This window comes from Lineus longissimus, chromosome 2 (genome assembly GCF_910592395.1).
Source record: "Lineus longissimus chromosome 2, tnLinLong1.2, whole genome shotgun sequence".
Classification (NCBI taxonomy): Eukaryota; Metazoa; Nemertea; class Pilidiophora; order Heteronemertea; family Lineidae; genus Lineus; species Lineus longissimus.
The window spans coordinates 11,455,914-11,600,092 of NC_088309.1; the positions used below are offsets into that span (position 1 = coordinate 11,455,914).

Sequence of the window (144,179 nt, forward strand, 5' to 3'; positions counted from 1 at the left end):
ATTGCCCAGAATCACCACCCCTTGAAGATCGTTGTCAGAACTATAATTAGGTCATGTCAAAAGATTTGTCTTGTATTGCACGATGTTATGCATCGTGGACAAATTTTACAAGACACGATATTAATGAGGAGTACTGATAAACGTTGTTTAATGACAAGCATATTGTCAACAATTATGGCTGGATGAGCCCCCACAGAGAAGTGCCCTCGATTGCCACCAGCCCGACTTGTATGACTTTTCATGCGCAGAGTTAAAAACTACCAAACTGTCAAATGCAATAAGTCCTCGCGCTCGTGAGCAAAGCGCTTAGCGAAAGCAATAGGTCGAAGTTACAAATCCATTCAAGGTCCTTTAAGGCATTTAGCTTTAAAGGCCTACGCTGTCCGTTAAAAATTTTGAATTTGTAATTGAATTAAAAAATTTCCAATTGTGGAAAGACGTACTAAATATAAATTTCAACATTGTTATTGCGTAGACAGATAGACAAATACTATTCACACCAAGTTTCAACAATTTAATATTAACAATAACTGCACTACGGCATTGTGTATTAGTGGATTTCTAATTATTATGATTGGACCACAAGTAATTACGAACGACGTACCCTTTTAAGGTAATAGTAATGGCAAAAACGTTTCGCATTTAACGAGAGTACAATATATGGCCTCGGTATAGCCTCTGTACGCCTATCTGCACTCGACTAGGGGCTGTACATGTATACCGTACCACTTAAGTAGACTACATCAGGAAGACAACAGATTCTGTCAGTGAACTTGGATCAATCTGATCTGTCTTACCGTGTCGCAATCTTGAGTTACATGTATTCTACGGTCCCGAAATTACGGTCGCTTTTATGCTTTCATATTTTTTGGGTTACAGTGTATAGGAAAGGGTATCCCAAAACGGTTACTGTTCTGGGTTTCGCCAAAATGTACCGTCATGACAGCGTTAACTTGGGTGTACTAGAGTCACGTAGCTAAGTTATTTTCACTGCATGTATCTAGCATAAAATAATAAGTGGGCCTTCAGCATGGAATGGCCTAAAATGCTTTAGGACAAACTGTCAGGATCTCAGAACAATCTCGTACCAGTATTTTCTTTCCCCGAAATTACATGTAAGCTTAAATGAACTTTTTTTATAAATGTTCATTCTTATTTAAAATTTCTCTTTTTCAATCTGATTTTTTTACTTTCCTGGGGATCATATTCCTGAAATGAACGCTTATTCACGGGCGAGGTGACAAACATTTTTCGTTTTGATTTGAACCTTGATGTCATATCACTGGACGGTCATCCTCGATTATACACATCCTTCATCATCAAGCACGGAACTCGAGTAAGGGTTTGTTCTTGCCCAGTCCTGCCGGTGCATCTGCTTAGAATAGTCCATCTGTCGCCCTATAACTGTTTGATTTCTTAAGACCGGATCAGCTAATGGGTCTATTCGCCAAGTGTTGAGAACGTTTCCTCGAGATAATCCTATCGATCTGGGATTGGAGCTTGATGTCAAATTCGCCGGGAGACAGTAAGCTCTAGGCGAGGGTGGATGTCTATCCGGGCACACACTTAACATGACTTAACCCCTAACATCTTCGGAGGATTGGCGCAGGCGATGAGTACAATGGGCGATTTGAAAGTTGTCTTGTACATGCACATGTATACATCTACGGCTTTACATTTGTGTGTAATATGCGCATGGTATCGACACCAACTAAAAAATCACATGCCGAGCAATGGGGCTCGCCGTTCTGCGACTGTAATCATACAGAAATAAGAAGTGCACAATAAAACAGTACTGGTCAGAAATAACACCCCTACTGCGTGTAACATTGACCAACATTACCTCCACATCGGAGGAAGAGTAGCTTTGCCTCGCAATTCACTCTTAAACACATACCTATATTTGGTGTGTGAAAGTGGAAAGATTGTGAAAATGAGGGATATGCGAGTTTCTAGAATGAAATGTAGCAAGCAATAGGGGATGTTACTCTCAGACTGTATTGGACGAGACAACACTGACACGAAGATCGACTTCAAATAATTTATACATACAATTAATTTATTCAATATCTCCACTAGAATATCTTTCTTTATCCACATGAAATAATTAAATGATCATGAAACTGTCACAGTATATACAGACGGCGGGCATTTAAGTCCAACACGAACATATGTATGCAGAAATGATGATGAAAGGTGGGTCAATTTGACCTGAAAAATCCACAATGCGTCGACTACGCATCAACATCAGGTAGCCTATCCTAAATGTTCTAACGTACCCCATTAGTCCAGTAGCTATTCAAATTTAGAAAACACTCAGCATGGTCACCAACATTAGCACGATATGAAAATCCGGTTAGATTTTAGCATTGAGAAAGTATGCGGAATACGTTCTGGATATCAATATCCATGAACGCGAAAAGGGCTTGCAGTCCATTGAACTGTAAATACTCCAGTTTCACTAATCTAAGACAGTTTCTGAATTCCGAACAATACTGGTCCGGAGATATTTTGGACATGGTTGTTTGATACCATTCATAATGTTCAATTTGGACAGGCAATGGGTTGTCCGATGGTCGCGATGTCATGTCCCGGATCGGTGTTTGTTTCGATATTGTAGAAATTCATAAAGGGGTCTTAGATAGATGAAACTAGAGTATCTCTGAGCTGCCTATTTCGTTTGTATATGATGAAGACAAAATACGTACTACCATTGGATCGTGCACACGAGGGATTTTCAAATATATTTTCTCCCTTTGGATGGACCCCTAAGAGATATATCTTTAAATGTATTTGTACCAAGTTTACTATTGAACTTAGCATTAAAGAAAGTCCATAGAAATCTCATAAAAACCAGTCAACCAAACAACATTAAAGATAATGAATCAATCAAGTGCTTAGAAATATTTAACCAATCGGTATCCAGAATGATCTACTAGCCAAAAATGCCTCGCATTTTTCATGTAATTAGAAAGTATTATGTAGATTTTGCGACTTTAGATTTCCATGCGGGTGAATCAATGCAATAGGGAAGATTTGGCACAAACACGTACAGTCGTGTTCTGAAGCAGATGAACACCTGTTTTCGAACAGAACATGAAAAGTACCAAGTTCACAGCATATTTCGCATAAAATCTTTAGATATCTAAAAAAAGGGATTTTAAACTACCATCACGAAAAATAATTTTGTCACAATCTCATTTAAGAAATGTGCGGATGGTTCAGTATTTCGTGCATTGTTTTCATTACATTTTTAGCATTAGCATGAATGGTATGATGGTACATGTGACCCTGACAAAGAATATGTTGACACAGTTGTAAATGTATTTTAACACTGGTAGCAATGATGTTTATGACCTTTTCAATCTTATTGTAAGATTACAGCTGTGAGTTTTTCAGCGTCAATATGTTTATTATATATCACATACATTACATACCTAATTAGTGATGCGAGTATTGTTCACAAGATTATCCTTATTACATGAGGAAGGAAGAGTTGTTCATCATCATTGATTATGTAATAGATAGCTGTAACCCGAATTTAAAAGCCTTCACCATATTTGCCCAAGGCGTGACCTACCCTTAGGCAATGATGGATATTGTCATGGAAGCTTAGAATATGTTTACGAATTTTCCGATATTCTCCATCGCGATTAAAAGAAGCTTTCAGCAACAATAGCTACGAAAAAATATTAGTTAAGATATCAGCAGTTTAACTTTTCTTGAGATTTCCTTGGCAATGACATTTTATGTCATCGATCAACATGACTTTTTCCAATTTACCCGCGATGTCGAAAAGGAATTTTGAATACATGTGTACGTTTATGTGTGAATATTTTTGGAGACAGCCTTTAAATCGGGGCAAGTTTTTCTGCATATGAAACCTTAGCTATGCAAAAAAGGTTATGATTTCGAATATATCTTAAAACGTTTTGCTAGTATAAATAATACATGAATGCTCACCAAGGCTTTCAAAGTAAATCCATAATGCTTCACCAGTGACACTGCGCATGCGCAGTGATCTTCACTGACGAAGCAGTGTGGCAGGATAACTGTGCTTTGGTAAGCTGTCATTCAATTATGCCATCAAAAATTCTTCAAATCCATTTGAAATGATAGTTGTTCATTTCATTAAATAATTTGATAATATTTCCAGATATCAATGATGATGAACTATCCCCTCACGTGAGTCTCTTAATTATTTTAACAATACGAAGTCCACAAAGGGTAAATCTCCTAGGCACATATATGGCTGGATGAATGGCCGTATAAGCTCAGTTGTAGAGCCAACGGTGGGAAACGTGTTCAGAGTTATGAATGATCTGTAATAATGAAATGAAAGTATGAAGAGCAGTCCGTGCATCTGGCCCCGAGCCAGCAGCAGCTCTTCAGTATGTTTAATCCTCTCCGCCTCTAGTTTGTAAATCACCATCGGACAGATACACTAACAGGTTCGGTTTTTGTAAACACACAGAATGTCGACGCCTCTTTTAAACTACCAGCAACATACGAACAACACATCCCATCAAAGTCAGAAAGAGTAGCGTCTCTCGCATGGTGACGTCAACACTGCGTCACGCCGTAGCACTATTAAGTGTCAAATTCCAACGAAGCACTGATTAAGTGTCATATTCTACGTAGCACACGCTGATTGGGTGAAATCCATGACGTCAAATGGCACGAGACGAATCTCATTGGACTAGAGGCCGGTGACGTCATTAGTCCTTGTGTTTAGCTACATGCTGACTGGACTAGATAAGTCCGAGGGTGAAGCTGGGAATTCGGAGCAGATGGACTCGGGTCCGAGATTGGAGTCGTCCTCTCCCCAGCCGTAATCCCCTCCACTCATCGATGATGGCCGGTCGAAGGAGTGAACCTAAAATGAGAAGAAAGAAAAGTAATGATTAGTTTCAAATGTCAAAATAAGAGCAAGTATCAGCAATTTCTTGCAAAGAAGAAGAAGGAATGGTGGAATCTGTAAACTGGACCTGATCACTTGTCTTGGAATAACCTGTGTTATGGAAAACATGTTCCACTAAAAAAATTATTGGTAATCACTTTGAAAGTGAGTCACACAACTGAGGTGAATGAAATTCTTACACAGCTGAAAAAATTCCCACAACTAAAAATGTAAAATGGCTTTCACTATGCTGGTAAGCCGGCAGTGCGAAAATGTCACACATCTACTATTAGCAGTGCAGGCAGAGTTTGTATTTCCAATCAGAATCTGAAGGAAATGAAGAAATTTGAACAGGAATGTTCAGATTAGTAACCAGGGTTGAAAATGAAGACTCTAAACAACGAAAGGAATAAATGAGATACTGAAAATTTCATCTACTTCCAAGTCATTACAGGGACACATAGGAAACGGAACGAAGACCTAAAACTGTTTTCATTCACTGACACTAACACAAGGGTAAACGCTGGAACTGGGACTTTCCATCAATATTTCAAGTCAACTCATCTTTGGGATAAGCTTGCCTTGGGGACGGATCAATAGGACTTGGGTTAATCCTGTTTGAAGGGATTGCGAGGACGGATCCATCGGTAGCTTACTTCGGGTAGGGGAGCTTGTTCACGTAGTTGGGAGCGAGCGGTGTTCTTCGAGTTCGATTTTCTCTATGCAACCAGCTGGGACTTCACCAGTATGTTGCGGGAAGTGTGTCAATTTTCCTTTTGCTATGGCCACAGAGGTATACACCAGTAATTTCCTTTGACAGAATTTGTTTTTATATATGTGATTCAATGTTATTAGTAGTTATGTTGGATCAGATCGAAAGCTGAAACAACCAATACTTGGCGATCGAGATGAATCTAGAATTGTCTAGTTTCATTTTGAATAAGACTTCGACTTTTTTTACATAAAAAAGACCCATTTTGTACAGCTCGGTAGTTTTATAGTGATTGAGCTATTATGTCATTTTTGCGGTCAGTCATTCCAGTATTGCCCCGATATTTCGTGAACATTCGAATTGTAGATTCGTTCTCCAAAAAACTGCATTTTGTTTCCAACAAATGTGCTTTACAATGGCTTATTTTTTAAATTATTCATCTCACTTGAATACAGATTACAAATGATGACATTCAGAAGTTGATTTTCAGATTGAAGATTGATACAATCGACAATTCAGCAAGGGGGAAATTGTATTGAGGTGAAAAGACAAAAGGACAATGTTTGCCAGCATATCAACTTATTAATAAGTAGTTAATGCCTGTGTTTTATCACTTGTTAAAAAACTCCTCTATGCTGCGTGTAAAGATACATACATTAAAGGTACACCAGATGTTTACAATTTGAGTAAAATACATGAATAAAACTACTAAATACTTTTACTTGAGTTTTGTACAGAAATACCTAGTGTAAATGCATGTGCAGTTTAAAGTAAAAACATTTACTAGACTTTACTCATATCGACATTATCTGAAACTAAAATCTCACAGAAAGTTTCATTTTGCTGGTAAACATCTCAAATAGAAATGTTACATCCCTCTTTTATTTATATGTTCGCACAACCGATGTACTTTGAAATACTTTTTTTCCCCAAAAGTCATGAATATTTTATGAGAGTTAATGCAAGGGACACCATTTGTAAAAATCTTTCCCCTCGGCTATGAGATCTGTCGTATAGAATACAAAAGGATATCCATAGGAGAAAAGCCAAAAAGATACAGAGCAAGCTTTTACATAGAATATAGATTTTTCCATTAATGCCATTTTTATACAGGAATAAAACAACGAAGTGAAAGCAATTATATTTTGGTAAATATATTTATAACCCATAGCTATCATTCTGAAATGCGAACTACGCAAAAGTACACAGATTTAATATATTTTGCTTCAATATAATTTACGGTTTATGTTCAGCCCACCCTATGATATTAATTATAATGCTGATAAGATCATTCCGGAGGGTCATTTGAAATATCAGAAAGGTCTTCCGGAAAATCAGCTTAGTTCTGAGCCAATATGACAAAAGGACAAAAGCCACAAAACGTATCGAAATTGAGCATCGAATGATAAAAGAAACCACAAAATTTATTGTGGATATTCCAAATCCATAGATTTCATTTGACTTTACTGGTATGTCAGAAACTATTGGCATCTAACACGACATATATACAACAAGATTTGTACCATCGCGAATAAAACTATTAATACGTGGATCTGTTATCTTTAGACTGCAGCCAAAGGAGACTGTTGTTTCCACTTCTTAGAGTAAAGTAAACTAGAGATATGGTGGGCATAATGAGGCATATATGATTGACACCCAGAGGGTAAGGAAGTAAGTCTGACATATAAACACCAAACAGAAATATGTAAACACCAGTCAACAGCCGAAGCAAATTGGTTATGATTTACGAGTTTAGACGCCAGGAATTCGTCTCTGACGTGTAGTATGTATACATGATGAGCGCCAATACACTACACGATGTACACTGTATCGTGTGCATAGCCATAGCGTAACGACCATAGCGTACACCTTTCTAGAGTTCCTAAACTGCTTTTTCAGGTAGGCCTATTAAAATCAGGTTACCAACACCCAAGTTCAGAACCAAATTCTATGTCATGGCACCAATGGTTTTCAGAGGTGGTTTAAAATATATAACAGGTTAGCCTTTGTCGTAAAAAGATGAATAAAATCAATCAAAATAACTTAACATTTATCGCACAACACACCGTGCCTCGCGTAAAAAAAGGTTAATGCACAAAATCAACTTCATAAAGACATTACAATTTTCCCAGTTTGATATATATAGGAATGCGTTCTAATTGAAATCGATTAAATTCAATTTCATCTAGTTTTTCTGAGTTTTATTGTTTAAAAATACAATATCATAGCACTTAGAGCGCAAAATACCCTCGATACTATTTCATTAGTATTCACCTGATATTGTTTCATTGTACTCAAAACTTCGATTAATTTAACTTTTTACCTTGAAAACTCAGGTTTTGTCTGTATCACCTCAGCACATAATGATACCAGTCTGATGATACTCAGTCATCTGCACAGGCAAACGCGCATTTGATTTAATTGTGCGTTGGCAAATAGACGGAGGAAAGCCTCTCGAACAGGCCTTAGAGAGGTTGATTTTTTACTAAGAATACGCTAACGTACGCTATTATGCACTATGCAAAAGAATTACTTCTCAATGCGCGGCACCATCTCCTCTTGAATAGTGGATGGATTGCATGAGGCCAAAATGCCGTCGCCGTGGTGCGTTAGTACAGCCGACATTTGGACTATTAGATTGAGGGCTCTCTACCGCAACAACGGTGAGTTCATTTGCAACAAATGATCCCTATACCAAACTGCGTGGGAAGAGCAAGGCTAAAGAGCAATGGATGGCTGATGCCTACAAACGGATGAAACACGAAAACAAATCGTATGTCAGAAACCTTAGAAGTTTAGGATGCAAGCTGCTTTCACCTGGCGTGGAGAAGAAAAACAGGTTCGAGAATGCGACCGTCACTTGTACGAAGACGAAGGCGAGTGAATGCAGCGCACCTGGCACGAGGCCTCGGCGAGGAAGGCCAGAGGAACACCATCAGCGAATCGCCCGGGAAAACAGGTGACAAAAACACACAGCAATGCTCACGTTTTTAAAGCAAATAAATAAGGTAGAGGCAGCATCTGTATTGAACAGCTGTCGATCATAAAGACATCTTGGGTATCGATATACCCTAATAACAACCACTCCTCGGCTTGGCAGCTAACACAAGTTCACAAATTAGCCTCATAGCCAGCTACCCCAGGAGGAATCATCGAAACCTAGGAGGTGAACAGTTAGAAACAGACTGAACACGTGTTCGGCAGACTGAACAAATTTCTTCAAGTCGAAGGCAGCTGATCACCGCCAGACATCATGTTGTAGTTAGCGAAATTATGTGTAATTCGACAAACGGAGAAATAAGAGCGGGCCACTTTTGGCGAACCTTTACCATCGTGTGGGCTCTGATTGCACCAGGGAAGCTAATGTCACTCTACCCTCACAGCGGCCATCATTAACTGATAACATCGGAATTGAGGCAACTATATACATAGGGCCACCGTTTAATATAGGTTACCAAGTGTTGTCTTGACTGACGTATAGTAAAACATATTCAGAATAAAATCCGAGCAATTCAATCTAAACTTAAGGCCAAAATCTTTACGTTCACATTGTCAGAGTACGTTGTTTTTTATCTAAGATATTCAAGTAAGAAGTTAGTACATGTATATTTGTTGTGCGGAGCCTACACATAAGGAAGATAAGATGTGTATCCATTATCATTATATCAGCTTCCCATCCACCTTTCTCCAAAATGACAAATATGGGCGTTACATTTGGTATGTGTTTACGGTATATCATCTCTTAATTTAAGAGACGTATACCTCGAAAAAACTGAACTACATGTCTGTATGTCTCCACATGCAGAATCGGAACTATCAACGCACGTTGGTTGCATGCCTATAGCGACAACTAAAAAACCTTCGCCGCTTCGGATGCAAATGCGTTCCTGATCGTGATATCAATGAGCCCGAAATCAACATTGCAGCAGATCATCCCCATGTAATATTTAGTTGGATGCAGCGCTACTCCTCGCACAGGTACACGAAAGCAGATTAGGAAATGCTGAATAATTCACCCCCATCCGTAAAGCAATAAGCCGACGTGAGCCCGGCACTGCTTTTCGAAATCTAGTAGGAATCAGGGGAAAGCTATTCAGTGAACGAGTAGAACGAGGTTATTCGATTGAAGCAATGGAAGGGAGTCACCAAACAGTGTAGTTGCCGTTACGTTTTGACTGAGTGAATTGCCCTTACGCAAGCTGACATTACTGCTGACGTTTAGGCCTATGTATTATTTTTCTCATCACTGATGACTGTATTGTATGATCTTGATCATTACCGCTGACAGTTCTGTATTATTTTTATCACCACTGCTGACAGTATTGTAAGATCTTGATCAATACTGCTGACGATTCTGTATCATTATGGCTGATTTTGGAGAGATCCAACTCTGAACTCCTCATTTCAGAGACCAAACCACTGACCACAGCCCGCGCGATAGCTGGCTGGATTGCGGACCCTCGAGACCCGCAAGGGTGCCTTTTAAGTGAAGTGCTGCTACTCTAGAATAGACCCATATATTGAGAAGCATCTTACCACGGGTCTGATACTCCATTGTTTGTCTGTTTATTGCAAAATGTCATGAAGCAAACATGTATAGTTCCCCTGGCCTAACTCCTGTGTGTAAAGATGCTTCTAAATTATTGACATAATAGTATTGCTAGTCGCTGCCGAGGCGGCGTTGAAATGTTAAATAGGATCGATATAAAACTGATAATAGTCGGACGCACGACACCGTGTAATCTTGTTTGGAGGGGACCCAAGCGGATAAATCTTCAAAGAAAAATTATAGCTGCATGCAATAATGTCCGGATGGATGACAACATAGGTCTTCACCAGATCAGAGTTTTCGGTATCAACCAAGTTCAATCATAAGATGACTTTCCAAAAAGTTCTGACAAGAAAAAACTTCGCTCGGTGCTTTCAGAGTGGCAAAGCATTTACTCGGTGTTGGCTTATGACATGACTTTTTATGCTCAATCGAACGTCTCATTTTATCCCCATAAAGGTACATTGACCGTAGCTAGATAGGGGACAAATGGTCCCTTTCTCCACCCTGACTGAATAATTCCCTAATACAGTGCAAATGAGATGGTTTGCCTCCCAACAGACATGAGTCATTTCGGCACCGATACCGGACCAGCCAGCTTCAGGTGACCATGGCACGGGAAAGTATTCGAGGAAAAACTGTTTGATCATTATTTTATCAACCCTAAATGGAAGCTGGGGTGATTGTTGAAAGAAATGCACCAGATGTAGCCAGCAACGAATGTAGAGCTGTGACTTAAATACATTAGCTCTTAGCAAATTGTGACAAGCGAAGAGATACTACCAACAGTAGCCAATTGTGAGTAAAGGTTCTATCTCTAACATACGCTGATCGAGAACTCGTCATTGCTTGTGTCATTTACAGTTACCATCCATCGAGCCAGCGGCTAAGAGCACATCTCACCGCTAATGGGAAGGAACAGGCTGTCGGCCGTGGTTGCTCGAGGCCAGGCTAGCCGGCTGACTGCATGTCCGCCCGTATCATCGTTCAAATATCGATACTCCTACCGATAATTGGTCGATAATCTAATCTCTATCGCCACTGAGAAAGTCCTCAGTTGGTCAGTTGTAGGTTTGTGGTCACTCGTTCCACCGATGGTGTGCAGGGAGACATTCTGCAACATGCTGGGCCTGACGAGATGGTGTACAGGGAGACAATCTGCGACTTGCTGAGCATGAACAGATAGTTTGGTAACAAATGGTTAGATCACTACTTTTACCTTACGTGGCGACTGGTGACTGCCAGATGTCAACATATTTAGATTTGTTATAGGGATCTCTGCGAATCGGGAGATGTTGACTTGACTATTAGCTTTGGACATGGAAGAGAGGACAAAGATAATACTCGATCGGTAGGTATACGGTAGGTGAAAGAAGTCGTCACATGGTTTGTAATCTCTCCTCGAATTGTAACTGCTTGCTCGGAAAATGGGACAAAGGAGGAGAAAGAGGACTGTCTCATTGTTTAGAACAATATCTGAAACCTCTTCTCAATTTCGGAGACGTTTCTCAAAACACTTCCGACTATTACACTATTACGAAAGAAATCCGACACACATCATCCGATGTATGATTATTTGTATCTTCCTAACCCAAGTACTTCCAATATTTTGTATCTTGACATCGTAGGCTGTATACAAATTTCTGAAGCCTACCCAAGCTACAAAAATGCACAACATGGCCCTGGGTCATCATTTCGACAATGAATACTTCATAATAGCGCCGACATACAATGTACATGAAGTACAAAGTAACATTTCGCTTGTCGCCGCATCTACGCCGCCATGTTAAAAAGTTTATACAGCAGATATAATGTGTGGAATGTCACAGTAGCGATTGTACATGTAGCATCTCTTGGTTTTACAAGTGCGATGAAAAATAAGTCATGTTACATGTTGCAATCGCCTTTACAAAAATCGAAACAATTGAATTCTGAAAATGTTGAAATCACCCAACTCAAAAATTCTGTCCCATTGTTGTGTATTGAGCATGATCAAAATTTCAAACGCGATGACAAACCGGAAAATGATACTTTAAAAACTTTTCTAGAAAGTTGGCATAAATATTTTCGCTTTTGCCAATGAGTTTCAAATGACAATGACTCTAGGCCTTATCTGTTTCTATTGTACTGATACAGTTAAACGTCTATTCATTGCTGCTTATGCAAAGAGCAGGAATTAGATTTTTTCGGATTCTTTTGTCTTCAACCAGACATTGCAGAGGTTACGTGATTTCTACCATTTGATTGTGACCTGAAAATACTCTAGTCCAACGCATATAAGCCCGGTTGATAAAAAACCCTACGAAATCAAGACGAAGGCTAAGCGTGACGCCATGACTCTCGGGAACTTGGTTAGCCAAAACACATTGGTTATCACATCAAGTGTCACGAAATAAAAAAGGCCGTTCAAATTGAACGGCCATGTGCATAAATATCGAGAACCGGCGCAGCAGTCGAAGATGTCCCCCTGGAAGTGTCCGTCCCTATTGTATGTTGAATGATAATGTATATAATACAATGACCATGGCCATTAATACCTCAGGCAATAGCGCATACTCGAAACCTCTGTTTCTCGGACACTCTATCCTTGGACATTTCAAACTTATACATCGGTCTTAGATCGGCGAAACTAGAGCAACTTTTGCATTGTCATCAGGAGCTCGTGTTGGCTTTTGTTCTAATACGCCAACAGCAAGCTCATCCATACATCTCCTTTCTCTTTACCCTTTTAATTGTGAACAATTTGATATTGTGAAGTCGCAAGATTTTTCTTTCTAAGGCAGAACATCATCACGACATTTCTGCAAATTCTGCTTCGTTTTTTAAAAATGAAATTTTAAGTTGGAAGACAAATAACTGGCCAGGGGCACCTTTGCCAAACTTCGCTGCAAGAACAACTTGTTGGTTCTTCTTATTCATAGTCATGAGTTTTTTACTCTGACGGAAAATAGAAGAATACGCGCTGCAATATTTGTCCTTATCTAGGGTTTAGGCAAAGTTTTTACAAATTTCCAAAATTAAAAATGAACATCTCCAGCTACTTGTAACCAAAAACTGCGTTTCTCTGTGAAGACTTATTTCCTGCCTATAAAGATTCATATAGAAAGATTCTCGCTGCCATGTAACATGGCTATAATAAAAGTTCTGGTTCTGGAGCCATGTCGCCAGCATGTCAATAAAATGTGGTTCTGGAGTCATGTAGCATGTCTATACAATAAAGGCGGTTCTGGATCCATGTAACATGGCTATATGATAAAAGTGGTTCTGGATCCATCTAAAACTTGGCAATATTTCAATAAGCTCTTCAGATTTATCTAAAACTAGATACCATCCGCGACCTTATCATAGGATGCAGATATCGAAATAGAAAAAAGGTGTTATTTTGACTTGACGCATTAAAAGCTTGAAGCAAACGATGTACAATAATATCGTGGAGTTATTGGCAAATCCCCCGAAACGCCGACGAGAACGCCGATCTCATTGTTTGACCTCCTGATAACGAAGTCGAACAATGGGATAGGCGTTCACGTTGGCGTTTCGGGAGCTTTGCGAAAACTCCCTAATTACCGGTACCCGAATGATGTTGTTCAGAACATTAAACTCATTCATGTCATTAAAGGCATCGTACGGATTGGGTGAAAGACGAGAGTTGTCGGAAACAATATTTCGGTTGAAGGTATTTGGTGGAAAATCTTTATCATTTTAAATTTGTTTACTGACGTCCCGTGTATTTTACACGCTTAAATCTGTATATTAGCTTGAACTGCCTGAACAACATAACCCGAGTGTACAACAATAAACACTGTACCACACCTTGATATTGGTCTTGCAAATTTTAATCGAATGCAGAGTGATTCAGAAATTCGCACGATATATGGTATTCAACTGAACCATTGCGTATAAGGTAATGGGCAAATAATGTGGTACAACTAGCCTTAAGGAGTCGTCTTTGCCACTGATGAACGCGGCAATAGATGAATGCCTGCAAAACGACCTAAAGACCTGAACTTTTTTGCGAGGGACGGACTCCTTCAGGTTAGTTCAAGTCATTTTGATTAGTCGATAAACAGATGTCTATCAGTTATTGAGAAAGCTTGCGCCATGGGAATTGCAGTTTATGGACAATTTCGCCAGATATCAAAATGTAATACAATGTTACACAGACGCAAAGAAAAACCCAATACCACAGTGTAAAAGTGCCGAGAATTAAACAGAACAGAAAGCCGCAGCAAATGGTTAACTTAGGCAAATCAAGTTGTTTAAAGAGGCAAAGTTGCATAGTCAAGGCCACGTATTATAGTGAAGGTTACAGTTACATTGGCGCCTGACTGGGAAGGTTTCCTGAACAGCTCTGTCGATTACTACAGGTCGCCGCCATCTTTGATATCGCCGCCATTTTGTGACAGCGACATCAGAATCAGGTCAACGCCCTCTAGCGACCAACTTTGAAGTTCAGAGTGCAACTAATAACTTCATTTACCGTGTATTGTGTCTTGCCAGGGCCTGTATTACAGGGTTACGACAGCGTCGTCGTCATCAGAAGTGTCTACAAAGCTGCTCACCAGTTGTTGGAACGGAGGCTGTTCTATTTCGCTCTGCATGGCGAACTCGCTGAGGGCCTTCCACGGCGGCTGGTAGCTCTGCACCTCGACCTGTTGTCCTTGGAGGTTGCTCTCGTGGCGTACTGGACTAGATGCGACCATTGGCACTCCCTGTAGTGGTCCCTGGAGCCGGTTGCCGTTCTGTAAAAAGGAAACAACCACCTGATAAGCGCAAGGGTGTTGGACACCTTTGCCAAGTTTACGTAACCTGATCGTGGTGCACTTGTAGCGGAGCTATGGTGCTGCTAGGCTATGGACTTGGCTTAATGCTCGTGCTGTAAAGGTCGGGTTCTACGTACTAATTGTTAGGGCTCGAATTCCTTAACTCTCAAAAATGCTTAGCTGAAATAATGTTGACTGTGAAAAAAGGCAAAAGTGTGAACCTGTAATTCATAAGTATGAAAGCACGCTCCGTGTTGTGTTGTATCATGTTCATAAATTGAGCTGTTTAACAAAATCAAGTCTTGGGCAGGACCACGGTGCATATACATGTATTAAATGACCCAAACATTATTGGTTTCCTGAGCAGCGAAGCCAACGGAGAGAGGAAAAACCCGCGCAGAGGAGGATGCAATGAAACAAAGAGTGTGGCCGGGGCGTCGACTGGACTGATTAGGTATGAGAATTGGAGAAGATGACGGGGTCTTTAGTGAACGGATGTTGCATGATGAAAAATGACGTATGCTAATTTGTTATCAAATCATCAAGTATGCATATAATAACTATAGCTTTGGGTACTCATTTAATAATCATCACGTTGCAAGAAATGTTCCTGTAATCATCCAATACGAATTTACTGTGAAGAGCCTTTTTTTCCACAGCTGAAACATGCCAAAGATGCGAACTGCCTAGCGTTCATGGGATGTCTATTTTTATATCGGTTTATAGAAATGGACGCACAGAGAAGTTATGACCTGCGACATTGATAAGCTACGTAGTGTCGCTAAATGAATTATGCTGTTTCTCATAAGCCATTTTTAATACTCGACACCCTTTTCATACTATCACTCTGTCTTCTTCATTTCTCCCACAAAATAAAAAAACACCCCTTTGTTGAACCCTAACTATGAATAATGCACTATGGACTTCACACGTATACTGCTGGTCGATATTCGAGGGACTTGATGACGTCTTCGATCCCCTTGGCAATTTGTAATTCAATTATCATTTCTCTCATGAAGACCACAGGGGTGTTTAGGGAACTGATCCACTAGATCTGGTTGTCCCTCCAAGCTCGTGTCAATGTCAATATTTCGTCTTCGCTCAGATTTCCGACTTAATTGACAATCAAATTGTTTTGAATAAGAAGGTGGCGAAGTGATAAAATTCATGTCAGTTGAACTTAGTTTGATTAGCTGTGCATTTAGATGTGGATATTACAATTTACTGTATTGGTATTTGGTTCAACGGTGTTTGGAACAAATTTACTGAAAATGGTAGCTAAGATATTAACATATAAAGAGTGTTTAACTGGTTTTAGCGCACCCATTTTCAACAAACCTAAAGACGGTAAACATAAACCAGTGTTATTCGAGTGAGGGAGGTAGGCCTTCTGTTAGGTTGAACAATACTACCCGTAAGCAATGTTTACAGAGTGTTTCGGCCAAATAGTTATGCTCGAATTTACGGCTAGGTTGACGTTGTCCAAACGAACAGACAGGAGGGTATGTTGACCAAGAGTAAGTTTGCACATGGCCGGCGAATAAACTAAAAATGAACAGGGAAATAAAAGACAGGCTGCGACATTATTGTGAAAAAATACCAGAGCTGACTCATGCCGTAACCTGTCACGGTTTTGAGTTTTTGGGGCTTCAGTGCAGTGTTAGAGTAATCTGCAGACCAAGTATTCAGTCAGGTTTGCACTTCCTCTTAGAATGTCACCATTTGTGTTCGGGTTATTTACAAATATCTTGTGTCAGTGTGACTTTTCTATGGGACATTTGCATGCATGTATATCGAGGTTTATGAATGACCATAGTGTACTACAGTACAGTTTCATTGTAATCTTAATCATAATGTCCACCCAAAGCATTTTTTTCAAGTATGGCGTACGTTTCGAAAAATTCTAGCTGTCAACAAAAACATTTTCTTGCTTTTGATAGAAGTGGGGCTAGCACATTTATTTTGACAGGATCACAGGATGACACCATCACTGGCATCAGTTATCGTGTGCATTAGGTTTTGAAAGTGAAGTTTCCCTCTTTAGCGTTTGTAAAAATTCGCACACTCACATGTTCTACACAAAATTACCTGTAGGTTAAAAGCAAATGCCACGTATGCTTCACAAAGAGAACTTTATGAAGATACCAAAAGCACGATTTTTACAGTACATAATGTAGTTTATCAAACACTCCCATGTATCAATTTAAGACACTTGCTAGTACTACATTCAAGTACATTACTGCTGTTTGAACAGACGTAGACCAAGTGTATCAAGGGGGAGAGAAAGAAGACGAATGCCTTGGGCGTCGCCATCGGAAGTCTTTGAAGAAAATTCAAATTCAATAAACTCTTGTTTATGGACCCTCGAAAGTATCAATAAATTATTTCGGATAGTTTTAAATTTGTTCAAAGTATTTCCCGGCTCAGCTGCCAACAATGGGTTTACTAAAATGTTTTAATCTAAAATTGGGATAAAAGGAAAACACCGAATTGAAGGTGAAGTAGTGAATTAAGTTTTCATTTATAATTTTTGTAATAAATGCCAATTATAGTGGTATCCATTTTCTGGAGGAGAGCTGAAGGGCATTACCAAAATGCCAGAGTTGTTAATCAGTAACCTTCAATGCCTTAAATGCGTCGTAGTGACAAAATTTGAACGCCAAGACAAACGCATTGCGGAAGCTGTGTTTCAACATCAACAGTAATTTGGGGAAATTCCAGCAGAAAGTTTTAGATTTTACTAGGAATCCAAACTGTGTGGCTTCGATGGGGCATTGTGTTTCTTGTGCATCCAATCCGCATTTCTCCTTGACTAGATATGCATTTCAGTACAAGTGGAACGTTTTAATAGCCCCTACAAAGTTCTGCCTTACTAATAGTAAGAGCCAGGATAATCATATGCATTGTATAGAGAGAGGAGGTATTCAGTTGAAGAAGTGAACACGCACTGGCAATAAAAAGTTCAATAATACTTATATGATATTTTCAATTTAATGAGCGTATTTAGAAAAATTGGATTGTGGCACATTCTACCAAACAATTTATTGAAATGTATCATAAATCTGGTTATGACTTTTAACACCCAAAAGCAAATAGGCAAAACGACTTGAATTAAATAAACCAACAGTGAATTTAAACCGTGGTTACGAAATCGATTTCAATTGAAAGTTGCTTCACCTAAATTATAAGTGCTTTTATTCTATGTTTTATTGCAATATCTCGACGATGACTGACGGTCTGATCATGGAACCATTTTTAGTATCAACTTAAACCTACTCGAGTGTTCCATTTTGTTTTATATCCGAAACAATGGGCTGAAAACAACTGAACCAAAAGAGTGCGTTTCATGGAGGCGATCTTTGTCGACACTGCATGAAAAATTAATATGCGATCATCACTTCTTTCATGGGAGAGCGAGGGACAATTGGTTGCACCTATTTTCCCACACTGAAGCAGAGTAGGGATCGATAGTGCCCACGGGCTGCCCGGCCGCGAGCACGCTCGCACCGTCACGACCTACTCGCCAGTTCCGCCCGTACCATGTCGAGCGAGAAGTGGACCTCCGCAGCGGAAGACAACCTAAATTGCTAATTATTGATGATTTATACAAAACATTCTCGTTGTGTCTGCTACAATGAAATGTTTGCAAGCAGAATATTTTGTTTGAGCAAATGTAACAATGGTAAAATGCTTTGTTTTTTTAACACTAGTGACATTACGACCTTTATTGGAAACACCATGGTCACCACTGATTGGCCTTTATTTGATAGACATTGGCGCAATCATCACAACCGCAAAAACAGATTTGCCTTTACTGGAGAGGTACCAGTCGCAACAATCAAAACTGATTCGCCTGTACTTGAGAGACGACATCAGTCACAACCACCAAAACTGATTTACCTTTACTTGAGAGACCACATCAGTCACAACCATAAAACCGATTTACTTTTACCGGAGAAATATCTGTCACAACAATCAAATCTGATATCAGTCACAAACATCATAACTAACTAGCCTTTACTGGAGAAACTTCTGCCACTTGGCAATTACAATGTAGGCCTTTACATGATTATTGAAGAGACATCAGTCACGTCCACCACAGCTGATTGGGACTGACTGGAGAGATTCTGGTCCACTCCACACCATGAGGCAAAATCCTGCCAGTGTAAGTCAACAGTCGCCAAAATATTATTCGTGGCAACTTGTGAATAGAACTGATCAAGTCTGCTGACAAGGGAGACAAAAAACCCTCTGTCATGTCTGTGTCACAACTATCACAACTAAGAGGTCTTTAAAGGAGACTTCTGTCGCAACCACAGACGATATTTGCCTAGAGATTTTACCAGATACCGAAGTTTCGCCACCGCATTCAGCTTCTACTAAATATGATACCTCCGTATATATGCCGATAATGGATTTTATTTTAGATCCCTTTGTTCAGTATCAGGCCTTAACTGCAAAACGTTGAGTGAATAGGAATAAGGAATGCTGTCAATTGATATTTACATTTTTATATTGGCTGAGGCCTATTTTCGTTTTTTGTGATTTGTATCCCTGGGGTCGTATCAATGTATGACTAAATACTTTATTGAAATTAGATATGCCTTCAGATACACTGGAGGCAGTCTTAGGTACCGTATCTCTAAAGTGGTAGACGAACTCAGAAAATAGTGATGCATCGAAGATCGACAGTATACTATGCTGTGGTATGAATATTAAAGTCATGGATATTAGTGTCAATGTACTACGTAATATGCAAACTACGTGTACTCTGTTCAGATACTTTTTTGAATGCAAATACGACAGCATGGATGATTGAGTATTAAATTAAGTTTTAAATACTGTGAGAATAATCTATGCATTTGAAAAAGCCGCTCAGAGACGTATTTTATTCCACCAATGGCATTAGTTGTACTCTGTTTATTTGAATGTATAGTTGCAACGCTAAGGCAATTGTCACGATCATAACAAAGGAACTGATTTGATATTCATCTTTCACTTGGAAAAATATCATCATATTCATGTAACAAATAGCTAATACGGAAAACAATCATGATTGCATCACACGTATCATCTAGGTGATACTAGAACTCAGAAAAAAATTAGCAGACTTTTTATCACTTCCCATTGCATTTATATGGATCCCGAAAAAACATCCTAACTGGCAATACTTATGAATATTATACAAAAAGGCACACAATGTCATACAGTAACTAACTGGATAAAACCAGATACACATCATCATAATACGCCTAGCTGTTTGACAATCCTGTCTACACAGGGTGTTCCAAAAAATGTACACATTACATGGCGATACTTGGAAACCGTAGAAAGTAAAACTAAATCATTGTGCATGGAACTGCCATTCAGATTCCTTCATAGTTTTTTTTTCACCAGTTTCATCATCTTTCAGCCTGAATAACCCTTTGAAAGCAACATCGTCCTGGCAAGCCACTTTCTGCCTCATTAGATTCAGACAGCCACATGCGCCCATCCCATTCCATATGACTCTTCGGAATATTGAGTGCTAGTTATAACCTCATATAGTTCGATTTTTCGATTTCTTGTCAAAGTAAACATAGACCTAAAACTAGGACGAAAATGTCGTTAAAGTTGTGATTTTGTTTGGTATAACACTCTCGAGCCATTTTTCGGTACCTACACTCATAATTTTTCGTCAACTCTGGCATATTCCATATTTGGTGATGAAATAAAGAAAAGTTAGACAATGCATAAATATTTCCATTGCACCCATTCAGTACAATTCTAAAATGGGTACTTTTTGACATACACCATAGTGTATGCCAAATACATTCAATAGATGGTTATTGTCATCTTATGCATAATTTATCAGATATCTATACTCGATCAAATGGCTGTAATTTCTCACCAGCACAATGGAACGCCCTGGGTAGATGGAGATTCAAAGCGATTTAGACTCTGTAGGGAAAGTGTTTGGGGTAAATCTTCTCGTTATCGCATTCAGGTGTATGCAAATTTATCCCGAATTAACCCTGATCCAAAAGTTTCTAAACGCAACTCGTATTTTCTAAAGATTCATGAACCCAGATTTTCATCGGTCATCATTTATTTCATTTTGGTGATGTGCTACCATAGGCGTCGATAAACAATGTAACATGCGGTTGACACAAAACAAAACACCAGATGTTATGTCGGCTAGTGCATTTAGAATGCTGATAAAGAGCAAAGCTTTTTTTATAAGGTTCATCCGCATTAGTTGGATTTTTACAATAATCAGCGAAAATCCAGATAATTTGAGTCAAATCAAAAGTTAAAAGTGATCAGTTATTCGACTGGCGAAATGTTAGTCTGGGAATACCACTTTTCATCCAATTAAATGCTCGAGCTCGGCTATTTTCTGCCGCTGACAAAACAGGGTGTCTACCCCAGTGGCATGGGAAGGGACCTTTGCTAATGTCCTACAGTACCAGTCACGCCAGCTTCATCTGCAGCTTGTTGCCATAGACGCTTTTATCGACGTTGCGCTGGACTTCCGTCGGCGATGTTTAAACGTTTCGAAGTTCGTACGCCACTTTGTCACAGTTAAATTTGTTCTCTCGGACGTGTGCTTCTCCGAGACCTGCACGACCTCATGAAGACTTTGACTCAAGAACTCACAGCAGGCGTTGCTTCACTCTCACCAACCTGTAGTTAACCAGACGCAAGTCCACCCTCTAATTGCAACCTTAATTATAGTCGGACAGATTGGCGCACCAACATCATGGTTGGGGAGGCTGAGCTGGTATTGTGCGCCTCGCATATGCTTCAAAGTTTCGGCAATGTATTTTATTTGCCATCACTTCATGCAGCAAGTTTTCTGCGGAGTTGAAACGAAGAGAAACACGCGAATGAGGTATAATAATGCGAACCCCCCCGTGGTGAGGATATTGTCCCGTATGACAACGAAAGCGGGATAGGCGCAGCGGAGGGTTCTCCCCCGCGGCAACACGCCTTTGTTCTGTCTTCTGCTCAATCGGCTTTTGTTGCCGGCAACAAATTTGCCTATTTTGCACGATTGATAGTTCGTCCGGGACCTGGAGTAGTCGTGTGCGTCCCCCCAGGCAGGACTCGGTCGAACGGCTTTCCCTACCGATGTATCACACGAACAAAGTTCCGTGATAATTCCCTTTGATTGTGTTAAATTGCCTTATATCTTTGGATCGACAAGAGTCGAATGCTCAAATTCATTTCATGTAAGTTTGAAGAGATTTCAGTGTATTTGTGTTCGTTGGCATCGAGGAATACACGTGCCTCGTTATTATGGTCATCATGGTCATTTGCGTGCATGAAACCATTTTGAAATGCTACTGAGTTCGAAGGGATACGCTCTAGTTCGACTTCGAATTCGACATTGAAGTACATGTATTAAAGAAATTACGTCAAATTTCACCTTACAGGTCGACCAGAACACAGTTACTCATAAGAATTTTCAAATTTACAAATTCCCGAAAGACCGCTATGGTATCCAAGTGGTGTAAGCTATGTTATAAGAAGGTATCAGTGATGGACCGATAGATGTACTATCCTTAAGCATACCTGCCAAAAACAATGGCGTATGAACCATCTCACGCGAACCTAGTATTTTCTTGTACGTATCGTGTGACGTTTATATACAAACTACTTTTTGGATCGGATATCTTTCAAATTTCGTTACCTCTGATAGGAAGTGAAAAGCCGGTTATCAATGTTGATAGGAACTGTCAAGTACAAGTGATTGACTGTTCGCACGCCAGACAAACGTATACACCTTTCTTCTTACACTTCTTTTCCTCCTGCGGGGAACGTGTCGGTGAAATGATTTGGATGGCCAGCATATCACTGCAGTCCCCCATAAAACAAGTAGAAGAGACTGGAGGGATAAGCCGTTATTTGAAGATAAGGTACAGAGAAAACCTCCCTGTCGCTCGGTTTTAGCCGAAAAATTGGGGACGCATTATTCATCATTATCCAATAGCCATACATTATGTTTTCTTTCTGAAGCGAGGTCTTCGTTACCTGCTTCAAAACATACACCGGTACATTTGATAACATCATCAAAGGTTTGCTCAAGTGCAGGTTGGTGAGATAACATATCTCGTTAAAACATATTCTCTAAAAAATAGTTTCATAATTCCGTTATTATTAGCTCTGTCAGTATAACATACGAGTATCGCAAGTGAGTACGCCCAGACAGAGCAGAGCCTAAATTACCTTTACTCAAAATACAATTCGTCGTTAATAGCAGTGTCCTCTTAATCGATTATGACAAGGTAAGCGTGAGGCGAACAACCAGACGCACGAAATTGGCTCCGGTCTCCGACTTTTTGCCAAGACATGGCCAAGATGATCAATCTGCAGAGGCTCCAACGTTTGTTAGAAAAAGCCCATTTCTGGAGGCTCCAAGCCTGTTTGGCGCAGGAATGCTGGCGTTGCGCACATGTTTAGGCCGTTCACAACTGACAGACGCCGGGCTACAGCATCAGACTGGCTCGGGAGAACGGTAGTAAAGTCTGCGAGCAGCGTCTATAGTGAAGTACTGGACTACAAGAGGAATGAACGAGCACTACTGTATAATTAACGTGGCGTCTCCGCTCACTGGGAGACAAGATCTGGACAGTTTTTGACTCGAATTTCTCAACACCATTGTGAAATTGTTTACGGTTTCTCAGGCAACGATAAGATGCAAGCGATTGAAGTATGGCCTGCGGAGGCAGGAAGCGAGGCTCCAGGTTTCTACTACCTCCGAAGATGAGTGACCTCTCATTTCTAACTGTCTGCACGGTGGCCCTGCTACCCATGACGTAAACACTATTCATTGGTCAAAAGTCAATCATCATGGAACATGTTTTTGAAATATCAATGCGTAGACTGGCCATGCTCACGGTCAAGGTCAACATCAACGTCTTGCCACATGTTTATTTGAATTCAGTATAATACAATTTCAATATTGCATAATCCATAATATGATTACCGTATTTATAGAAAGAGTAGAAGCCTCTCAGAACATCATGCTTTATTAATGACGATAGACAGACAGTCTCCCAACGTACTAAATGTTTAAATAGCATTTTTTAGTTATGCCTCAGAACCATGGGCTGGCAGCCGATGCCTTAAAATGGCTCCCGTTCGTGCGTTTTCATTGCATTTACTGCATCAGTTTGACCTGTCTGTTCATGATATAGAGAAATACACAGTGTCTTAGTGCAGTCATTGTACATGCGAGTTTGCTAAATCTTGTTAAGTATAGTATTTGCATAAGTGTCTACCCAACGGCATTTTTTGCTTACAAGTTATATTCAGTGCGTAATTACACAATTAGAACTACATGTATTTGAATTCGAGTCGTAATTTTATATATAAGTTCTAAACGAACGGAACAGGCGTTTCAAGTATACAAATCTCAAAATCAGGATCAAAATAAGATCGGTTTTATCGAAGAATCGGTCGTGTGGGCCTTTTTGTGATGCACGCTGTGGCGTAGCACTTGTGCTCCATTGGACCTGTCAGCCAGAGCGATGAAGTATCTGTTCTACTCGAATCTTCACACACACGGGTTATCTTATCTCCTCTCAATGATTGTGGCTGTATGCTTGACTTGAGGGGTAAACGTTTACTGTCACTTTTCACTACATCGTTAACCAGTGATACCAGCAGCCTCACCACCGGTAATGATGATTTACGTCCGCTGCAGCAAGTGTTACGGCCAGTTTTTCTTGAAAGCCTTGAGCGAGGAATAGATTTTTGACTATAGAAGTCAGCGCTGGATGCGTCGGATTTCTAACCATCTGATTCAAAATTCTTTTCTTAATTCGTGTCAATTGAAATTATAAATATCACCATCATCAGTCTACTGCACCTACAGGCGGCCAGAAGCGGCTACCTACTAACCCATTCTTTGACTGTTCTTTGCATTCGTTACATTCTTTACATGGCATTTCTTACATTGTGCATCGGATCACGTACAATTTTCCGTAACAGTTTAAGAAAGCGGTATCATCATTCAGGTAACGTGTCCTTTTTGCCCTTAGCAAATCAATTTGTCATGATACCGTAGCCAGGTTGAAGTACAATGTAAAAAGAAAAAGTCTGAAATGCTCACTGACAAAATTGGTAAATGTAAGTTTTTAATAGTAAGACGGTTTGTGCCGAGAAAACTGAATACGGTGAGTCGTGCAAGAAAAGTCTTCATCTCACTTAACGCGAGTTGGCTGCCCTTCATGCCCATGGCGAATCCGGTTGATATTCGTCACTAAATCACCTGTTCACGCTTCAGTGGCCTGTGCGAACCTTACACGTGTCTTTAAACCATTATGCACGCATTTACTCCTTGTAAACAACGACTGTCGTGATATATTACTGCTCATCACGAAAGCCTCGCTCCGGCGGACATTTATCGAAAGGAAGATACCGAGGCGACGAAGCATGTCATCTTCCGACCGAAACGTATCGGGAAAGCATCAATGGAGTGTTTAGCACGGAAGGTACCTGACTAGCGGACCGGTTACCCCGCGAGTTCGCTACGGCGTGATATGATATGAGAAATGGCAGTATGAGAACGAAGACTGAGAGACCACCGAGTGAGGATAAGGCTGTGCTGGTTACTGTTGCTTTCAGCTGGGATGGCCTGCTGGGAGTTTGAGCTTCTGTGGTTTTGTTTTACGCGGCGAATCCAGAGCACACCATTGAGACATGCAATCACCTGTACAGTTTGCAAATAATGCTAACGGGTTTTCTTCAGTGGAGCTAACAAGAGTGTATAGTTCCAATACAATTTTGTGCTCTAGGAAGGGACCATCAGCACTCTGCAATTCGATCATGCTCTAGACTTTACAACCACTTTCTTCCGAACGACTGCAAATTTGTCCCCTAACCAAATTCAGGACCCAGGAACATCTACGAGGTATCTATCTCCTTCCTTCTGTTCACTGTCTCACCGATTATAAAACGGTGTAATTACATCCCTCGGCTGAAAATAGCCAAAATTGCGATGTTGTTAAATACCGGGTTGAAGACTGAGAGACACGGCAATCTTTCTCAATGATAGCGTCATTAAACGCCTGATCATAGCAGTTCAGACTTGCTTGAAAGGCCGGGGTAATTTTGCACAATTGCAGGCTACACGTGTAATTGCTCTCTTGTCTCGGAGGTGTCGAAATCGACAGGAAACTTGCCCGGAGCTACTCGGTGATTGCGTCACGTTAGTCAGTGGCAAGAAGCAATTTCAGCGCCTTTGGACGAGGGAAGGGAAATTACCCCGACAATTGATTGTCAGCGGAAGGTTTTATCTTACCGAGGTAGATAGTTCAGCAGGGTCTGCTCATTGTGAAAGTGAAACATTTCGAGCGGCAACGGCAGGTTGCTTGTGATACGTGATGTGACAATTCTTAGAAAGACAAATATGATCTTTGGTCAGCCTAGAAGATATAGTCATGTAAAGTTTGTTTATTATAATGTCACCCAGATTTGACCAAAGAGAAACTCTTAACATTCAAACTCCTCTCTCTCTAACGCCTGGCGAGAAGGCAGACTATACCGTAGGTTCAGCTATAGCTTGAGCTAGCCTGAGGAAAAACCAACCGGTCACATCGGAAAGTGCTAAAACAAATAGGGCTCGAATATTCGGCCTTAGTCTTTTCTGTTGTGCTGAATTGACATTTGACATATACCTCCTCCTATCCAGTCGAAAATACTACTTGAAGTTGAATTATTTTTTAACCAAATCCTGTCAACCAACGTTTAAAAAATATCTTTCAGTCACAAGAATAACATCTATTCATGCCATTGTTCATGTCTCTACCATTGTTCACAACGCACCAGCGGCATCGCACGAGCAAATCCCTTCCGTTTCCGGTAAATTACGCATTCGCCTGGATCTCATTTTCTGATTGACTAGAATTGGTGACAGGTGTTTGGCCTTGGTCGAATCGTCCAAGTTTGCTAGTTCCTTCACGACCTGTACGACGCTGAGAACATATCGTGATATTTTCAGTAAAAACGAAGCTATTCCGATTTCGTTTTTAGTGAAACAGTGAGCACAATAATCCAGGAACTTGACTTCAATCTGCAACTTTTTTTGCCAAAGACAAATCAAGTTATGTTGTTAAATCATGTTTCGGACAGAGGAGGGGGGGGGGGCTTTTGATGTACTTTCTACAAGATCCGAGACCCTCACACTTCAGGCAGTTCAAAGCGCCGAGTCTGGGGGGGGGGGGGGGCTGTATGTGCGAATGATGTAATGTATGGAGAGTAATGTTTGCATTGTCATTATATTGAATAACAAAGAAAAAAACTTAAGGAGAGAGAGCGTCACTCTTTCCTCTACATGACACAGGACATTTACAAATCTGCTTTGCACGAATATGAATTGTGTTTCTTCCAACTATATAAGCGGGGGTATGACCTGAATAGGGTAAATCTGGCTACATTATAATCCGACGCTTCTTCTCATTCGTAATGAAAGCCGCAGTCTCCGGCTACAAAAGATACACTATGCAGTGGGCGTAGAAATTCAAATATTGATTTTCTCGAAGCGTCCGTATAACGGAATTACACAGGAGCATGGCTGGAGAAGGTGGATACATATTACCGTACGTCCGCATAAAATAAACATTAAATTACTTGATAGGAATGAAAATATTCTCTGGCTATTCCCAGGCCAAACTGTAAGTGTCACTGTTTTTATTTGTGTGTAATCGCTGCGCCTCTCCCCTATAAGATCCTTCCTTCTTCCTTTCAAGTTTCGTGAAAATTATTTTTCTTCTTCTTCGTTATTTTTGAATGAAGAAGAACTGTATTTCGATTGCCTACGAATCAAAGTAATTGTTGCACATCCCAGGGGTGAGCAGGAGCTGAAACCCGCAAGATTTGGACCAGATAATTATTGACAAAATTGGCCCTACCATTTGAATTCAATGTGTGAGTATGCATGCAGCCAGGTTATACCACAAGTGAGTCAACACACAATCTGCAGCATCAAAAAACGGCCCTCGGGGGCACCAGACAAATGAGGCGAAATCGACCGAGTTACTTCCAGCCGACACCTGGGAAAACGCGTGGTCGTTGCGTCGTTATTTCCGTGGCCCTGCTCCCTCTCCAGCAGTGCATTCACCGCAAAAGAAAGCAACTGCTACTCGTCCATATCAAACCGAAGCCACCCATTGTGACATCCCACTCATTAGGATCCAAATTAATTATCCAGAGTTGAATCCCTTTATAGGTGATCGATTTTGAACCTGATTACGATGATGCCAAACAGCGATTAACTCCAACGCGGATGCTGAGACAACAATGTCAATTAATTCCTGGCTGACAAGATCACTGGAGCGGTTAGGTGAACAATGTTGAAGATGCGATTATTGATGGAAGACTGGACAAGGGGCGGATGGAGGAAGCTTACCAGATTCACCTCGCGCAATCATAAACTGTAATATCGTCCTCCGATCGTGATAATCGTCGCATTATCATGCTCACGTTGCAACAATCAACTACCGGTATAGTGGCTCAATTTCCTACATGTACATCCAGCATTGGCGCTGCTCATATCTTTTGTCAAAATCTCGAATCATTTGTCTTGTATATCATTACACCATTTCAGTTATTTTCTTCCTCGTTGCATTGAAGATCAAACCACAATTTAGACACGTACATGTAGTAGCTCATAGCTCCACGAAGGTCTAAGTTACATCTCTGTCGAAGCCCTGACTTTAGCTGTCATTTTAAAGAAAACAATATTTTGGCGAACAGCCGGATAATCAAATTTCCCCTCTTTGATTTCCCAAGGACATCTGCACACAGATCTAAGTAATTCTCCACAATGGTCAGTTGTGAAATTAATTTCGGGCTCTGTTTTATAGATTAGTATAGAGAAGAAAGATCACAGCTGATAATATGGCTATTGGTGCTTTTGGAAGACACGATATTTGTGTCATTGTCAGATTATCACGTTCATAGTTTGATATCTGGTACTGCATCGATTACATAACATGCCATTGTGCAAACCAACAAAGGGCGGGCAAGGATGAGTTATAATTGGAACATCAACGCGGTTGATCACGGACAAAGGTATAGATGCGCCCCGTGAGGACAGCATATGGTCAGCGGAGGATAAAACAAAGGGCAACTGGATAGGCTGGACCTGTCGCAATAGGACAAAGATTGGAACGGCATTTTGCCATCATTCTTTGAAGTACCGTGCATACCAGAGATTAGGGTAAAGGCTAGTATTTATATAGTTTTAGGAAACGTTTCATTAAAATTATAGGTACTTATGTTCTTGCTCTATTTCACCCGATTTCTTCAAAATGATTTATCAGGATTTGATTTCAATTAGTATCAAGTAATAACTTAGCATTCTTCTCGGATAGACTGCATTTGAATAACCAATGCCATGCATGTACATACATGTATTCTCTACAGCAAGTTCCCATTACTTGGTGAAGCCAGCCTCTGGTCTTTCGGCGACCATGTCAATGACGTCTTAAGGTCGCAGTCACGGCCGATGTGGAATTATTTTCAGAGTTAACAAGATTAAGCTAACAAAAATACATTAAAAAGTAGCCGGGATAGGTGGCTTCTCGAATCTACATGTACTGTACATCGCAAAACACATCTATTTTTTTATAAAATCACATTCTGATCTGCTTCTAATTCCACATACAACGCATGCTGTACGCCATGGTTCGACCCGTTCCGCCTCGCCACCCCGACACTGGAGGACAATTAAATTTTGATGGCGAATAAAACATTCAATGTCCCAGGTGACTTGTCCGCGCGAGCAAACCGATCGAGTTTGCAGTGTGTTTATGATGAATCAACATTTTATAGATATTTAATGAAGATATCTCGATTGCGTCGGCCCATGGGACCAGTCATCAAGGCATAACCGATTTGCTACGGCCGCCAGATACAGATTCTTGCTATATGATGTCACTTGCAGATACATGTAGTAGGGTATTAATTATAAGTGACCGTACACCAGATTCTGACATGGAATCAGGTTATCAATTCGTATATGACAAATCGCAAGTAAATCTGTTCTTTTGACAATTCTCGAAATAGAATTTATCATTGTCCAATCATTTTCCAGAGCAGGTCTCCCAATTCGTACTTTCCATCATGCCGACACAATACTCAGCATCCGCGCAACCTTGTTCCCTTTGGGTTCAGCACTTAAGACCTCCTGATGAACTTGGTACTTTCCGAGGCCTCGAAAGTATAATTTGTCGTATACACGTAGCTTAAAAATCGTTTATAGCATCAATCACAAAATGTTTTATATTTTAGCGAGTCTTGGAGCTTGAACTTCAAACAAAACTTCATAAGCCGGGTGAAAAATAGCTTGGAGCAAAATTGCCTGTCGCTTAAATCCCCGACCAAGGCGGTGGGGAAGTATAGAGATGAACACAATGCTCTAAACGCAAGACACAATGGGGGATTAAACTGTACGTTCACGATGCACAATGAGCGATTTCACTGGGGGTCGAGGGGAGGAAAGGTAACGGTACAATTTCCCTCCGGTGGGAATGCGCGTGTGTTGCTGAACAACCCCGAAGTTTTCGTGTTATACAAGTTAATACATCATGCTTGTTATGAATGAATTTTCTTTCGTATACTTTCATTCTTTTTCAGTTTTAGCACTTTGTTTTATGCATAGTACATAATCTTATTTACTTCACGGTATCCGGTCCATCTATCACAATGTCTGCCATTTGTCCACAAGGAGCAAGTGTGACAGTCCGTATTATCACGGATGTCCCTGAGTATAGACGACCGTGCTGTTAACTGGATAGGCATGGTGTTTCCTGTGTTGATCAAGCCTGAATCTTCGAGGAAGTGCTAAGACACGGTGAGTACGCCCGTGACGCACCCAATATTGACGGTCGCGGATAAAATATCGAAATACAATATTGGGGACAAGGAGATGAACACGAGCGATGGACATTTTCAGCCCGGTACTCCATTTTATCGCAATGTTGACAAGACGCCATCGGAATATTTCGTTATACATCGCGGGAGAAAATCACGCCGGAACGTGGGATATGGCCAAGCGTTTGCAATCTACTACATATCCGCAAATAAACGAATGCAACAACAGTTACATGTATGCAGAGGTTTTCGTAAGCAGTTTCAACAGAGCTGTTGAGTCACAAATGAAATGACCCAGGGACAGTGTGCTCACATTGGACAACAAAAGACAGGTGAACGGCACTATATTTGTCCTGCTCTCAGTTTGCAATGGCCGTCATCAAAATGAATACCGGTTCTCTTCCATTCGACTATCAGTGCATACGGACATTATTACATGATCATCGCGAATCCCCGTACCTGATTGGACAAACAACATCATGTGACCATAAAAAATGATGCTGATCTGTTCACATATCATTATTTGTTAACCACTCATTGGTCGAAAGATTGCATTGAACTTTAAAAATGGTGAATTTATCATCAGTAGTGTGTCGGAAATTCGTGGTAGTCAAGTAGTAAAGAAAAGAAAATATACCCCGTTTGATAGGCAATATAAGATTTTCTGTCCCTCGAAATGTGATATTACCCTCGGCCTCCAACCTCCGGGGATATCGCATCCCTAAATCCAGAAAAATCCATATTTCCCAATACAAATGGCTATATTTGATAGTGTCACTATTTAAAAAAATGGACTGATAGAATAAAGCAACCCTCCTCTGAACGGTGAAACCATCTCCTCTCTACGCGCGATAGGAAACCCGCATCGAAGTATGAAACAGTGACATTCGGTAGGCGGCTGTTCTCGACAAAGGCCGAATTTTCATTTAAATACAAATGCCAGATTTGAATGATTTTGAAGTGATTTTATCAAGCGCAAGGTGCCAGTGCGAGAGATGGCGACAACAGCACAAACCCGGCCGTGGCAAATTTGTCACAGTCTGAATTAAGTCATCAACCTGTGCCGAATCTATTTTTGGTATTTTGTATAAATTCACCGCCGCAAGAGGAAGCAGGCCATGGGCGTAGCGGTCTGAAAATTGGTGGCCATCTGTGCCTGTCGTCTGTTAGTCATGTCATGTGCGCAAGCGTCGTACGCCCAGCGCGCGCACCGCCGCCTACAGCAATGAAAATTTAATCAGGCCTACCTTTTCTTGCTGTTGCTGCATCTGTTTCATCAATATACTCCGCTTTTTATCCTTGCATCGTTTGTTTTGGAACCAAACTCGTATTACTCTCGGGCTCAGATTGGTCATTTCTACTAATTGTTCCTTCATCAATGCGTCAGGCCTTGGGTTTGCGTTATAACACGTTCGTAACGTATGAAGCTGTTTTTCATTCAAGACTGTCCGAACACGCGTCGTCTTCTGTTCTGTTTTGTGTACGTGCGGCCGGATGCCTCCTGATCTGCTATTTGGCATCTGTTCGGCGTGTCCTGAAACGATAGAACAATTGGATAACCTTCAGAGATAATCATCAAACCGAAGCTGAAATGGTCCAGGGGCTATATTTTAAGCACTGTCGGAGAGTTGACGACAAGCAAACTGGTTGTAAATCTACGGTGTTAGGGCAGCTTGATTGTTTCCTGATGTTTAATACAAGAAAGTCAAGATGAAGATGGAAATACGACGATGGACAATTTGGTATACGTATTGAAATGTTAAACCGCAATATCAACATCTGTTATCAAAAGCAGGCCTTTTTACATAGGAGGTAATGCATTCTTACGTACATCACCAACTAGATTTCAAACAGTCAACTGCTCTACACATTCACAGTCAGTGTTAGCAGCAATTTTTGAAGTGATAAAACCACGCAAATTGCGTAGAGTGTTCGTCTGAAATGATTACATGTATTTCGCCTTATAATAGCAACACGCTTGAAATTTAGCTCACAGGTAAACTCTTCAAAGTAAATACAATGCTGTCGAAGATAGAATCTATATTGTGTATTTTGAATATTGCGTATTTTTCATGGCTTATACAACATTCTATACACATTTTTTGACGATGTGATGCGTATATCTTGCGCGTATAGAAATACGATGAAATAAATGAGATATATATGTTAAGAAAATTCATTTTAGAACATTTTTCATCATAAAGAATGACGAATCGGACGTGTCTCCAAGCAACGTATCCACATATTCGACACCATAATATCTTACTTCCATTTCTAAACACTGAAAATGCAAAATTTCGGAAAAAGATTCCATACACCAATTTTACCGGAGGTTTCAATCGATCTGACCTGTTGTATTGTTGTGTTACCTGTTATACCTCCGCTAGGGGGTATAACAAATTTTTTAGAGCGCTTTTTACTTCCCGCAACTGGCCTTCCTGCCTCGGTATACTACTTTCATTGATATGACACGAAAAATGTATCTTCTGCATAACACTTCCTTATCAATAATTTAGAATGTTAAAACTTGTAGGCCCGAATGTCGTACCCTAATGAAGTTCACGCAGAAATATAGTTTTAAATGCACACAGCAAGCAAGCAAACATCCACCAGCATCCCCTCAATGCAGCTCTAAAGACAAAAGTTGCAAAATGATTCTTGGCACTGAAGGGTTAACGCAACCATAACGCCGGCCAGGGTGCAGATGCCAAATTTGATCAGGGGAGTATAATCGACACCCAGTCATGACCCGGGGTTCATAAACACGGAGATCACCTCATCCCTAATTGTTTTAGTATTGATTTCAACTAACGGCAAATTGCCAATAGTTGGTAATTGTCACGTATGTTTGCGACGCGCAACCATAGCCCGTAGTACAGCGCAAAGTAATATAACATAATTGATGTATAACCCGGTTATTATTGTTTTTAATCTGATGAGGGAGTTTGTCAGTTCCTGTAGGGTCGTAGATACCAGATGCCCCGTGCACTGGGGACATCACTGAATAGCGTCAACGATGTGATATTAGGAGGTACGTGTATGTGGCGGAGAGACGCTTTTCTGCACAATAACCACAGAGGTAATATTTAAAGGGACAACTTGGTTGTGAGCAAAGTGAAGTAATATGTTTTTGGGGTTAGATATGTTAGTTTTTCATACGAAAATAGCTTCCAGCAGGACCATGACTGCTCCAAATGGGATCTTTAAAAATTATTAAACTGCAGTAAACAGTGCGTTAGAATGTTATGCAAAAGGACGCCTATCTGAAATTCGCAAGCCATGTCCAAAACCGCCTTGCAACTTTAGCAAAAATCATTATTAGTGATCATTCGAAGCCCCTCCCCTCCGAAACTGTGTGGTAATTTTAGTTAGAAAAAAATATTAACACATTTGTTGATGAAACTGTGGTAACCTTTGCTGAGAAGAAAACGACCAATTATGATTTTTTTAAACTCCCGCCTCCAAGATGAAACAATTTCATCTTCTGTGGCTTAGAGGTATTTTGAGATGGCCCCTTAGCATTTAACGTGTGGGGGTGCGGAATGTCGGACCAGCTCTATTGTGGTGTCCTTATTTTTGTAAGCAGGAGTTGGCATACACGAACCAGCTCCTTTATGACATGAAATCAAACGCAGAAGAACCTTTACAGTTGTCGACTGTTGCATTGATCTCCTCTGATGATTCACCGACATTTTAAATGTGCCACTTGTGACGACGTCAAGGACTTCCGCTGAGGCATTCGACTTCCGGTTTATGTAAATTCAAAACGTTTGAGAGCTTTCACGCGCATGACGTTCAGGAGAAGTGTTCAATTTCAAATACAAATGAGTCGTTTATAGCAGAATGTTAAAGGAATATTTTTCGATTTTTTTCTAGATTTGGTTTAGAACCGGGTGTAGAAGAGTTTCTAGTGTGTGTTGTGGCTTCAACTGCTTATAGTCATGATTTTCAGCTCTACTGGAAAACTTAGTAAGTGCAACATTTCTGAGTGTACCTATTTCTCAGTGCTACCTCTCATTGTTTGGGGAACACTAGAAAACAGAATACTCGTTTCTACGTGTCATACCCATTGTCCACACTCCCATCAAGGAAGCACCATCAGGATGACGAAAATGACTGCATATAGGAGTCTACCATTGTGGGGGTGTGGGGGTGGGGGATGGTGGTTATACTGGTGTTTGGTGAATGATAAAAAGGAGTACAGCCTCCGTGTTCATTGGTGGTTCAGGAAAAAGAAATACACATTGCTACTGTGCAGTTATAATGCATGCAAATTCGCTGAAAGTTGGTATCTACAGTATCTGTACATCTGTTTATACAACGGCATCGTGAAAATCTAGATCCAATGCGTATTGGGTTGTGTTTTAACTTGCATTCTGTCTCATTCAAACTTCTTTTTGCATTTCCTCATTGTGATGGTCTGTGGTACTGTATCAAATACCTGATCCGCCACAGAGACAACCATCGATTGACATTATTCACCAAACAAATGATGAATCCTTTGGTGCAGGAACCATGAACAATATTCCATAATCTATAAAACAAAACTAGGAACGCCATATTGATCAGTCGGCGTGCCAGAAAAAGATCAAAGGAAGACGAGAAAGCAGACGATACGACCCAACCTCGTCGTCATGTATACTTATTTCCTTAACCAGCTACACAGAAACATAGCATATCATCCCATTAGGACGAGTTTGCCGATACAGTTAGCTGCTTTATAATTCTAATCCTATAAAGACAATATAGAATCGAAGCTAAATTCGCCTTGCGTGGCTTAATAGAGAATGTACATGATATCGTTGTACACATTTAACATGCAGATGGGTTCAGCTCGTAAGTCCTAAATCCTATTCAACTTTGACGCATGTTCAGAAATTCGATTTGAAGTACTCAAGAGTATTTTATAAACTTCATACGGTACTTCGTTAAAACCAGCGGAAAACCATTTGCTCTTGTTTAGCGGAGATTGCTTACGATCTCAGATAGAAAATGAGAGTTGGGTTAACACTTTTGTTTCAAACTGATGAGAGTTTTATCTCAATGTCTCACAGTTTGCGCCGACGATATGCTTGTACACAAAGTCTCCGTTAGGATATATCTCATCTTGACACACAAGGCTTCGAGACTTTCTAGGGCAGTTTCGAGTGAAGAATGCCGATTCCGAGTGGCGGCACAACCTCTGCGTAATTTCTTCACATGCGTGTCGTAGGCTATATGCCATGCATGCCTCCACTTGATGTACACGTAGTGACGGCGTTCCATTATTACTAACACGACTTTCCATTTATTTGCCAGATTAATTTCATTTCTATATGCGGAAGCATTATGGACAGGGACCCATTAGCAAATGAAAGCCTTTGGAGACGAGGAGGATCATGCAGAGACCAGCTGGAGCCGTGACCGCGCATCCATGATCACGCGGATCGCTTCACACCCAATTTGCAGGAGGAAGCTCCGTTATTTTTCTCTGGTCACGTTAAGCGGCAAATATAAGAAAACCGTGGTCTGACCACTTTTCACCACGTGGAACGACTCCGACACGTTATTACTTATTTTGGTTCCGCTACCCAAGTTTCTTATCTTTGTCCAGTATACTTGTATAAAGTGTTCAGCGACACACTGTCAACGTCTAGCTACATTCTTTATAACAAAAGGGTGAACGTATTATTGTGACTATTTCAAACTCACGATTTAGAATATACTATTTGGTCACGTATATCTGCTTCAAACACCTTCATCACGTACGCATGAAGTGAGAATGCCAGAGAGTCATAAAAACATGTACCTTTTTTATTTCGGCGCAGCTTGCCATGTCCCCCATCTTGGCCCAGTACAAGAAAAGAGAAAAAAGTTTCGAAGTTGTTGTATTTGTTTTTGAAAATATTGATGAAAATGATGATGAAGACGCACTTTTTTCATGAATCGGCTAGACCGGGGCATTTCAGTTAACCATGACCTAGCTTGAATAAAAGGAGTGACAAGAAATGTAAGGGTTATCCTGGCATAATTCGAGTGCCATTCGCTTCATGCTTTTCTGGTAAGTGGTGATAAGTCCTGACTGTCTGGATGTGTTCTAACCTTAACCTTTCCAATGGCACTAGTCAAGGCGGGGGGGGGGGGGCTGATTCAAAAAGACTTATCAAGTTCCAGGGTGTTTTATAGAATAGAATTTGATACCTGTCGGCATCAGCTATCAAACCAAAAGCCACTCGGATGCATGGGGCTGTCATCTTGCCCAAAACCTCGGCCGCCGCCTCGGTTTCGGCTAAGTTTTAACTACCATCAATCTATCGTACCCGGTCGTCAGGAATTACTTCCGGTACATTCCAAGACGTGGCTATAAGTCCCCTCCAGTTATCGCCAGCAGAAAGTCTTCTGACTGAGCCGAAGGGCAAGCAATTTTCATTGTTTGTTATGAATATTTCAAACACATTACCTTCAGCTTTCCTTCTTGAAAATTACACGAGATAAGAATAGCAAATACAGAAACAGATATTTTTGTTGGAAAAAAGACTTTGTCGTGTGTTCAGGATCACCATAAGCTTACGACCAATGACTTACTTTTTCTCTGGTGGATTTATCGAAATAAATCCTTGTCTTTATTTATGAGGTAGTAAGTCAATAGGTTTGATATATTTGTCCCCAGGTGGCCCAAACATGTGTCCCCGGACCAAATTCATTCGAGTATTCTGTAGTATTTTCGGATTTCTCAGTCTTTGCATTAATGACTCGTTATGCATAAATACTCGTAGCAATGAATTGATGGACATATTTTATTGCTTTGAAAAGACACAATGCTGAGGTTTTAGCTCAACAATGTTTGATGGAACCAGTTTGAACCCATCCCAATCTAGTCCTCACACAGCAAACCTAATGCCATCTTTCCAAACCCCTTTTCTGTCGATTTCTGCATTCTGAAATCACTATATACATATATTGCCATTGGCTTTGGTATCTGCTTATATCGTGACCACCCAGAGCATATGACATAACACAGCTAATGCAACGTGATCCAAATATCAGAGTGAATATTTGTATATTTTCATCAATATGATGGAAAACACATTGGTTGAAAAGTGTGACGGGACGCTATTTGATAATGATGACACTTTAAAAGCGCAAAGGAAACCTGTTTTCCGGACTTAATGACTACCAATCGAGATATCACCTTTCACACCTGCTGGTTACACACAATGATGATAATGGGCAAATAATTCGTCATTCATAAAATGAGATATGACTTCCTTTCAAAGTCACTGAAGCACTAAATTTCACAACAAATGAAATATGACAGTCACCCAAAGTCATTCACAGACTAACGATCCTGACTGCTTCATTTTCGGTCTGATATTCACCAGAGAATCTGCACGAAATAGATCCAGCCATAGCGTAAATCTTCCTTTTTCTGAGAAAGTCGTAGTTTTAACACTTTAAATCGCCACCATATCAGTTTACCAAATGCTTCTTTTAATTTCATAAGGTTTGTGGCAAATATTGATTTCTTGCTCCTTTCAAAGTATTTCTTCCTGAATATACTACTAATACCAAGTCAAGTGTTGTTTACGAATGAACCAATCGGGGTGGCTACATTGGCTGCGTTAAATGCGGTATGACGTTGTTGAATAGGCCCAAAGTTCACCCGACCTCATAAAAATGATAAACGCACTTTAAATGATTTTCATTGCACACACGACCTCACTTTTTTTTCCGATATGGATAAAACCAATCTGGTATTGTCGAACCTTAAACTACAAAAATAATTGTGCTGTTGATAAAACATGTCAGTTAAAAATTGAAAGGACGAGCGGACGAAACCAAACCTGACTGTTTTATCATACTACCAAAGCAATGCATCCATATTTTAGCTGATATCGCCTTCTGATCATAGTCAGCCGGAGTGCACCCTGCCAGCCGGGGATGAGTGCCCGCCAAGGACACTAGCGCGCATGTTCATGGAGGAGACAGCAGCCTAAGACGGCCCTCGCTAATCCCTTCCCGTCTTCTTCATCAAACGCCCAAGTACGATGAACGGGATCAATAAAATCGAAAAACACAAGACTCCGATATCAAGACATGCATTAGAGAAATCTTCACCTTCAGCTGTGCAAGAGGAAGACTGCAGGTCTTAACCTTTTCCGACTTGAGATTTTAGTTGAAAAACCCAAAAGACAATACATGTACATGTAATTAAATACACTACTGTGACGTCTATCGAATAATGATCGTTTTCGTGTCATTTCTTTGTATGTCAAGTCCACGGCTTACTTGTTTAATTTCAGCCTGGTGTTTCACACTTTTTGCTCCAATGCTGTCTGGGTGTCAAAAGGTGAAAATGGGGATTGATCGGTGGGGAAATAACCAAGCCACTTTTGGTTTAACGTAAAGAGGGGGATTCGGGCCACCAAAATTAGCAGAGCCCTTTGAGAAAACCATTTCATCATTAAGCTAAACAACTATTTCAACATGACGTACGAATTCATGGGCAAGCTGGAGCTGCCTATCTTTCAATAGCAATGGCTCGTATACATCCATATCGAATGCAATTATGACACTCCACGCGGTAGAAAGAAAGCGGAACTATGAATGCGAAACTCTAGACCACTTGTATTATCTAGTTTAGAGGAAACAAGATGGGAAAAATAAGAAAATAAAAATCCTTTAGGATTATAACAGACCTTCAGTCGTGCCTTGTAACAGACATGACTTCCCACCAACTAGCATGCTCATCCACTGAAAAGAAACTGACCTTCCCTTCAAAGTCATTCATGATGTGACCACATCTAAAACGCCACCGCGCTCAAATCATGCTCTGCAAACACAGCCATGATATTACGATAGTCCATTAGCTAATTGGTGGTCGTGATTGAAGCTTTCTAAAGGTCGCGCGCGACATGACCTATAGGAGAATATTTCCATGTACCAACTAAATGTAGTAACACTACAGTCTATTCTGTTTATATCCCAGATTTATTTATTTTCATGGAGTCGATTAGACCGCACGATATACGGGATTCTCTACTGGGTACGATGCATTTTTGAATTAAAAACAATGTTCTGTTCCCTACAGCGGGTTACATAGGCGTATACCGTACCGTTAAAGGGAAGGGCCCGCCAAAAAATGGGGAGTTTTGGACGGCCCGGTCAAAACCTTAGGCGGGAATAAGGTTTCATTGATAAATATAAGGAGTTTCAAGGCCCCCAAATTACTTGTAAGGTTCAATAGATACTGGCCTTTCATTGGTTTACCGTTTGCGTATCATTTACATACTCTCATCTTGAAAAATATGACAATATTTACGATCACGTTATTGATTTTTGCAACATTTTCGGTAACGCGCCCCTTGCGGATCTGTAAGGTACCATTCGGATGCTTGAAAAATGTTAGTGGCGTGGCTCCATCTGCTACAGCTGTCACCGCGCCGGTGTTAGTCTCACGTCTTGGCGTCTGCACCACACTTGGGGAACACCTCAATGCCGTTGGCGTACTGACGAGACCAGCGTCTCTGGAGGCTCCGACGTGACAGGTCACTTGGCTGGAATGGCCCCATCTCCTCTTCACTCATGTTCATTGCCGGCAATTCTGGCAAATATCTTGAGTCGTCATGGTTGTCAAACAAGTCTTGGATAATATGCTGCCTCATTTCTTCTGTACTGTTCGGATCAGGGGCCTCGCTCTCCACCGGCCCAGAATCCACCGGCGACTCGAAATCCATACTACTATTCTCACCATTTTCCATTTTCTCCTCTCTCCAACTCACTACTATCGCTATTGACTGCGTAACATACACTAACATTCTTTCGCTATCATTGCTAACTTCATTTACCAGAACACTGGCCTCTTTGTAGCCGATTATGTAACCCATAGTGGAAACACCCGACAGCGTCGCCCGGCATGATACACGTGCTACTGGCATATTTATAACTCGTAGTAAATAAGGTTGTAAAATTATGCAAATGAGATGCCGTATAGGGAAACCATGACGTCACTAAGCAGTGCTTATTTCTGCTACGGGTGGCGCTGTTGCTTGCTTCTGGAGGCGCTATTCAACCTCTTTAATACGCTACAGACGCGTATATCACGAACTATACGGTTTTCCTCCTTCTTCATGGCGCACCGAATACAGAATATTCGCATATCATGTTGTTCTATGTAAACACAGCCTTTTGATTATTCTTCTATCAGTTCCTATAAACGTTATCGTTTGCTAGAATAGCAGCAGTCCAACATTATTAAGTAACTGCTCGTACAAAGACCAGGAGCAATGCAATTCAGGGCATTGAAGCCAACTTCCCACGGGGAATGCATTGCCCCAATTCTACCGGGCCTTAGTCGGTATCGAAGCAACTGATGCATCGATTCATTTCTATGGAATTCCTATACACCTTTCCAGAAATGGGGCACTGAGTGTCCGAAATAGTGATGTCATAAGGGGAAACTAGGCCTTATGGTGGAGGGACAAAGGATATAGTCATGGTTGACCAACACACTTGAATGCCTTTAATGACGGACAAGGGGGAAAAAGTTAGTTCCAATGCAAGCCACCAATTTCGGGAAGCATGTATACGTGAGTTACTTAATAGAGCCCTATATTGCCCACATGTTCAGCAGGCTGAATCCAGCTAAGTGTCATGCGCCGGATCTTTGAACAGGAAATGAGAGTTTGAATGTTCGTAGGCAGTGAAAACGTAAAAGTAGACTAAAACGCTGATCGTGCGAATTTTTCACTCATACAAAGCATGCAAGTGCAAGTGTGCGCACGGGATGGGAAGATATATGAGGACGTATATCATCTAAAACCATACCCAACACATGCATGAACGAGGTCTCAACGCACATGTACGAACAGCTAAAGAGCCAAGGTATACTATCTTCATATACATGGGCATTTTAACAGAACGGTCAGTAAAATAATTTGTAGCAAGTAGAAGTCAACTTTTTCCACAGCAAGTTCGAGTACTAAAATAAACACAAAGAACTGTTCAGCACTTCTATGGTATCCCGCAGAAAGGAAAGCAAAACTTTCCAAATAAATTTTACATGGACGTTATGCACAGGTAATGCATTATACACGCTCAATACACAGTTCAGGTGTGCATTGACAGAGGGTCGGGGAACATGGAAAGGCAAAATGTGCATTGAAGGGCTTCATGTCGGACAAGATAAACAATCCGTGGTCTAGTTATAGAATTAGTAAAGGTACAGTGATTGATCATAACGCTTGGCCGATGGAGCCTTGCCTGTTTCGTTGAGTCTAGACCCTTCTTCAACGCTTTGTAAGTGTGTAAGATTGTGATTTTCAGCATGAGTTGGTTTGAAATGAAGTGAATGACATGAAAAACGGACGTGTACCTTTTCACCATGTAAGACATGGTACGATACGTAAGCTTAGCTCTTGGCTTAGATACGATCGTTGCATTTTGATATTCAGAAAAACTGTTTGGAGAAGCGAGCAGGGGAAAATCGGAATAGCGTTTTTGGGCACCGAAGATTCTGTGTTTTAGGGCGGTAGTTGTTCCCCATTTTTGAGTGTGTCCGTTCTTCATGTCACGCATGAAAAGTGAACAGTGACAACGTGACCTCTATGTAATCGCAGCCTTAGACACGCGAGGACGACAAACAGCTCTCGATTTTGATAGTGCACTATGATGATTAAGTGTCAGTCCTTCAGGCCCTTCTTCGATCTACTGTGATAAAGTTTGGCTTGCGACGACAAATATATACAGTTATGGAACATTATCTATTTCAGGATAATTTTTTGTTGGAACCGAAATGAAACCGGTGGCGACAACGCAGCCAACCGGTTGTTTGTTAGCGAACGGCAGTGGGGAATTGTACGCAAACTTTGTTTACAATGGCGGGGAATGGCTTGCATGGTGTCCTAGAATTTCATCGCCTTCCAAACTATATGCTTAGAACACCACCATGCCCGCCTTGTATATTGTACGATTTGGGGATTATCACTCGATGCCATCGGCGGCGTATTACGCTTACTTTTTCAATGAATTCAAAATGAATAGAAAGTGAGTTAAATCGCCGCAGACGATATAACAGTTGTATACCAACCACGGTGGCTTACCACTGGAAACTAAATGTTTTGACAATATAATTTGCCGGGCAGACCTGGCAGATATACCCGTCCCTCCCTGAGGACATAGTTACCCTCTTCGACGCTTTGTACACCAAAACCATTGTGTATTTTGTTATCATAACCAAATTCTTTTTGATAGTATTCGGATTCCGCGAATACAATCGTCTGCGCGTAAAGACCACACTGACCTGAAATCGGAAATAAAACCGCATATTGTGTTTTGTTCGCCTTTTCGGGCAAATTTTGTCGGATTACCGCGGTCGAGACATTCTCACGGTTGCCACAAACATAGCGTTTCTGATAGTGCAGCGTGTTATTGTGGTATTGGTGAATGCAGTCGCGTAGCGTGCACGAAAAGCTTAACCGCAAATTATGTCGTCACGCCGACGACTAAATCTCGATTTGACATATTAAACGATAATTGGAAATGACCTTCGCCTTTTCCTTTCACCATGGAAGATGGAGATAACATTCTGATAATACGTTGTGACGTCACAGTCAAACATAATGTGACATGGTCGCCAAGCCCCTCGTCGGCATGGGCAAGAACCACGCTCGTTGATAAAGAGTATATTCAAATATGAAACAATTCTATTTTGAACATGAAAAAGGTCAATACATTGACAAGTCGAGTGACCGAATTTAGTGGTCCCTATAGGTACTAGCGGTAGCGACTGCAGCTGTGGTTGCGTGTTTTTGAAATTGGTTGTGACCAAAACTCCTGAAATAATCCCGACGGCAATATCATTGCACTTCATATCGGCCACGTCAGTTTGAAATGACTCAAAGATGGAGATCACACGTTGATGCTTCAAGCAAACGACACCAAACTCTCCATCACCACTCACCTGCCAACTGTAATCCCTTATGTTCATCGTTGTTATTGTTGTTTATACTTGAAGGAGATCCGTGATTTTCTTGTCCTGAGGCCCTCTCCACGACCTCGTGGTCCGCTTTACAAAACAACCCGTCCTCCCGTAAGGCGAATTCGTCCCCGGGAATTAGTTGGCGGCTGCAGGCAACGCACCGGAAGCAGTCTATATGATATATTTTATTCCGTGCTCGCATTACAAAGTCATTTTTACTGAATCCTACGCTACATTTTGCACATTTAGTCCCGAATAACCTGAAGAGAGAAAGAAGAATAAGCCATCAATAAGTGCCTAGGGCGTAACACCCAGATCTAAATTTCATCACACGTCACCATGCAGTGTGACTAAAAATAGTTTTGGCGTTTTTGAATCTGCGGAATTTTAACACAGCAGCAACATCAAGAAAAAAACCCATCGATTTAGTAATTTTTTTTTACATTGAGGAATGTTCAGTTATACATGTATAGATTTTTTTAAAATCTGTATTTACAAAAGATAATTCAGATGATATGATGCAACAATATTAATATTTACGTCTACACGCAGATAACGTTCTGCAAGCATTACGAGTCGAGATAAAAATACGCAGCATAAAAAAATGAAGGGACGCGTTTTACGCATACAGCAAGTAGGAGAATATAACCATCACTATCATTAATACATAGACCGGACTTGCATCGACAATCATTTGCAAAAGAGGCGATAGGTAAACGGTGGGTTTCCCCAGAAAGCGATCATTTCGAGAAAGCATACGACACGTCAGCTGACGTCCTAATGCTAAAATCGCAAGTGTTGTGTACGCAAAATCGCCTCAAATCGCTTTCTGTGGAAATGTACATATTCCTGTCTGGTCGAATTGCCATTAATTAATTATCCTGATCCCTGAATGAAGAATACTCTCGCCTGCCGTTATTTGAGTAAATCACTGAGATACACCACGATGCGCCTCAAAATGAGTTAACTTCTCAGCAGCATTAATTTTCTGCGATTACCGGCAAATAGAGCGACAAACATTACAATAGCAATCAATGGGCCGTCTCAGGTGGCAGCTTTCCGCGATACAACTAAATTAAAACATAATTAACTGGACATATCAACCGATTTGTCAGCCAGAATACAATGATGGGGAAGATTAGTCTCATAGAAATCAACGACTTGGTGCAATAAAGGCTGATTCGATTGACGTCTTTGACACGGGCAGGGCGGACAGGGAAGACCATGAATACGCCGACTGTTTTAAGCGGGGATCAACCACTGCTAATTTGGCTTGCAATTACGATAGGGATACCAAGTCATTAACTCGCGGTTGTTACTTTTTCTCAGATGCTGGTCGAACGAAATACTATTTCATAAAAATTATTTAAAGTTCGGGTTACAGGCTGTGATTTTGGATTTTTTCGCAGCCAATTAAAATAAAGATCGTTTTAACACAATCCTTCATTTATTGACGTGAATGGCAATCATACATCAAAAGATGGAGGAATTAAAGAGAATGGTACTGTTAACCACCAAAGCTTCACAAGAATTTTCCTTTGGCGGGAATTCGCGAGAATAAAAATCGTGAAAATAAAAATCCTCGCGAAATTTTTTTTTTCATTAAAAAAGAAAACAAAAATTCGCAATCTGACAAATTGAATTCGCGAATCGAGAAGATTTAGTTGTGTAAAGTACTGAACAATGCATTTCAATAAAATGAATGTTCTACTCAACAGTGCTTCAATTCAAGTGTTAAACAACAGTGCTATAAATACACTGCTTCAAATTCTTAAATTTTGTTTAAAATTGTTAAATCATTTCAGACAATAGTCATGAATGCAAGCACAGAATATGATTTCAAATAAAGAATTCGTGACAATAATTCAGTAGTTCAAAAACGATTTCGTTCTTGTCGTTTGCTCAACTATTTTTGGATGCATACATGATTAATGCTGTTGCTGGATAATAAAACCCTTCCAGTGCAATATGTTCGATAAATCTTTCATTTCTTCCGATGATGGTTGTCCTTTCTCACTGACAGCTATAGTTATTGATTGACAAGTCAATTACCTCAATTTACCAATTGAAATAGTCCCCAGGCCTTTTAAAAAATCAACTTACTGCAAACTGATTGAAATTTCAAAAGAGGAAAAAGTATGTTTGTTTATAGTTTATTGGTTTTATAAAGGTTTTCAAATAAACGAGTGTCAAGTGGTGCGCATATATAGCTTCTCAATGGCTGAAAACGATCGAGTTTTTAGAATCTGCTCTTCAATACTTTGACACCGACTGATCCATCTGCTTTATGGATACCAGTTCACACAATAAGAATATATACATTCGTCGAAGAAGAATTTGAGGAAGAAAATATAGGCTACTTTCTAATGAAAATATAAGCAATTTCGCGCATAAAATGGAGATATCAGCGAAAAACCATATAAACGTACAAGTGACATCACTTCTACGTAATATGTGTTGATTCACAGAGGATATTGACTGCGACATCATTGACACTCTTCCGTTCTTTTCCAAGGTTGCCACTGAGTGCGATTTGAAGCAATATCGCATGAATTTTACAACGCATGAGGTATTAGCAATGTTTTGGTACAGTACGGCATGAACTAAAAAAACACACGCTGTCGCATGCATTGTCGCAATACCATTCAGTGGAAACATACCTAAGAACTCTGATACTATTTGTCGCATACGAATAAACCTTGTATGTTTGATATATCAGAAACATTTTTTTGTCGGAGGTCAGTGTAAAAATATGTTTTATTAGAGCTTTCAAAATAGCACTACTTGAAGTTGCAAATTATTCACTGAACAAGTGCCACAAAGTTTTTTCAAACTTTGTAGCCCAAATGGTTTACAGTTATACAGTTAGCCTAACTGGTTTAACGTTTGATCGACGATACAGGCCTTCGATTTGAAACCCTATAACACGATATAGAAGATGTACTTCCAATCGCACGTTCAAAACAGGTGATAGTCTATCATAGCCATATTTCTGTAAATAGTTCAATACTTGATTCAGCATACTGTTCGAATGGGGATTATTTTGATTAGGGGAGCAAATACCAACCAGACATGCCAGGAAGGTGAGAGTTCGTAACGCAGAGCAAATGCGAATAATTCTGTTTGACGTGGAGATCACAGAAAAATATACAACCGACTCAAATCCAGCTAACCGACGGGGTTATTTTACGGCTCAGATCCAAATTAGCCCGGGTGAACACTCATTACACCTGTCTATCCAAACACTAGCGGTGTACTGCAGGCTCGCTATGATCACAACCCAGGGCTGGTTCTCTGCAGTTACGATAACAAAGATGGTGTCTTCCCCGGGAGTCAATGTCATCACAATGACAAGCGACATTTGCGCTTTGATTTCGCGCGCTGTCGTGTTTTTATGACGGCATATGGCGAGAATCACAATTCCCTTCAGCTAGAGAAACGAATCTTGCCATGTTTTTTCTGTCTTCAAGATCCGAGTAAGGCCAATGTGAAACCAACAATGTTCCTGTTGTCAATTTCAAGTCGTCAATTCTAAGTTAACAATGTTCAATGTTTTCATCAACTAAATCGGACGGGTTATATCTTAGAAAATGGAATTACATGGTAGAAGTGAAATCAAACACTTCCAGTGATAAACACACTTTCCGCCGGTACCATATTTCGCGCCATAAATTGATATCCATTGTCACATAATTTGCATTGTTGATGACGTCACAATAAACAAACCAATCAGATCGTATCCATTTTATGTTGCCACCGTCTCCTCAGAGCCTTTAACAATGTTTGGTGTTCGCTTCCATGGTGTTCGTACATCTTACTTAATATTCAGTTGTGGTATTGATATAAATTTTCGACATATTTGTTTGTTTGTTTTGCGTAGTAGATATGTAATGAATATATACAATAATCGATCAATATATCTGATTTTTTTTCTACCTTGCATAATCGATTATCTCCCTGCAGGGTTCAACGTTCCTCCTCAATTTGTATCTTTTTCGACTTTAATTGCGTGTATGTTTGCAAAGCTTATATTGTTATATAATGTTACCAAGCTACGAAGTTTAATTCAGACTTTCGTTTGTCGTTAATATTTCTCTTTGTTTCTCGAGAAGGCACAAACGTGCTTTTAGATTGGCATGCAAAAACTAGTCTGCAGCCTACTCTTCTGTATTCTACAGACACATTTGTGTAGTCGGTGCACTTTCATGCATTATCCAATTCGCGTATTAATGCCCTAATCTGCCGACGCGGCGTCATGTAGTTATGCACTAGTCTCCAGACACCAATTTTTTGTTTGCAGACATCATGAATTCGTGTGATTCTGATAATTTCCGCTAAAAAAAAATCGTCTTTGTCAATCAGACGTTTCTAAACCGCAGCCCTTTATTTCATTGCGCGTATCCAACTCCATCCTCTTGGGAACTTGACTGCCAACTCGCACCAGATGGGAAGGCCGGATCCCGAACACCATGTAATTGTAGTTTTAATTTGTCAGATTCAAACGCAACGACTGGATTATAATTCGGCATTGTCAGAAGTTAATGAAGCTATCTCTTGTACGGTATGGCGACCGGGTGAAGCCGCGTTTTCTCGTGATAGGCAACAAAGCGGCGCACTTGTTGTAGTCCGCCAGGTTGAGATACCCAACCGTGCGGGACGGGTAGGATGATTTTACCCGCGGGACAGATGAGACTAGCCCGGCGAACATTTAAACTATTAGCATGGGTGAATGTTCAGAGACACTCAACTATCTATCAATTTCATGTATTATGTAAAATTAGTTGGGCTCGGTTTTCAGTCCCATTTCAGATGCACTAAAAACACGTGCGTTAAAATTGAGTACATGATCACAGATATGGCAAGCCGTTTGCTTCAAAAAGTCGAAATGATTTTTTTCAAGTCAAGAAAAAAAATTTGAAATAAAATTTTTTTTTCAAGTCGAGATATTTATTTTTCTTCTCATTTAACTTATTGAAGTTAAATCAATTAATAAAAATTTCACTGCGAGAAAAAAATGATTATAAAAATTAAAATAGTGTTTGTAAAATATAATAATGATACATAATAAATACCGAAATAGTGTCGAAAGTAAAAATTTCATACTCGAGTAAAAATTTCATACTCGAGAAAATAATCAGTCGAGCGCTACAAAAATAAAGTCGAACATTATGACGTCATCAGTTTTTGTGTACATTGCGCGCGCCGCCTAATTCAACACCTGGCCAGCCGCGATCAGGCCCGTGTGTCGTGTTATTCTGCAAACCCTCTATCGCGTGCAATACCTGATCGTTAGTGCTGTGCATAGGCACCAAGACCTCCGCAAAATCTTCTGCCAAAACGGAACCGGTGTAATGTTTTTGAGTGTTTCTGTTTTTGAGTGTTTCCCCTCATTGTTTGGGAACGCTCAAAAATAGATTGACAAGTTTTTCTGTGTATCCCCCCTATTGAAAAGTCGTGGTCTCTCTAGCTGCCTATTGTTTGGAAACACTGACACATGGGGAACAACCACAGATGTTACACCGGCACCGAAGTGATCGCATGCACGTATATACAGCGCACTCAGAATTCCTAGAATGTCATCTAGTAGCCTGGAACAGTTCTCTAGTTTGTTTTGATCTAATGATTGTCTGGCCCTTTCAGATCGCCGGACCATAGCAACAACATCGCCTCCCGCTATCTTGCATACTGTATAGACTGGTCCCCTGCTATGTATATAGGTCTCACTAGCCAGTGCAATGGCCGGGCCTACCTGGCTCCACAAATGGCGCGACGTCATTTCATGCATACCCCTGTTCAAGTGGCTGTCGACCTTGCAGTATATCACTCTCACACATAAACCTATACATTTCTGAATAGCTTGCCGCTTCTAGAATACTTCTGACCAGCTTTCATTGTTATCAAGTAATTCAGTCATGAGAACATGGGGGCAGCACAATACAAATTACAAATTACAAATTACAAATTACAAATTACAAAAGTTTATTGAATCCGTATAAAATTTACATTTTACATGGGACGAAAATACAATAAACAGTGCAGTGCAGATAGAGAGTCAGAAGAAAAGAGAGTAATAAGTAATAAAAGTAATCAAATAATACAGAAATTACTTAAGAGTGCAAGAGAGTTAGTGGGCATTATTACAATGATTGCAGCAGTATTTTTAATAATTATAGAGCTTTCCTCACCTGAAATGCTAGATAACAGAATTTGCCGGTGAGGCGAGCTACATTGCCTTCAGCAGTTAAAAGATATAATAATAGATTTCTATTTGAAAGTTCATTTGTTAACCCAATTCGAGTTTTGTTCAAATATTTATCACGAAGGTTAGAGAGCAAAGGGCATGAACACAAAAAGTGAGTCTCATCTTCAGTTTCTTTGATTCCCAATGATAAACAGTGAGGGCACCATCTCTCATCCCTGGGGATAATAGGACGAGAGTAGCGGCCTTTCTCGATTAAAAGACAATGATTACTCAGTCTTAATTTGGTAAAATGGGACCTGTGTTCCCTATTTTGAATATCATCGAGATAATTTTCGTAGCAAAATCTATTTTTAAAAGCTACATATGTACAAAATTTCCCCTCATTTAAATCAATGTACTTCTGATAGAACTTTTCAAACCAGAACGATTTATAACGCTCCTTCATATGTTCCTTGATTGTTTTAGAGGAGATGTCTGGGTTACATAAATCAAAATTTATTTTCTTCGACAATTCCTTATAAAAAGAGAACCAGGAGTAAAAGCCCTTGGAGTGTAACAACTTTGATTCAGTAAAAGCATCTTTTAAAACTGGATTGTCAGTATTATCTAGGTGTGTGTGGTAATTATAGATTTTACATATTATATCAATCCCAATAGGGAATCTCCCAAGTTCGCTCATAGTGGGAATATTACCAGCCTTTTTATTTACACCGAGAAGAAATTTGCAAAAGCTAATATTAACATGTTCAATGACAGAATCATACCACTTCTGCTCAGTGGACCAGACTCCATGAAACTTGCCTTTCCGAAGATCTTCGGCCGACCAAATTTCGGCCCCATATGTACAAATGGGAGATATGAGTTTGTCAAACAAATTTAATCCACTTTTGGGGTTGATCCCAGTATTACGTAGGCAAGCACGTATACTAAATAGAGCCTTCTTAGCTTTACAAGAAGCATTTATTTTAGCATTTGTAAAAGACCCTGAAGAACTCAATACAACTCCCAAATATTTATAAGAAGTGCAGTTCTCCAACAAGACACCCTTAAAAAAGAAAGAATCTTTACCTACATGTCCATTTCCACATAGTTTCATCACTTTCGTCTTCTTTATATTTATCTCTAAATTCCAAGTATTACAAAAAAGTTCAAGTTGTCTTAACATTGAGTGAAGGCCCTTAGCAGTTCTGGACAGAATAATTAAATCATCTGCATAAAAAAGATGGTCGATAAAACGGCCATTTAGGCAAGGAATATGTTCCTCAGCATCAATATTTTGAGACAGGTTTGTAGGAAGGTCATTTATGAAAAGGTTAAAAAGAAGGGGGCTCAAAGTGTCACCTTGTTTGACCCCATTTGTACAGTTAAAAAAGGAGCTTTGACGACTATTTGAGCGAACGCATGCAGAGCTCTGTTGATACATCTTCTTGATAACATTGTAGAAATTACCACGAATATTGTACTTAAGTAATTTAAGGAAAAGACCATTATGCCATACACTATCATATGCCTTGCGGAAATCAACGAAGCAAGCAAAAAGGGGGGTCTTGCTCTTTTTTATATATTTATCAACAAGAGTGTGGATGGTGAAGATATGATCGGAGGTTCTTGCTCCTTTCTTAAAGCCTAGTTGAGTTGGGGTTAAAATGGTATCCTTTTCGACATGAAGTTCTAGCCTGTTGTTGAGAATAGTACTAAACAGTTTACTGAGACAACTATTAATAGTAATTCCCCTATAGTTACCTGGGTCAGACCGATCGCCAGCTTTAAAAATATTAACAATATAGCCTTTGCTCCATTGTTCAGGGTAGCAACCCTTTTGTAAAATAGTATTAAAAACTTTCGCATAACATTTTGCCAGGAAAGGCATTGAAGACTTCAGCATCTCGTTTGAAATGCGATCCAAACCCACGGCCTTGCCTCTTTTGAGCGATTTAGCGGCTTTCAGAACTTCATCTTCTCTAATTTCACTGTCGAGATTCGAGAAAAAGGGTTCATCTTCTAAAACTTTTATATCATCTAGTAGTTTTTGGGGGGTTTCAGGAGGGGAATCCAAAAGAGATTCATAATGTTTTTTCCATTCCTCCATAGCGATTGAGGAACTACCATGAAGTGACGATTTTGGATTGGAATTTCTAAGTTCTTCCACCACTTTCCAATATCCCTTAGGGTTTGATTCAGACAAATCTCGCAGTTTAGTGACAATACATGAGACACCCTGTACATCGATGAAAATTTTGAAAATTTCACCATGCCGCCTTATAACTTGACGATTAACATGGATGGTGAAATAATATTTTTATAAGCTTCTACTTATCACCTTGAGAAAGCAAAATAATAACAATTTTAAATTTTGATACCAAAATAGGGTGTCGTTGCGGCTTTTCTTTGAGCATTTTGACCGCGAAGTCTCACCTTGAGAACATGTGCACTCTGACAGGAACCAGTTCATGTCAACATCCGATTGAGCTATACATAGCATGCGAGGCCTGGTCACTGCGGACGTGCACAGAAGAAGCTGATATTTTCCTCAAATAATCGTCAGAGCTACCTCTTCACAAAATATCCAGGACACCGACATTTGAACATGCAGCAATAGCGATATGATAGGCTTATCTGTATCCATGGTAATCGCCTGAGATTGAAGAACTTTTTTTTTAAGGGGGACCAATGTTGACCTGATCACCACTGACTAGTGAGACCATATGTGGGCATTAGAATGCGAAGTCAGCAAGAGAACGGCTGGGGACGAGTCCACATACTGTACACGAAAAGTGATGACGTCATAATGTTCGACTTATTTTTTCTGTCTCGAATGTGTTTTTTTTTTGTTGAATAGGAAATTTGTCATTTACAATAAATTTTTATCGACTTGAAAAAAAATTTAAAAGAATTAGAAAAATAATCAACTGATAAGTTGTATATAAAAAAATTAATGAAAAAAACTTTTTACTTAAAAAAAAATATGTATATATATTTAAAAAGTCGACTTAAAAAAAAAAAACTTGTAGAATTGAAAAAAAATGTGTTAACTTGAAAATACTAATCTCAACTTTTTGAAGAAATTTCTTGACTTGAAATATTTTTTCTTGACTTGAAAAAAAAATCTCGACTTGAAAAAAATCATCTCGACTTTTTGAAGCAAACGGCTTGCCATACACAGAACATCCCTTTTGAATACGATGTTTGAATAAATGAACCATGAAATTTAGTTTGCTTACAGTGTTTGTATATCACTTAACATTTATCACGACATGAACGATATTGTGCATTTAAATTCAATATACAGTAGATTTACTATGAAGTCGCAAATTTTCTGCTTTAGTTAGTGGCCGAATTGAATGGTTTAGAATGAGACCACCCGAGTCGTGATCATGCCTTCATCCTTACGCGGTTCATACCCTTACAAGTCTAGACATACGACAATGACAGTAACCTCTCTGATCTCTTAAGAGATGCGCGTATTGATATCTTAGTTGATATCTAACTATTGAAGACTTAAGTGATGGGGCCCTAAGTCTAGTTAAAGATCTTTCTTATTAAATATAAAATAGAACATTGCAGATAGACCTACTTATTAATTTGACAGTTTTGACAGTTGGGTTTTAAAAGTAGTTTATTCATTTCCTAATAGATGGCGGCAGTTAGATCCATTAGAAAAACCCTTAACATTCAATGGCATTCACTTCAAGATACAGACGATCAAAGAAACTGTATTAAGAGCGGCCCCATTTGCCCTATACTCATGCCTGCAGGGATGAAAAATCCCCTGCTCGCACTTTGAGGTTTTCTGTAAATTCCGATATTATATATTTAAACTGCATCCGTGTATTGACATAAAGATCGATATTAACTTTTGCTACATGTACTTCATGATAAGGTTACAGAAGTTACGATACCATCCTAACTTCGAGCATTGATGATCACTTGCGGTTTGTCTTTAACTAAAAATCATACACTCTAAAAGAAGGTTTTTGAGAGTCTGAAAAACCAACAAAGATTTTTTTCAGCAACACAAATATGCTTACAGTATGGTACATGTAAAATGAAAAACCTCAATGGTTTTCAAGATTGTGAAAAATATCTAAGGCTTTTCACAATGCTGAAAAACCTCTACGGCCGATGCATATTTGTATTGGCCGAAAAATATAAATTTTTTCAAAACCTAAAAAATCCTTTATTTCTAAGAGTGTAAATGCTAATTTATGACTAGTCAGTTCTAATAATCACTAAAATACGCCGTTTTCGGAGATCGTAGTAAAACCAGTAACGTTTACAAAGCAAGAATCAAATTTGAATTTGAGATATGCAAACTCTGAAATAAACTCTACGATGACGTAACTCTGTGTTGGTTGTGGCCCAGTTGTTTAACCCAAGGCGCGTAAACAAACTCCTGCTTTATGCCTTCTGATTACATTAACTGTGTAGTCAAAGATCTGATCGTACATATCATCAGTTTTAGAAAAATATTTATCAGAGTAATACATGACTAATATGCGTTGAGGAATGCGGAGTCGTACTACCAATGATCGGTAGATGAAGGAGGTACCCGGTCGGCGAGCAAAAATAATTAGATTTTGTGTTTGATAGAAATGATTTTTTCAAGAGGCCGCCATTGGGAAGTTTTGACATGTCGCATATTCAAATGTTGTTACAAACTACAAGTTCCCAATGATGAAATTATATTGTATTGTTTTTTTACGTATCGGATAAATTACTTTAACGTATTCAATTGTATAGTAATCGAATGTAACTTAAAATCAAAGTCAAGGCATAGCCCTTAAGTTCCATTAATGTGTAAGAGGATTCTTGATGTATTGATTTTGACTGAATGGTTTTAAAGATGTTGCCCAGTAACCTAACCGGCTGCATTCCACTTCCCCTCTCTTACATTGCCAGTCTCTCTCTGAGACGTTCAGATCTCCTGCTATTCAAAGCATCATTTGAGAGCTAATTAACCGATGTAAAGACTTTGTTCCTACCTCACGTAGTCCCGTTTACAATATGTTTTGCCATCTCGGACAAAGCAGGTACATGTCTCGTCCAAGTACTGGTTGCAGTCAGCGCACTTGAGGCAGGCTGCGTGCCACTCCAGGTCCGGCGCCACACGGAGGATGTACTGGTCCTGGATCTGGCTCCCGCACCCCACGCACAGCGACACACGACGCTTTTCTGAAAGTAGAGAAAAGAGAATGATTTAGAAGACCAACTTCGCCAGTTTCCATCGCTAAATTATTGATTAAATGTTCAGACACGGGACGGACATCAACAGCAGTTAACGTTCAGACATGGTGGCCCAAGATCGTGTTTAAAAATCCCATATAACAATACATGTAGAAACATTCAGTTCCGCCAAACGAAATAAAGGACCATAGACGTTCTAAACAGTAACCGGTATGTGGACTTAAACCAGTGTTTGTATCAGATGACAGAACTGGCTCCGAGTCCTTTTTACCATCACTTTCTGCCTTTGAAACTTTTCCTAGTACGAGTGCTTTTCAACCCAACAACCCTATAAATATACGAAATGTATCTTTGATTCAAAAACGAAGTTTGAATATCATACGATTATCACCACTGTTTCGATGGGTCTAACATACACATATAGTCGTAATTTTTAATCATAATGCACAGAAGCAATGTTCTCTTGCAATTTGAAGAAATTATGTATCCTTATTTTTCAATTAACAATTAGAATCGTTTAAGATGACTTTGGAAGTCTCGAGACCTGGCGCCGGGAGAACTTTGGTGGCCCGAGCTTGGACTGAGGCCGTTTGAGAGCTCCCTACATTTACTTCAATAATAACAAGGTTAATTTACTTACTATTTAAGTTGTTTATGACAAGAATCGGCTTATCTGGAATAGAAAACAGTGTTACACTACATGATATTACCAAGACAAAAACACTATAATGCTTTTTCTAAAAGGAAAAGTGAAGAATTTATGTTGTGACATTTGACGACGGATCGATTAGAAATCGAATATTGCAAATGAGCATGCTTATTTCCGCATTCAGGACTAGTATCATGAAATCGAGAATGCTTCTTCATTAGGATTAAAATCCTAGTAATGCTCCATATTACCAAATTGTAAATGAACACTATCCCGTAATGAGGATAACAAAGTTTTAACTAATGGGATGGAATTAAAGTTTTATTATACTGGGCCCTGCACAGTGGCACCAGAACATTAATAAGCCGCGTTCTGAAACGACGTTCTGGTGGACTGGTATGCTATGTCATACGATTTGGCTGTTGCACCGACTGATGGTCGCGGTTGGTGACTTTCAGGTTTAGTTGCATCCGATGAAATATCAATAACAACAATGAGTATACAGGATTGCTTGTTTGATAGATTGCACTAAACGTTGTCATCATGATATGCATGATGCCACCTTTGACAAAATGTTGGATTTTGAATTGGTCGGAATAAATGAAAAATGGTACAAAATCACAACAAGTTTACAACATACGTGATAAATGATCGTTGACGCAAGTTCTTCAGCAGAAGATATCACGGGTGGAACTATTGAGGGTTACCTCGAAACACACCCCCAAGTTTTCGTCAGGTTACCAAAACTCAACTAATCTACACCTTTTGGCAACTCTCCTGTGCAGACGCCCGCATATGTAGCTCAGTAACGCACACTTTTTTAACAGCCCCATGCCAGATGGGACAGAAGGAAGTAGACTATTGTTACCCAACAGGGAATTAAAAACCGTCAATGCACTGCCTTTCCTGCATTTTTTATCCCTAGGATATCCTAGTCCCTATTTCCGCGCCATCGATTTGGTCTATAAAGATCGCAGTTCATTAGTTTCAGGCCTATTTGGCCGTCCTATGCAGTGTCTACGCAGGGGCCGACGCAGAACCGGTCTTCTCGCCCGAGGTATTGTAAATAAACGCAAAACAAACAACCTAAATTATAGAAATCACATAGCTCAGTAGTCCATTCAATGCAAGTTTAGGCGAATGCCACTGTATAGGCCTTACACTATATGAAAGTATTTTAGCAAAAGTGTTAGAAATTTTGTGATTCTTGTTTATAAATCGTATATTGCTGCAATAAATATACAAGCAGTGACTTATTGAATACATATCACCACTCCAATATCTGCACCAGTGAAATAAGCGGCTGCTCATAAAAGTTTTGTGATGTATAAAAAGTCGCCATGCCTGTTTCTGCTCAGCCGCAGCTATAGTTTTTTCTGTCCACGTTTATGCAATTTATTTTCTTCTTTTTTCATAAACTTCTGTCTTTTAAGTTTGATCTGCTGCACAGCTATATAGTCGTGCGCGTTCAGAATTAGGATATCAACTACTCAAACTGCCGGATTAGGTGACGCGCCGAAAGATTTACCCTCAGTAACTCAAATTAACAACAAAACATCATAAGAAGATGCAATATGTCCTAGGTTCGGGTCTGAAGATACGAGGTACAGGTATTTTTCAATAATTTTGCCAATAAAGCTTCGAGGGCCATGGCCCAAACCAGTGAGATTGCCGCGGGAATTCTCTGCGATGAACTAGAAAACACGCCTAAATATTATGTGACTTTTTCTTTGTAGGTTTGCCTGCAAGTTACGAGACTGAGTGGTCCGTATACTAGTTTTGCCAATGAAGCTGCCACCAGAGTGGTCCAAACCTTGCCCAAACTAAGGACGACGTGATTTAAATTTTTCTTGGCGCCAGATCGGCTCAAACTACAGGCATGCAACAAAATATAATGAGAAAACGCATTTTTGCTAGCGTTGCCTTTGAATCTCTCATCTGACGAGAATGGCCCAAACTATTTATTAACGCTTACATGTATGGCTTTAAATCATTGCTTTATTGTTCAATGATTCCTGATAAACTTTAAACCAAATCAACCATAGTTCCTTGAGGATCTCAAAATTTGATTATTTTCCCTAAATAAATTATATTGTGTTGCCACCTGATTTTTGAATCCCTTACACGACGATGGTTGGCTACTTTTTACCCCTCCCCGCGCAAATCAACCTGACAAGGGACTGAAACTGCATGATAGGCCTAACGTCAACCACGTAGAAAATGACAGTTTGTGGATATGTCATCTCTCATACCGGGGCTGCTTCCAGAATCAGCGACCTGAAAGGTTTCACACCAGTCCCCACCCAGTCCTTTATAAACTGTGCCAACCCTGCCCCGCGTTATCTCGGCAAGGTATACCGCTCCATGAAAACATTTGATTTGTTCCCATGACATTAATTATGAATTATTTTTGACTGCTGTCATGCTTTCCTAAGCCGTGTGGCACGCCTTTCCGTCCTTCGTGACATAACATTCTAACTCCAGGTAGCCGACCCGAAAACTGATATCGAAATTAGGAAACCTTCATTTTGCACTCGCAGTAGAAGTAAAAACGTTTCCATGACATCCTATCAGCTGTCGACACTGTTTGATAACTTAAGTAACTCCTCCGCACCATATGGTCTGAGAATGTTCCGAATCCAGAAGGTCTAGAATCACATCACAACGTTTAGAGAAATATCCATAGAAACTACAGAAACACGTCAAAATATGAAAATAACTTACTTTTCGGTTGCGCGTCGCTCATATCGTCAGCTTTTGAGGGCGAAATTTTGGCGATTTAAGTGAACAACCCAAGAAGAAAATATAGCACAGTAGCTCCTTTTAGTGCACAGTCCGATTATGACTGTCTAAACTCGTGTAGTATTCAACATTGTCAACACTGATATAAATTTGGTCTCTGCGAGGGGGCGGGACTTGGCGTGCGATTGGCTACCGCGCACGAGTCACGTGCAGTGAAAACATGGTTTTTCAGTGGCGGCGTCTACCAATTGAGGAAAAAACTAAATTCTCGCGCCGTACTGCGATTTGTGTTGGGTTTCATGATGACACTCTTTCATAATTGCAGGCACGGCAGGGCAGGCGAAGTCTCCCAGGTGATTTCTCGGAGACTCAGGGGGAACTGAGAATTCCTTTCCGAAGACAAGTCGTTCATTAATAGTTTTTACAACCGTTTTACATGGCTGAATCTGTTTCCCAGAGAGTTCGAATGTGGTACGGTGTCTGGTACAGTCTATGGTGTATTATCATAATTCCTCTCAGATCGGCCCCTCATCTCGATTGACAGGTATGACAATTTTTGCTGATATCAACGAAGGAGGCTAGCAGTGCATGAATGAGACCATATAGGTCTGAAAATACTTGAGAATCAGCTCACGGTATTGCTGTCTAAGGTCAAAGCTGCATTTTCAGAACAATTCCGTAATGATGATGTCGATACACGTATACGTACATACTGAACAATGTATTATGACCATCTCAATCTAAATAAAGATATTGAATAAGATTCTGTGTCCTGGTCTGCTTTTATACTAACATGCGTGCCTGTGGTTGACGTCCTCAGGTCAAGTGGATTGATTCCAATCAATCAATCAATCAATCAATCAGGCTTCATGGTGCATTTTTGAACCTTTGCCATAGGAATTAGTCCACACCAATTAACACAACTGCCCTCTGTGTGAGATCTTTAGCCAGAATCTCGGTTGTCCCAATCAAAGGACTCTGAAGAGCCAAGAATTTTAGTTACCTGAAAGCCACACCGTTCATCCAGAAATTCTGGATTCTCCCTACGATCGAACCCGAGCCCTATTGCGTGGTAGTCAGCAGTGCTAACCACTAGGCTCCGAGGCTGGCGGGTGGATTATCGTTTCTAGGCATACACACTATATTGCATCGCTTTTTTACAACAGGCAACGCTCCCACCCCATCCTCGTTCTGTTCTCCGATCGAGATGTGAACCTCTCTTATGGCAGGGTTTCGTGCCCCAGTTAGGTCATGACTTGTATATACTCGTACATGTTGTGTACAAGGACACCTATGCCATATCGAAATATTCGCACAATGGTGATCTCGTCACTTTCACCAGGCGTAAAATGCCACGGGATCCGCCCGCGGCTGGGTTTAGCTTCGAGCAGGTACATGGATGTGCATGTACACTGTCATGATTGTGTACACATTGGATTAAAACCGAGGTATCGAAATGGCCGCGAGCCTTGTTTTTTGCCACCTTGTTTCGTATCATCAATTAATCACAACCCGAATTAAATTTACCAGGAACAATGTCTGTATGTGAACTGGGTTTGACAAGCGACAGAAGATACGGTGCAACTAGGCCCCTCCCGCATAATGCACGCGCACCCAGCGAAGTCAGTTGAAAACAAATCATCTGCAGAAAGTTTCGGTCGGCTTTTTAGAAGCGCGCCCTACATATCTGCATGGAGTTCTATAAAACTGCCTTGAGTTCGATGTCTGCAACCGCCCAACCACTTGAAGTTTTTATGTTATTGGGGAGGTTGAGAACGGCTACTTTTCGAAGATCCTTATGCGTAAACGCCGGAGAAAACTCTGTAGAAAGATGACGAATTGTGTGCACATTTCTGTTCGTATACGTATAAGGATCCGTGAGAAGTACCTGATCTCAACCTTCCTATTATGATCGTCGGGGTACCACCGAGGCATTTTTGGCGGAATTCCATTTCTGATATTGCACTATTCTTTTTCGTGAGGCGTCCCACGCGGCCAAAACAGTTCTCCATTATTTGTAATTGGATTAAACACTTGTTTTCAGGTTTGTTGACATGCAACAATACTTTTTGTATTATAATCATAAAAGAGACAGGCGCTGTAAAGCCCCTGCACAGGGTATTAACTTTCTAGTTGTAATGAAGCAGAAAAGCCCGATTTTACACCCTGTAAAAACTCTCACTTCAGTGAATCCCAGCTGCATGGAGGAGATTTTGCACTTCGTTAATACGGTTTTCTATTATTCTTTTAACGGTATTACACGAGTCTTCCAGTTTTGTTTACTTAGGCAAAATCTTAAGATGAAAGCGATAATAACACCAGCAGGTCAAAGTCTTTGGGTTTGCAATAATGCAGAATCTCCAAGAAGACACCCCCCTAATCAATAAGGAAGAGCAAACGAAGCAATGTGAATGCACATCCTGTCGGGACGTCCATATCAAATTTAACGCAATCGAACATATTATTTAAAAAAACCTTTTGGCCATTTTCTTTTAAAAAGCGCCGGGATATCATAAAAATGCTGCTTCAGTGGTAGTATGTAAATGTACATACCACCTGCTTTAGTACCAGGCTTGGGGAGTTGCATGTGGTACGGTACATGATACACAGATGTCTGGTCCGCTGGCCTCGATCTTGGGGGTTTATCATCGGGCTGAGTAACAACAAACGTCTATAAAAAGCCCCGAAGAATACCGGCGAGCTACTTTTAGGGTGGGGTGTTTTTTTAATTTTGCGAATTATCGTTTTGAATTCGAATCCAGCGATGTTTCTGTTGAATTGACTGCCGTATTCTGGAATACATCACTGCATAAGTCAATAGGTTCTTTTTCAGTAAAAAAAACTTTCTCGAAATCATGATATCAATGATTTTGGCGATAATGTGTGTTCATAAAAAGTGTGATTTGGAGATTTGACTTTTGATATTTTGCACTAATTTTTGCAGTGTAGGTTGTTTTTAAAATTGAAAAAAGTACGCATGAGATTTGTCCTGAAGAATTCCTGTTTTTTTGCTCCGTTCACTTCAGATTGTTGTTGATCCCTGACCAGCGACAGCGAGAGTGAAGTCATGAGCTCAAACACTACTGCGAGACTGCATACTGCAAACCTTTGTTGCCCTCGCAGGCATGTTACGGGTGATAGAGATGTCACGAATTCAGTTGCTGACATTGCGGAGCTGAAGACCTTACCACAACACAGGTGCACCACATTGAACTAGGGGTGGGCTACCGGGCTATTAAATTATTGCCATTTTATCAACTCCACAATAGACCCAATTCGAATAGAATACAAATTCTATAGGGGGCGAATGAATGCGAATTTTATTGACATAGCCGCCTATCTTACTTTGGGCGAGCATGCAGGGAAAACACCTCGCCTATATAGCCCCCAACAAAAGTAGCAGTGTTTGTTTTTCTTTGGATTTCTAAGCTTTGTGTTTGGAAATCCTCTATTGCCTTGTCAAGACCAATTCGCAATGCCGCTTTGGGTGTGTGTCAGCCTCTTTTATGCACCCCAAGATAAATGAAGCAGACGTATACAAAGTGGGGGAGCAGACGCCATCCTCATCCCTAAGGTGTTTTAACTTAAAGAAATGCGCTGGCTTTGGTAACGGTTTGATCCTTTGGTCGAGGTTGGTTGATGACAAGAAACGGGCTGGATCAGCGTAGGTGGGAGATTTTGGTACTTCACATTAATTTCGGGCAAATAGAATAAATCTCGCCAATCGTCAATTCTTCAACATTCAATAAATACTGAATGTTTGACTTGATAATTAATGCATAATTTATTTAATGTTTGCTATGACCATTATTGTGTCTTGCCATTCTCGGCCATTTCGCCAAATTATTTTTTCGCCAATATCGCGTCAGTTTTTGTTTCAGGCGAACACCGTCTAATCAGCACTAACACTGCCTTGCGCGGATAATGTTTCCAGCCACCCGAGCCACACGGTGCTCCAGAAAAGTAAGACTTCATCCCGATAACGCGACAACAACGCCATTTCCATTGACGTCTATATTTTGGCAATCAACTTCTCAGCTTCAAGAAGAGACCAAGTCTGCATTAATCCCTGGTCCAGCATGGCCGACTGCCTCTTTGACGCCACTCGGAGGAACATTTAATCAAGATAAGAATTATTAGAGGTAAGGAGAGGTGTGAATGACATGACTGATCGATGGTACATGTATATACATGAAGTTTTTTGCCGCAATTCGGGTACAAGAATGACGGATCCGTGAAAGTATGAAAAATGCCATTGACAGAACACTTAGTATATAGACTGGCATTGACTGGTGGTTGCCTGTGTACACCTATGAAATACTGGAAGTAACATTCAAGCCTAAATTCACATCCAAACAACAGACGCAATCCGACTCAAGTGTTCATCTTGAAATATTTCGTTGAAATACGTGAAAACATCGGCAAAACCTCAAAGGTAGCAGTTTTAATTGTGCTTGCAATCTAAGAGGTCTTGAAAATGAATCCTAATCTAGCCTCCATGGTCGTTGACCACGCTCTTCGAGCGATTTGTCACAATGAAAGGACGACGACGCCTTTTGAATATTGATGAGGTTGGAGGGAACCAGCCTTCGATTTGGCGGAGCCTTTTTAGCTGTGGGTAATTTTTTGGGCCAAGTGTTGAAAAAAATGCTTTTTAGGGTATATCCTGAGGTCAATCCGACGTGTTTAGTAAATTTTAAGAAATCATCTTTATGCTTCCAGTGACAGTTCCTCAGTTTACGCCTTTTGCCTTTAAACCAGCAGAACTTTTCTCGAATCCTTGATGTTCACATAAGCTCATTTTACTCGAAATGTAAGTGGTGATGGCCTATTGTACCTAACTACTTAAATTCTGTGTCTTAATAGCCAAGTCCAAGCAGAAAAATAAAAAAAAAACTGAAAAAACTGCTCAGACCCCAACTGACATGACTGACACAAAGCGAATGGTGGTGTCGTCCCTGTATGTGGGAGGCCGCGTCAAGGTGTGATGTCAGACACGACAACCGGAAATATAAGTGTGGTTGTAGCTGAACGCTCTTTCGACTTTCGACCACGAAAACTTCAACTTAGAGACTGCAACCTGGTGGATGTGTTCGACTAAAATCATTAATTTGGAGTTTCAATTGATAAAATGCATTTTTATAACATGCTTGTAACCGAAAGAATAATTTGAAATCGGCAAAATGGACTTATGATGCATAGGACGCAAACTATGAAGCCATACTCGGTCCAATTATTAGGCAAGCGCGCCACTACGGCTGCCTCAACTTCTTAATTTCCTTTTTTTAACACTAAGTTCTTAAACAAGGTATTTTATCTTTTATTAAATAGTGTCTGCCAGGATTCATCTTTAGATTTTACTAAAGGCTAACATGGTAGTTGTAGGGATGTCTTAGCCTGCAACCACCCTGTATTTCTTGTCTGCGTCACTCTTGCAATAGCAATCTGTACCAAATTCGACCCCGCGTCTTCATTTCACTTTACAATAAATGTTTTCGTACTTGCAAATTAAATGGCCCTGTGATTTCATTCTCACGTATTACGAGTCAACGAGGCATTCCCTCTCCCAACACGTATAGGTCGTAGGAATAGTAGTAGTAGAGTCAATATAGCACCTGACCCCAAAAAAATTGCAAGCAAACGTTTTATGGTTGTTTATTGTAGTATTGGGTCTTGTGAACAACATATCAAAAGTTTACAAAAATTTAAGTCCGGGAAAGGGTAAAAAAGTGACGTCAAAAACAAGATGGCCGCCAAATCATAAAAGTGGCTATATCTCACTTCATATTTGACATAGAGTGAAAATATTGGTGTCTAGGTATAGGTTTTAGGGGTCAAGGAATCCATTAAGCCTAGTTATGAGGTTGTAGGAGAATTGCATAATGGGAAATCCAAGATGGCCGCCACGACGGCCCCAGATTATGTCTTTGGCCACAACTCAGTTCATACTAAACGAAACTGACAGTTGTGTGGTGTCTTTTAATAGGTTTTAGGGGTCAAGGAATCCATTAAGACTATTTATGAGGTTGTAGAAGAAGTGCATAATAGGGAATCCAAGATGGCCACCAGATATGGTGCGTAAGTTGGGAATATTAAAGAACTATATTTAGCAACGACTATATGTACATAGTAATATTTTATTTTTAGTCACTGTGGAAATAGCCTCTATATCTCATTGTTCTTCATCAACGTCTTCTTCGTCTGGTATTGGGTCCAGAGTCATGTTATCACAGTTCCCCTCTTGACAAGATCCGCATGCATTCGTGCACTCAAGCCCATGCTTTTTGCAGGTACACCTTAGTGTGTTACATGTAGCGGAGCAGTTGCAGTGGATCATTTTGAGGAGAGCCTCGGGAGCAAGGTCATTATCCATCATGATCGGAATGAGTGTATCCCCTTGGACTTTGAATCCCCAGTCAGTTGGACCCTAAGTGAGTAATGCACCCTAAGTGAGTGAAATCTGGTGGCAGAAGCAGTTGGTGGAAGTCGTTCAGGTGTCACAAATGCCTTGGCTCTTGAAACTTTCTTACAGAGCAAACTGTACCTAAGGGCTGCAAGAGATTCGCTTTGATTCCCATTAAACAATGAAATCATTGCTTTAGAGCCAGCACCTTCGATAGTTTTTTTGTCTCTGTCAGGGGAACAAAACACCTTTGAACATGAGCGTAACACGGTGTCTCCCTTCAGAATCTTTTCGAACACGGATTTCTTTCCAATGCCAAAGATTCTTGAAGTCGTATCACATCCCGTGAATGCGCGCAAAAACAGCAGATCAGTGCATATGTCATCACCTAATATATGTTTCAGAACACTGATGTTGTACACATGTTTTGTTTTATCACCACTTTTGTCTGAACGGAAGTACAGCTCATGGCTGTCCTCAACTGTCGCATGATACAAGAGGAGAATCAACAGGTCGGTATATTCACCAATGAGCGTTGTAGATTTGTACCTTGACATCGAAACTGCAGCTTTTACAATGTCCACGTCTGCATCTCCCTCAGCTTGAATGACATCGCAGCCTTTCTGTCGCAAACAGTTTGCGATTAGATCAATCATAGCCTGTTTGTTTTCCACATTTGAGAGGAAGTCTTCCTTTTTTCCAACGAACTTGGTAGCATCTGATATATCGACCTTGTTTGCAGTCTTGTTAGCACCTCGTCGCTGATGAGTATTATCCTTAATTCCTGGCCCTCCGCTGTACCCATCAAAGACAACTGTGGCATGTCCGTATAAATCACCAGTGAGCTTTGCATATGCCTCGGCGATCGAGCTGTATGTGGACCCTTCGGTCCATTTCGTTCTATGCAAAAGTGAGCCCCCGTCTAAAACGTAGTGATCAGTGACTAGGATTGTATCGAGCACGGCATCCTCGGATTTAGGAGTGACATGGTTTCTTATAGCTTCCATCAGTTGTGCCTTGTCTGGTTAGCGCAAGCAGTGCTTTGCTTCAAATAACGATGGAGGATGAGGGCTGAGTTCATAGTCCATCACCTCACTTAGACTAAGATCTTCTCCTGACTGTGACACAACCAAGAACCTCTGAAACAACAGAGCTGGGTCGATGGTTCGATCGCCAGTTATTTTGATGGCCCGGGCAGTAGCTAATGTCTTCACTCTAGTATTTCTCTTGTGCGAATACGAAAATATAGACTGTCCTTCCATTGCTTTTACTACGCTTTTGCCAACCGTGAAAAGATCATGCACGTTCACATCTTCATTAGCATTTATCCCTGTTATAATGTTGCGCAAGGTGGCATCCCCTGTAAAGGGAGAAAAGTCTGCAAGTTTTTCTATTAGCTTTTCTCCGTCTGCTTTATCTCTGTTCATCCTTGAAGGCGTAGCCTCTTTGTGCTGTTCACTTGTTGTGTATACCATCTGGCTGAACTCTTGCATGGCATAGTTGTAGGCTGAGGTTACAGGGCGAGACATGGTCCAAAGTGTTCTTTGGTGTTCACTGAAGCCACTTCCTCTTGTTAGCCCGCCTGTGCTTTTAAGAGAACGCATGAGCGTCTGCTCTATAACAAGATCAGAGCTTAGGCCAGCCCAGTATTGGTTGCTGCGGCGTATGACATGGAAGCCATTCATAAACTTCTGATGAACAGTAGGGTTTTCAGCTTCTAAGCTGTTCATCTTCTGTAGATACAGATAACCCGACTTGAGATAGTTAGGGTGTCCAGCTGCTGCAAATATTGGCAAACAATCTGCGATGGCATGGAGGTGCATCTCCCATGACCCAGTGCGATCAGCCTCAATGAGCTCGCGTGCAACTCCCAACATTTTCTGATAGTTTATCCACAGTTTACTTGTCTTTGAATCATTGGATAGTTCACATTCTTTCGATTTTAGCTGATCAGCGATTGTTGCGATGCAATCCGACTTCAGCAACGACTCCATCTCTCGTTCACCAGTTTCCGTAAGAGCGTAGAGCGTTTCAAGCTCTTTCAAGACGTTTTCAAAACCAGGCTCGTCCTTGATGATTTTAGCCACTATCTGATGCGTAAGGCATTGATCCACAAGAAGATGTCAACGAAATGCACGTTGTACAGATTTACCACTCATCATATGCACAACCGCGTTTTCTCCATAGACTGTTTCTAGGATCTGTCTCAGCCCACTCCCATCCATTAATGTTCCTATTGCCCCCAGAAGATTCATGAAGGTATGGAAACTGCCTAGTAACAACACAACATTTCTAATCGGACTATTGTCTGGTACTTCATTTACGATCTCCGATGCCTTCCAGAAGAGCGGCTGGTCGAATGTAACGATTGGTGGGATGTTTTGCTTAGCGGCTAGGTTGCATACGTACTCCAACGTGGAGAAAATGCATGTTTTGTCGCTTGATGACCAATAACATAAACTGAGCTATTTTTAAGTCTTGGGTGTATTGCGGTCAGCATCGATTTGCAATGATGCACTTCTTCTACAACCTCATAAATAGTCTTAATGGATTCCTTGACCCCTAAAACCTATGAAAAGACACCACACAACTGTCAGTTTCGTTTAGTATGAACTGAGTTGTGGCCAAAGACATAATCTGGGGCCGTCGTGGCGGCCATCTTGGATTTCCCATTATGCAATTCTCCTACAACCTCATAAATAGGCTTAATGGATTCCTTGACCCCTAAAACCTATACCTAGGCACCAATATTTTCACTCTATGTCAAATATGAAGTGAGATATAGCCACTTTTATGATTTGGCGGCCATCTTGTTTTTGACGTCACTTTTTGACCCTTTCCCGGGCATAAATTTTTGTAAACTTTTGATATGTTGTTTACAAGACCCAATACTACAATAAACAACCATAAAACGTTTGCTTGCAATTTTTTTGAGGTTAGGCCTTATTTTTCATAAATTGACTCTACTATAGAATCAATTGACTTCTCTGGTTCTGATAACTCTGGATTTGCTCGTTTCAATATACCGCCTATTCACAACAGCCTTCAGATATACCTGTCAAATCTTCTAAACCTGTTTGTCTAAGCACGTGTAAGCATTTAATCTATGAATGATATGGACTGTTATTCCTGGATTTTTGAAGATAACTTCGAAAACAGGTGAGCCGGCTCCGCCCAAAATAAACCCCCAACAACTCAATGGGAATATGGCAGGTCTAGAGGACTTAATCTTGAACTGCTGAACACAGAGACATAACTTACGATTAATTATTTTGCATATTGCTGCCCAATTGACGAACGTGTTCAAATTGAATCACCCTCCTCTCATTAGTATTTTTTGGTTGAAATTTTATGCCTATCATTTGGACCTGTTCATACTTGCTTACTTTCATATCCTCTTAGGCCGGGCACATAAGGCTTTGACCTGTTAAGAAGCTCTTCGCATGTACTTAATAGGGAGGTCAGGGACTTATCACGGAACCTTCTACGTACGAATAGAAATGTTCACAAAATCCGTCCTCTTTCTACCGAGTTTTTTTACCTAATAAGATGGAAGGATCCGTGATAAGTCCCTGATCTCAATCTCCCTTTCAATACAAAAACACTGGTTAATCAATTCAGTTTAATCGAAGTCGCCGAATGCAATTGTGGATGCATTTATTCATTTTCAAAGTTGAAGTCGTAGTCGACGTCGGAGATGTAAATGCACAATCTTTCTAATGTGTAGCTCCTCACCCGCAGTTAAACACGACGCTTGTCGCCCACTCGTGCGTTTCTCGTCCACACGACGAGTCCTTGAGACATACAGACACAATACGTCTGTCGCCGCCTATAATGGTCCTCAACAAACATGACATAACAACCTATACGGTCAATTGCATCAATCAGACGACGATTATAATGATATTAATATATCATTAAACCACCATACTAACAAGAGGTTATTTGATAAGCACTTAAACCGGTGTCAGACGAAGTCGGCGATGTCGTGAATGTTAAGATAACTCGTTGACAAGTGGGTATCAATCACAAGGTGACAAGTGGAGATTTGGCTTATCTTCATGATATGTTAAACACGAGATAAGCTATGAGCTAAGATCCAAAAAGGTTCGTCAGTTCGATTTTTTTATTTTAAATAAGTTCATATCACAAGCAGGAGGACATTTACATGAGTAGATCTTGGAGAGAACTACTTTAATTGCGATGATTTCTCTAAGCACCATGTCAGTACTATGGCTGCGGGGTCGCCAAGTGATGCATACTGAACTTCCAGCGGTATTGCCTCCGTAGCTTAACGCGCGTTGACTGGAAGCTGAGCAATGTCAATACATTGATGGTCAAAATGTTGATTGCAGTGTTTTTAAAATCACCAACTTCTAATGTCGAAAATGGAGGGAAGCAATAGAATACACGAACGAAATACACAAGCCTTGAACAGAGACTGGGGCAACTCTAGTGTCACACTCTACGATCGGATCCTAAGATCTGACAACCCCAGGGGTCAGCTGACGTCACCAGGCGCCCTCTGTCGGCCATAACGCTGTCGAAATCCATAGTGTGGTGAATGAAATACATGTACTCAAGGTTAATTTGCTCCAACTTGTAATAAAACAACTCATGTACCAAAAAGTTTCTTTAAATTATCAAAACGAAAAGAAATGGACATGAGAAAGAACTGACATCAACTTTTTTAATTTGGTACTTTTTTCACTTGTAAGATGAGCAAAAGTGGGCCTTTTTCAGAGATTCGTTGCCTTGCGCCAGATTGAAAAAAAGGTACAGTGGTCATTTGCAGAGAGGTGTCACTCCCTGGCATATATATGTATAAGGTTACGATGAGTCCTCGATGTGTATTCTCATACTGGCAACCGGACAGAGCAGTGGATATTTATATTACTGGTACTATATATAGAGACTACGCACTATACGTCCACCTGGGCGGGCGTTTGACATCGGGATTCAGGAGAAAATCGACTGAGCAGTTTTTATGTGTAACAGTTCGATTCTATACGTTTTTTAAAACCAATGTGTCGGTTATGTTTATTTATTACACAGTTTGATAAGACTTATTACCGTATATTGAGATAACGCTTAATCCAATGTAAAGACCAGCGTCGACGTGAAAGATCATTTGGGATCAGGAGGAATTATACCTAGGAATTTCTCAAGTCTCTGGATCAAAAAAGGTGATAATAGGCCTAAATATAAACCTGTGTAAAGATTTAATTGGAAATTGATATGACCATGAATATAAAAAATTTGGTAATTTAGCAGAACAAGATATCAACCTATACAGGGTGTCCCACAAATAAGAACACTATACATGTAGTTTCAAAGGCTTTTTTTATATGTTTTAGTGTTTGACTTTATAATGGAAGAGGTGTAAAGTTTTTGTTTGTATCTCATTTGCCGAGTTTCAAAATTACGGAAACTGTTTCCTAGTACAGTAACACCTGTGCATGAAGTAGTTATGGAACAGGTTTTTATTACACCTATATATATACGTGTTGTTTTAGCATATTTTCTATTAAACTGTGTACACACAAATATCCTATTTTTAAGAGCAATCTTCTCTAATAGCTATTTTCTTGTTTTGTAGGAAAATTTCAAGAAACTTGACCAAACTATATTTTTAGGACACCCTGTTAATACGGTCATGACGGTGTAGGTTCAATGAACCTTTAACCTTAGCTCACGACCAGCATAATGTCATAAAACTACATCACTGAGTCAACTCGGCCTCAACATAAAACAACGCCCTAGTGTACAGGAACAGAGGAGTCATGTAACTTTTGTCATACTCCGACACATCCCGACCACAACAAACCCTCGCCTGAGCCGGAAAGCATCCACGAAACTTTATCTGGGGGCATATGTCAAATAATTAAGGTGGATGTCAATGGCGCGTGCTTCAGCGCATTGTGTCTCCCTCACGTTGACGTCTCTCGACATTTTATGATAGTCGTTGCCAATTAATGCAGAACAATAGCCTAATCCAATGAGTTGAATTTATTTTGATCACAGTTTCAATTAGTCACGTGTTCTCGGTATGTCGTGCGCACCGCGGTGCGCGTAAGGCGCCGCCATGGTTGTTTCAATGTGACGTTTCATTCATTAAAAGCACGTTCTTTTTTTATTCCAAATATATATTTACACTTAATCCCCTTTTCTTGATTGCCACGGTTTTGGCCAATAAAAAACATTTACTCGAAACTTTGAACGAAAGAATGTCCATCCATTTAATCCAATTAACTTATGAAAAACCATTCAATTAGGCATTTTTTATGACAAACGCTGCGCTGTGTCTTATTGGCATGATAAATAGTGAAATATTCCTACCCCTTGCTAATGCGTTTATTCGGTGTAAAAACAAACCTATCTCATGCCAAAGTGACCCCTATAAACAGTCCACGATCGTACCCCAATACTTTTTAGTAGGGCGAACACCTGGTCCCAAGGTCAGCAGTCAACACAAATCAGGTTACTGATACTGCGGCCGGATGAGAGAGGGAGCGCACGTTTCTCAACAGCCACATGTAGGTCCCCTACATGACGCGACGTCGTCCGAACGAAGTATTGGGACGAAGTATTGGTCTATGTTTAGAAAGTCAGAACGATTGTCTGTGCCAAGAGTTCGAATAACGGCACTGTGACTGCGACATTTACTGCAGACAAAAACACCTTTTGGCTACGGAGTGTGCCTGTGTTGACTCGAGTTTCATTACGTTTTGCTCAAATTGATCGAAGCCATGCCATAGATGAGAGAGGGAGCACACTATTCTCCACTGCCACATGCAGGTCCCCTACATGACGTGACGTCGTCCGATCTCTTTGCAGATACCCGGTAAGCATAATTTCTTTCTCCACCTTCATGTCCTTTAGGCCTACTTAATCAATCGATATCCCAGTTACCCGGCCGCAATATTTTCTTTATGAACGATGCTCTTGGTCCCTACATCGAAAGAAAGGGTTATTCAGTCGAATCTGAGGCATACGATAAGAGGAGACCACCATATGGCTCGCCAAATGGCACCCAGCCATCTGCTCCCATAATTTTTAGTATAATGCAGCGCCGTCTTCGCGAAGACAGCGCAACCAACATGAACGCGCTGTCGGTTGTGTCGTTTTTGGTCCTCCCATGGTGATCCCGTCATCCTTTTTACTCATGGAAACATATTGGCAGATTTTAGTATGTTCCAACTGATGTAAATTCTCATCGGCATGAGGCATCTTTAAACACCTCACAACGATTTGGTGAGGGGGAACGTGAATGTGAGGCTTCAACGGGAGGAGGGGCTCCAAGCGCATACATAAATGAATAAAATGCCCGGAGTTTAAAAAATTTCTACTGTGCAGTGACCTAGCTGCCCAAGTTGAATAATGGTGTCGCCATCTGTACTAAGGAAGTTATACTACCGGCGCCTATATCATAAAGCATAATATACATGTACGTGTAGTTCCATTAGTGCTAATGACATCTTGATGACGGTCAGCATATCAAGAAGGAACATTTAGAATATCTATAGGTTAATGGTAACATTAAACAGCGTTTCAGGTGGTGCTTTTATCCTGTCTTTAACTAATAGGGCAGCCTTAAATCGAATGGAAGGTTGGGGTTAGCCGACCGAAATACCGGATTTTCGAGGCGAGGGTCAGCATCCGAAACGTGGAGACTATCGTGGACGCTTGAGGAACGATTTACATATTAGTATAATAGTAGTTCTGCGGCTAAAAGACGTAAAAAGCGGCCATCAGAGTGTATGTTGGTGTTGGGTCAGTCGGGGCAGGCAAAGGTAGGCCTATTGTCATTACTCGGGTTGAATATTTAATAGTATTTACCTTGGTCAGTTAGAGACGGGACAGGGACGAATTAACAAAATACACCTGATGATATAACTGAATAAATTTCAGTTGGTTCCAAATAATTCATTAAGTCGTTACCTAAATCATTCTAAAATATACTTTTTTAAATTCAATTTACTAGTAATTAAATTGGCCAAAAAAATAATTGATCTATTTATTATTTATTATTGACATTCTAGAAGGAATATAATTAAACTAGAACCAGCTTAGCGTGGCCCACAACATCGGGATGATTTATTTTCCTTTTCTATTCAGTTTTCATTTCTTTGCAGTCTACACCCACAAATAACATCTTGTTCAAATTTTGTTTGTATTTGGTTAATAATAACTCAGTACCTGCATGTCTATTTTAAAAAGGATCCACAGCCGTCTGTGCTTTGCTATCCTTAATCTCAAACAGGACTCAAAGCAGAAGGTCGTTTTGATACGGAGTTCACCACTCCGTATCAAAATGTTCGTCACCGAAATTCCAGTCGCACTGAGATTTTTCCTCTATCGGTTGCTTCGGTTAAAACAAATAGAGGGTAGTTATTTCACGTCATCGTGGTAAACGGGTACACGTTTAGTATCAATACGCTTACTACTTGCCTACAGCCATAGCGCCAGGGTGGTCTTAGCACCTCGATTTTATATCGAGGAATCATTCTATCGAGCTGTAACATTTTACCTACAATAGTTCATTCATTTTCCTACATCCAGATCCGCTCATTACAGACACGCACAAAATCCCAACCCGCGTTTGAACAGATTTTTATACATTCTCATAATGGTACACCTTAGATTCGAAGGGCTCCTAAAGTTAATGGAATGACACGATAAAAACGCTATATGAAAGTATTTAATGACGTGGCAATACCGTGGACTTAAATCGTTCCATTAAAGTACCATAATGGAACCTCATTAAAAATCTTTATGATATAGGCGCCAGATCCGCTAATTACGGTACAAGCACAAAATCCCAACCCGCGTTTGAACAGATTTTTATGCATTCTCATAATGCTACACCTTATAATGCTACACCTTAGTTTTGGCGAGCAAGATAAAGATGAATACTCGTTCGGCTTGCTAAATATCACCGGACATTTGTTTACAGATAATAAAATAAGTGGTTAAACATATAAAAGAATAATTCTTCAATCAAATTGCATTGTTTGGTAGAACCTGCCACTTTTAATGGCATTGGCTGAAGAACCTCCGAAATCACATATTCTCTGAGATAATCCTTTATGTAGCCTAACAGTCATAGATATTTTACATGCCCCCCCCCCCCCAAGACCACAAAATATGTGTTTTTGGCCATGATTTTGGCCGAAACATTTCATAAAGTGTCATTTTGCCCCCTCCCCCGACTAAAAAGCTGGTTACGCCCCTGTTGAAACCCAGCTTCGGAAGACTTCAGACAAAATATGAAGCGAACAACTTAACCTCGACGGTAACACAGTGTCACGTGTCATCAAGAATAAATAAAGACTAAGTCTTTGGTATCAATTCTTTGTATCACAATTTTGACTTAAGTTAAAAAGATCCGATCATAAAAAATGGTTTGGAGATTACTACTATATGGAGTTCACAGACTGGAGTGCATAATTTTACCAAAATGCTAGCTCATGATCAACTACCAAGATGTGGAATACTCGAAACTACTTAAATTGGTTGAACTTAAAGTTTTTACCAGGCCATAGAAAGCCCCTCTCATTTTATGAATATTTCTGTTCAAATGTCTTTTCTTCAAGTTTACATCAATATCTTAGCTGTTAATAAACCATTCCTGGTGTCATATTTTGGCCATAGAACAAGTTGATTAGCTGCATTGATGAACACATGATGACCAGCCACGTTTTTTAAAGGAAGGTAAAGTTTGGCGCGCAATGGTTTCTTGATGACACAGAAATCTGACTCGCCTAACAATTTGATAGAGACTTTTGTAATAGCCCGACTGTCTATATAGATTAGAGCATTGGTTTCAGTTTCGAGTAAGGAAGTAAATCCACTCGGAAAACTTTTCTTCCAAAACATAGTCGTTAAATACTCGCTACACTTTTTAGAAACATGGCCTTTTTTGCATATTATTATTCTCACCATTTTGTGCCTTCTCTTAGAGCGAGAATAGAACGCATAAAAATTGTTATTCCCGCACTGATAGTTATCACGAGGACCCCAATCCGGCAATACGTCGGGGTAGCCGATTGACGAATGCTTTAGAATTAAAGTAAATAGATAAGGTAAGTCTAAGTCTCTAATAAACTTAAGTGATAAAGCAAGACCAATGGATCTTATTACAAACAAATGCATCGTGGAATTCCTTACGTACGCATCTTTAAATTTGCCATAAATTGCTCTTCTGCTGAAACAAGTTGCTTCCAAGAACACGTTGTCTCCGCATATAGTGAATGTTAGATATTTAAATTTGTTTTTACTATCGTCGAGTCGCGCTGCCAATACGTCATAGGGCAGAACCAATTCCCTGACCTGTTCACCTTGAAGATCGAAAACAAACGCCTTCATTCTTGGAGACACGCCGTATGATAATATTCTTCCTAATTGTGTACAGACCCCGACAACTTGGTCTCCATAATCTCCAACAATATAAGCAAGTCTTGGACGCACATTAAAATTCCTTCTCAAAACAAAATCCGTCCCCTTGAAGATATAAACGTACACGTTCTTAGGTGATGTGAAAATCCCTTCCGTTCCCGTTACTACGACAACGGCTTGGCGTTTTCTGTGGTAATGAATGTTTGAATTCCATTTTGGGTACTTCCCTAATATTCTGTATCGTTTACCGGAGCTTAATGGATTCTAGTTTTAAAATTGAAAAAGAGAAATTAAACCGAATCACTTAAAGTTTTCCTTCCTTTCCTATTTGACCCTCAACGTATTGACATTGTTGCGGATGTAAGGGAGGAAATACCGCTGGAAGTTCAGTATGCTATTATATGGCCGGCCGTTCAGTCTTGAAAAAATCAAAAAATATCGCACATGGTATCGTACACACGAGCGCCGAAAAAAGATGATTGTATCTTTTTTTTTGGCCATGCAATCAATTGTTTTGTCCTATCTACGAATAAATGGTACTGGCCAGGTATATTACAAACCGAAGTGCGAACAACATTCGAAATGTTTGTCTTGTTGTTCACCTTTATGGCTAAATGGCGTGAATTTCCGAATAAGTACACTTCCTGGGTTGTTAAGGATTTGACGCGGACTGCGAACAATTTGGCACTGAGTAAAGAGATTTCGGTTACAGAAGAAAACTTTCCAATGATGTGGGTTGTTTTCTCCCTAAGATTGGTGTCCCACGAGAAGGTTACGAGAACCGTCTGCGCCCGCTGCTGAGGATGCCGTTCTAAGATGAGGAAATTGCCCTTCAGGTCCCATTCGAATTTCAAATATCCTACGGCAAAAGAGCGGTCAAAACGTCGATTATTAGGAAATAATTGATAATACAGTGATGAGTGCGTTAACTTTCTGATGAATGACAACGCTAAACGCCAACCAGCAGACTTGATTTCGTACAAGAAATAGTGGAAAACATTTTCCACTCTCCGAGGAGACTCTTCTTGCAATATTCTTGTCGACATTGTTTTGCAGACTACGACAACATATCCTTTATAAGCGAATATTCTCAAGCGAAATGATCTGTTCTTGAAATTCTCCCTTTGACTTATATCGTCATAGGGGAGAGTTAATTCTCTCTTATTCTGACCCAGGTAATCAATCAGGTAGGCTTTCAGTTTAGAAAGTCTAGTTCTGTGATCATCTTTTGATATAGCGCATGTACACACTATTTCCTGATCCTGTTCACCCACTATGCGCCACAAATCCTTGACAAGATACCTACTTTCTAATATATATCGTAAAGCATCAGCACTAAAGCGATAGATGTATATGTTATTAGCTAATAAAGAGGAAAATACCGGTGTAGACAGCACTACAGCATCCAAACCAGTGTGGTAAAAATACTGATGATGTGAACCGAGAGGATGCTGTCCTTTGTCATAAATGTTTCTGAAGAGGTAGTCCTTCTGAATAAGACATGTCGATTGAGGGAGAAGGAGAGATCAGTAGTATAGCTAAAAGTAAAGTTGCATTAGTACCTCGATTCCTTGACATTTAGGTCCCCTTCATTTTTAAGAACCGGTTATGTATGGCAAGTGCGTAATGGAGACTGTCTCAGTTATGAAGCGAGCTTCATACTAAAAGAAAACGCATTTTTCTTTCATCCATTAAGTCAGTGGGCACCATATTTTCCTTGAATGTAATTTTCAACTTCCAACTTCGCATAATATTTAATGGGATTTTCAGTTTCCATGACGGCCATACTTAGTGAATCATATTACCATCCAGGACATTGGACAACAGACTTAGTGAGCCTCATTTCCATTCAATTCATTTGGCATCATATTTAATGAATGTCATTTCCATTCATGACATACGACACCATACTAAAAGAATCTCGTTTCCATCCAAGCCATTTTGGCACCATACTTAATGAATCTCATTTCCATCCATGACAATTGTCACCATACTTCATAAAACTCGTTTCTGTCCATCACATTTGGCACCATTTGTACTGAATGTAATTTCCAATCATGACATACGGCAACAGACTTCATGAACTTCGTCTTCATCCATGACATTTGGCACCATACTTCATGAACCTCATTGTCCATTTAGATGACACGTGGCACCATATCTGATGGACATCATTTTCGTTGTAAATGACCCTGTGTGCCAAACATTTTAATCCATGAATTCTAATGGTGCCAAGAATCATGGATATCGAAAGGTTATCAAGTATTGAACCACCGAAAGGTCATCAAGAATGGAACCACCGAAAGGTCATCATTGATATCAATGTGGCGCCATAACTAATGACGTTTCGATATCCATAATTCTTGGCACAGTTTTTCATTGCTGCAACCATCTTTTTTTCTTCGAATAAATCCACATCGGTAACCAAAAGCTACCAAATTTTGCTATGGTATTCCTTTGATATTATGTCAGCTTTATAGATCAATGACACCTACACGAATCGAAACCGCACTACATATAGATATCTTACATGTGAGTATTATAGCCCGACAGCTACAAAACCTGAACAGACTTTAGCGGAGCCATAAAACACAAGCCATAAGACCTGCTAGATGTAACCTTAAGTAGACATGGACATGCGGGTGATGTTGTTACAGATAAGCGGCTCGCAGAAAAATAAAATCTCCAGATTGAAATCTAAGTAAAAAATCATAAAAGCCAGCCAGCTGTGTTCGCGTTGTACAGGGACAGGTTTGCGCCTCGTTCGTGTCTGTGTTCAAGGTGAACAACGACGACCACAGATACGATCGAGTTCACCACCGTTTCAAGCAACGACTGGGAGTTTTTACTTTTTCATTTTTTATCCATGACATTTCAAAGGTCCCAACACTACAAAGCAGACTGAAGCAATATTCCTCCATTGATGTGACCGTTTGAAGAAGCGCACCGTGTCTGCCTTGGTGACTCTCCTAATACACAGTACCGGTGCTGCCATTTGGTCATATATTGATTTTGAACATTGTTTTGCACGAAACCTACAGTAAAACCACATTATGCTCTGCAGCGTAGAATTCGTCGCACCGAACTTAATACCGAGTTAAAAGCAGACTTCGTTATTTAGCTCTACGCCTGACCTCCTGCTGTACATGCAATGCAAGCGTTGTGCATAGGATAAACGCTCTGTTATGAGTGGAAGGTTCTTGACCACACCTATCACTCGTAGGAGGCTTTTCCAACTTATTAACAGTTTCTCTCGCTTTATTCTGATTCTCGGACATTTCTCGGACATTGTCCTGACTTTGTCCAAAACGTCGGATTTCCAGAAAACCTGTGAAAAATACTAGGGCTTCCCAAATTAGGCCAATAAAGATCAAAGGCCTTAGTTGACTAGGGTTAATGAGGTGTGATGCAAACACCCAGAGTGATTATTGTCAGACATGAATGCATCTGGGTTAGACTTTCAGCCCTAATGTATGCGCCTAACTTGATAAAGCATAAGATTAATAAACAAAACCTCAGATGAATTCTAGAAATATTTGATATACTGAACTGTATAATTCACAAAATAAGATCAATTTTTATTTACATAAAACTAAGTGTTTTCTTTCATACCATTTATAGAATTAGGCCTATTTTTGTAAACGTCTCCCCTGCTTGAACATGGAGAGGGCCAACCAAGATGCACTCATTTTTGACATTCAAAGGGTCCAAGTTAAGGTGCTAATTAGTATTGACACTAAGGGTCAGAGGCGCTTGGTCTGTAATGGCAGATTTTGGGATGCCCTAGTCATGTTCACCGGATTTCTGGAAATCCGACCTTTTGGACAAAGTCGGAGAAAAGTCGGGCTATGTCGGAGAAGTGTCAGAGAAATCAGGATAAAGTTAGAGAAACCAATGCCTCCTACTAGTGTATAGCTAGCTAGCTACCAACAAATACCTGAATACCATAGAACAGCAATACAACATTAAGTTCAGTAAATAATCTGAGTTGTCGATGGTGGACCTTCGTGTTTCCAGGCAGATTTTTTCTGTCGTTTGTCTGCTACATTACAGCTGTCGAAATTGAAAGAGTAACAGCTAACTTCCAGTATCTTAATTCAAATTAGCCAACTGAAGACAGCATTGTTTAAGGGTTTCTACAAAATCTTCGGCCACTGACGACTCGATTTCATCACTGCTCAATCTAATGGCTTTGAACTTCACTACTTCAGGATTGATGTTATCGAATTGTATAAAATAAACACCTGCTCAAGTACGTTACATCCTTAAAAAAGCAGACTCATTCCAGCTTCGTGAGACTGAAGGTAGTAGTCGGATATATCCACTATACTGTATATTTACCTGCTTTTCCCAATATTGGCGTCTTGGTATTGCCGCGGTAGCGTCCACGTGGCTGGGTGTTTGGTCGGGACTATGGTAGCTTAGTTGACATGACAATTCCAGTATATCTCGACAGGAAAACATGCTACAATATTTCATACTGGTGCAATACACACCGCAACCAAGTGTGGACGTTACCAGCACAGTTCCAAACTGGAGATTCCGGAGATTTTTGCCGTTCGACAGCGGTTTGAAGATTGCGAACGATGATACATCAGTTGATGTCATGATTCCGATGAGGCCGCCAATAATAGCCGCTGGGGAGATTTAAAGATTTGGGTATGAATGTCAATTTGAACGTCGACCCTTCGGCGCAGTGATAGCAGTGTGATGAGGCCGTCCTACTGTCACTGCTTGAATTTGAATACGCTGATATAGCTCTTCCACGTAACTACTAACTGGACTTTTTTAGCTTTTTCTATTTTAAAAAATTCCAAAAACAATGTTGTCATCTTTGTTGGGAAAAAATGCTACAAGATGTTCATTGGTGTTTTTATACGCAACAATTTTGCAGCTTGTGGAAAATGGCCGTGTGATTTGGTTCCTTCCTATTCATTAGACAATGATTTATTAAAAGCGATAGAACCGTCGATCCGAGGGAAAGCCATCCATTTCCATCACCATAAGCAGTACACTACTTAATAGCAAAATCACCAAACCAGTCCATGCCCTGGCCATGCCCTGGCCATCCAGCGAGAGAATGAATAGTGACGTCAGTTATCGCCCGGGGTGTCACCACACCTCAAGCGATATCTCTCTTTCCTCATAACTTTCTGAGTACTGGGGGAAATATTCCTGCAAACGCCTTGAATCATCAAGAAATCATGCCCCATTCACAACCTTTCATCCTGTCCCTCCTCCCAATACTTAGAATTCCGAAGCGGAAGAAGTAAATTTAACGCGTTCTTGATTTTGACATTCCCTTAATACCTCAATCTACACATTTTACATATTCCGAACTTTCCATAGAAATATTCAACCGAAATATACCTCCCAAATACTCAATTGTCATATTTAACGCTATTCAGTTAGCGACGAGGTTTTAACTGATCCATATGTATTTTCAGAAACGAGAACAATGATGCCCAGTCAAGCACAAAATTATTAGTTTAACCAACTAAGTACATGCAATATGCCTAATGACTCGCACAAGCATGTGCCCCTATGCCTAGCCAGCGGCTCACATAGGCTGCCATTTTGAAAAGATGTGCCTAGTCCCAATGAGTCACACAAGCTAGAATGCCCATATGCCCAGCAAGCGGCTTGCATAGGCTGCCAAACAGATCATCATGTGCCTAGCCCTTATGACTCGCAAAAGCATATGCCCCAATGCAAGCCAGCGGCTCGCATTGGCTGCCAAACTGAATAAACTCTCCACAGGTAACAAAAGGTAACAAAATGTAACAAAATGTAGGCACGCAATAACTGCACATGAATACCTTACCAAGGAAAGAACAACCAACAGGAAAACCGGAGAAATACGACGGAAAAAAGACCGAAAGGCAGGAGCAAAAATCAAACCGTATGGCCATGCGGCCATCCAGCGAGAGAATGAATAGTGACGTCAATCGTCACGAGAGTTATCGCTTAGGGTGTTCGCCTATTCGAATTAATCACCTGACAAAATACAGTCGTGATAGAAAATTCACTCGTCGATACCGTGTTTCGAAGGATACGTTTCGTTGGCTTGTGGATCTTTTAACACCTGACTTGTTGTCTGCTACAGACAGGAATCAGGCTCTCACTCCGTTGGAGCAGTTGCCGGTTAGTAACGTTGCGATTTTATGCAAGGGCGTCATTTCAACTTGACATCGGCGACATGTTTGGCGTTTCCCAAGCGACGGCATGCCGTGTCATTCATCGTGTTTCTGCTGCAATTTGCGCACAGAAGAGGCTATTCATTTATTTTCCGGAAACAGATCAAGAAAGGCAGAATGCTGCTGAAGGCTTCTATGATATTGCGCAATTCCCCGGAGTAGTAGGTGGCATAGATGGTTCTCACATTGCTTTTGTGAATCCTGGTGGAAACCGCGCTCTTCTCTTCCACGTGGAAAACGGGTGCGTCAAGTCGTCTGAACAGCCGCTCTTCGCAGTGGAATTTATTGCTTTTTCTCAGGGTTTTGTATACGAGGTAGGAGTATCAAAAACATGACTCTCATACGGAAGCCCATAAGGGACATTTTGAATAAAAATGCAATTTTTAAAACTTTTTTGTTTCTTTTTGTTAATATTTTAGGGGTTTCCACCGCGGTGGAAACTCACGTGGTCACCAGCCTCGACTTCGCTGTGTACTTCGATGCTTTAAACATCGCAGTGCCTGCCTTCAAACATGGCCAGACGATTGATATACATGTAGCATTATACATGTACATGACATTGACATGCATGTGTACTTCGATGCTTTAAACATGCTTTTGGCGGCCGAAAAGTATTCCTTTCCATGACAGTTCATGCAATACTTACCTCATCAACTGTCTTCATTTTTTAGTGTCGTCAAAACAAGACCACGTGAATTTTCACCTCGGTGGAAAGGTTTCCACCCTGGTTTTGACCTCTAAAATATTAACAAAACTAAACAAAAAAGTTAAAAACCTCTGAAGAAAATACAAATTGCATTTTTGTTCAAAATGTCCCTAATGGGCTTCCGTACTTTCAGGATGCAGATTCCTTTGCTTGGCCAACCGTTAGATCTGTCAGCACCAGTTGGCATCAGATCATGGCCGATTTGGCATGTCCGGTGGAAACCAATGCTTTCAGGTCGCTGTTTGCAACTGATGCGCCTGTTGATAACGATATTTTTAACATAAACAAAACGCATTCACAGGTTCTTCTTGACTTTTGCTTTCAAAAGAACAACTTAACATGGCCTATTGTTATTGTTGGAACGCAGGTTTAGCTAGCTGTTGAAATATCAATATTATTTTAATTAGTGCAATGTAAAACTGACAGATCACGTATACATTCCCGAGTAACGCCGAAGCTGAGCTTTCGGAAATGTTCGTGATGTGCATTTGTATCTTTTACTGAATATACCGATTACCCCCAGTGCACAAATCAAAAGCGAGGCATTCTCTGCAGACACCGTAGGGTTGACCATCGAATGAGATCATCCGGAGATCAGTGTATAAAATATTTAGATGAAAAAGTCAGAGCTCGATTCAATTATTGGTCTTTCATTTTAAAATGGTGGTACAAAGATAAATGTACTAAACTATTTGTATCTTTAAAACTAATCAACGCCAACATATCACTCTAATTTCTTCGATTTATCATCAGGAAGGTCTCAAAATACATTCCTCAGATTCCTCAAATACATTTAATTTGAGATCTCGAATTAGAGTTTTCACTGATATTGATATCGAAATGTCAAATTTGAATAAATAAGTTACTGCTGCATCAAAATTGACAAATCAAAAACGTTAGAATGTATTTCGAGACAAATTCTATGATAAACCGAAAAAACTAGAGTGATATGTTGGCGTTGATTAGTTTTAAAGATACAAATAGTTTGGTCAATTTATCTCCTCATTCCCACGGTGGTCAGCGTACATGATTTATCCCGCGCGTTGCAATGGTCTATCATCTTTCTCGAGCAGACGCGGCTTCTCTATACTTGAGTCAGTTGCCTTGTGGTTAGCTTGCTACCATTTAATCACACCCTTTTGGTCACCTTACCGAGTCATATTCATCCGGAGATTCAGTGCTAGTTTTCACTCCTACGTCATCAAGAGGAGGAGTGTACTGAAAACCACTGGCTATACCAGGATGAGTTATAATAAGTTTCGCTACTGTACTACTTACTTCCAGACAGTGTTTCGACTACTCCAGTTTTTTTTCATCCGACAGTTAATTGATGAAGAAACTCGACCGAAAATCTATTATATTTATACCTGTATTTCAGTAACTCGTCTCTGATACCCGGCAGGATGTTATAGATTACATCATTTAATATGATACTTGCATTTGAAATGTCATTCGGTAGAATATTGCTAGACAAATTCGCCTTTGTTTTGAAAGTGGTAGTTGATCCTCATGCATGCGTTCAGTTTGAAGTCGAGCTTTATGCATAGATCAGCGTACACCGATATGGATAGACCTGCGTACACTTTCTTTACTTCAGATAATGAAGGTGGTACCTCATAAACTAGATGCTTGATCGGCAATTAGCGATACAGTGCAGCATGCGCAAAAACATGTACATTGTAAATCATGGAGGCCGTAAGTCAATGAAAACACTTCATATTTTGAACATTTGTGAGATGTTTACAAATCAACGAATTTTCGATGTTAAAGGGGGGTTATAGGCAGGAGCAGAGGGGCTAGTTTGACCATCTTCAGGTGACTAGTATACACAGTAAGGGCCCTTGGTCATGTCAGACTCGGCACTAAATATATTCCTCGTACAAGGGTGAATCAATTCGACGTACAATGAGATGTGAGATACCCCTATTGGCGACTTCATGTAACTTTATCGTGCGAATGGTCTCACGGGGTGTGTTCACTGATATGCGCTCTCCAATATAGGCAGGATAATATAATCAATAGATGCAGAAAGAACGAGAAATGTACACATCCGTGAGTTACATGTATATGAAAACAAATATTTAAATACAATTCACAAAACATATAACACGTTTATCCCCGTTGTAAGGAAATCATTATGTGCGCTTTCCAAGAGAGCAATAATTTTTTTAATGTTTACTTACTATTCATATTTTGCATGTATTGTATTGTTTTCTTTATGCCAGATTACATCTTTTCTATGTAAATCTTTTGTTCATATAACTCGGGGATAATGCCCGGTACATACTACAACGACTGTTGGACATATTTTTCACGATTAGACAGTGCCGCCATTATTGGGAAAACTTGGCATGTAGATGTTCAAAAGTCATAACCTTGCTACATGTACGCAGGAGATAAATCGTGTACGTTGACAACCGTGATTACCATGTTTTACATGAAAGCCTAACCCGATATAGTGCGGAGGTCAGTGATTGAATCGCGTTCATGCTTTTTCGTCCAAATGTGTACTGATCTCTGGACGCTCTCACTCGATGTGCACCCTACGGTGTCTGCAAAAAAATGCCCCGCTTTCGATTCGTGCACTGGGGTTAATGAGTATGAGGCAAGACCACAATTGATTTTTTAAGCCTTTTAGCAGTTAAATTGTCAATGTTTGACCGCGACGCATCAAATACTGCGTTCGGTTGTGAATCTGAAATTTAGATTATGTTATTCCGGACAGTCGGGCAAGTAAATGGTGAAAAATAAACTGGTGATTGACCACGGAAATTTTTTGATAATCGACAAATTAGACAGACTTTGATATTTCCACTCTTTTCAGCCAACTGGCAGAAAAAACTCAAAACACGCCCCCTATTACCCAATTAGCAAAATTCGAAATTAATTTTTTCATCAAATAATTTCTTTATATCTGTAGACTTGCCACAGCAAATATTTTTTCAATACCTCTCCAAATATGTACTTGAGAGTTAAAAACATGCACTCGTCTCATTGATAGGCCTCGACCCTCCAACCTATGAATATTCATTAGTGGTCTTGTCTCGTATATTCAATAGAACATCCAAATGCACATCACGAACATTCCCGAGAGCTCGGGTATGCATATTTGATCCGTCAGCTTTAACAACATATCAACATTCAGTTAGGAGCCAGCATCCTGGTTATCAAACCGAACCATAACTGTTACAGCAATTCGTGGGTTGGTTTTAAAGTAAGTTAAAATAAGCATACCTTTCTTGCACATCATGTTTGACAAATTGCTTTTACATCTTTCATTAGAGAAAAGCAATAATGACACCAAGGCTTTAGATTTTCCTTTCTACGACTCCATCATCTTTTCTCTCCTCGTACCATATTGGACATACAAATATACCCCTGTGATCGAACACTAGTTGCATGCAATATATCACCAAATGATAACCGTGGCATGCAACCCCTATCATGTGAATAGGCATCGAAAAAAAAGATTGGGAAAATAAGGAAATGCCGTAACAGTGGACATGCAAGGTGGTCCTTTCTGATAAAAAGTTCACATGAGAGCTGCACAGTTAACACACCAACTGGTCAAACGTTACTTGGCATAAGGAATATAATTCAAAAATTTGAACAATCTCTTCGCTCTTGCCTGTCATGCCTTTTCGGCAAATCAGGTTCGCTTGTTTCTGTTCATTCTATCAAAGCGCTGTTTCATATTCCAGGGTACAGTCAGATAATTAGGTTTCTCACCTCTCCTCTACCCAAAGGCTGTGAAAGTCATTCTGTTAGGGGTTCCGTCATTTCCTAGTACATGTATTCATTCTAAATCAAAACATGATGAAGGTTTCGTTTTCTTGCCACAAAATCGTGACTCCATCGAACGATGACACACCACTTGAGTCAAAAGGAGAGCTGTTTGTTCGAATCAGTGCACGCTTCGCCATTGAAAACCAATGATAAGTTTTTCCTTACCAAGTTCATTACGTTGATTTGCCCCTGCCAGATTAAGTCTATATCGACCGTCATGAAATCTGTTTCGTAGGGGTCGATGTTATAAGGATTTGCGCTGATAACCCTTCGATAAGACGGTAATGGAGATTTAGGCTTTGGTGCGAGAGGGCTTTGTTTAAAGAACAGACCAGACCGTGCATTGGACTAGACCTGAATTCTTTAAACTGCGAGGTATTTGAGGGCAAAATAACTTTTGAAAGGGTTTTGAAAACTGGTAACTTTTGAAAGTTTGAAAGGGTGTTTAAAAACTAGAACGAGTCATCTGAGAAGTCTTACTAGGAAATCGTGAGTGGCCTCCAAAGGCTAATATGGCACAAGCGCACAGAAAGACGAGAACATTCTGTATCTACTCACGTCTGATATTCACTCCTTCCTCCAACAGAGGAAGCCGGCTGTGCATGGTGTCTAGTATTTCTGTAACCAATTCAAATGATTCATCTAGCATTCATATTCTTTGTTACGATTATAAAATTGGATAAGACGAAAGTGCAATATTTGTAAAGGGTTTTCATTTCATTGTCAGTACATCAAATCGATAATCGACAATGTCACTACTAATTTGATTTGATACATGTAGTATCACCGTACAGAAACAAGCTGTACTTGATCACACTGAGTAAATTGGTGCACAAATTGAACATGAATTTCAACACTACTATAATTGTGTACATCGATATAGATATCCTTTGTAAACAGCAAATACATGTAGGTCAATTTTCAGCAAATAGCTAAGGAATCTAAACATTAAAAATGTCAAACATTTACAATGAGAGTCATCATTGATTTGCTTTTCTTGGACCACCATTGACCACCACCACCAGTACGCACGTCCACGCAAAATAGGCATACACTTCTCAAAGCCCTCCCTCTAATTGACTAAATGAACGGCCCATTACGGAGAAACGAAGCTGCAGATACAAAAGCAGTTAAAGAGGGACTATAGGCAGGAGCAGAGGGGCTAATTTGGCCATCTTCAGGGGACTAATTTACACAGTAAGGGCCCTGGGTCATGTCAGATTCAGCACTAAATATATTCCTCGTACAAGCGTGAATCATTTAGACGTACTGTGAGATGTGAGGGTGCGACCCGGAATGTTCGATGAACGGTTCCCCGTTCGCTTTCAACTTGTAAACCACGTGAAGCCTTCCAATGGAACCTCATAAATCACTACTCTCTCATGAACATTATGGAATCAGTCAGATCATCTGTAAGACTGCACTTCAGCGACGAGACTTGGGAGGTTGGACGCCCTGTTGCCAACTAAGACGGTTCTTGCCGCGAGATGACCATATGCAAAACATCTAGTGGGACTCAGTTTGAATTTTCAGCACGTGTCGAAAATCTCGTGCAAATACAAATTTAGCGTCCTGCTCATAGTTGTCCAAGCCCGCGAGCATAATGTGTTTGCCATGACCGCTGTGCTGTCAAAAGCTAATTGCTCGAAGAAAAACTGTCACGAAACGCTTATAAAATGGGGGGGATTGAACGGGCCGGAAAAATTTATGGTTTTATTTAAGTCCTCACTCATACCAGACAGGTACACAGGACTCGAATTAAATTATATCCTATGAAAGTACCTCCATTTAGTATTTTATAATAATAATAGGTATTGGATCAGGATAGTACAAGGGTGGAAGAACAATTTAGTTGGTGTGTACTACTCATCACTTCCGGTATTACATGGGTGAGTTAAGCTGTTAGAAAATGAAAGAGTGCCAATCAGGGAGATCTGATCTTTCCAAAGTGGGGTGACGTCATGTGCACGTGAGCTGAGCGGCAATGTCATTATTGTTTGGAACACCGCCCGTACAGGTCACGATCGGTTCTCCGATCGTACATCAGCTTCACAGTTCCTACATGGCGTTGGGGTAGTAGGCCTATACCTTTGGGTGAGTATATACCGATTCCGTGGTTTTACCCGCATTTAGACGACGGTAATCTCAAGACATTTTGTTTTCGAGATAGACCGTAGGCTTAGACCTTGCTACGTGCTCTGGGTCATTCCCCTGCTATGTGTCTGGGGAAGGAAACTAGACAGTAATCTTAGGGCAGTTCCTGCTTCTGTAGATAGGCTGTGAGACCTTGCTATGTGCTCTAGGTCGTCCCCCTGCTATGTGTCTGGGGAAGGAAGCTAGACAGTAATCTTAGGGCAGTGTTTCTGCTTCTAAAGATAGGCTGTGAGATCCTGCTATGTGCTCTGGGTAATCTTAGGGCAGTTTTCTGCTTCTGAAGATTATAAACTGTGTGAGACCTGACTTTGTGCTCGAGCTTATCCCTTGATATATGACTGGGAATTTAGTTGGTAATCTTGCGGCAGCAGCTGACTTAGTCGTAGGAGAGACTTTTCTGTGTGGTCTATTAGGCCGTTCGTGACAGATTCATTTAAGACAACGTTTTATGTCAGTTACTACGGCGAAGGATAGACTTTGAGTGTTAGACTCGATCGGACTCTTAGAGAAGTCTATACATCGTATGTTGAATCATGGACCTATAATAGGTCCATGGTTGAATTCACCATGGGCAGTGTGCCAGGGTTATCTCGAGCAGCATTCACGCGGTTTTTCTTCCTGTGAGGAGTACCATATAGGTCCATGGTAGTACGGGGGGACAACGCTTGGGCTTGCAAAATCCAGACGATGGCCTTGCTATGCGTTACATTGTTCCACTAGTGGAGATTGAATAAGCGCCCAATTAATCCTTCGGGTAGATCGTTATCGATTGTTCAAATGACCAGTAATGGACAGAGTACTTTTATTCAGTCGGCATGTGCCAACAATTCATCGTGTAACCATGTTGTAATCAAGCTTGCCTCAGGCATGTCAGGTGTGAAAAGCTTAATAGAATTGATCAGCCAAAATGACAAAGGCCCAGGGCCAGACAATACCCGCCAGCACTAAATGGTTCCGATGCTTGTCCGAAATTACATGAATGTATCACGTGACCCGAACACGAGGTAATTTATACAACTTGGAGGCCCTCACATTCATAGCTTATTTTCACTCTGGGGTTCATTCCGCGAGATGCAGTCCTCAGGCTCGGATCGTACGGCTTCGGCCCACCCCTCTACACCGGCGGTATGGTTGAAGGAGGGACACTCCCTACGTGGCAGAGACATGTTCCCGGTCGCCGCGCGCTTAGTTCATCCGGACGAGGTGGATCCAGAGAATTTCGCCAGTCTGTCAAGAAGATACCCTCTTACATCGTATTCTTTCGACGACCTGGGCAGTGAATTCAAAAAGCTTACTGGGTATGACATTACGGTAAGTTGTGCTTGCCGGTTTCTAGTAAGTGGAGGACAGCTCGGGCATGGGTCATCCCCCCACCTGTAGGTATTCTGCCCACGGCCTTTAAAGCGCGACTTTTACTAGAATAAAAGTTTATGAGTAGGTCTCCAGCATAACATATAATGTGTCTCTAGGCTACCATGTAGAATATACCTCCACGGGGTATCTAGCCGGACTTCTGATTCTATGTTTCTTAAAATTTAAACGATTCAGTAAATTGATTTGCAGGCGGTCCTGGGCATGGCACAGATGGATGACAGCATTTGCAACCGAAGCCTAACAGTCCACCATGCAGTGCTACAGGCAAACTTGACAGGAGCCCCTGCGGGCCAAACCCTTCAGGCATGTCAGGCTAAGGAGAAAGGCCAGAAGAGGGTAAGCAACGTTTTCCTGCTTAGACGTTTGATTTTCGGGTTATATTTTTGCATAGTTGAGAGGGGATTCCGTATAACTGCAAATTTGCTCGTTATTCCAATGATGTCCCAACCGAATCTTCATGCACTCTTTCCCCGGGGAGTATAAATTTGCTGTCACGTTCACTAAGGCATAATGAGGTCAGCTCCAAGCAGCGGGGAAAAAAAAAAAAAAAAAAGAAAAAAAAAAAGAAAAAAAAAGGCAGATTTATGGTAATATATGCCGTGGTAAAACACCTTTTCCTGGGGATATATTATTCTCCCAATCTATGAACGACATGTCGGGCAGGGCCCCGAGCAGGATTCCTACTTATAATGTAATGTCAATACAAAACATCATTAGTAACTGATCTTTCTCTCGTTCCTTTAGAAAGCCCCAGAAGCCGCTGCAGGGGCACCCCCCAACGTGGAGCAGGGAGCTGACAATAACAATGTCCCGGCCCCTCACGCTGATAATGAGGATCCAGCAGTACGTCTAAAACTCCTAGAAGGGGAGGTCAAGCGCATAAGACAGACGCAAGAAGGCACATCAGTCCAAACAGCCCTCTGTCAGGTGAGAACCTTGGCTTTACGGACAACAACCCCAAATGGCGTCCTCCTAGCCTCCCTCGAAAGCCTTTATGACACGGCTGTAGCCTCTGATCATACTGACAAGGAGCTGTACAAGATGGCTCTGAAGGTCAGTAGGGAGAACGATAAATCTGGTAACTTACATGGGCTTGTAACACGGCTTTTGGGTACTGAGGGTGCTAAGAAAGCCCAATCTGCAGTTGACGCCTGGAAGAAGTCTGTTAAAAAGGGCCAGAAAGATGCCAAGGAGAAGCCTCAAGACAAAGATATTGATAAGGATAACGATCCCAAGAATAGTAAGGACAAGCCAAAAGAAAGCAGTGACGTTCTTATGCAACTTATACCTTTGTTGCTTCAAAATAATGGTGGTTCATCCTTTAGAGGTCGTGGCAGGGGCAGGGGCAGGGGATTCTCTAGGCTGTGTTACCTCTGTAGATCATCTGAGCATTTTCTGGCCTCTTGCCCCCTAAATCTCCAATCGAAAGTCAAATCTGAGCATAAATAATTGGTTTCAATTCTGTCAAAAGAAGAAGTAATGTTGAAAAAAAAAAAAAAAACAACAAAAAAAAACAACAAAAAAAACAAAACAAAAAACAAACAAACAAACAAAGCAAAACAAAATTTGTAGTAAGCGCCTCTGGTTGTTGACTTCAAACGTCATCACTTCAAGTAAAACTATATAGTGCCTAATGTCTTGATACCACTGTGCCTCAGTTGGGAAAATTTTCAGTAAACTTTAAGGTAGTGTTTCGGTTGGATTTCTTTTTCCTCTTCTATGGGGTCACACTGAACCCCGGTGAGCGAGAGAGAGAGGTCCGACCCTGGCACTCGCTTTGGTGACCTTTCCTGGTTCTGAATTTCAGTCGAGGTTCCAACCCGACAGATGGGAACTCAACACCGGATTCGATCCTCTAAAAGCTACTTCCGAACGTAGGTCACCAAGGCGGACCGAGTGTCGGGGTTCGGTGCCCTCTCTCTCTTCGCCCACTGTGCTGTTACTAAAAGTTTGGGATGTCAAAGGTAAAAACTGGCAAGACTGTCTTGACTCACTCTCCCTAAGAGACCCTAATTCGTTCGTAGCGGGGCAGCTACACACAGAAAAGCAAAACTGGTCCATACTGCTCGATCAGGTTAATGATAAAGATTCTAAGTTGGTGGAAAAGTGGATTTTCAACGAAGTTGAAATAGTGGATTTCTTTCAACCTTTTAAGGGTTACTTCAAAGGGGAATTCTATGACTCAAAGCTTCCCCCGGCAATGGTCTTTCATAACGCGCCAAATTGTGCCCAACACAAAGAGGATATCGTGAGTCATCTAGAGGAAGGTTTGCGTAATGGTTCGCTTGAGCTAGTAGGAAAGGTTGGAGAAGTAGACCCCCCTCATCTTGTGATGCCTCTCCTGATGGTTGATGGCAAAAGGAAAAAGAGGCTCTGCCATAATGAGCAGTTTTTGAACTTATGGATGCGCCACATTCCGTTCTCTCTTGAGGGTCTCTCTCTCCTTCCTTCCCTACTGGATCAAGGGGATTTTATGGCGTCGTCTGACGAAAAATCAGCCTACTTAGGAGTTCGCTTATCTCCAGCTTCGCGAACCTATTTTGGGGTACAGTTTGCTGGATGGTACCTAAGGTACACGGTTCTGCCATTTGGCTGGTCGGAATCGCCATACATCTACCAGACCATTGGGATGCAGGTTACGTCATTCCTGCGTCTCCGTGGAATGATTACAACTCAGTACCTCGACGATAGATTCCTTGGCCCGTTGAAATCCATCATTGCATCTAAATTGAATCAGACCGGATGGTCCATTTATTTCAATGCAGCCATCCTTGACCTCTTGGGTTTCTTCATAGAACAGAATAAGTCCCTCTGGTTCCCTGTCTTAGCAATGATCCACCTTGGCCTTTTTATTCACTCTGATTTGAGACAGTTTAGCATCCCAGAGGCTAAACGGGAGAATTTCAAGATCTTACGGGAAACCATTTTAGAGTCGGAAGCTGTGCATGTCAAAACTATGGAAAAATTCATGGGCAAATGTACGTCTTTTAAGTTGTGTATCCCAGTCGCAAGGCTATACATCCGGATCATGGCTGCCAGCATTTCAAAGGCTTTGAAGTCAGGGTCCCCCATCAAAATTGAGGGCGATCTTAGGGAAGAAATTCTCTTCTGGGGCTGCATCGATAACTTTGAACAGGGATCAACATGGCTGAGTGAGAGACACGTTGACCTAACACTGGCTACCGACTCTAGTGGTTTTGCGTGGGGGGCGGCCTTGGGAGGTAGTAACCTCCTGTACGACCTCTGGCCCAAAAACGACCAACGCCCGATTCACATCAAAGAATCGGATGCCTTGTTGCACACCCTTTATTCTATCGAAGACCGTTTGAAGAACCGCAGAATTGACGCAAGGGTTGACAATAAGGCCTTGGTCGAAGCATGGGAGAAGTTGAAACCCAAAGACCCTGCCTTGGTGAGAATTGTAAAGTGTATAATTCAGTTGGTTGCTAAGCTGAATTGTGACCTTAGACTCATTTACATTCCCTCGGCGGAAAACCCAGCTGATGCGCCCTCTCGTACATTGTCACTCTCGGACTCGCGCCTATCGGATTCAACTTGGCGCAAAGTAGAAAACCTTTTTGGCCCTCATACATGGGATTTGATGGCGTTGGACTCCAACGCCATGTTGAATCCATTAGGCCAGGCTCTACCTCATTACACTCCCTGGCCTCTACCAAATTCGAACGGAGTGAACGTATTTACTCAGAATTTATTTACAAAAGAGAATTACTACTGCTTTCCCCCTTATGGTCTCATCCCGGCTGTGCTTGCTTTCCTAGCACGAGAAAATCCGAGACCACTTCGGATATCATTAGTAGTTCCCCAAAGGGCCCCTCTCCCAGCATGGTGGCCAAATCTTATCCAATCTGCTCGGTTGACCTTACTGGGGAATATAGGGGATGAGGACGTCATTGATATCCCATCCAATCCAGAAGTATCAAGGTAGCAGGAAGGGTTGGGCGTTTGTGGTTTCTGAGTCTGAGGGGGTTGGTGTCTGTTGACTGTGCTTTAAGAGAGACTAGGCATGGCGCCAGTCTCTCTTAAAGCACAGTCAACAGGCATTTGGTCTCAGTATTTGGGTTTTGATTGCCATGACTGTACCCCTGTAAAAGTCAGAGGAGGAGAAGTTTGGAATGATGAAAGCACCGAAGAAGAAGAAATGTTATTATTGAGGAAAGCAAAATTTATTATGAGACTAGAAGGCAGTGTCCCGACTTGATTATTTTGAAAATGGCGGTCTGAACACATTAAAAGGTGGAACATGGCATTTTATCGACTTTGAAGTGTTCCGCAGTTAAAGGGAGACTATAGGCAGCAGCTAGGTAGGCAAGATAAAGTCATACAAATTTGCCAATAGGGGTCAGTCATATCTCTAGGCATGGCGCCAGTCTCTCTTAAAGCACAGTCAACAGGCATTTGGTCTTAGTATTTGGGTAAGTACAGAATCAAGGCAGCTCAGAGAGCAATGATTGAACGATGCTGTGGACAAGTCCAAGGATACTGCATCAGTCACGACCAACTTCTCATCAGAAAGCGTCACCACCAGCATATTCAATGTTCAGTTCCAACCTGTACCAGTCCAATGCACGCCTGTCATGGTCAGCAGTGGTCAGCTTAGCGCGATATGGAACATTCTTCCGAAACTCAAGCGAGGGAAGTCTGCTCATTAGCCTATCTCGCGCACTGCTCCTTCTTGTCAAACATCGTAGTGAAATCGTGGTACAGTGGGGCGTCCTCGAGGATTGCAGCTGGTCGGACAGACGTGAGGTGGAATGTGGGCGGCTGCACTTCTTCGTTGATGTGCGATGGCAGATAGCACAGTTGTTGCGTTGCATGACAGCTGAAAGTGAATGTGATATCATAGAACTGAGGCGTTTGCAATGAGACTATAGGTGAAGTAGAAGCAAGGAGTGAAATGGGCCATCTTCCAGTGACTAATATACAGAGTAAGGGCACTGGGTGTTGTTAGATTCAGCATTGACTGTATTCCTCATACAAGCGTGAATAGTGTGGACATACAGTGAGAGGTGAGAGACCCCTATTGACTACTTCTTGTAACTTTATCTTGGATATTATATTAGTATTGAACTTCTAGCCATGGAATATGAAGAAATTGAAGTTGTAGGCATGGAATATGAAAAATTATTCAACGGTGAAAGACATTATTCCATGAGGCTTTGCCGTGATCGCAAAGGACGCGACGCGATTGGTTCACATGCTAATGAGGTATGAATGATAATGATAATTACCTCTATAATGCTACTTGGATAGCGACTGTGTCGTTGATTGCAACAGTGGTCTATGTCAATGTGTGCCTGTAATGTCAATGAAGTATGATGAGGTGATGACGATAGTGCAATTATTAAATATTGGCAAGAGATCATACTGCAACATAGGTCTTGTTTTTGACAGATGACTGTGCGACATTCCCATTGGGTCTTGTTAGAGTCAGCGCTGCATGTATTCCTTGTACAAGCTTGAATAGTTGTGACGGACTTTGAGGGGTGAGAGACCCCTATCGGCTACTTCGGCTAACTTTATCTTGCCTACCTAGCTGCTAGCAATAGTGCCCCTTTATCAAGACTGAAACCCACTGTGCGGGGCTAAGAAATTACCTTTATAATCCTAGTTGGATAACCACTGTGTAGATGATTTGAAGAGTGCTCTGTGGATGTGTGCCTGTAATGTCAATGTAAGTATGATGAGGTGATGACGATAGTGGAATGACGAAATATTGGAAAGAGATCTATTCCTAGAAGAACATATGTCCTGTTTTGACTAGGTGGCGCATTTTAGAATCAGCAGTGAGCACTGTGTGTAACATGGTGGAGGCAGCGGAGATAATAACTGTGTCGAAAGTATTGTTATAGGGCCTTCCCTAGGCCCATGGGGTTAAATTTACAATCCACGATTGAAAAGACGTAGTTTGATCGCATTCAACTATAAATACATTGAACAGTTGTGTTCCTTTAGTCAACCGATGACCTTTTGTTGGGCCATGATCGGTAAACTGTAAATGTATTATGGACTGGGAGACGGGGGAAACACAAGTGAAACTGAAATGGACCAAAACAAGTGATTTTGGGGCTTTGGTTTAGACGCATGCCCCACATGCGCCATGCGGGATTATACGGTTCATGTGAACTTGTTGACATCTACATGATCTAGTTCTGTTATTGGTCATGGTACATGGTAGGCCTAATCATCATGGCTATATGTTTCAGGAAAAGCTCGGAGTAAAATGAACTGCCGATGAATAATGATGTTGTTCATGTTTACCATGTTTACTAGTACATAGCCATAGGGTATGCACTGGCCAGTGCACTTTCTGCACGTCGTCATGGTCATGTACGTGATACCTTGCATATTTTGTTTTTTTAATGCGCATGCTTTTTGGGCAAAATCACTTGTACCAACACTAATGAATAATGTCTTCTTATCCCTATGACTCCATACACAGTGAGGGCATTGTCCCATTCCCATCAAATGGTAACTTATTGTACCGTATTAGGGTGGAAGTTGGGGAGCAGATACCTACCGTTGCACGCCTGTCATAATCAGTAGTGATGAGCTTAGCGCGATATGGAACATTCTTCAGAAACTCAAGCGAGGGAAGTCTGCTCATTAGCATATCTCGCGCACTGCTCCTTCTTGTCAAACATCGTAGTGAAATCGTAATGGAAAACGTCTGGCTTTGCGCCAGACGTTGAGACTAATAAGTGAAGAACTAATAGGTAAAGAACTTCTACTTGCGCGAGACTGCTCTGATAAAATTATCATTGCAGAGACTACGGTGACGTACACATATATTTTTTACAATCAAAAATGCCCTCAAAAGACGAAATGGAATGATTATTTTATTGATTTTTCCTACTATATGACTTCCAATTATCACTTTATACAAATAGATCGGCGTTAGGTCGCATGCTTTTCTTTCCTGGTGACACTATAAAGCAAAATAGTTGCAACCCCGTAAATGCGCTATAAGTCCAATAATAAGTGACGGTGACCCGTTATAAATGTTTCGCCAGCTTCGCTTTTTTGCCGCTACGCGGCGCGTTGGGCCCTTGCGTCGAGGATACATTGCATCTCCCCTGACCTGTCCAATTTTCTTAGCTCGACTGGACCTCCCATCCCGGTCTCCGTTCCGAAAATGAGGAATCAATGTAGCAATAAATTCACAGTAACGAGTTATTTCCGTGGGCAAAACTAAGTCCGTCTGGATACTACGCTCCTCTATTTATCAGTCTCGTTCATTCCAGAAACGCAGGAAATCGAAGTACGACAGGGTAGACATCTTTACCCTCCAATCTCGAGTGGGTTTTTTGATGGACACGTACCACGAATCAGCGACGCAAAGGAAAAAGTCCAAGATCCAGGTTGACCTTGAAAGTTTTCTCCATGGTATAGGTAGAACCATTGATAACTGTACTCCATCGGATTTATGCCTTTTCCTGGCGGCATGTGATTCCCAGGGTAAAACTCCGGTTCATCACGTTGACTGTGAATTTATGACAGACCTGAAACCTCTTTGTGCATGCCCTCTACGTTTGGCTTATAACACAGTTGTAAGTAAAATCTCCCAGATGAAATCCATCTTCATAGCTTTGGGTAGATGCCGCCCCTGGGGTCAGATCCTTGGTAACCCGGCTATCTCCGAGGATATATCCATTTATCAGAAACAAGTCAAAGTGGAACAGAGCAAGGCTCATGTGACCTCCAAACAGGCCAAACCCATTTTCATATCGAAGCTAAGGTTGTTGGCGCTCTACTTAGAGCGTCACTTGGAATCAGAATCGGAATCTTCCGAATCATTTATCTTTGCTAGAGACCAGGCCCTATTCAAGCTTTTATTTTTTGGGGGCGACCGGTCCCACGATCTTGGACTGATGCTCTGTCAAGAACTGAAGGAACTCCCAAACCATGAGGGCTTCCTTATCAGGCACACCTGGGGTAAAACAGCCAGAATTGATAGGCCCAAGGTTTTCTCGGTTCTAAGGTGTCAGGACAAATCTTTATGCCCAGTGGAGGCTATAGAAAGGTATTTTTCTGTGGCAAAGTCCATTGGTATCAATCTTGGGTGTGGTTTCCTGTTCCGTCCAGTGTGGAAAGGCCAAGTGTTAAACAAGCCACTCTCATACGAAGCGATATACGCTAGACTTAAATTCTACTTGCGCTCCCTTGGTATTGACGAGGGGGAAACCCCTCACAGCTTCAGAGGAGGTTGCGCAATATCTCTTCACGCAGCCACAGGTGATGGGAGGGACCTAGGCGCCGTGATGCAACATATTGGCTGGGCTTCAGAGGCATCAGCTAAGCATTATACCAGGGCAGATTGCTCTAACCAGACCCGTTTGAATGCCAGGCTTATGCACAATCTAAATATTGTTTCTCAGGCTGAACAGGATTTTGTCAATGAGAGAAGTCTACCAAATGCCTTACCACGTTTGTAATTTCTCGAGTATAGGCCTGGGTATCCGGTGTCATGCAGTTATACAGGCTACCCACAGTCAAGATTAATACGGTCTCTGGAGCAGTAATTGCATGCAGTCTTCCTAGGCAGTCCAGTACATATATATATAGAGCAGTTGTAATTCTATTTTGTGTTAAAACCTATTTCGTAATAAAGCCAAAATATAGTTGATTTACTTGTTTCCTGTTTTCTATGCTTTGTTTATATGTATGAGTTTGGGGATGAGTTTGGGATAAAACTCTGTATAAAACACGCATACCTGCTGGGCAGGGGTTAGCGTAGTCAGTCTGTGTGGGTGGAGATTCGCATCATCCCCCAATCTTATCAGCATAACATGCATGTGATGGCGCACCACTTGGAATAGGTATATTTCCAAAGTGGGGTGACGTCATGTGCACGTGAGCTGAGCGGCAATGTCATTATTGTTTGGAACACGACAGGGACGGATGTGACGAACGGATGTCGGAGAGGAACAAACTGTGCTCCAGATGAGGGATTCTATTCCAAGGACAGTGTGATCTTACCCAACCCGCCCTCCCTTGTCTGCTTGGGACTCAAGTGCGCTCTCTCTGCATGTTGTGCAAGTTGCGATTCGCATCATCCCCCAATCTTATCAGCATAACATGCATGTGATGGCGCACCACTTGGAATAGGTATAATATCAGGATAGTGGCAAGAAGCCACCAGTGAAAAAGTGCAAAATGTGAAAGAATTGTGGGACCTGAAAATGTAATTGTTATTGTTAGGATGGATTCAACTGGGGTCACGGCCGGCTTAAAGACCTGCTGCCCGAGAGACCGTCTTCTTTCCTGAAAAATAGAAGCGAGATGCATTATATATTGAATGAGTACTGATAGAATTGCAACATAGATTAGGGACACAATTATTGAGCAGCTAAGCAACTCTAAGAGAAAGTGAAAATGAGAATGACACCAACCCAGTAACGATGCTAGGTCACCAGCGGTTGGCTTAATACTAAGTAATGATTGATGTATCTTATGATGGAAGGTGAATCTTTTAATGTATATAGGAAAAATGAGATATACAATAGTGTCGCCCTTCCTGGCTGGAAGCTGGGCCCTACCCTGCTTCCAAGCGTAAGACTAGTTCACTAGTTTGAAACTATGTTATGGCTAAAGACAATATTGTCTTCTCCATCGATGACGCAGAAGGCATGGGTGTGACACCAAAATATTAGAAACGCGTTTAAATTATTTGTGAGATGGTAGAAATCGAAGTCAGTTTGGATGATCTTTCTGAGATATGATTTGAATAGTAGCAGGGAGTCAGTGGGGCCGGAGCCAAAGCTCTTATTCGAAAGGGTTTTGTAGGTTGCTGACTTGAACAAAACAAAGATGAGCTTTAGCTGCTTCTTGACAGGTGTGTTTGGTGACAATAGAAATACGTAATCTTCGGGACAAAATACATAGTCTGTGTCAAGACCACTAGCGAGTCGAATCACAAGTGAACAAAGATTACTGGTGGAGGGGCATTCCAAGAATGTGTGCTTTGGATCATCGTAAGCAGAGCAGAAAAGACAGTCGGGAGTTCGGACAAAACCAGCATCGTAGCGGAATACTTGGTTGGCTATGGCACCATGAGAAATCTGCCATAGCACCTCCCCATGCTCTTTTGGAATGGGAGAAGTGTAAAAAGCCGAAAACCTCGGATAATTTGCCGACAAGAGAGAATCCTTCCACTTGTATCCCGGTGGGTTGGCGTGTGTTTGGGAGTAGTAATTGGCCCTACAAAAATATTTGTAGAAGTTCATGGTGGCCAGGTCCTGAAATCGAAAGCACTTTTCTGAATCGAGTGGATCAAGGACACTGAGGGGCGTGCATGTTTGCTGTCCCAAAGGAGGGGACACCGGGGACCGAATTACTTCGAGCCAAGTTTCGGGAATAGCCCTGAGTAGTGCATGGTGCTCCTTTTCCAATAGGCGAAGAGAGTGGTTGCTGGCAAGCTGATGGATTTCTTCCTTGAAGGAACCATCTTGATGGAAAAGACAAGCAATAATGGAAATGTGAGTGAGGTTAAGGATAGAATTTGAGGGGGTGTAACCTGGCAGGAGGGTCGGGTTGAAAAAGATTGGTCCGGAGAGAATTTGATATCTTTTGTCAACAGTGCTGAGGATGGTTAAAACGGCTTGGGAAGTGATGCAATCCCTCATGTACTGATAAAGTTTGGTGGACGGATACTAAAACTCCATCAGTAGATCACACAACGCCCGGCAGTCTCTGAAAATATATCGGCACATTCCAAAAGCAGGATGGTCCGCCTCCCCGAAAGACATGTGTTTGCAGAAAGCTAGTCAGAACGACGCAATTTTGTACGTTACACTAACCAGGCAGAGGCCATCATCATCAATGTGCAGATATAGAAGGCTTTGCTTGACCCAGTGACGCTTACCATGCCAAAATGAGTTGGTGAAAATAGCCTGAATGTCAGAGACGAGTTTCTTCGGAGGTGATGAAATATGAAATTTATGCCACAGCCTTGAAGCTACCAGGCAATTGATGACTAGGACTCTGCCCTTTAGAGAAAGGAACGGGAAGATGGGCTTTCATCGACTAATTATGCGCTAGACATATTGTAAGGTATTCTCCCAGTTCTGGTCTTCAAAGGTCGCATTATTCCCAAGCTGAACACCAAGGAATTTTAACCCATCACTAGTCCACGAGAGGTTGAGGGGCGTGTCCAATCTATCCTTCCAGTCACCACACCACATACACTTTGTTTTTACCATATTGATTTTTGCGGATGAAGCAAGCTCATAGAGATCAAGGCAACGTGACAGGGCGGTGAACTCAGAGTTTCTGGCTATGAAAGCATTTTAATGCTACGCTGATGATATTAAAATATCATCAGCGTAGCCAGACAGCTTTTGAAAGCATTTCCCGTCAACGGAAAAACGAGAGATATTTGGATTAACCCTTATGTAGAGGAAGCGGCTCTATTCATATAGCGTAGAGCGAACCTGAAAGAGGGCAACCCTGACGAATACCCCTTCCGAATTTGAAAGGACAGGTGAGGTCCCCATTCAGTTTGAGAAGACACTCAGGATGGCTATAGATAAGTTTGACGAATGATATAAACTTCTTGCTGTACCATAGCGCTGATAGACACCTGAGAAGCCAATCGTGAGCAACACGGTCGGAAGCTGCCTCCTGATCAAGGGCGATTATTGCAAGAGGAATGTCCCTATTGTTGTAAAATCGGGCGTATAATGATACCAGCCACTTGGCGCGGCGCTGCTTAGCTGGTAATCCGACAGGTGGCACTGCGTCAGGTGATGATGCCGATGGCGGAAGTTATAGCGATGTAGCTGGCCTCTTCAGGCAAATCGGATGTTCTCTCGACAGGTATTTTGTAATGTTGGTCCTTCTCCTTGGGTGTCTCGTGGCATAAGCAACCCTTAGTCTCAGCCCCTCCCCAACCCCTGACACCCTGAACAATAGCCCATGTTCAAGGGTGACTAAACGGCCCCTAATCACTCAGACAATACATCCTAAATGCCCAGTCAAACTATGTACACTATTACTTACAATGTGAATGGTTTATAATCCCCATATAATCCCATAATAGTAGAAATATACGTTCCCTCAACCCACCTAACTACATGTATTTAGCTGTGGATCATCCCAGAATGAGTATAATAAAATCAACCCAAGGAAACACTGCATATTGCACTGAATATGCATATATATTTTAGTTAATACTTTTAACCCCTGAAACCCAGATCCACAACACTATCATTAGCGAAATTAATAGAGTTCCGAATTAATTAATCGATTTTCGATTTGATATCAATGGTCTAAATTACTGACAATGAAATGAAACCCTTTACAAATATTGCATGTTCGTCCTATCAAATTCATAATCGTAACAATGAAAATGAATGCTAGATGAAACATTTGAATTGGTCGATAGAAATTGTATGGTAGTCACCATGCACAACAGGCTTCCTCTGTTGGAGGAAGGATCAGTGAATATCCGACTTGAGTAGATAAAATATGTTCTCGTCTTTCTGTGCGGTTGTGCCATATTAGCCTTGGGAGGCCACTCTCGATTTCTTAGTCAGATACTTCAGATGACTCGTTCTAGTTTTCAAACGTCACGTTATTTTGCCACTCAAATACCTCGCAGTTTAAAGAATTCAGGTCTAGTCCAATGCACGGTCTGTTATCTTTAAACGAAGCCATCTCGCACCAAAGCCTAAATTTCATTACCGTCTTAATTCGAAGGGTTATGAGCGCAAATTCTTATAACATCGACCCCTACGAAACAGATTTCATGACGGTCGATATAGACTTAATCTGGCAGGGGCAAATCAACGTAATGAACTTGGTAAGGAAAAACTTATCATTGGTTTTCAATGGCGAAGCGTGCACTGATACGAACAAACAGCTCTCCTTTTGACTCAAGTGGTGTGTCATCGTTCGAACGCCTTTTGTTGCGAGAAAACGAAACCTTCATCATGTTTTGATCTAAAATGAAAGAAAATATATAAATGTACTAGGAATTGGCGGAACGCTTAATAGAATGATGTTCACAGCCTTTGGATAGAGGAGAGGTGAGATACCTAACTATCTGAGAGTACCCTGGAATATGAAACAGCACTTTGCTAGAATGAACGGAAACAAGCAAACAGGCATGACAGGCGAGAGCGAAGAAATCTTTCAATTTTTTGAATTATATTCATCATCCCAAGTAACGTTTGACCAGTTGGTGTGTTTACTGTATACATGTAGCTCTCATGTGAACTATTTATCAGAAAGGATCACCTTGTATTTCCTTATTTAATCAATCCGTATGTTTCGATGCCTATTTACATGATAGGGGTTGAATGTCACGGTTATGATTTGGTGATATAGAGCTAGTCTTCGATCACAGGGGTATATTTGTATGTCCAATATGGTACGAGGAGAGAAAAGATGATGGAGTCGTAGAAAGGAGGATATAAAGCCTTGGTGTCATTATTGCTTTTCTCTAAGGAATGATGTAAAAGCAATTTGTCAAACATGATATGAAAGAAAGGTATGCTTATTTTAACTTACTTATTAGCAAACCAACGAAATGCTGTTATGGTTCGGTTTGTTAAAAAGCATGTTGGTTCCGAACTGCATGATGATATGTTGTTGAAGGCTGACGGATCAAATATATATAATATGCATACCCGAGCTCTCGGGAATGTTTGTGATGTGCATTTGGATGTTCTACTGAATATACTCATTTACCCCAGTGCACGAATCGAAAGCGAGGCATTTTCTGCAGACACCGTAGGGTGCACATCGAGTGAGTGCGTCCAGAGATCAGTACATGAAATATTCGGACGAAAAAGCCTGTTCACGATTCAACCACTGGGACCTCCGCTCTGTATCGGTTAGGCTTTCATTTCAAACATGGTGATCACGGTGATCAACGTACACGATTTATCCCCTGCATATTGTAGGCTTAGCTAGGATTGCGATATCGCTCAAGTTAATGTAAATTTCTCGTTCTTTCTGCATCTTTTTATCATATTTTCCAGCCCGTATTGGAGAGTGCATATCAGTGAACACATTCTGTGAGACCATTCTCACGATTGACCTGAATACATTGCTTTAACATCGAAAAATCGTTGATTTGTACAGATAGACTTCTCACAAATGTTCAAAATATGAAGTGTTTTCATTGACTTACAACGTACGGCCTCCGTGATTAACAATGTTCACGTGTATGGTAGGCCGTAGTGGACATAAATGCCGATTTATGTTCTAGAACACAATTCCTGTTCAGCGATTGGTTGATTAATGGTCTAGAACAGAATTCCTGTATTGTAATTGGCTGATTTATGTTCTAGAATATAGTTATTTGTGTTCTCGAACATTATTTGACCAATAGGAGAACAAGAATATTGTCTAGACCATTAATCATTCATCACAGTACAGGAGTTATATTCTAGACCATTAATCGACCAATCACTGGCCAAGAATAATGGTCTAGAACATAAATCAGCCAATTACAATACAGGAATTCTGTTCTAGACCATGAATCAACCAATCGCTGAAAAGGAATTGTGTTCTAGGACATAAATCGGTATTTATGTCCACTACGGCCTACCATACACGTGTGCGCATGCTGCACTGTATCACAAATCAAGCATCTAGTTTATGAGGTACCACCTTCATTATATGAACTAACGAAAGTGTACGTAGGTCTATCCATATCGGTGTACGCTGATCTATGCATAAAGCACGGAAGTGACCGCATGCATGAGGATCAACTGCCTCTTTCAAAACAAAGTCGAATTTGTCTAGCAATATTCTACCGAATAATATTTCAAATGCAAGTATCATATTAAATTATGTAATCTATAACATTCTGCAGGATATCAGTAACGAGCTACTGATGTACATGTAATAGATTTTCGGTCGAGTTTCTTCATCAATTACCTGTCGGACTGAAAAAAAACTGGAGTAAATCGAAATATTGTCTGGAAATGAGTAGTATACTAGCGAAACTTATTATAACCCATCCTGGTATAGCCAGTGGTTTTCAATACACTCCACCTCTTGTGACGTAGGAGTGAATACTAACACTGAATCTCAGGATGAATATACCTCGGTAAGGATAGATAAAAGGGTGTGATTAAATGGTAGCACGCTAACACAAAACAACTGACTCAAGTAGATAAGCCTCGCTGCTGCAGCGTGGTCATAGATTAAGCTGATCAACGACACTACGGTACTGCAAAAGATAAACTATAGTTTCCAAGGCGCAAAATGGAGTGGATTGCGCAGAGTTGATGAAAAGTGCTTTTCACCTGAATTTTCGTCTGCTCGAAAAAGATGATAGACTATTGCCACGCTCAATTGACCAAACTATTAGTATAGTTAAAAAATTAAACAACTATCGATAAAAACGCCATAATATCACTCTTATTTCTTCGGTGTATCATCAAGGGGGCGGCGACAGGGCAAGAAGTTTCTCGTTCCATGAATAACTGTCACCGCTCCAGGAGCATCCAGGAATTATGTTGGTGTATGATAAAAAATGACGGCTCATACCGACGGTTTCTGCGGTTCTGTCGTGTCCGACAGCATGAATTTATTTAGAGCAAGAATGAATTCTATATTTTCTTGTTGGGAGTGATGTTTATTGATTACCTACTGTGTTTGTCTGACCACAAATTTCAGAAATATACGAGGACTCCTTGCTGATTGAAGTTTCTAACATTCATGCTCACTCCATCTTGACCCTCAAGCCTTATATCCACTTCGCCGACCCTGACTCCGTTACACCAATGAGGTGAGATAACGGACCGAGTAACTCTGATGATTCAGGGTGGCTCACCCCTGCATCCGTAACCATTTGTCAAGTTGCAGTTACGTGGAAGAGCGAAATCAGCGTATTCAGATCCAATGGCCACCAATTCAAGCAGTGACAATAGGACCGCCTCATCACACTTCTATCACAGCGCCGGAGGGTCGACGTTCATATTTACATTTCTTAATGCATCCCATACCTCAATATTTAAATCTCCCCAGCGGCTATTATTGGCGGCCACATCGGAATCATGACATCAACTGATGTACCATCATTGTTTGCAACCTTCAAACCGTTGTCAAACGGCGAAAATCCCCGGGATCTCCGATTTGGAACTGTGCTGGTAACGTCCATACTTGGTTGCAGTGTGTATTGCACCAGTATGAAACATTGTAGTATGTTTTCGTGTCGAGATATACTGGAAATATCATGTCAACTTTATAGCTGCCTTAGTACTAACCAGATGCCCAGCCATGTGGACGCTACTACGGCAGTACCAAGACGCCAATATTGGGAAAAGCAGGTAAAATAGGTAGTTGATAAAGCTTGGAATCAGTGAAACCTTGGAACCAGTGATAAACCTTGGAATCAGTCCTAAAAATGCATAAAAACATGAAATAATGCCATTCGAACCTAACATGGTTACGAATCAACATTTGGAGCTTATTCTTACATGATCAGATCGGAATTTTATGGTAATTTAGAAATCTGTCGCATATCCGATTCAATAGTCTATATTTTAGAACAACTCAGTTGTACCTCGCCTCCAGTGTACAGTACTGATCTCCCAAATATGGGAAGACACGCCCACCACACACCCATAATATGAACCAATAGCGCTCCGCTTATAAATACGCCACCACCACGCGGGGCCTATTTGAACTACGGATCGGTCTGTTCATACAGGGTGATACAGAGAAAATTGGGGGCCTGTCATGCATTATGCATGGATAAGGTTGACGACTATGTCTAGGCCTAATTGTCTATGATTGACTGATATTTTATAACAAACGATGAATAAAAGAAGCCTAGTCATGTATGTTTATTACCGAAGTTTGCGGATGAAAATTTCCTTCGCCGTGAGCGATTTCTTACATCTTCCAGTACGCATCGAGGGATGCAGAGATCTTTGTGACGTCACCAGTTCTAAGCGGTTTTTTTATTCACGTGTGTGTTTGTCCTATGATCTCGTGCATCTAGTACCGAGCATAATACTTTATCGTCTATGGAATACAAAACAATCATAAAAACTAATTTTTGCTTCCATTGAAGAGAAATAAAATATTTTAACGACCACAGCGCATTGCCAATTGATGACGTCATCCTCCACATTAAAAATGTTGGCTTCTGAACTAACTGGCAAATTGCTATCAATAAAGTCAGCTGGGACGAGACTGTCAGTTGGGAGGGTATAAATCGTGGAAGGAACGCACCCGATTTCCCGCGCTATTTGCACAGTGATTCCATGGTTTACATTGAATATTCCAAGGTTTATCAGTGTTTCCAAGGTTTCACTGATTCCAAGCTTTATCAACTACCGGTAAAATATACATGTACATTCGACTACTACCTTCAATCTTTCAAAATGATGATTATGCACGAAGCTGGAACGAGTCCGCTTTGTTCATTGAAAGGAGGACCTGTCCCTATACAACGTGAACACAGTTGGCTGGCTTTCATGTTTTTTAATTCAGATTAACCTTGAGATTTTAATTTTTTGCTAGCCGCTCTTCTGTAACAACATCATCCGCATGTCCATGTCTACTAAAGGTTACATCTAGCAGGTTTTATGGCTAGAATCTTATTGTTCCGCTAAAGTCTGATCAGGTTTTGTAGCTGTCGGGCTATACTCACATGTAAGATATATATATGTGGTGTGGCTTCGATTCGTGTAGGTGTCATTGATCTATAAAGCTGACATAATGTCATAGGAATACCATAACAATATTTTGGTAGCTTTTGGGTACCGATGTGGATTTATTTGAGAAAAAAATGATGCGGTGGATATTGGTCATGGTTGCAGCAATGAAAAACGGTGCCAAGAATCATGGATATCGAAAGGTCATCTTTCGATGACCATGATTCTTGGCACCATTAGATTTCTTGGCTCCCAGAGTCATTTGAATTGAAAATAACGTCCATCAGATATGGGGCCAAATGTCATCTAAATGGAAAAATGTGATTCATGAAGTACGGTGCCAAATGTCATGAATGAAGACGAGCTTCATGAAGTTTGTTGCCGTATGTCATGATTGGAAATTACATTCAATACAAATGGTGCCAAATGTGATGGACAAAAACGGGTTTTATGAGTATGGTGTCAATTGTCATGGATGGAAATGAAATTCATTAAGTATGGTGCAAAAATGGCTGGGAAGGAAATGAGATTCATGAAGTATGATGCCAAATGTCATGGATGGAAACGAGATTCTTTAACTATGGCCATATGTCATGAATGGAAATGAGATTCATTAAGTATGGTGCCGAATCAATTGAATGGAAATGAGGCTCACTAAGTCAGGTGTCAAATGTCTTGGAAGGTAATGTGATTCACTAAGTATGGCCGTCATGGAAACTGAAAATGTCATTAAATATTGTGTGCAGTTGGAAATTGAAAATTTCATTTATGGAAAATATGGTGCCCACTGACTTAATGCTTATAAGAAATATGGGTTTTCTTTTAGTAAGAAGCTCGCTTCATAACTTAGACAGTCTCCATTATGCACTTGCCATACCCGGTTCTTGAATTGTAGGGGACCTAAATGACTAGGAATCAAGGTACTAATGCAACTTTACCTTTAGCTATACTACTGATATCTCCTTCTCCCTCAACCGACTTGTTTTGTTCAGAAGGGCTACCTCTTCAGAAACTTTTATGACATAGGACAGCATCCTCTTGGTTCACATCATCAGTATTTTTACCACGCTGGTTTGGATGCTGTAGTGATGTCTATACCGTTAAAAATCATTTTATCAACTAATAACATATGTACATATATCGCTTTAGTGCTGATGCTGTACGTTATATATTAGAAGGTTGTTATCGTGTCAAGGAATTGTGGCGCATAGTGGGTGAATGGGATCAGGAAATAGTGTGTACACGCGCTAAGTAAATAGATTATCCCAAACAAAAGGTTTCTAAAATGAAAGCCTACCTGATTGATTATCTGGGTCAGAATAAGAGAGAATTAACTCTCCCCTATGACGATATAAGTCAAAGGGAGAATTTCAAGAACAGATCATTTTCCTTGAGAATTTTCGCTTATAAAGGATATGTTGTCGTAGTCTGCCAAAAAATCTCGAAAAGAATATTGAAAGAAGAGTCTTCTCGGTCAACAGAAAATAAATTTGTTTTACGCTATTTCTTGTACGAAATCAAGTCTGTTGGTTGGCGTTTAGCGTTGTCATTCATCAGAAAGTTAACGCACTCATCACTGTGTTATACACTAATTGATCATTTTGATGGTTTTCAACACTATTTTGCCGTAGGATATTTGAAATTCGAATGGGACCTGAAGGGTAATTTCCTCATCTTAGACCGGCATCCTCAGGAGCGGGCGCAGACGGTTCTCGTAACCTTTTCGTGGGACACCAATCTTAGGGTGAAAACAACCCACATTATTGGAAAGTTTTCGTCTGAAACCGAAATCTCTTTAGTCAGTGCCAAACTACTGGCAGTCCGCGTCAAATACTTAACAAGCCAGGTGGTGTACTTGCTCGGAAAGTCACGCTATTTAGCCATAAAGGTGAACAACAAGTCAAACATTTCGATTGTTGTTCGCACTTCGGTTTGTAATATACCTGGCCAGTACCATTTATTCGTAGATAGGACAAAACAATTGATTGCATGGCCAAAACAGAAGATAAAATCATTTTTTTTCGCCGCTCGTGTGTACGATTCCTTGAGCGATATTTTTTTAAACTTTGAGTTAATCGGTTTAATTTTTCTTTTTCAATTTTAAAACTAGAATCCATTTAGCTCCGGTAAACGATACAGAATATTAGGGAGGTACCCTAAATGGGATTCAAGCATTCATTACCACTGAAAACGCCAAGCCGTTGTTGTAGTAACGGGAACGGAAGAGGTCTTCACATCACCTAATAATGTGTACGTTTATATCTTCAAGGGGACGGATTTTGTTTTGAGAAGGAATTTTAATGTGCGTCCACGACTTGCTTATATTGTTGGAGATTATGGAGACCAGGTTGTCGGAGTCTGTACACCACTTGGCAGAGTATTAACATTCGGCGTGTCTACAAGAATGAAGGCGTTTGTTTTCGACCTTCAAGGTGAACAGGTCAGGGAATTGGTTCTGCCCTATGACGCATTGGCAGTGCGTCTCAGCAATAGTAAAAACAAATTGAAATATGTAACGTTCACTATATGCGGAGACAACGTGTTCTTGGAAGCAACTTGTTTCAGCAGAAGAGCAATTTATGGCAAATTTAAAGATGCGTACGCAAGGAATTCCACGATGCATTTGTTTGCAATAAGATCCATTGGTCTTGCTTTATTACTTAAGTTTATTAGAGACTTAGACTTACCCCGTCGATTTACTTTAATTCTAAAGCATTCGTCAATCGGCTACCCCGACGTATTGCCGGATTGGGGTCCTCGTGATAACTATCAGTGCGGGAATAACAATTTTTATGCGTTCTATTCTCGCTCTAAGAGAAGGCACAAAATGGTGAGAATAAAAATATGCAAAAAAGACCATGTTTCAAAACATTGTAGCACGTATTCAAAGGTTAAGATTCGGAGTGGATTTACTTCCTTACTTGAAACTGAAACCAATGCTCTAATCTGTATAGACAGTCGGGCTATTACAAAATTCTCTATCAAATTGTTAGGCGAGTCAGATTTCTGTGTCAACAAGAAACCATTGCGCGCCAAACTTTACCTTCCTTTAAAAAACTCGGCTGGTCATCATGTGTTCATCAATGCAGATAATCACCTTGTTCTATGGCCAAAATATGACACCAGGAATGGTTTATTAACAGCTACGATATTGATGTAAACTTGAAGAAAAGACATTTGAACAGAAATGTTCATAAAAAGAGAGGGGTTTTCTATGGCCTGGTAAAAACTTTAAGTTCAACCAATTTAAGTAGTTTCGAGTATTCCACATCTAGGTAGTTGATCATGATGAGCTAGCATTTTGGTTAGATAATGCACTCCAGTCTGTATAAGTGGTAATCTTCAAATTTTTTATATTCATCGTCTGGTCCACTTATGGATCGTTTTTATGATCGGATCCTTTTAACTCAAGTCAAAATTGTGATACAAAGACTTAATACCAAAGATTATTGTTGGTGACAAGTGACAATGTGTTACCGTCGAGGTTAATTTGTTCGCTTCATATTTTGTCTGAAGTCTTCAGAAGCTGGGTTTCAATAGGGGCGTAACTAGCTTTTCAGTCTGGGGGACTTCGAGGGGGAGGTTGGTGAGGGGGGAGGTTACCCCATCTAGCTACGCCCATGGTCAATAGCTATGAGCGCAACATAAAGGATTATCTCAGAGAATATGTGATTTCGGAGGTTCTTCAGCCAATGCCATTAAAAGTGGCAGGTTCTACCAAACAATGCAATTTGATTGAAAAATTATTCTTTTATATTTTTAACCATTAATTATTTTAACTGTAAACAAATATCCGGTGATATTTGGCAAGCCGGGCGCCAATTGAGTATTCATTCTAATCTTGTTTGGTGAACTCCGGGGTGAACTGCTCGCCAAAACGACAAATTTATTAACCGAAGCAACCGATAGATGAAAAATCTCAGTGCGACAAAAATTTGGTGGCAGACATTTTGATACTTAGTGGTGTACCCTGTATCAAAATGACCTTCTGCTTTGAATCCTGCCTGAGATTAGGGATAGCAAGGCACAGACGGATATGGATCCTTTTTAGAATAGACAAGCACGGAGTTATTGGGTGATATGAATAAAGAGTAGTAAATGCTTTTATCTAAAACTCCATGTACATTTACACTTGGCCTTTCTGTACAAAATTGAAGTAAAAGCATTTGCTAGCCTTTATACATATCATCCATTGTCAACCAAATACAAACAAACTTTGAACAAGATGTAATTTGTGGGTGTAGACTGCAAAGAAATGGAAACTGAATAGCAATGGAAAAGAAATCATCCCGATGTTATGGACCACGCTAAGCTGGTTCTAGTATATTTATATTCATTCTAGAATGTCAATAGTGAAACTGATAAATAGGTTAAGCATATTTTTTTGCAAATTTAATTATAAGTAAAATTAATTTTAAAAAATGACATTTTTTTAGAGTGATTTAGGTAAAGACTTAATCATTACTCTGGTAAGTACCTCTGGCCAGAACGATATGAAAAACGGTTCAGCAAACGTTTAAGAATGATTTCAGTTACGAAAAGTTGATTGCTTCGCTCAATTTTCGACGATGTAAGTTTCGGGAATGGCAAGGTGAAATTAGAATTAAAATTGTATTTCGTCAATAATCGGATCATTTCGCACATGCAATAGACGGTGCAGGTTGCAGCCTGTTTGAAAGATTGACACCAGCAGCCCACGCATACCCGGCAACTCTCCTTGATAAAAGACATTATGCGTGGCCATCAGCCAACTTGGTGTCGCCCACCCATCGTCAATTCCATCGGAACATGTCGGATTGCAACAAATGACCATGTGCCAAACATCTTGTGGGACTTAGTTTAAATATTTAGGAACAGTCATAGATTCGTGAAACTGACGTATATGAAGCTCTTGATTCAATGCCTCAGGCGCGAGACACAACACGAGCAGCCTGTCCCACTCATAATTTTCCAAGCCCGAGAGCGTAAGCACCATGTGTTTGCCATGGCCGCTCCGATCAAAATTCGTACAGGAATTTAAGACAGCTACTGTCAAAATGTAAATTCTTCAAAAGAAACCAGATACAAAAAACGGGCCGGGAAAAATTATGGGTGGAAGAGTGCCGTGTGGTCATATTAGTGTTTTAATACGAAGTAACTGCGATTAAAACTTTAATACGCATTGGGATGTCACACTCAAGTCGATTTATACCGTTTTCAAACCGTTTTCAAACCGCTTTAACAATGCGGTACTTTAAAGCTGTGTTCTCACTGGGCCTTTAAAACGTCTTAAAAACGTTTTAAGTCTTTAAAACGGTTTAGGGTGCCACACTAGAGGGTCCTTAAAACGTTTTGAAGCCGTTTTCACGAGAACGGTTCATGATGCGCTTTCAAGTCGTCTTGAAACCGTTTCAGCTAAAACGGTTCTGTTGCGTTTTGAATGTGGTGCTATCAATGCGTTGTACGCATGCGCATTAGTGATTTTTACTTTACTTTCGTTCTGAAGCCTGGATGCTGCGTGTGTCTGACATTTCATTTATTTTGTGCCTGCTTCGCTTAAAATGGCTAGGAGAGGCAATGTGTGGGCCAGGATTGAAGTTCTTGCCCTCCTGGGCCTGTGGAGGGACGAGGACGTAGAGGGGCAGATGCAAAACGTTCATAGAAATACTCCTATTTACGTCAGGCTGGCTGAGCTCATGTCTGATCAGGGGTGGGAGCGCACTCCTGAACATTGTCGCCGCAAGATTAAGGCCCTAAAGCATGATTATACAAAACGAAAGCAAATTTGCAACGTTCTGGGACAGGTTCACGGAACATTTTGGCGAATGAGGAGTTCGCTGTACTGGATGAGTTGTCAACCAGTCAACTTACAACCAAAACGACTTCAGTGTGACCCGCTCAAAACGTTTTGAAGACGCTTTGAGAACGCTTTTAAAATCTAGTGTGGCCTGTGCGTTTTTGCTAAAACGTTTTCCGTCGGACGTTTTACGGAGAACGACTTCAGATCGGATTCAGCTTAATACGCATCAACGACGTCGCTCTTGCCAAGTCACATTGAAGCCGCTCATTGGAATTCGTAGTGTGGCGCTCCTAATACGCATTAAGCATTGCACTTGCACTGCACATTCGCACAGCGTAACTTCCTCTTCAGTTTCGAGGACAAGAGACATGGGCATAGGGCTCGAATTAAATTTTATCCTATGATAGCATCTCCATTTAGTATTTTACATATAGCTAACACAAAACAATCAACCACAACCGGTTCTACATGTCTTGGGTAGAATTTGTTACATGGTTAGATTCCTTAGCTATTTGGTGAATATTGACCGAAATGTATTTGCTGTCTACAGAGGATATCTATATCGATGTACACAATTATAGTAGTGTTGAAATTTATGTTCAATTTGTGCACCAATTTACTCAGTATGACCAAGTACAGCTTGTTTCTGTACGGTGATACTACATGTAGCAAGTCAAATCATTGTCAATTATCGATTTGATATCAATGGTCTAAAGTACTGACAATGAAATCAAACCCTTTACAAATATTGCATGTTCGTCTTATCCAATTCACAATCGTCACAAAGAATATGAATGCTAGATGAATAATTTGAATTGGTTAATGGATATTTCATGGCAGTCACCATGCACAACCGGCTACCTCTGTTGGAGGAAGGAGTGAATATCAGACGTGAGTAGATAAAGAATGTTCTCGTCTTTCTGTGCGCTTGTGCCATATTAGCCTTTGGAGGCCACTCACGATTTCCTAGTAAGACTTCTTAGATGACTCGTTCTAGTTTTTAAACACCCTTTCAAACGTCACGTTATTTTGTCCCGCAAATACCTCGCAGTTAAAAGAATTCAGGTCTAGTCCAATGCACGGTCTGTTATCTTTAAACAAAGCCCTCTCGCACCAAAGCCTAAATTTCCATTACCGTCTTATCGAAGGGTTATCAGCGCAAATCCTTATAACATCGGCCCCTACGAAACAGATTTCAAGACGGTCGATATAGACTTAAACTGGCAAGGGCAAATCAACGTAATGAACTTGGTAAGGAAAAACTTATAAATGGTTTTCAATGGCGAAGCGTGCACTGATACGAACAAACAGCTCTCCTTAGGACTCAAGTGGGCTGTCATCGTTCGAACGCCTTTTGTTGCTAGAAAACGAAACCTTCATCATGTTTTGATCTAAAATGAAAGAAAATATATAAATGTTCTAGGAATTGGCGGAACGCTTAATAGAATGATGTTCACAGCCTTTGGATAGAGGAGAGGTGAGAAACCTAATTATCGGACTGTACCCTGGAATATGAAACAGCACTTTGCTAGAATGAAAGGAAATGAGTGAACCTGATTTTCCGAAAAGCTAACAGGCATGACAGGCGAGAGCGAAGAGATTGTTAAATTTTTGGAAATATATTCATTATCCCAAGTCATGTTTGACCAGTTGGTGTGTTTACTGTATACCTCTCATGTGAACCTTTTATCAGAAAGGACCACCTTGCATGTCAACTGTTACGGCATTTCCTTATTTTCTCAATCTTTTTTTTCGATGCCTATTCACATGATAGGGGTTGCATGCCACGGTTATCATTTGGTGATATATTGCATGGAACTAGTGTTCGATCACAGGGGTATATTTGTATGTCCAATATGGTACGAGGAGAGAAAAGATGATGAGTCGTAGAAAGGAGGATCTAAAGCGAGGAGGATCTAAATCTAGAGTGTCGGCTACGCTAGGATTGCAATATCTCTCAAGTCGATGTAAATTTCTCGTTCTTTCTGCATCTTTTGATTATATTTTTCTGCCTGTATTGGAGAGTGCATATCAGTGAACACACTCTGTGAGACCATTCTCACGATGAAACCGAATACACTGCTTTCATCGAAAATCCGTTGCTTTGAACAGATAGACTTCTCACAAATGTTCAAAATATGAAGTGTTTTCATTGTCTTACGACCTCCATGATTTACAATGTGCACGTGTGCGCATGCTGCACTGTATCACAAATTTCCGATCAAGCATCTAGTGTATGAGTTACCACCTTCATTATCTGAACTAACGAAAGTGTACGTAGGTCTATCCATGTGTGTACGCTGATCTATGCATAAAGCACGAAAGTGACCGCACGCATGAGGATCAACTACCTCTTTCAAAACAAAGTCGAATTTGTCTAGCAATATTCTACCGAATGATATTTCAAATGCAAGTATTATATTAAATGATGTAATCTATAACATTCTGCCTGGTATCAGTGACGAGCTGCTGAAATACATGTAATATATTTTCGGTCGAGTTTCTTCATCAATTAACTGTCGGTCGGAAAAAAACAAAACTGGAGTAAGTCGAAATATTGTCTGGAAATCAGTAGTGTACTGGCGAAAAAAGGTGTGATTAAATGGTAGCACGCTCACCACAAAGCAACTGACAAGTAGAGGAGCCTCGCTGCTACACCCTGGTCAAAGATTGAGCTGATCAACGACACAACGGTACTGCAAAATATAAATTACAGTTTGCAAGGCGCAAAATGGAGTGGCTAGTGCAGAGTAAATGGAAAATGCTTTTCACCTGAATTTTAGTATGTTCGAGAAAGACGATAGACCATTGCCACGCACGGAATTAATCGTGTACGCTGACCACCGTGGAAATGAGAAGATTAATTGACCAAACTATTTGTATCGTTAAAACTAATCAACTATCGTTAAAAACGCCAACATATCATTCGAATTTCTTCGGTTTATCATCAAAGGGGCGGCAGGGCAAAGAGTTTCTCGTTCCATGAATAACTCTCACCGCTCCAGGAGCATCCAGGAATTATGTTGGTGTATGATAAAACAAGGTGGCTCATACCGACGGTTTCTGCGGTTCTGCGCCGTGTGCGAGGGACCCAGCAGAATTTATTTAGAGCAAGAATGAATTCTATATTCTTGTTAGGAGTGCTGGTAATTGTTCATTGTTCGTTGAACATTTCTTGGTACCGACTTTTCGCTATTTGCCCAAAGCTGATCAGAAAGACGATGAATGGCTAATTGTAGCCGCAAGTGAGATCGGTGCATTCTCCAAAGCAGACATAATATTCAAGCATCTCTACCAGTATTGATGTCCATTGCACGTGTATTGCATGTATGATACACACCAATGTACAAAGCACAGCTCGGACAAGATGCCAATTGCCATGACAAATGTCATGATTTCCTTAGAATGTTAAAGTCTGCTGTAATGTAACCCTGTCTGATATTACTAAGGCGTTTTCTTTTTCCTGTTTTGAGCCCAACTGTTCCAGGGACAAAACTTACCTTTTTAATAAATCATTGTCTGATGAACACGAAGGAACCAAATCACACGGCCATTTTCCACAAGCTACAAAAATGTTGCGTATAAAAACACCAATGAACATCTCGTAGCATTTCTTCCGACACAAAAATGAAATACACTTTGGCAACAATTGTTTTAAAAAATTTTGAAATAAAAAACCCTCAAAAAGCCCAGTTTTAGTTACGTGGATGAGCGATATCAGCGTATTCAGATCCAATGGCCACCAATTCAAGCAGTGAAAGTAGGACCGCCTCATCACACTACTATCACAGCACCGGATGGTCGACGTTCACATTTACATTTCTAAATGAACCCAATACCTAATATTTAAATCTCCACAGCGGCTATTATTAGCGGCCTAATCGGAATCATGACATCAACTGATGTATCATCGTTCGCAATCTTCAAACCGCTGTCGAACGGCGAAAATCTCCGGGATCTCAAGTTTGGAACAGTTCTGGTAACGTCCATACTTGGTTGCGGTGTGTATTGCACTAGTATGAAACATTGTAGCAAGTTTTCGTGTCGAGATATACTGGAAATGTCATGTCAACTTTATAGCTGCCTTAGTCGTGACCAGATAACCAGCCATGTGGACGCTACTACGGCAATACCAAGAAGCCGATGTTGGGAAAAGCAGGTAAATATACATGTAGTGGATATATTCGACTACGACATTCAATCTTCCAAAATGATGTTTATGGACGAAGCTGGAGCGAGTCTGCTTTGTTCATTGAAAGGAGGACCTGTTCCTGTACAACTTGAATACAGTTTGCTGGCTTTTATGTTTTTTTATTTAGACTTTAACCTTGAGATTATATTTTTTTGCGAGCCGCTTATCTGTAACAACATCACCCGCATGTCCATGTCCACTTAAGGTTACATCCAGCAGGTTTTATGGGTGTGTTTTATGGTTCCGATAAAGTCTGATAAGGTTTTGTAGCTCTCGGGCTATACTCACATGAAAGATATATATATATATAGTGTGTTTTGGTTCGAGTAGGGGTCATTAATTGATAAAGCTGACATAATATCATAGCAATACCATGGCAATATTTAGGTAGCTTTTTGGTACCGATGTGGATTTATTTGAAGAAAAAAAGATGCGGTGGATATTGGTCATGATTGCAGCAATAAAAAACGGTGCCAAGAATCATGGCTATCGAGAGATCATCTTTAGATATCCATGATTCTCGGCACCATTAGAATTCATGGATTAAAATGTTTGGCAAACAGGGTCATTTAAATTGAAATGATGTCCATCAGATATGGTGCCACATGTCATCTAAATGGAAAAATGAGGTTCATGAAGTATGGTGCCAAATGTCATGGAAGAAGACGAGGTTCATGAAGTCTGTTGCCGTATGTCATTATTGGAAATTACCTTCAGTAAAAATGGTGCCAAATGTGATGGACAGAAACGAGTTTTATGAAGTATGATGTCAATTGTCATGGATGGAAATGAGATTCATTACGTATTGTGCCAAAATGGCTTGGATGGAAATGACATTCATGAAGTATGGTGCCAAATGTCATGGATGGAAACGAGACTCTTTAACTATGGTGCCGTATGTCATGAATGGAAATGCGATTCATTAAGTATGGTGCCGAATCAATTGAATGGAAATGAGGCTCACTAAGTCAGGTGTCAAATGTCTTGGATTGTAATGAGATTCACTAAGTATCGCCGTCATGGAAACTGAAAATGCCATTAAAATTGTGCGAAGTTGGAAATTGAAAATTACATTCATGGAAAATATGGTGCCCACTGACTTAATGGATGTAAGAAATGTGCGTTTTCTTTTAGTAAGAAGCTCGCTCCATAACTCAGACAGTCTCCATTATGAACTTGCCATACCCGGTTCCTAAAAATGAAGGTGACCTAAAATCGGAAAAAAAGGAATCGCGGTACGAATGCAACTTTACTGTTAGCTACCATTGATCTCTCCTTCTCCCTCAATCGACATGTCTTATTCAGAAGGGCTACCTATTCAGAAACATTTATGACAAAGGACAGCATCCTCTCGGTTCACATCATCAGTATTTTTACCACGCTGGTTTGGATGCTGTAGTGATGTCTATACCGTTATATTTTAGTTCATCAACTAATAACATATACATATATCGCTTTAGTGCTGATGCTTTACGTTATATATTAGAAAGTAGTTATCTTGTCAAGGAATTGTGGCGCATAGTGGGTGCACGGGATAAGGAAATTGTGTGTACATGCGCTAAATCAAAAGAAGGTCACAAACATAGGGTTTCTAAACTGAAAGCCTACCTGATTGATTACCCAGGTCAGAATAAGAGAGAATTAACTCTCCCCTATGACGATATAAGTCAAAGGGAGAATTTCAAGAACAGATCATTTTCCATGAGAATTTTCGCTTATCAAGGATTTCTTGTCGTGGCCTGCAAAACAATGTCGAAGAGAATATTGAATGTAGGGTCTAATCCGAGAACAGAAAGTAGAAATGTTTTACGCTATTTCTTGTACGAAATCAAATCTTTTGGTTGGCGTTTGACTGTGTCATTCATCAGAAAGTTAGCGCATTCAACATTGTACGATGAAATAATTCGTTATAATCCACATTATGACCACCCTTTTGCCGTAGGACATTTGAAATTCGAATGGGACCTGAAGGGTAATTTCCTCATCTTAGACCGGCATCCTAAGCAGCGGGCGCAGACGGTTCTCGTAACCTTCTCGTGGGACACCAAACTTAGGGAGAAAACAACCCACATTATCGGAAAGTTTTCGTCTGAAACCGAAATCTCTTTACTCAGTGCCAAACTATTGGCAGTCCGCGTCAAATCCTTAACAACCCAGGAAGTATACTTACTCGGAAAGTCACGCCATTTAGCCATAAAGTTGAACAACAACACGAACATTTCGAATGTTGTTCGCACTTCGGTTTGTAATATACCTGGCCAGTACCATTTATTCGTAGATAGGACAAAACAATTGATTGCATGGCCGAAACAGAAGATACAATCATCTTTTTTCGGCGATCGTGTGTACGATACCATGTGCGATATTTTTTGATTTTTCAAGACTGAACGGCCGGCCATATAATAGGAAAGGAAGGAAAACTTTGAGTGAGTCGGTTTAATTTTTCTTTTTCAATTTTAAAACTAGAATCCATTTAGCTCCGGTAAACGATACAGAATATTAGGGAGGTACCCAAAATTGAATTCAAGCATTCATTACCACAGAAAACGCCAAGCCGTTGTTGTAGTAACGGGAACGGAAGGGATCTTCACATCACCAAAGAATGTGTACGTTTATATCTTCAAGGGGACGGATTTTGTTTTGAGAAGGAACTTTAATGTGCGTCCAAGACTTGCTTATATTGTTGGAGATTATGGAGACCAAGTTGTCGGGGTCTGTACTCCACTTGGAGGTGTATTTACATACGGCGTGTCTCTAAGAATGAAGGCGTTTGTTTTTGACCTTCAAGGTGAACAGGTCAGGGAATTAGTTCTGCCCTATGACGTATTGGCAGCGCGTCTCAGCAATAGTAAAAACAAATTTAAATATCTAACATTCACTACATGCGGAGACAACCTGTTCTTGGAAGCAACCTGTTTCAGCAGAAGTGCAATTTATGGCAAACTTAAAGATGCGTACATAAGGAATTCCACGATGCATTTGTTTGTAATACGATCCCTTGGTTTTGCTTTATCACTTAAGTTTATTAGAGACTTAGACTTACCTCGTCGATTAGCTTTGATTCCAAAGTATTCGTTCTCCGGCAACCCCGACGAATTTCTGAAATGGGGTCCTCGTGACAAGTATCAGTGCTGGAATAACAATTTCTATGCGTTCTATCTTTCCTCTAAGAAAAGGCACAAAATGGTGAGAATGAAAATATTGAAAAGAGGCCATATTTCTAAAAATTGTAGCAAGTATTTGAAGATTAGGTTTCGGAAGAAACGTTTTCCGAGTGGATTTTTTTCTTTACTCGAAACTGAAACTAATGCTCTAATCTATATAAACAGTCGGGCTATTACAAAATTCTCTATCAAATTGTTAGGCGAGTCAGATTTCTGTGTCATCAAGAAACCATTGCGCGCCAAACTTTACCTTCCTTTAAAAAGTGTGGCTGGTCATCATGTGTTCATCAATGCAGCTGATCAACTTGTTCTATGGCCAAAACATGACACCGAGCACGATGCATTAACAGCTAAGATCTTGATGTAAACTTAAAGAAAACATTTAGAGAATCGTTCAGAAAAAGAGAGGGGTAAGAGCTTTAAGTTCAACCAATTTAAGTAGTTTCGAGTATTCTACAGCTAGGTAGTTGATCATGATGAGCTAGCATTTTGGTAATGTTATGCACTCCAGTCAGTGTACTCTATACACGTATAAATGGTAGTCTCCAAACTATTTTTATACTTTTTAAAATGTTTCGGCCAAAATCATGGTCATCAAACGCATATTTGGTGACTTCGAGGGGGAGTGGGGAGGGGGAGGTTGCCCCATCTAGCTACGCCCATGTTCAATAGTTATGAGCGCTACATAAAGGATTATCTCAGAGAATATGCGATTTCGGAGGTTCTTCAGCCAATGCCATTAAAAGTGGCAGGTTCTACCAAACAATTCAATTTGATTGAAGAATTCTTCGTTTATATGTGTAACCATTAATTATTTTAACTGTAAACAAATGTCCGGTGATATTTGGCAAGCCGGGCGCCAAACGAGTATTCATCTTAATCTTGTTTGGTGAACTCCTCTGGCAAGCCGTCTGTCTGATGATTAAGAAAACCAGGTTTTATTGAAAAAAACTGGTTTTCTTCTTAAATAACTAGGTTTTCTTGGAAGAAGCAAAAGTTGATTAAAAAAACCTAGTTTTCTTTAAAAAACCTGTTTTTTTAACAAGATAACTTGGTTTTTAAAATCAACCTATGCTTCTTCCAAGAAAATCAAGTTTCATGGAAGAAAACTATGTTTTGTGGAATAAAACAAGGTTATATGCATTTCTTTTTCAAAACCAAGTTTCTAATGAAAAAGACCAGGTTATTTTCAAAACCTAGTCTTTTTACCTCGTCCCGGACTGGCCCAAGCATGGCAGGGGAGAGGTTGGACTTTGCTTACCCGGGTTCGCAACTCGGGTTACGGATTTCCTCAAACCTAGCACGTACGCCCCATTACGCTTACTCTGCTTGCGCAGAGAATTTTATCGTGAGAGGGAAAGGAACAGTCGTACCAAAGGCCGCACAACCCGGGTAAACTAACGTGGATCGCCAATCTCGCCCCAAAGGAGCCACGCGAGTGCTGAGGTAAAAAGACTAGGTTGTTTCGAAACCAGGTTTTCTTCTTTCGAAACTAGGTTTTCTTCTTAAAAAACGAAGTTTCATGGAAAAAAAAAATGTTTTCTTCAACGAAACTAGGTTTTTTTTGAAGAAAACCAGTTTTTTATGAAAAAAACTGGGTTGTTTTAATTATTAGTCAAATGGCTGGATGAAAAAATGGTTTTTTTCTTTTTTCGAAACTTGGTTTTTAAGAGAAATCATGGAACCTACACTTTATCTAAAAAGAATAAGTTATTTTAAAAAACCTAGTTTTATGGAAGAAAACCTAGTTTTCTTGTTGAAAACACACTTTTCGGGAAGAAAACCATGTTTTCTTCTTTAAAAACTTAGTTTCATTGAAAAAAGCATGGTTTTCTTCCATGAAACCAGGTTTTTTAAGAAGAAAACCAGGTTCTTTTCAAGAAAACTAGGTTTTATTAATTATTGGACGAACGACTTGCCATAAACTCCGGGGTGAACTGCTCGCCAAAACGACAAATTTATTAACCGAAGCAACCGATAGATGAAAAATCTCAATGCGACAAAAATTTGGTGGCAGACATTTTGCTACTAAGTGGTGTACCCTGTATCAAAATGACCTTCTGCTTTGAATCCTGTCTGAGATAAGGGATAGCAAGGCACAGACGGATATGGATCCTTTATAGAATAGACAAGCACGGAGTCATTGTTAACCAAATACAAACAAACTTTGAACAAGATGTTATTTGTGGGTGTAGACTGCAAAGAAATGGAAACTGAATAGCAAAGGAAAAGAAATCATCTCGATAGTGTTGGCCACGCTAAGCTGGTTCTAGTATCTTTATATTCCTTCTAGAATGTCAATAGTGAAATTGATAAATAGGTTAATGGTATTTTTGGGCCAATTTGATTACTAGTAAATTTAATTTTAAAAAGTACATCTTTTAGAATGATTTAGGTAAAGACTTAATGAATACTCTGGTCACATACTTGGTAAGTACCTTTGGCCAGAACGATATGAAAAACGGTTTAGCAAACGTTTAAGAATAATTTCAGTTACGAAGAGTTGATTGCCTCGCTCAATTTTCGAGGATGTAAGTTTCGGGAAAGGCAAGATTAAATGCTGTGCTCTTGGGAGACTATTCTATTATGCTTGATTTCTTTATAGAAATATTCAAACGTTTATGATTAAACCGGGAAAAATGAGTTTGCCATGGCCGCTCCGATCAAAATTCGTACAGGAATTTCAGACAGCTGCTGTCAAATTGCAAATTCGCTAAAAGAATTCTGACACAAAACGCTTTCAAAAAATAGGGGGTTTGAACGGGTCGAAAATCTGTCACGAAACGCTTATAAAATAAGGGGGGTATTATGGTTGGAATATGTTCTCACTCATACCAGACAGGGGCACAGGACTCAAATTAAAATTATCCTATGATAGCACCTCCATTTAGTATTTTGTACACAGTATATTGTATCAAACAATCAACCACTACCCGTATTACATGCATCTTGGGCGTAGAATTAGGTACATTAACAGCATAGCGCGCTGGTTGGATTTCTTAGTTATTTGTTGAAAGTTAACCTAAAGAATCGGTGCACAACATACCAGTGTTGAAGTTTATATTCAATTTGTATATCAATTTCATATTTCTTCTAAAAAAAAGCCACGATATACTGAGTATGATCAAGTACATGTACAACAGTACTGGTTTATGCACGTTAATACTATCATATCAAATCAATAATGATACTGTCGATTATCCAATTGATATCAATGATCTAAAGTATTGACAATTAAATAAAAACCCTTCGTCTAATCCGATTCATAATCGTAACAATGAATATGAATCCTGAATGAATCATTTGATTTGGTTGATAGAAATTGAATGGGAGTCACCATACACCACCGGCTTCCACTATTGGAGGAAGGAGTGACAATCAGACGTAAGTAGATACAGAATGTTCTCGTCTTTCTGTGCGATTCTGCCATTAGATAGTAGCCACCTCGACAGCTCCGAGGTCAGACATACTACGTACCCCCAGATTCTTGAGGTGACGCGGCATGTGACTTAGTGGTGTTACCAGGGGCTACGGTGCAGCCATTTTGAATTGCTCGAGTGGAGTGTCACTTGAGGTCTCGTTAGGGAGTTTTTGTACGCGATGATGACGTGCCCCATTAACAGGACGTAACATCTATTTTAAAATGCGTTTCCAAAGTGAATGCATGAGGACAACCCATTTGTGTCGTATATCACTGGAAACGCCCGATTCCCCTGATTCTGCAGGATGTTAAATCGGGCATTTTATTTCTTTAAATAAATCATAAGTGTCGCATTTGCTCCTAGCTCTGTTCACCATCCCAAATGGCAATATTGCCAATTGGCCGGACAATAACGAAAAACCCCAAATATTATACATTTCTTTCTGAATCATTCTTACAGTGACCATTCTCCCACGAAAGACAGTTGCTTACCCTAGCCAAAAATCAAAAAAAAATCGAGGGTCAACCATTGAACTTTTGTGATGTGTTGAATTTTTGCACAAAGGCCCATTATGCGGACGAACCAGTCCAGGCATAATTGATTTTATGATTGAAGCAAGAGTGACTAATTTCTATTTATAACTGTGCTGACTCTGCATGTTATCATCAGGGGCAGCGGTGCAGATTCTGGGAATCGGCGGGATCTTTCAGCCAATCAGGGGGCCGTCTTTCCCCGGCCTATTTACCCACGCGGATGAATCTCGCGCGAACCCGCCATTCCAGGAACTTGCTTCAGATTAGCAAGACAACTTCTGTGATTTTTCGCTAACCGTCCTCCACCCCCACCACCTCCGGGGCACCCCTCGCTGGTCAGGTGACGTTACGTCACTCTTTTCTCGCGGCTCAGCAGGTCACACACCACTTAGGTCACGTGACCTTTTCTCCACCTGAATTGCGTCATGCAGACTAGATGGGGTCACGTGACTGTTTATTTTCTGGTTTCCCTGCTGAATTAATTAAATGTATGTATTTTGGGGTTACGCCCCCCTTTTCTTTCCGGTATCTGTCAAATAAAAATTTGGCCAAATTGATATACTATATCTGTGTTGTCTTGGTCATTCTTATGATGTCATAAATCAGCGAAAAACGCACCAACTGGCACTGGACGGCAATTTAACACGGGGCCGACGCACATCCCAAGTTCAGTGTACACATACGTCGGCAACAACATCAGATGCGTAATTTCTTGTTAGCCGCCTATTGAGTAGCGCTCTAGGTTTCAGAAACTCCCAAAAAAACATGTCTTTGCCAAAACAACTGCTAAATCAACACTGACATACTGTGAGGACCGAGAAATCAATGATTTTAGGAACTACGGCGCATGAATACAAAACAAGTCCCTAATGAGACCTGAACGCCTCGTTGAGTCACGATTTTGTGGCGAGAAAACGATCGAAGCCTTTGGGAAAAGGAAAGGAGTGAAACCTAACTATCTGACTGTACCCTGGAATATGAAACAGCACTTTGCTAGAATGAACGGATTTACCGAAAAGCTAACAGGCGAGAGAGAAGAGTTCGTCCAAGTTTTTTGATTAAGGATATAAACATTCCCTGTCACCTTCGACCTTTTGTTGTGTTAACAGCTTAAATGTGCAGTGAACTCCTTATTAGAAAGGGTCACCTTGCATTACGGCATTTCCTTTTTTTCGCAATCTTTATTTTTCTCGTAGATGCCAATGTACATGATAGGGGTTGAAGACTACGGTTATCATTTGGTAATATATTGCATAGAGCTAGTCTTCGATCAAACATCCAATGTGGACTGAGGACAGAAAAGGTGATGGAGTTTGTGTGTCCTCTGCTTCATCAATAATGCCAACAAAAGACGGAGAAAAGAAGATCCTAAGCGTTGACGTTATTATTGCTTTTTTTCTAAGGAAAGATGTAAAATCAATTTCTCACACATGATGCGCACAGAAAGTATGCTTATTTTAACTTACTTATTAACGTGCCCACGAAATGCTGCTTTGGTTCGATTTGCTCACACGCATGTTGGCTCGTAACAGCACGTTGATATGTTGTTTATCTATACCAATTTAAATTAAATGACATTTCAACAGTTAAACCTGTATGTTTTTCTTTTGAAAGGAAAATTAAGTCAACCATCGAACGCCTTTGTGTTTGTGTTATCAATCGTTATCAAGGGGCGCGTAAGTTACCTCCTGTGAGACACAGCGGCCAGGCATTGGTTTCCTCAAGGCATGCCAGATCGGCCATATGACATACTTCAAAGTTGAGATGTACACATTTTACCAAGTCATGTCAAGGAACTGACGCCATAAATGCAAATAGCACACCATTTGGTCAAACGGGCCTTCAAACAGGATACACACGTTTTTTTTAGTAACTACGGTTCGGTCCCATAGTTGCCCCGCGGATTAATACAAGACCCAGCTCTAACGGTTTACCACGTAAAGGGATAAGCAGTTTAACGTTTTACAGCGACAAATGCAAAATATCGGTACAATTGTTGCACCTGAAACGATTCCGTGTCCTTTTCTTTCTCACAGAAGGACTTTTACATGATGTACGGCAACATTAGGGCTACACACTGAATGGTGATATCGCGATTATTTCAATCTGCCGAAAATCGATCAACTGAGACATACCGTGAAATGAGCGTACTTTTCATTACACAACCATTATGGAACACTGTTTCCTTTTCTGAAAAATAGGACCCAACATCTGATCTTATTGATGCGGAAATAAAATTATGTTTGCTAATGCAATGCTTGGTACTATTCCTTATGAATTGCACTCAGGGTGATTCCGAGCAGGTTCAAATGGCGACATTAAACACTAATTGTCAGACATAATTGCCAAATCTGAGTATGGAAGATACAAAATGACTTTGGTGAATGGGTCGGGGAGGGGGGGGGGGGGGGGCTAGCGGCTGATGCCGATGGTCTGTGGTTCTGTCTGTGACAAAGTGCATCAAGGCTATCGGTACCTCCGGGCAAGAATTATAACAAAAGCTGGTTAAAATAAACTGAGTGATTATTTACAAGAATAAACATAGATAACGAATATTAAACCCAAGGAAAATAATTCATATGAGCACGTTACTACTACTTCTAGCAAAAGTCCAAAAATTCTTCTGGAGACAAGTGTTCAGTGTTCAGCAAATATCAAAGGGACAGTTCCGGTGGGGGTATGAGCAACGAATTATTATAAACACGGGATGACATTCGGCCGGCCGAATCTCGACGAGACACAGTGTAGGAATTGGGTGCTTCGACCCGGTATGCCCTCAGGCAGGAAGATATTGAAAAGGATATCAACGGCACCAACGCCAGGAACAGATTCTGACCACGTCCACGACAGTGGTCTAGCCGCGTTTCACGACGACTCGTACGGCACCAACGCCAAGAACGGTACACGGCAGTCGTGCAGTCACAGCGGCACCAACGCGAGGATATAAGTCGGAGCTCCTTCCGTAAAACAGGTCCTGCTCGGTCCTCGGTGACTTCCAAAGTGACCCAGCCTTCTGCTCACACACCCCATATTAGCTCATACCCCAAAACATTTCATAACAGGGAGTTTCCAGCACAAATCACAACAGGCCTAGTTGAATCCTTATTCCTCCTGATTCACCTAACACTGTTCCTCCATGTAACAGAGAGTCAACTTCTAAAGCACAATTTTATAATATTTATAGGAAAGTCCATTACCGATGTAATACGCACATAATTAATGTTGATATAAAAACTCTCAACTTCAACCAGCTTACCAATATAGGCCTACCTTAAAATAGGCTACAGGGTGTCCAAAAAAAGAAAAGAAAAGGCAACTTCGCCACACTGTCGTGTCCAAGGGACCCACTACATGAATTAGTTCAGAGTAAGAATGGATTCAATATTGTTGTTGGGAGTGATGCTAATAAATTGTAAACACGAAATAAACCTCGTAATCAAGTTCCTCTATGATCGTCATTGTTCGTTGAACATTTCTTGTTACCGACTATTCGCTATTTGCCAAACACTGATCAGAAAGATGATGTATGTCTAATTGTAGCCGCAAGTGAGATCGGTGCATTCTCCAAAGCAGACATAATATTCAAGCATCTCTACAAGTATTGATGTCCATTGCACGTGTATTGCATGTATGATACACACAAAGCTCGAACAAAATGCCATGAGTTCTCAGAATTTTCGAGTCTGCTGCAATGTAACCCTGTCGGATATTACTGAGGCCAATGTTTTTTTCTACCGTTTTGAGCCAAACTTTTCAACGGCCAAAACTAACCTCGCTTTAAAATCATCGTCTGGACACAAATGAACCGAATCACACTGCCATTTTCCACAAACTACAAACATTTTGCGTATGAAAACACTAATAAACACAGCCTTTAGAAGGAATCCTTTTCCGACAAAGACTCGAAATACACTTTACAAATTTTTTGAATTTTTGAAATAAAAAAGTCCCGAAAGGTCTCGTAGTTACGTGGGTGAGCGATTCAGTGGCGGTCAATTCAAGGAGTGACAGTAGGACCGCCTCATCACACTACTATCACTGCGCCGAAATTGTGAGGTTCATATATATTTACTTTTCTTAATGCATCCCATACCTAAATCTATACATCCCCCAGAAGCGGCTATTATGGGCGGCCTAATCGGAATCATGACATCAACTGATGTATCATCGTTTGCAGTCTTCAAACTGCTGTCGAACTGCGAAAATCTCCGGGATCTCCAGTTTGGAACTGTGCTGGCAACGTCCATACTTGGTTGCGGTGTGTATTGCACCGGTATGAAATATTGTAGCATGTTTTCGTTTGGAGATATACTGGATATGTCATGTCAACTAAGCTGCCATAGTCCTGACCAAGCACTCATCCATGTGGGCGCTACCGCGGCAACACCAGGACGCCGATATTATTGGGGAAAACAGGTAAATATACAGTATAATGGATATACCTTGAATCTTCAGGTGTTTTTTTTACACAATTTAAGAATCATCGATGCTTAAGTGGAGAAGTCCAAAGCCATGATATTGTGCAGTGATGAAATCGAGTCGTCAGTGGCCGAAGCTTTTGTAGAAGCCCTTGAACAATGCTGTCTTCAGTTGGCTGTTTTGAAACAGAGAATTTGAATTAAAATATATTCTGGAAGTAAGATGTCATTCTTTCAGTTTCGACAAATTGACGAAAAACGACAGAGAAAAAATCTGCCTGGAAATGCGAAGATCAGCCATCGACATCGCCAAATATTAATGGACTTAATGTTGTATTGCTGTTTTATGGTATTCTAGTATTTGTTAGTAGCTAGTTGGCTAGGTGTGCTCAAGAACCTACCTCTCACAACAGAGCGTAGATCCTATTCACAACAGTTCCATTGCATGTACAGGAGGTCAGGCGTAGAGCTTATAACAACTGCTTTTTCTCGGTATTTAAAAGTTAGGGTCGTGATCGAAGGTGCGACGATGTCCATGCTATACACCTTTCCAGAAATGGGGCGCTGAGTGTCCGAAATAGTGATGTCATAAGGGGAAACTAGGCCTTATGGTGGAGGGACAAAGGTGATAGTCATGGTTGACCAACACACTTGAATGCCTTTGATGACGGACAAGGGGGAAAAAGTTAGTTCCAATGCAAGCCACCAATTTCGGGAAGCAGGTATAGGGTGTGTATATGGTTTTACTGTAGGTTTCGTGCAAAAGAATGTTCCAAATCATTATATGACCCAATGGCAGCACCGGTGCTGTATATAAAGGAGGGTCACCAAAGTAGACACGGTGTGCTTCTTCAAACGTTCACATCAATTGAGGAATATTGCCTCAGTCTGCTTTGTAGTGTTGTGACCTTTGAATGGTCATGGATAAAAATTGTAGAAGTAATAACTCCCAGTCGTTGCTTGAAAAGGTGGTGAACTCGATCCTAGCTGTGGTCGTCGTTGTTCACCTTGAACACAGACACGAACGAGGCGCAAACCTGTTCCTGTACAACGTGAACACAGCTGGCTGGCTTTTATGTTTTTTTGCTTAGATTTTAATCTTGAGAATTTATTTTTCTTCGAGCCGCTTATCTGTAACAACATCACCCGCATGTCAATGTCTACGTAAGGTTACTTCTAGCAGGTTTTATGGCTGGAGTATTATGGTTCAGCTAAAGTCTGGTCAGGTTTTGTAGCTGTCGGGCTATACTCACATGTAAGATACATATATATGGTGTGGCTTCGATTCGTGTAGGTGTCATTGATCGATAAAGCTGACATAACATCATAGGAATACCATAGCAATATTTTGGTAGCTTTCGGGTACCGATGTGGAATTATTTGAAGAAAAAAAGATGCGGTGGATATTGGTCATGGCTGCAGCAATGAAAAACGGTGCCAAGGATCATGGATATCGAAAGGTTATTAGTTATGGTACCACATTGATATACTTGATGAGATTTCGGTGGTTCCATACTTGATGACCTTTCGATATCCATGATTCTTGGCACCATTAGAATTCATGGATTATAATATTTGGCATCCAAAGTCATTTAAATTGAAAATGACGTCCATCAGCTATGGTGCCACATGTCATCTAAATGGAAAAATGAGATTCATGAGGAATGGTGCCAAATGTCATGGATGAAGAAGAGGTTCATGAACTATTATGGTGCCGTATGTCATGATTAGAAATTACATTCTGTAAAAATGGTGCAAATTGTAATGGACAGAAACGAGTTTTATGAAGTATGGTGCAAAATGTCATGGATGGAAATGAGATTCATTAAGAATGGTGCTGAAATGTCTTGGATACAAATGAGATTCATGAAGTATCGTGCCAAATGTCATCGATTGGAACGAGATTATTTAAGTATGGTGCCGTATGTCATGAATGGAAATGAGATTCATTAGGTATGGTGCCAAATCAATTGAATAGAATTGAGATTCACTGAGTATGGTTTCAAATGTCTTGGATGATAATGTGATAAACTAAGTATGGCCGTCATGGAAACTTAAAATACCATTAACTATTATGCGAAGTTGGAAATTAAAAATTACTTACATGGAAAATATGGTGCCCACTGACTTAATGAATTAAATGAATATGCGTTTTGTTTTTTGTAAGAAGCTCCCTTCATAACTTAGACAGTCTCCATTATGCACTTGGCATACATACCCGGTTCTTAAAAATGAAGGGTACCAAAAATGTCTAGGAATCGAGGCACTAAAGCAACCTTACTTTTAGCTATATAATACTACTGATCTCTCCTTCTCCCTCAATCGACATGTCTTATTCAGAAGGGCTTCCTCTTCAGAAACATTTATGACAAAGGACAGCACCCTCTCGGTTCACATCATCAGTATTTTTACCACACTGGTTTGGATGCTGTAGTGCTGTCTATACCGTTAAATTTCCGTTTATCAACTAGGAACATATACATATATCGCTTTAGTGCTGATGCTTTACGATATATATTGAGAAGTAGTTACCGTGTCAAGGGGTTATTGCGCATAGTGGGTGAACAGGATCAGGAAATTGTGTGTACATGCGCTAAATCAAAAGATGGTCACAAACAACGGTTTTCTAAATTGAAAGCCTACCTGATTGATTATCTGGGTCAGTATAAGAGAGAATTAACTCTCCCCTATGACGATGTAAGTCAAAGGGAGAATTTCAAGAACAGATCATTTTCCATGAGAATTTTCGCTTATAAAGGTTTTCTTGTCGTAGTCTGCAAAACAATGTCGATAAGAACGTTGAAAGAAGCGTCTTATCGGAGAACGGAAAATAAAAATGTTTTACACTATTTCTTGTACGAAATCAAGTCTATTGGTATGCGTTTGGCGTTGTCATTCATCAGAAAGTTAGCGCATTCAACATTGTATTATGAAATAGTTCGTTATAGTCGACATTATGACCTCCCTTTTGCCGTAGGACATTTGAAATTCGAATGGGACCTGAAGGGTAATTTCCTCATCTTAGACCGGCATCCTCAGCAGCGGGTGCACACGGTTCTCGTAACCTTCTCTAGGGACACCAATCTTAGGGAGAAAACAACCCACATTATCGGAAAGTTTTCGTCTGAAACCGAAATCTCTTTACTCAGTGCCAAACTATTGGCAGTCCGCGTCAAATCCTTAACAACCCAGGAAGTATACTTACTCAGAAATTCACGCCATTTAGCCATAAAGTTGAACAACAAGACGAACATTTCGATTGTTGTTCGCACTTCGGTTTGTAATATACCTGGTCAGTACCATTTATTCGTAGATAGGACAAAACAATTGATTGCATGGCCGAAACAGAAGATACCATCATCTTTTTTCGCCGCTCGTGTGTACGATACCATGTGCGATATTTTTTGATTTTTCAAGACTGAACGGCCGGCCATATAATAGGAAAGGAAGGAAAACTTTGAGTGAGTCGGTTTTATCTTTCTTTTTCTAATCAATTTTACAACTAGAATCCATTAAGATTCGGTAAACGATACAGAATATTAGGGAGGTACCCTAAATTCAATTCAAACGTTCATTACCACAGAAAACGCCAAGCCGTTGTCGTAGTAATGGGAACGGAAGGGATCTTCACATCACCTAAGAATGTGTACGTTTATATCTTCAAGGGGACGGATTTTGTTTTGAGAAGCAATTTTATTGTGCGTCCACGACTTGCTTATATTGTTGGAGATTATGGCGACCAAGTTGTCGGGGTCTGTACTTCACTTGGAGGTGTATTTACATACGGCGTTTCTCTAAGAATGAAGGCGTTCGTTTTCGACCTTCAAGGTGGACAGGTCAGGGAATTGGTTCTGCCCTATGACGCATTGGCAGCGCGACTCGACGATAGTAAAAACAAATTCAAATATTTAACATTCACTATATGTGGAGACAACGTGTTCTTGGAAGCAACCTGTTTCAGCAGAAGTGCAATTTATGGCAAACTTAAAGATGCGTACGTAAGGAATTCCACGATGCATTTGTTTGTAATACGATCCCTTGGTTTTGCTTTATCACTTAAGTTTATTAGAGACTTAGACTTACCTCGTCGATTAGCTTTATTTCCTAAGTATTCGTTCTCCGGCAACCCCGACGAATTTCTGAAATGGGGTCCTTGTTACAAGAATCAGTGCTGGAATAACAATTTCTATGCGTTGTATCTTCGCTCTAAGAGAAGGTACAAAAAGGTGAGAATAAAAATATGCAAAAAAGGCCATGTTTCTAAACATTGTAGCACGTATTCAAAGGTTAAGATTCGGAAGAAACATTTTCTGAGTGGATTTACTTCCTTACTGGAAACTGAAACCAATGCTCTAATCTGTATAGACAGTCGGGCTATTACAAAATTCTCTATCAAATTGTTAGGCGAGTCAGATTTCTGTGTCATCAAGAAACCATTGCGCGCCAAACTTTACCTCCCTTTAAAAAACGTGGCTGGTCATCATGTGTTCATCAATGCAGCTGATCAACTTGTTCTATGGCCAAAACATGACACCGAGCATGATGCATTAACAGCTAAGATCTTGATGTAAACTTAAAGAAAACATTTAGAGAATCGTTCAGAAAAAGAGAGGGGTTTTCAACGGCCTGGTAAAAACTCTAAGTTCAACTAATTTAAGTAGTTTCGAGTATTTCACAGCTAAGTAGTTGATCATGATGAATTAGCATTTTGGTAACATTATGCACTCCAGTCTGTATAAGTGGTAATCTCCAAACTTTTTATATTCATCGTCTGGTCCACTTATGGATTGTTTTTATGATCGGATCTTTTTAACTTAAGTCAAAATTGTGATACAAAGAATTGATACCAAAGACTTAGTCTTTATTTATTCTTGATGACACGTGACACCGTGTTACCGTCTAGTTAAGTTGTTCGCTTCATATTTTGTCTGAAGTCTTCAGAAGCTGGGTTTCAACAGGGGCGTAACCAGCTTTTCAGCCTGGGGGGGGGGGGGGGCAAAATGACACTTTTTGAAATGTTTCGGCCAAAATCATGGTCATCAAACACATATTTGGTGACTTCGAGGGTAAGGTTGGGGAGGGGGAGGTTACCCCATCTAGCTACGCCCATGTTCAATAGCTATGAGCGCTACATAAAGGATTATCTCAGAGAATATGCGATTTCGTAGGTTCTTCAGCCAATGCCATTAAAAGTGGCAGGTTCTACCAAACAATTCAATTTGATTGAAGAATTATTCTTTTCTATGTTTAACCATTTATTATTTTAACTGTAAACAAATGTCCGGTGATATTTGGCAAGCCGGGCGCCAAACGAGTATTCATTTTAATCTTGTTTGGTGGACTCCGGGGTGAACTGCTCGCCAAAACGACAAATTATTAACCGAAGCAACGGATAAATGAAAAATCTCAGTGCGACAGAAATTTGGTGACAGACGTTTTGATTCTTAGTGGTGTACCCTGTATCAAAATGACCTTCTGCTTTGAATCCTCCCTGAGATTAGGGATAGCAAGGCACAGACGGATATGGATGCATTTTAGAATAGACAAGCACGGAGTTATTGTTAACCAAATACAAACAAACTTTGAACAAGATGTAATTTGTGGGTGTATTATTAAATTATTAAAGCATATTTTTAGGTGCCTTTATCAACAAATTGCTGAAAGGCACCTTACAATCTAAGAAACAATGTGCTCGAAGTACTAAAATACAGCAATAAAACAATAAAACAATTCAGGACCACATGATTAAAAACGGATTAAAAAATAGGCTCATTGAAAAAGATAGGTTTTCAATGCATTCTTGAAGATACCCAGGTCAGCTGTCGATCGGATGGACAGAGGAAGCTCATTCCACAGCCTTGGAGCCGAAGCCTCAAAAGATCTCCCTCCACAGACCGTCCTATGGCGGGGGACCTTGAGTTTATACTCCCCGCAGAGCGGAGTGCTCTGCCAGGCCTGCGGAAGGAAACCAACTCCGAGATGTAAGGAGGGGCTGTTGAACGAAGGGCTCGAAAGGTATGGATGAGAACTTTGTACCGGATCCTAAACTTCACGGGCAACCAATGTAGGTCGATCAGTACAGGTGTTATGTGGTCAGACTTTTTAGTACGAGTGATCAAACGTGCCGAGGCGTTTTGAACTTTCTGTAGGGATTGCACCAGTTGACCTGAGACACCATCAAGAAGAGCATTGCAGTAGTCGAGTCTAGATGTTACCAGACCATTGACAAGTGACTTGGTTGCATCGGCAGGCAAATAACTCCTCAATCTACCAATGTTCCGGAGGTGGAAGAAGGCAGGAACGAGCAACAGAGTTCACCTGCCTCTCCATGGTGAGGTGCTGGTCAAAGATAACTCCCAGGTTGCGAACTGCTGTACTCGGTTCAGTGCTGCAACCATTAACAGAAACTGAGATGTGATAAATGGCCTGGCCTCCACGCAGGGTGCACATCATCACTTCTGTCTTATCACCGTTTTGTTTTAGAAAGTTTGAGCTCATCCATTTGCTGATGGCTTTAAGGCATTTCTCGAGGTTGTGGACAGCTTTGTTTTGAATCACCAGATCTTTTTTTGGGAAAGAAAATGTAGAGATGTGTATCATCAGCGTACATATGGTAGTCCAGGCCATGCATCTGAATAAGAGTACCCAGGGGTTTAGTGTATATCGTGTATAACTTCGGTCCAAGAACCGACCCCTGAGGAACGCCATATTTGAGCTTGCTGCTGTCTGATGCCTGACCGGAAAGTACCACTGATTGATAACGGTCCTGTACATAGGAATCAAACCAATCGAGAGCACCCTCAATGCCATAGCGCTGCCTTAGGCGGTTGATGAGGGTGGCATGGTCGATGGTGTCAAAAGCTGCCGAAAGATCGAGCATCACCAATACAGCACTATCACCCCTATCCATAGCTTTGAGAATGTCGGACTGAACCCGGAGAGTGCCGTTTCAGTAGACCGGAACTTTGTGTACGCACTCTGATGTAGACTGCAAATAAATGGAAACTCTGGTGTAGACTGCAAATAAATGGAAACTGAATAGCAAAGGAAAAGAAATCATCCCGATGTTATGGACCACGCTAAGCTGGTTCTAGTATATTTATATTCCTTCTAGAAAGTCAATATTGAAACTGATAAATAGGTTAAGCATGTTTTTTTGCAAATTTATTATAAGTAAAATTAATTTAAAAAATGAATTTTTTTTAGAATGATTTAGGTATGATTAAGACTCAATCATTACTCTGGTAAGTACCTCTGGCCAGAACGATATGAAAAACGGTTCAGCAAACGTTTAAGAATGATTTCAGTTACGAAAAGTTGATTGCCTCGCTCAATTTTCGAGGAACGGTAAGTTTCGGGAATGGCAGGTGAAATGCTGTGCTCTTGGGAGACTATTTTATTATGATTGATTTCTTTATAGAAGTATTCAAACGTTTTTGATTAATCTGGGAAAAAATAAAATACAATTTTTATTTCGTCGGATCATTAATGGGATCATTTCGCACATGCAATAGACGGCGCAGATTGCAGCCTGTTTGAAAGATTGACACCAGCAGCCCACGCATACCTGGCAACTCTCCTTGATAAAAGACATTATGCGTGGCCATCAGCCAACTTGGTGTCGCCCACCCATCGTCAATTCCATCGGAACATGTCGGATTGCAACAAATGACCATGTGCCAAACATCTAGTGGGACTTAGTTTGAATATTTAGGAACAGTCATAGATCCGTGAAACTGACGTATATGAAGCTCTTGATTCAATGCCTCAGGCGCGAGACACAACACGAGCAGCCTGTCCCACTCATAATTTTCCAAGCCCGAGAGCGTAAGCACCATGTGTTCGCCATGGACGCTCCGATAAAAATTCGTACAGGAATTTAAGACAGCTGCTGTCAAAAATGTAAATTCGTTAAAAGAAACCAGACACAAAAAACGGGCCGGGAAAAATTATGGGTGGAAGAGTGCCGTGCGGTCATATTATTGTTTTAATACGAAGTAACTGCGCATTAAAACTTTAATACGCATTGGGGTGTCACACTCAAGTCGGTTTATACCGTTTTCAAACCGCTTTAACAATGCGGTTCTTTAATACGCATCAAAGACGTCGTTCTGGCCAAGTCACATTGAAGCCGCTTTGGAATTCGTAGTGTGGCGCTTCTAATACGCATTAAGCATGGCATTTGCACTCCGCATTCGCACAGTGTAACTTCCTCTTCAGTTTCGAGGACAAGAGACATGGGCATAGGGCTCGAATTAAATTTTATCCTATGATAACATCTCCATTTAGTATTTTACATATAGCTAACACAAAACAATCAACCTAAACCGGTTCTACATGTCTTGGGTAGAATTTGTTACATGGTTAGATTCCTTAGCTATTTGGTGAATATTGACCGAAATGTATTTGCTGTCTACAGAGGATATCTATATCGATGTACACAATTATAGTAGTGTTGAAATTTATGTTCAATTTGTGCACCATACTCAGTATGATCAAGTACAGCTTGTTTCTGTACGGTGATACTACATGTAGCAAGTCAAATCATTGTCAGTTATCGATTTGATATCAATGGTCTAAGTACTGACAATGAAATCAAACCCTTTACAAATATTGCATGTTCGTATTATCCAATTCACAATCGTCACAAAGAATATGAATGCTAGATGAATGATTTGAATTGGTTAATGGATATTTTATGGTTGTCACCATGCACGACCGTCTTCCTCTGTTGGAGGAAGGAGTGAATATCAGACGTGAGTAGAGAAAGAATGTTTTCGTCTTTCTGTGCACTTGTGCCATATTAGCCTTGGGAGGCCACTCACGATTTCCTAGTAAGACTTCTTAGATGACTCGTTCTAGTTTTCAAACACCCTTTCAAACGTCACGTTATTTTGCCCTGCAAATACCTCGCAGTTAAAAGAATTCAGGTCTAGTCCAATGCACGGTCTGTTATCTTTAAACAAAGCCCTCTCGCACCAAAGCCTAAATTTCCATTACCGTCTTATCGAAGGGTTATCAGCGCAAATCCTTATAACATCGACCCCTACGAAACAGATTTCAAGACGGTCGATATAGACTTAAACTGGCAAGGGCAAATCAACGTAATGAACTTGGTAAGGAAAAACTTATCATTTGTTTTCAATGGCGAACCGTGCACTGATACGAACAAACAGCTCTCCTTTGGACTCAAGTGGTGTGTCATCGTTCGAACGCCTTTTGTTGCTAGAAAACGAAACCTTCATCATGTTTTGATCTAAAATGAAAGAAAATCTATAAATGTACTAGGAATTGGCGGAACGCTTAATAGAATGATGTTCACAGCCTTTGGGTAGAGGAGAGGTGAGAAACCTAACTATCTGACAGTACCCTGGAATATGAAACAGCACTTTGCTAGAATGAACGGAAACAAGCGAACCTGATTTTCCGAAAGGCTAACAGGCATGACAGGCGAGAGCGAAGAAATCTTTCAATTTTTTGAATTATATTCATTAACCCGAGTAACGTTTGACCAGTTGGTGTGTTTACTGTATACATGTAGCTCTCATGTGAACTATTTATCAGAAAGGATCACCTTGTATTTCCTTATTTAAACAATCCGTATGTTTCGATGCCTATTTACATGATAGGGGTTGAATGCCACGGTTATGATTTGGTGATATATTGCATAGAGCTAGTCTTCGATCACATGGGTATATTTTTATGTCCAATATGGAACGAGGAGAGAAAAGCTGATGGAGTCGTAGAAAGGAGGATCTAAAGCCTTGGTGTCATTATTGCTTTTCTCTAAGGAATGATGTAAAAGCAATTTGTCAAACATGATGTGCAAGAAAGGTATGTTTATTTTAACTTACTTATTAGCAAACCAACGAAATGCTGTTATGGTTTGGTTTGTTAATAAGCATGTTGGCTCCGAACTGTTTGATGATATGTTGTTGAAGGCTGACGGATCAAATATGCATACCATAGCTCTCGGGAATGTTTGTGATGTGCATTTGGATGTTCTACTGAATATACTCATTACCCCCAGTGCACGAATCGAAAGCGAGGCATTTTCTGCAGACACCGTAGGGTGCACATCGAGTGAGCGCGTCCAGAGATCAGTACATGAAATATTCGGACGAAAAAGCCTGAACACGATTCAACCACTGGGACCTCCGCTCTGTATCGGTTAGGCTTTCATTTCAAACATGGTGATCACGGTGATCAACGTACATGATTTATCCCCTGTATATTGTAGGCTACGCTAGGATTTCGATTTCGCTCAAGTTAATGTAAATTTCTCGTTTTTTCTGCATCTTTTGACTATATTTTCAAGCCCGTATTGGAGAGTGCATATCAGTGAACACATTCTGTGAGACCATTCTCACGATTGACCTGAATACATTGCTTTAACATCGAAAATGCGTTGAATTGTACAGATAGACTTCTCACAAATGTTCAAAATATGAAGTGTTTTCATTGACTTACAATGTACGGCCTCCGTGATTAACAATGTGCACGTGTGCGCATGCTGCACTGTATCACAAATTGCCGATCCAGAAGTATTAAGGTAGCAGGAAGGGTTGGGCGTTTGTGGTTTCTGAGTCAGAGGGGGTTGGTGTCTGTTGACTGTGCTTTAAGAGAGACTAGGCATGGCGCCAGTCTCTCTTAAAGCACAGTCAAAAGGCATTTGGTCTCAGTATTTGGGTAAGTATAGAATCAAGGCAGCTCAGAGAGCAATGATTGAACGATGCTGTGGACAAGTCCAAGGATAATGCATCAGTCACGACCAACTTCTCATCAGAAAGCGTCACCACCAGCATATTCAATGTTCAGTTCCAACCTGTACCAGTCCAATGCACGCCTGTCATGGTCAGCAGTGGTCAGCTTAGCGCGATATGGAACATTCTTCCGAACCTCAAGCGAGGGAAGTCTGCTCATTAGCATATCTCGCGCACTGCTCCTTCTTGTCAAACATCGTAGTGAAATCGTAATGGAAAACGTCTGGCTTTGCGCCAGACATTGAGACTAATACGTGAAGAACTAATAGGTAAAGAACTTCTACTTGCGCGAGACTGCTGTGATAAATTATCATTGCAGAGACTCCGGTGACGTACACATATATTTTTTACAATCAAAAATGCCCTCAAAAGACGACATGGAATGATTATTTTATTGATATTTCCTACTATATACCTTCCAATATCACTTTATACAAATAGGTCGGCGTTAGGTCGCATGCTTTTCTTTCCTGGTGACACTATAAAGCAAAATAGTTGCAACCCCGTAAATGCGCTATAAGTCCAATAATAAGTGACGGTGACCCGTTATAAATGTTTCGCCAGCTTCGTTTTTTTGCCGCTACGCGGGGCTTTGGGCCCTTGCGTCAAGCATCTAGTGTATGAGGTACCACCTTCATTATCTGAACTAACGAAAGTGTACGTAGGTCTATCCATATCGGTGTAGGCTGATCTGTGCATAAGGCACGAAAGTGACCGCATGCATGAGGATCAACTACCTCTTTCAAAACAAAGTCGAATTGGTCTAGCAATATTCTGGTATAGCTAGTGGTTTTCAATACTCTCCATCTCTTGTGACGTAGGAGTGAAAACTAACACTGAATCCCAGGATGAATATGACTCGGTAAGGTAGAAAAAGGGTGTGATTAAATGGTAGCACGCTAACTGCAAAAGATAAACTATCGTTTCCAAGGCGCAAAATGGAGTGGATTGCGCAGAGTTGATGAAAAGTGCTTTTCACCTGAATTTTCGTCTGCTCGAGAAAGATGATAGACCATTGCCACGCTCGGGATAAATCGTGTACGCTGACCACCGTGGGAACGAGAAGATAAATTGACCAAACTATTCGTATAGTTAAAAAATTAAACAACTATCGTTAAAAACGCCATAATATCACCCTTATTTGTGCGGTTTATCATCAAGAGGGCGGCGATAGGGCAAGGAGTTTCTCGTTCCATGAATAACTCTCACCACTCCAGGAGCATCCAGGAATTATGTTGGTGTATGATAAAAAATGGCGGCTCATAACATTGGTTTCTGCGGTTCTGTCGTGTCCGACAGCATGAATTGAGAGCAAGAATGAACTCTATATTCTTGTTAGGAGTGATGTTAATTGATTACCTACAGTGTTTGTCTGACCACAAATTTCAGAAGTGTACCAGGATTCCTTGCTGATTGAAATTTCTAACATTCATGCTCACACCATCTTGACCCTCAAGCACTCCGCCGACCCTGACTCCGTTACACCAATGAGGGGAGATAACGGACCGAGTAACTCTGATGATTCAGAGTGTCTCACCCCTTCATCCGTAACCATTTGTCCAGTTGCAGTTACGTGGAAGAGCGATATCAACGTATTCAGATCCAATGGCCACCAATTCAAGCAGTGACAGTAGGACCGCCTCATCACACTACTATCACTACTATTAATGCATCCCATACTTCAATATTTAAATCTCCCCAGCGCCTTTTCTTGGCGGCCTCATCGGAATCATGACATCAACTGATGTACCATCGTTTGAAACCTTCAAACAGCTGTCGAACGGCGAAAATCCCCGGGATCTCCAGTTTGGAACTGTGCTGGTAACGTCCATACTTGGTTGCGGTGTGTATTGCACCAGTATGAAATATTGTAGCATGTTTTGCTGTCGAGATATACTGGAAATGTCATGTCAACTTTATAGCTGCCTTAGTCCTGACCAGATGCCCAGCCACGTGGACGCTTCCCCGGCTATACCAAGACGCCAATATTGGGAAAAGCAGGTAAATATACATGTAGTGGATATATTCGACTACGACATTCAATCTTCCAAAATGATGTTTATGGACAAAGCTGGAGCGAGTCTGCTTTGTTCATTGAAAGGAGGACCTGTTCCTGTACAACGTGAACACAGTTGGCTGGCTTTAATGTTCTTTTTATTCAGATTTAAACCTTGAGATTTTTATTTTTTGCGAGCCGCTCTTCTGTAACAACATCACCCGCATGTCCATGTCTCCTTAAAGGGTAACTCGTGTCAAATTTCACCATATAATGTTTTAGCTATTTTTGACAAATGACTACGTCACTTTTTCATAAATCGGTAAGGTTTTCGAATCGAAATGCACATTTTCTAGAAATTGATGGTTTAATCCCGCCCGGACGGCTCGCTTCGATGCCGTTGAAATTGCGCTACGCCGACGACGTTTTCGTTGATGTCGTCACAACATGAACATTTTCGTGGTCGCGGTGGTTTACATTCAGCGATTTTATAATAAATCTAATCAAAAATGGAAAATTTGAGCTTTACATTTGTGTTCAACAATTAAAAACGGACGTATTTCCGCAAAGTTGTAAATCACATCATAGTTTAAGGTTACTTCTAGCAGGTTTTATGGCTGGAGTTTTATGGTTCAGCTAAAGTCTGATCAGGTTTTGTAGCTGTCGGCCTATAATCACATGTAACATATATATATGTGGTGTGGTTTCGATTCGTGTAGGTGTCATTGATCTATAAAGCTGACATACTATCATAGGAATACCATAGCAACATTTTGGTAGCTTTTGGGTACCGATGTGAATTTTTTTGAGAAAAAAATGATGGGGTGGATATTGGTCATGATTGCAGCAATGAAAAACGGTACCAAGAATCATGGATATCGAAAGGTCATCTTTCGATAACCATGATTCTTGGCACCATTAGATATCTTGGCACCCAGGGTCATTTTTAATTGAAAATGAAGTCCATCAGATATGGTACCACATGTCATCTAAATGGAAAATGAGATTCATGAAGTATGGTGCCAAATGTCATGAATGAAGACGAGATTCATGAAGTTTGTTGCCGTATGTCATGATTGGAAATTAAATTCAGTACAAATGGTGCCAAATGTGATGGACAAAAACGAGTTTTATGAGTATGATGTCAATTGTCATGGATAGAAATGAGATTCATTAAGTATGGTGCCAAAATGGCTTGGATGGAAATGAGATTCATGAAGTATGGTGCCATGAGTGGAAATGAGATTCATTGAGTATGGTGCCAAATCAATTGAATGGAAATGAGGCTCACTAAGTCAGGTGTCAAATGTCTTGGAAGGTAATATGATTCACTAAGTATGGCCGTCATGGAAACTGAAATGCCATTAAATATTGTGTGAAGTTGGAAATTGAAAATTTCATCCATGGAAAATATGGTGCCCACTGACTTAATGGTTGTAAGAAATATGGGTTTTCTTTTAGTAAGAAGCTCGCTTCATAACTTAGACAGTCTCCATTATGCACTTGCCATACCTGGTTCTTAAAATGAAGGGGGCCTAAATGTTAAGGAATCAAGGTACTAATGCAACTTTACTTTTAGCTATACTACTGATCTCTCCTTCTCCCTTAATCGACATGTCTTATTCAGAAGGGCTACCTCTTCAGAAACATTTATGACAAAGGACAGCATCCTCTCGGTTCACATCATCAGTATTTTTACCACACTGGTTTGGATGCTGTAGTGCTGTCTATACCGTTAAATTTCCGTTTATCAACTAATAACATATACATATATCGCTTTAGTGCTGATGCTTTACGTTATATATTAGAAAGTAGTTATCTTGTCAAGGAATTGTGGCGCATAGTGGGTGAACGGGATCAGGAAATAGTGTGTACATGCGATAAATCAAAAGATAATCCCAAAAGAAAGGTTTCTAAACTGAAAGCCTATCTGACTGATTATCTGGGTCAGAATAAGAGAGAATTAACTCTCCCCTATGACGATATAAGTCAAAGGGAGAATTTCAAGAACAGGTCATTTTCCTTGAGAATTTTCGCTTATAAAGGATATGTTGTCGTAGTCTGCCAAACAATCTCGAAAAGAATATTGAAAGAAGAGCCTCCTTGGTCAACGGAAAATAAAATTGTCTGCCACTATTTCTTGTACGAAATCAAGTCTGCTGGTTGGCGTTTAGCGTTGTCATTCATCAGAAAGTTAACGCACTCATCACTGTTTTATATAATGTATCATTATAATGATTTTGAACACTATTTTGCTGTAGGACATTTGAAATTCGAATGGGACCTGAAGGGTAATTTCCTCATCTTAGACCGGCATCCTCTGCAGCGGGCGCAGACGGTTCTCGTAACCTTCTCGTGGGACACCAATCTCAGGGAGAAAACAACCCACATTATTGGAAAGTTTTCGTCTGAAACCGAAATCTCTTTACTCAGTTCCAAACTACTGGCAGTCCGCGTCAAATCCTTAACAAGCCAGGAAGTGTACTTGCTCGGATATTTACGCCATTTAGCCATAAAGGTGAACAACAAGTCAAACATTTCGATTGTTGTTCGCACTTCGGTTTGTAATATACCTGGCCAGTACCATTTATTCGTTGATAGGACAAAACAATTGATTGCATGGCCGAAACAGAAGATAAAATCTTGTTTTTTCGCCGCTCGTGTGTACGATTCCTTGAGCGATATTTTTTTTTAAACTTTGAGTTAATCGGTTTAGTTTTTCTTTTTCAATT

At 40.6% G+C, this 144,179-nt stretch overlaps 1 protein-coding gene across 5 annotated transcripts; it reads right to left on the bottom strand.

Moving 5' to 3' along the window:
- Positions 1-2,032: 2,032 nt before the first annotated feature.
- Positions 2,033-58,633, bottom strand: LOC135482627 (insulin gene enhancer protein isl-1-like). 5 transcript variants are annotated; one of them, XM_064762843.1, is made up of 8 exons: positions 58,506-58,633; positions 55,773-55,805; positions 54,931-55,120; positions 43,729-44,006; positions 36,577-36,612; positions 32,036-32,322; positions 14,724-14,903; positions 2,033-4,876 (listed from the first exon to the last, which is right to left on the bottom strand). In XM_064762843.1, exons 1-8 carry the CDS (start codon positions 58,525-58,527, stop codon positions 4,736-4,738), a joined length of 1,167 nt encoding a protein of 388 aa, XP_064618913.1. In that variant the 5' UTR covers positions 58,528-58,633; the 3' UTR covers positions 2,033-4,735. The 5 variants fall into 5 exon arrangements, with proteins under 5 accessions (XP_064618913.1, XP_064618912.1, XP_064618915.1 ...); XM_064762842.1 differs by having other exon boundaries at positions 14,724-14,924; XM_064762846.1 differs by having other exon boundaries at positions 4,758-4,876; positions 14,642-14,924.
- Between the last annotated feature and the right edge of the window lie 85,546 nt (positions 58,634-144,179).

Coding starts and splice junctions, on each gene's coding strand:
- LOC135482627 (XM_064762842.1), bottom strand. CDS start 58,527: ATGAGCGACGCGCAACCGAAAA. Junction 44,007..54,930: donor TGTAAACGGGACTACGTGAG/GTAGGAACAAAG, acceptor TTCTCTCTTCAG/GTTATTCGGGACTAAATGTG. Junction 4,877..14,723: donor AGCCTCCGTTCCAACAACTG/GTGAGCAGCTTT, acceptor TTCTCATTTTAG/GTTCACTCCTTCGACCGGCC.